This window comes from Notolepis coatsorum, assembly GCF_963971535.1.
Source record: "Notolepis coatsorum genome assembly, chromosome: 2".
NCBI lineage: Eukaryota > Metazoa > Chordata > Actinopteri > Aulopiformes > Paralepididae > Notolepis > Notolepis coatsorum.
This window is the reverse complement of record NC_140166.1, coordinates 228499071-228620966: the sequence shown is the minus strand read 5'-3', so window position 1 is coordinate 228620966 and position 121896 is coordinate 228499071. Positions and strand designations below refer to the sequence as shown.

The following is a 121896-nucleotide window of genomic DNA, read 5'->3' as shown; positions in this document are numbered from 1 at the left end:
CTGCGGTGCTAAGATTGAAGATTTTTCACTCCATAGATTAATCTAGATTAATATTTATTTTAATGCTTTAACTCATTTTAATTAGTCTCCAAAGTTAAAGCATTAATTTTGACAGCCCTAAAAAAAAACATCTATCTATGAATCACAGTAAACTAGACACTGTCTCTTTAAAGCGACTCCTCCCCTGAACAACTGTAAGCAGGAAGAAGGACCTCCCACCCCGTGACGCGTTCAGAGTTCTCTCCATCTATGGTTCTCTCTACAACCAGGAAGCACCTCCCACCCCGTGACGCGTTCAGAGTTCACTCTACAACCAGGAAGGATCTCCCACCAAACACACCTTCAGAGTTCACTCTACAACCAGGAAGCAGCTCCCAAACACACAGTCAGAGTTCACTCTTCCTGAGAAAACGAAATTTAAGAGTGCCGTTGTCTTTGTAGAATAAAATGGCGCAGCAAGGAGTTGATCTGGACCGGGACCAGTTCTGCTGTTCTCTCTGTCTGGATCTACTGAAGGATCCGGTAACTATTCCCTGTGGACACAGCTACTGTATGGGCTGTATTAAAGACTGCTGGGATCGAGATGATCAGAAGGGGATCTACACATGTCCCCAGTGCAGGGAGACTATTACTCCGAGGCCTGTTCTGAAGAAAAACAATATAATTTCTGAACTGATAGAAGAACTAATGAAGACAGGACTCCAAGCTGCTCCTCCTGATCACTGTTATGCTGGACCTGCAGATGTGGCCTGTGATTTCTGCACTGGGAGAAAGCGGAAAGCCCTCAAGTCCTGCCTGGTATGTCTGACCTCTTTCTGTGAAACTCACCTCCAGCCTCATTATACTGTGGCTCTGTTAAAGAAACACAAGCTGGTCAAAGCCTCCACACGGCTTCAGGAGAACACCTGCTCTCGTCATGATGAAGCTATGAAGATGTTCTGTCGTACTGATCAGCAGTGTATCTGTTATTTGTGTTCCATGGATGAACATAAAGGCCATGATATAGTCTCAGCTGCAGCAGAAAGGACAGAGAGACAGAAAGAGCTTGGCATGAGTCAGCAGAAAATCCAGCAGAGAGTCCGGGAGAGAGAGAAGCAACTCAAAGAGGCCCAACAGACTGTTGATTCTCTCGATCGCTCTGAGCTGAAGAAGGTCATCGGAGCCCAACAGAGGACCATAGTGACTAGGGCTGAAGAACTGCAGAAGAGACTGGAGCAGGAGATAGCGGACCTGAGGAGGAGAGACACTGAGCTGGAGCAGCTCTCACACACAGAGGACCACATCCACTTTCTACAGAGTTACCCCCCCTTCTCCGGTCCCAGTGAGTCTACAGACTTACCCAGCATCAGTGTCCTTCCTCTCCTGTACTTTGCAGATGTGACTGAGGTCGTGTCTAAGCTGAGAGACAAACTAGAGGACGTTCTGAAAGAGCAGTCGCCCAGAATCTCAACAACAGTGAATGCAGTTAATATTTTACTGCCACCACCAGAGCCCAAGACCTCGCCCAGAATCTCAACAACAGTGAATGCAGTTAATATTTTACTGCCACCACCAGAGCCCAAGACCAGAGCTGTCTTCTTACAATATTCCTCTCAGATCACAATGGACCCAAACACAATAAACAAAATGATGTCTTTGTCTGAGGGGAACAGAAAAGCAACATGTATGCGGAAAAAGCAGTCATATCCTAATCACAGAGACAGATTCATTGAAAGGTTTCAGGTTCTGGGTAAAGAAGGTCTGACTGGACGCTGTTACTGGGAGGTGGAGTGGAGTTTAGGGGTTTCTGCAGCAGCCTCCTACAAAGACATTAGTAGAACAGGCTCTATGAAGGACTGTGGATTTGGATACAATTCCAAATCCTGGACTTTAGAGTGCACACCAAGTCATTACCACTTCAGACACGATAACAAGAGAATACGAGTACAGGGCCCCTTGTCCTTCAGAATAGGAGTGTACCTGGATCACAGGGCTGGTACTCTGTGCTTCTACAGCGTCTCTGACACAATGACCCTCCTGCACAGAGTCAACACTACATTCACTCAGCCTCTCTATCCTGGACTTTGGCTTCACGCATGCTCTGGGGAGGCTGGGTTTTGTGAGCTGAAGTAGAGATCAGTGACATTCACAACTCCTCTACCCAGGGTTTTGGATTTAAATTGATCTTGAAGATGCTGAGTTGTGAAAGATGAGGTAATTAGGAGTTACATTCAGTCACTCTATCATTGTTCTGAGGGACACACACACAGACATGCACTATGTTGTTCTGAGGGGGACACACACACACACTATGTTTTGCTTTGTTTCTAGTTTCTAGCCTACCGGGGTAAAGTTTGTTTGATTTGGATATTTACATATTCACATATTTGATTCCCATCTTCAGTACCCCTGTCCCTTTTGCATGTGGGGAAGTCAAAATCTTTATTTCCATACTCGGGGGGGGGGGGGGGGGGGGGGGGGGGGGGTAGGTTGGACCACAATATGTAACCATTTTATTTTTATTTGATCACCTTTCGTCAATTACTGTGGGATTTGGGTCTGTCTCTTCTCTTTCAGTTCCAATGTGGGGGGGGGGGGGGGGGGGTTGGTAACAATGTGGTGGCCGGACCTCCATGGAGGAGGTTGATTTAGCCTATAACCTTCTCCCTCACCTCTTATCTCTGGGCAGCCGGGACGCGTCTATTCTTGCCCCAATACATTTCCCAGGTGCACGTTCTGCGATCTGATTGGCCAAGGACGTTTCTGGTGTGATCTGATTGGCCACTGACGTTTTTGGTCATGTGACATGTGCGCCCAATCGCGTGACGAGCTGTGTCTTTGCCCATTTCCGGGTCTAACAGCCTGCAAACTACCTAACGCCTAGTTTATCACTGGTTAAGCTTAGGCGACTCTTTCGAAGTTGGTTAAGGTTAGAGTTTGGAATCAGGGCTGGTGTTATATCGCCCTGCTCGAAGACAAACTCTAACCTTAACCAACTTCGAAAGAGTGCCTAAGCTTAACCGTCGAAAGAACTTGCCGTCACACGATTGGGCGCACATGTCACATGACCAGAAACGTCAGTGGCCAATCAGAGCGCAGAAGGCGAACGCGGAACTGGAAATGTATTGGGGAAAGAATTCAGGCAGCCGGGACACTTCATACGGGACACTCTATTTTCAAGGCCTTCTGTTGAACCCACAGCCAGGATGTGTGGGGCATGGGTCAGTCAGAGAGAGAGAGAGAAAGAGAATTGTTCTTCTGCTGGCCAACTTTGAGGGAGACAGACCTAGATAGGAGCTGGTTTAGGAAGAATGACCATTCATTGAATATTGTGTATTTTGTCTTTTGTTCTTTTATTCTTACTAAATAAACTTGGACGTCTAAACCCAGAAGGACCTGTGTGGATATTTGCTAACGCAATGCAGAATAATTGACTTTACTCACTGTTTTACATACATGTTTACCATGAGAAATTCAGTCGAAATCTATAATATATTTGACATTATGAACTATATATATGCAGGGGTGTAAAGTACTTGAGTAATTGTACTTTGTTACAATACATAAGTACTGTTTTGGAGGATTTGTACTTTACCCGAGTATTATTAGGTTTGTATACTTGTACTTTTACTCAATTACATTTCAGAGAAAAAAAACATACTTTTTACTCCTTACATTTAAAATGCAGACCTACAAAGTACAAATCTTGCATGTCCAACCATTTTAATTAGTATATTTATTTCTCTTGCCGAACTAACGTTAACGTTATTAATCCTGCGGCCAAACTATATTTAAAAATAGCCAATCAAATCCCCATCAATGGAAAATGAACCCGCCCATAACCATGCTGATTGGTCCTTGTGCAAGACTAGAAAGTGGGGATATTTGATTAAACCTGCTATCAGAAGAATAGACAGTCAGAGTGACAAGCTACAGAAGATGGCCACAAACGATTGTACGAGTGATGAGGACGAAACGCAACATTTCATTGCCCCGGAATAAAAAAAAGTTTTTACTTTGACTTTTTAGTACTTAAGTACATTTAAAAGTAGAAACTTTTTGACTTTTACTCAAGTGTGTTTTAGCCAGATACTCTGACTTTTACTTGAGTAAGATTTTGAGACGGTACCCATAATTTCACTTACTGTAAGTATAATTTCTGGGTACTTTTTAAACCCCTGCTAAAAACCCTTGCCTCATGTCTGGTCCAGTGCCATTTTGACTATGCCATCAGTTCATGGTACTGGAGCCTTAACAAACCCCTGCAACATAAACTTCAAACAGCACAGAACAAACTAATCAGAGTAGTTTTAGGCCTAAACTCCAGAACCCATAAGGCTCAATTTTCACGGCTACCAGTGGAGGCCAGAGCCAAACAATTACAGCTATAGGGATGGTGCACAAGATGTTAAACTGGAGAGCCCCAACAGATTTTAACAACCACTTTGAAAGGATTGCAGGGGATGTTTTAAAAATAAAATGTTTGCTTCACCAAATAATTTGGTCAGCAGCCGCCACTGCTATGCTTGCACCACATGATACCAAAGGCGCTAAAAACAAAATTACAAACATCTCAAAACAAACTGGTCAGACTACTGCTTGACCTTACTCCTAGAACCCACCTCACCCCTGCCCACTTTGACAACCTAGGATGGCTTAGAGTAGACGACAGAGTACAGCAACTTGCAATGGGCCTGGTCTACAAGATACACTACATGACCAAGGTACCCATGTACATGTCAAAATACTTCCCAAAGGTCAGTGAATACCACGATCACAACACCAGAGGGAGTTCCACAAATCATGTTCAACCCAGATTCGGCTCAAACAAGGGACTAAACACGTTTCGCAATTATGCCACATCAATGTGGACCGCCCTACCCAAAGCTGTAAAGGAATGTGAATCACTACCCACTTTCAAAACCACTCTCAAAGAACACCTATGGGAGACTGCAATTCGAAACTGGCCCCTGTAAATGTCCTAACCCAACCCCCTCCAATGTACAGTAAATGACCAAGTATGGTTTTGTCAATATTCCAATGTACAGTTTTGCTTGTACAGTTGTACAGTGTCCTCCACACACCCCTCCCCCACCCCACCCAACCACCTCCAATGTACAGGTTCTATGTCAAATGTATATACTCTCTTTTCTGGACTCTTAGTACTGTAGCCTATTTGCAAATCTGGTATGTCATAATCATAAATGTATATAGATGTAGCAGTACTGTCTATCTGTATGTCGTGTGTTATGATGAATTGAAAATGGGGGACCCTGATGTAAACAAGAAAAAGTCTTGGTCTGAATCCCCTTAACAATTGTATGTATTGAGCTGTACTGTGTACGTACCCATTCTGCAATCTAATACAGTTTTCATTCAGTCGTCACGTCACTTCACGTCACTGTTGAGCCGCGTAACCGGCGCGCGCATAATGGAGGTAACAACCATAGATATCTATTGCTCCCACTCCAGCGTTACTGACCAGCAGTGACCTGCAACTTTTCAGACTGTAAGTTGCTCCCAGCGTTACTCTGACCAGCAGAGACACACTGACCTGCAACTTTTCAGAGACTGTAAGTTCATTTAACGTATTCTAATCTAAAGAAACCTATATATTACTATTTGTTAACCACAGCGTTATTTCACCGTGTGTTTGTGTGTGCGCGCCCCGTGTAATGGCAAATTACTTTTACTCTCGCTTTTTTCGGTGGCTTTCAGTGTATGTATGAAACACATTATACATTCAGGTATATATTACTATTGATACATTGAGGTATTAAACGTTAATATGCCGTTGTTAATCAGAACTATATTTGCCTGCGTGCGCGCTTTCCGTGGCAAAATGCACTCGCGCTTCGAGACAGTACGTTCATTTAACTTAACTTATTCTGGTCTGAAGAAACCTATATTACTATTGATACATCTAGGGTAACGTTAGCCCCTTTCGTGACTTTCGGTTTGCAAGCCTGGGGCTTTTGTGACCGGAGTCACTTGCTTATACGCCCCGATTACCCAGTAAGGAAACGACCAAGCGTCATCAAGGGGCTCGCGGTGTGTCAAGAATACATCAGATCTGAATTTCAAAGATACCCAGCGTACAATATGGGTCTAACACAGCTTCACGATGGGGTCTGGAATCTCGGAGTTGCTAATAAACAGTTTAAAACATTGTTACTCGACGAGTGGTATTTACAGACCGAACGTCCATCTCCGCCGTTGGTGTCACAGCGCATGCGCACCAGGCGCTAATGCCGCGTTCACGTTACTGGGAAGAAGCGGAAGAACCAGCTTCCGACTGGGAAAAACCATTCACGTCAGCCTCCTAGTGGTAATTCCTACTAGGACATATGGGATTCTTTTATAGACCCGATATCTCCCACTTCGCGTCACGAATTGCGGAAGTATGGATGTGGTGGGCATTTCATCCATAGATATATATAGAGTCAAAGCGTGAAGGTCCTAGTTGTAGCAACGAGATGTCCTCTGGTTCTTCGAGTAGGGGGTATCTGCAGAGCCGCAGAGCTGGACGGGTTGGAGGCGGGGCTTCGTGGTCTGGACAAGTATTAGTGGTCTGGACAAGTATTGTCATGCACTTGTCCTAATAAACTAACCTACACTGTAGCACTCAACACTTTATGAACATTGTTACTCAGCTGATAGAGTTGTGCCCTTCCTGATGGCTTGTCGTACAGAACTTGTAAGTCGCTTTGGATAAAAGCGTTGGCTAATCATAAATGTCTAGATGTAACATTACTGTCTATGTACCTATGTAAACGAGACGAAAGTTAAGTTTACTCTATTATTTCGCCGTTGACTAAAGACTCACTTCTTCAACAATTATCTGAATAAAAAAATCGAACCCTAACTAACCTTACTGTCATGCACTTGTCCTAATAAACTAACCTACACTGTAGCACTCAACACTTTATGAACATTGTTACTGAGACGAAAGTTAAGTTTACTCTATTATTACTAGATCTGGTATGTCATAAATGTCTAGATGTAACATTACTGTCTATGTACCTATGTAAACGAGATGTAAACGAGACAAAAGTTAAGTTGAAAATGGGGGATCTATGTAAACTAGCATGGCTTTGTCATTATTCCAATGTACCCAACCCCCCCCCCCCCCCCCACCTCCAATGTACAGCCCCACCCCACCTACCCAACCTCCAATGTACAGTTTCTATGTCAAATGTATGTCAGTATTCCAATGTACAGTGTGCCCCCCCCCTACCCAACCCCCCCCCCCACCTCCAATGTACAGCCCCACCCCACCTACCCAACCTCCTCCAATGCACAGTTTCTATGTCAAATGTATATACACTCTTTTTCTGGATTTTTTTAGTATCACAAACAGTACTGTATTTGAAAATCTGGTATGTCATAAATGTATAGATGTAGCAGTACTGTCTATCTCAGTCTTGATCGACTGGTCGATCTTTGAGACTGTCCCTGTAGATCTTTCCATGAAAATTTAAAATTTAAAAAACAGTTCTACCTTTGTTTTGATGTGAAAAGTGATGCTGCACTTAGCACTGACTGAGAAAGTACACATACAGTTCTACTTTTGTTTTGATGTGAAAATGAGGCTGCACTTAGCACTGACTGCACTTAGCACTGACTGAGAAAGTACACATTACAGTTCTACTTTATAAAATGCTAATTGTAAATATGTTTGTCAATGTTAATAATATGAGAGTCCACATTACAGTTCTACTTTTGTTTTGATGTGAAAAGTGATGCTGCATAAGATGACTGCACTTAGCACTGACTGAGAAAGTACATAATAGTTCTACTTTGACGTTTTAATGTTGGACCAAAGCATTGCATGTAATTAGAATACAGGCAAATAAAAGTCATTTAGTTTAAAGTACAATCTTGGCTGTCTTTTTCTCTCAACGCTTCAATAGGTAGATCTTGCCTTCACCAAAAAAAAAAGAAGTGATCTTGGGCTTAAAAAGGTTGGTGACCACTGGTCTATCTGTATGTCGTGTGTGTCATATGATGAATTGAAAATGGGGGACCCTGATGGAAACAAGACGAAAGTCTTTCTCAGGTCTGCATCCTCTTAACAATTGTATGTATTGAGCTGTACTGTACTGTACCCATTCTGCAATCTGTTAATAAACTTTTCAATCAATCAATCAATCAACGAGACGAAAGTGAAGTTGAAAATGGTGCGCAGTAGTGCAAATACTTGTCCAGACCACTAATACTTGTCCAGACCACGAAGCCCCGCCTCCAACCCGTCCAGCCTGGCTCTGCAGATACCCCCTATTGGGTTCTTCCGCTTCTTCCCACGTAACGTGAATGCGGCATTAGCTGCCTGGTGCGCATGCGCTGTGACACCAACGGCGGAGATGGACGTTCGGTCTGTAAATACCACTCGTCGAGTAACAATGTTTTAAACTGTTTATTAGCAACTCCGAGCTTCCAGACCCCATCGTGAAGCTGTGTTAGACCCATATTGTACGCTGGGTATCTTTGAAATTCAGATCTGATGTATTCTTGACACACCGCGAGCCCCTTGATGACGCTTGGTCGTTTCCTTACTGGGTAATCGGGGCCTATAAGCAAGTGACTCCGGTCACAAAAGCCCCAGGCTTGCAAACCGAAAGTCACGAAAGGGGCTAGGGTAACGTGAATGCTACAAAACTATAATGCCTTTAGTTAATCAGAAAGTTATTTGCGTTATAAACGACCATACATAGTAGTATGGTTATATTGCTAATGCCAGCTAATGTGAATGAATGGCACAGAACTAATGCCTTTAAGGATAGAATAAAACGAAGCATCTACTGTATTGCCGTGTGTTTCTATTGTAAGCAAGTCAAGCAAGTGTAGAGCTTTCTGTTGACTTTATAAATTTTTTTGCTCCACATTTATGTTTTATTAGTTTTATTTATTCTATGTTTAGTCTTGCCTATTTTTTATTCCTTTTATTCTTGCTAGTTCTTATGTTCTTTTAACTGTAGCGCTTTGAGATTTGCCCTGCAATTGTAAAGCGCATTACTAATAAAATCTATTATTATTATTATTATTAAGTGTAATTGAACACAATACATGCTTTGTCATTACATTTTGTCACCCTTGCACCCATGACTGTTTAGATGGAGAATCCTAGTTTTAAAACTACCCACAACGGGGAGCTGTCCTTGGAGGCATCCCGGGTGGCCCAGCACCATGTCCGCGCCCCTGCCGTGATGGCCAAAAAGCCAGAGGAGGTGGAGGCGGAAGCCCGTGCCCGCGTCGTCTCCGAGGGGGGTGACCCTGGTAACTTATTTTTATTTATTTTTTTACTTCATTTTCATTATGTTTCGAACAATAGTCCAGTACAACATATGAAAATGCATTTTAACATGATGTGACCTTTTTTCATTCCAACGTGAATAGACTTATGAGTAACTTTGTCATGGAATGGGTAAGTCTGGACATGGAAGAACGTCTCCCTAATCAATGCCCTTCGGCCGGTGTCTGCTGTAGTCTCCCTAATCAATGCCCTTCGGCCGGTGTCTGCTGTAGTCTCCCTAATCAATGCCCTTCCGCCGGTGTCTGCTGTAGTCTCCCTAATCAATGCCCTTCCGCCGGTGTCTGCTGTAGTCTCCCTAATCAATGCCCTTCCGCCGGTGTCTGCTGTAGTCTCCCTAATCAATGCCCTTCCGCCGGTGTCTGCTGTAGCTGTACTCCCTGCCATTGGGTCTGTGCATGGTGTAGCTGTCATAACCACACTGTGTATTAGTGCTTGTTTGTCTTCACTGTAGTATCTGCTGTCTTCAAAACCACTTCCCTACTCCCACTGCTTTGCAAGAGCTCATAACCAAATGGTATGTCTTTGCATGTTTTGTATTGAAATCTATTGCCTTTCCCCCCCTTCTTTTCTTGTATTTAATTTCCCATTGTAGCCTTGGAAGTACAGGCCCGCGCCCTGCTCCATCCGCCTCCACCTCCAGCCACTGCAGGACCAGTGATGGCCCGTGCCCCCGTTGCTGACGGTGCAGAGGTGCGTTCTGTGATAATTCTGGATAATTCTGTGTTTATATCACTTTTAGTCTGGGAATCTAAACTCAACCTCCCTCTACTGTTTGTGTCTGCCTACAGCTGCTGCCGAAAAGGTGGCATGCAGCGCTCACCGTGGAGCAGCAGAAGTGGATCGGTCGGGCGATGTTCACCAGGGGCAGCACAGGGAGGCCCCAGCTCGTGGATGAGCTATGCCTGTGGTGGACACCTCCCCAACCCAGGCCGATCTACCATCAGCCACCCACTTCCCCCGACCTCTTCTTCCCATGTCGGCTGTTCCTCTGGATGCCCCATCGCATTTGGCACAGCCGGCTGACCTGCCCCCAGCCACAGTGTGCAGGGTCCCTGACCAAGGCTGGGCTGTACAAGACCATCCGGAGGGTCCTGGACATAGACGGGTGGTACCTCATGGCCACAGAGTACCTCGAGTGCCCCGTCTGTAAGAAGAAGGTCGCGGGGTGGTCACAGGGAATCATACGGCAGCTGCCTCCCACCTACAGCTGCCAGTTCCCGGCTGTACTCGCGTACAAGTAAGTGTGGTTGACCGTTGACCTTGGTTTTATTTAATTACTGTTACACTTTGTATTATTAAAATACTATATGCTACATGCTGTTATATTAGTGTTACCCCTACTCTAACGAGCCTTTCTTCACCAGGCTATCCTGTGACTTGCGGGTGGTCTGCCTGCTGAAGTCCCGCACTCTGGGGAACAGTGCCACTCGGCTGGCCGCCCAGCTGAAAGAGTTGCATGCAGAAGCCTGGATGCGGAGGTCCACTCACTACCTCGGCGTCTGCGATCAGTTCCTGGCCTTGGGCGAGAGGAGGCAGTTCTTATCGCCACCACCCATGCCTCCGGTGCCCTCACCCGCCTGGCTGTTGGCAGTCTACTGCCAAGACGTGCTGTCACGGCTGGACGACTGCATGGCCAGGATCACTTCGACATTTGGATCCATCTTAAAGTTGGATTCAACAAAGAAGGTAAGGAAGGTGATTTTAGCAATGTATATCATATAATTATTGTATGTGCATGTCCTTATGTTCTCTCCGTCTCTCTCACACTCTCTGTTAGAGCCATATGAAATCCGTTTTATTTTTTTCCAAATTCCATTTTATTTTTTTCCAAATTCCGTTTTTTCCGTTTTAATATTTCAGAATTCTGTATTTTGCTTTGTACGCTCATGTTACCATCAGAAATAGTGTCTAATAAGTGGGAATTAATAAATGTCCACAATTTAATAAGATATAACAGTCCATTTAATAGGGCCGTCTTAAATACTTTGAAGCTTCGAAGCTTTGTTCGATGGGCATGGGATTCGAATATGAAAAAAATATTTGATTATTAAAAAAAAAAAAAAAATTATATATATTTTTGCAAAATCAACTCTGCCTCTCTTTGTTAACTACAACAAGCAATGCTGTTTGTTATTTAAGATGACGGACTCGGCACTGACAGATTTGTGTTCATTGTGCTGCTTTTATAAAGCCTCAAATGACGGCTTACAATATTTCATGAAAGCAAAGTGTTTTGTTTGTCTAAGATTTTAAAAGGTTTAAACTTTACAGCACTGACAAAGTTGAACAAAGTGCTGTACAAGTTCCACAACATAAAAAAAAAGTAAAAAAAAAAAAAAAAATTAATTTAAAAAAATTTTTTTTTATAGTGGATTCCATTTTTATTGCTCAATTCCGCGATTCCGTCCGCGATTCCGTGATCGCGGATTCCATATGGCTCTACTCTCTCCCACCAGATGACGAAGAAGCTCGCCGGTGAGGCCAGCCAAACGGCCGCCTGGGTTGCCAATGTCGGTAACGAGCACGGACAGGTAACTTTTTAGAACATTTTAATAAATCTCTTCTTTATTCCTTTGTGAACAAAGTAATGTCCTGCTTGACAGAAGAGAGTTCTTATTTTTATCTTGTGTTATTTCAGGTCATCATGAGTGTTCTCACCTCTGTTGAGAGCGTGGAGGGCCTGCCCATGGCGGTCGGACTAATGAGGCGGTACCGAGACTCGGAGGTACCCCCCCCCCAGCTCATCTACGTAGACCGAGACTGCTGCTGTCTTCGGGGCGGCGTGTCGGCGACAGCTGCCATGTTCCCGGACTGGGGTCAGCTGGTGGTGCGCCTCGACATCTGGCACCTGATGCGCCGCTTTGCGGCGGGTGTCACGACAGAGAGCCACGAGCTGTACCCCACGTTCATGCGGCAGCTGTCCCACTGCATCTTCGAGGTTGACTCTGAAGATGCACGCCGCTTGACCGACGCTAAGCGGTGTGAGCTGGAGGGGAAGCACGGGATGGTTGGCCTAGGCGAGGCTGAAGTGAGGGCGAGGATCTCCCTGGAGGAGTGGGCCCGCCACTGCCGTCGCCGCACGCGCGGAGTTGCGGAGACGGAGCGGCTCATCCAGGAGCTCCTCGACACCTTCGGCAGCCACAAGGGACAAAACACCCTGGGCATCCCGTTGTTGGACTCCCGACGCATCCATGGCATCTGGAGTTCGCAGAGGCGACACCTCCACTGCATTCAGGACCCACCTGGTGTGCAGCTGTACAGACAGACCGGTACGCTGACAAAGGGCGGAGTCAGTCTACCCGTGTTTCGCTGCGCACGCGGTTCCGTATCGCTGGAGTCGTTCCACCTCCACCTCAACCGGTTAATCCCAGGTAATTACATTTGTGTTACTGTCTTTACAGTGTCATCATTTTTAAAAGCCCTCAAAACTCACCTTTCTACGCTTGCTTTCAACCCATGAACTCCTTCCCCTCACCTTTTTATATCGTTTATTTTTTTTCCTCTACTAAAACTATTGTTTGTTTTGTAAAGTGTCTTTGAGCATTAGGAAAAGCGCTATATAAATCTGATGTATTAATGTTGCTTCTTCCGCGTCGCTAATGGTCTCATTATTCTTTTGAAGGTACGCAGGTCAACGCCCTGCACTTCCAGGCCTTCCTGGTAGATGGACTGGTCAGGTGGAACGAGGACCGCGCCGAGGCAGCAGCTGCACCACCTGCAGCGGAGGAGGAACCACTGCAGCCTCTGTGCTCCTACAGTGGCCACCTCAAGCACGTCCTTAACCTGAATAGCCTTGGTTAGCTTACTGTTCAGCGGCTAGCTCAAGCTCCTCAGGTTAGCTTACTGTTCAGCGGCTAGCTCAAGCTCCTCAGGTTAGCTTACTGTTCAGCGGCTAGCTCAAGCTCCTCAGGTTAGCTTACTGTTCAGCGGCTAGCTCAAGCTCCTCAGGTTAGCTTACTGTTCAGCGGCTAGCTCAAGCTCCTCAGGTTAGCTTACTGTTCAGCGGCTAGCTCAAGCTCCTCAGGTTAGCTTACTGTTCAGCGGCTAGCTCAAGCTCCTCAGGTTAGCTTACTGTTCAGCGGCTAGCTCAAGCTCTTCAGGATAGCTTACTGTTCAGCGGCTAGCTCAAGCTCTTCAGGATAGCTTACTGTTCAGCTGCTAGCTCAAGCTCCTCAGGTTAGCTTACTGTTCAGCTGCTAGCTCAAGCTCCTCAGGTTAGCTTACTGTTCAGCGGCTAGCTCAAGCTCTTCAGGATAGCTTACTGTTCAGCTGCTAGCTCAAGCTCTTCAGGTTAGGTTACTGTTCAGCGGCTAGCTCAAGCTCTTCAGGTTAGCTTACTGTTCAGCGGCTAGCTCAAGCTCTTCAGGTTAGCTTACTGTTCAGTGGCTAGCTCAAGCTCTTCAGGTTAGCTTACTGTTCAGCTGCTAGCTCAAGCTCTTCAGGTTAGGTTACTGTTCAGCGGCTAGCTCAAGCTCTTCAGGTTGGCTTACTGTTCAGCGGCTAGCTCAAGCTCCTCAGGTTAGCTTACTGTTCAGCGGCTAGCTCAAGCTCCTCAGGTTAGCTTACTGTTCCAAGAGTGTTTGTGGTTACCTTTTTATTTTCCTGATTCCTCTGGCGTACCACTAAAGAACAACTTCTGATCAAGCAATAAAGTGTCCTCACTAGCAGAGCAGCTATTCTATAGCACGTCTGTATTATAGCGTGTTATTTCTTAGTTCACTTGTGAGAACTAAAGCTATCGCCGTGGCCGCTGCTTCGGTTCCCCTTCTCGGGCCGGGTGTCGGTCGGGCATTCAGTCAGAACTGGGCAAAATTGACAGGAGGATTTGATGGTGGATGGCCTTCTAATTCATAGATATATATAGAACACTAGATAAGCTATCTAGTGTTCTATATATATCTATGTTCTCATTAGCAGAATTTAAAGGTCACATATTATATTCAATATGAACAAGTTAATTTAAGTCTCTGAGGTCCTCAAAACATTTCTTTGAAGGTTTTCCCCCCCCTGAAAATACCACTAAATGAATTCTAGCATGTCTCAATAGCCCTCTGTTTCAGTTCTGTTCGGCATGGGCTGTTTCTGTGTCCAGCGTTGAATGAGACATGGGGAAATTCAGATCAAACTGTCAAACTACTGTACGAGTTGCAGATCAAATATTAATTAAGATCCAGCAATTGCATATCCTATTTCCCGCGTAAAACATTGTCGGAAAAATAATTAAAAAAAAAAAAAAAGGACACGCACAAGTCAAAGAGGGAGAGGCAAATTTGAATGGCTCGTTTGAAGGCACAGTTTCTGAATTTTTATTAAACTCCGTAGTTCCCCAGGGGTCCTTGGAGGGCTCCCAGGGGGTCCTAACGACGTTAAGAATAGTTTAATTTCACTATAGTTTCATCCATAAGGAATACAATAACAGAACTGTGACTATTCTGGTTATAGGTTTCATTCTACATCTCATCTACAGTATAGAATAATTTGGTAATAAAACATCTAAAAGCAAAAATATAATCAAATGGGGTCTAATTTGTGCTTTCACAATGTGTAAATTGTGTCAGTTTAGGGGTCCTTGATGTGGACAAGGTTTGAGAACCACTGGTTTAATTGTATTCTGCAGTTGATTTTGCCCTCTTTTGAATCCCTTCAATCAGGCAAATGTCAAAAAGTTTGTAACCCAATATTGTTTTAGTTTTGTTTGGTTCAGCGTTCTGCTAACATGAGAGTGGATGGAGAGTCTCCTCTATAGTTGGAAGCTTTGAAACATTCCTGGAAACCAAAATCACAGTCTAATCACATTCCCTTTTACGTTCCGATGAGCAGAAACCACTAACTGTGAACAAACACAGTATCTTTTGCACTGATTATTTGTTTAAAAAAAAGAAAAGAAAGAGAAACAGGCTATTCGTATTCGCTCAGGAAGCACGAATTGTGATTGGATAAGAATCGAGAACATTTGCTTTGTAACAGTGCATTCTAATTTTGTATCTTGACTACTACTTATGCTACTACTTTGAGTGCATACTGTTTTGTAAGTGGGTGAGCTCAGTACTTTTTTTTTTCTTTTTTTATAAATTAGGTTTTACAATTTTGAATGAGACCTTTTTCTTTTCTCTTTGTTTTTGCGCATTTGTGCGTTTTTCTTTCCACAGTGGTGGAAAAAAGTAGAAAGCTAGATCGGGGTTGATTCTTCTAATTTACTTCATTATGGAAAGTCAATTATAACGTAAATAAAATTACTCATTGAAAAATAAATAAAAAAGGATACATTCTTAACATGTGTTAAATATACATTTTGAGAAATGATTGACTTTCTGAGAGAAGTAAAAAAAGGGATTGGACCCCGATCCTGTTAGAGAAACGTTGGCTAGTCTTCACCTTACTGTTCACATCCCCTCTTCAGTGAAACACTACACTGGAACTGCTCCTCCGCCCCGCATCACCTTCATCCATCCTTTTTATTTGTCATTTGGTTATTTATTTAGTTTTCAAATGTATTGACTCACTTTATTTATGACAAGTTCAAAAAAAATATTTTCTTTTTTTTATAGCGAGAACGAAACCTTTTTTGTTTTTTTGTAAAGAATGATCAGTTTAGTTTGTCTTGTTTTTGTTTTTAGGGCTTGAATTACTGTGTGCTTCTCCCTCCCTACCAACTCTTCCAACCTCTGCTTTGTAGGGTATTTGCTATTGTGTACATTTTTCTATATGTAAAAATAAATTGACTTTGTTTAATAAGTCTGTGTATAGCATCTTTTTTACTGCTATATTGTGCCACTAGCAGAAATGTGCTGATGGATGGATGCAGATTGATTGATTGATTGATAGATGGGCCCACTTCTGTCCTCATCAATATAAGTCTTCTATTGAGGATAGATGGATAGGCCTGTTTCTGTCCTCATTGTCAACTATAAAGTCTCATGGATACAGTAGGCCTCTTATTGTCCTCATTGTCAAATATGAACTCTTATATTGAAGATGGATACACTAGATGGGTCTGTTTCTGTCCTCATTGTCAAATATAAAGTCTTATATTCAGGATGGATTGATGATTGAAAACTGTATTAACAGATTGCAGATTGGGTACAATACAGTACGGCTCTATACAAACTATTGTTAAGAGGATGCAGACCAGAAAGACTTTCGTCTTGTTTACATCAGGGTCCCCCATTTTCAATTCATCAAGACATTTATGACATACAGATATACAGTACTGTTTCATCAAGACATTTGTGACATACAAGCCATATACACAATATACAGTACTGTTTAAGAGAAAGATCTTACAAGAAATATATATAATAATAATAATAATAATAATAATAATAATAATAATAATAATAATACATCTATTTTATATAGCGCTTTTCCAGGTGCTCAAAGACACTTTACATGGCAAAACAAAACTAATGCAAAACACAAAACTGAACAAAAATAAAATAAAACCGACAGAATTAGAGGTAAAAAACAAGATTGAAAAGGTGGGTTTTGGGGTGGGCATTCCAGAGGGAGGGGGCAGCAGCAGCAAAGGCCCTGTCGCCCCAGGGCCGGATACATTCAAAGGGGAAGAAACTAGAGCGGTTTTAAAGGTGGGTCACATTATTTTACGGCTGTCTGTGGGTAGGGCGTTCCACATTGTTGCATAATTGCGCAACGTGTTTAGTCCCTTGTTTGAGCCGAATCTGGGTTGAACATGATTTGTGGAACTCCCTCTGGTGTTGTGGATACAGTAGATAGGCCTGTTTCTGTCCTCATTGTCAAATATAAAGTCTTATACTGAGGCTAGATGATTGGCCTATTTCTGTCCTCATTGTCCAATACAGCCTTATATTGAGGACGGATACAATAGAGATGGGCCTGTTTCTGTCCTCATTGTCAAATATAAAGTCTTATATTGAGGATATATAAATATAAAGTCTTATTTTGAATATGATTAGATGTGGACTTTATATATATTTTTTTGTATCTATTCTATTCTACAATTCTATTGCACTATTTTACTCTGTCTATTTTATCTTACTATTTTTATTATTGTTTATTTAAAACTGAATCAAACCATAAACCAGGTGGCCTGTTGGGATGTTAGATCCTAATGTGAAAAACTGTGATTTTATATGTCTGCACTGCACTTTATGTGCTCATTTTATGCCTGTCTTGTTTCTGTTGTGAAGCACTTTGAGCTGCAGTTTCTGTATGAAAGGTAGGAGCACTCATTCAAGGTTACTACGACTAACTACTCACTCATATATCGGTACTCTACGCCGGCAAGTAGCCAAATACAGAAGGATCAAGACATCCCTGGTAAAAATCCAAAGTCCAAAGACATTCTATGTGTGTCTCTTACATTGTAACGAAGTACAATTACTCAAGTACTTTACACCCCTGAACATGGGCCCTCTGGCTGCTGACGGCTGCTCTACCTCCTGAGCCACTGTCGCCCGTATGTAGGGTGTGAGAGAATTGTTCCCGGAGTAATCAAATGTAGACAGTCAGGTAGGCTTGAAAAATCATGGGTTTAATACACCAGTTAGGTTCAGATGAATCAAAGAGTTACAGCAGGATTACTCAGACTGGCCGGTGTGTCCCAACTGAGCTCCAGATTAACCATTGTGGTCACATTATATACAGGAGGGGCAAAAGGTGTGTCCATTGTCAGTGGTCGAACTGGAAAGGTGGGTGATTGGTCTGTTCCATGGGGGGGGGGGGGGGGTGATGTGTTTCGGGGTGGTTTGTCTGGAATGGTGAGTGGTGTGGTTGGGGGGGGGGGGGCTTGAGGTGGTGAAGGGGTGGCTGGACAGGACAGGTGAGTGGCGGGGGGGGTCTTTGGACACAAAGGAGGGTGGGGACGTCTTTTGTCTTCATGTTGGTGGTAGGAGATGATGAGTTTCATTCTCTCACAAGGGCATGTAGTACAATGTTGTTTAGAACAGACCCATCTGTGTTATAGGAAGCTGAAGGAGAGAGAGAGAGAGAGTGAGTTGTTCTGGTGGCCAACTTTGAGGGAGACAGACCTAGATAGGAGCTGGCTTAGGAAGAATGGCCATTCATTGAATATTGTGCATTTAGTCTCTTGTTCTTTTATTCTTACTAAATAAACGTGGACGTCTAAACCCAGAAGGACCCGTGTGGATATTTGCTTGAAACATGCCGTTTTACCGACTTGATTGATTGATTGAAAACTTTATTTAACAGATTGCAGAATGGGTACAATATACAGTATGGCTCAAAACACACAATTGTTAAGGGGATGCAGACCAGAGAAAGACGTTCGTCTTGTTTACATCAGGGTCCCCCATTTTCAATTCATCATATTTGATTAACCTCAATATAAAACTTTGAACACAACAAGAGCGAGAGAGAGAGAGAGAGAGAGAGAGGAGAAAGAGTGAGTGTGAGAGAAAGAGAAAGCAAGAGGAGAGAATGAGAGTAAATGAGAGTGTGTGTGTTTGAGAGAGAGAGAGAGAGAAAGTGTTTTAATGAGTACTGTATGTTTACCATTTCCTCTCTGTCTCTCTTTGTACTTATTAGTTTTAGTGGGTTTTCCTTGACAATGTAAACAAATTAGAGGTAGTTGATGACGAGAGAAAGTCCAGAACTATGTAAACAAATGTGTGCTGTCAATAGATTAAAATAAATTAACTAATTAATCTCACAATTGTCTATAATTAATCTAGATTAAAAATAGCATTTTTCTACTTAAGACCGAAGCTTGTAACAGATATTTACTTGAGTAAAATCATGGAATTTATGTCAAATCAACACAAAGAAAGTATATTTAGATTCAAAGACTATTTTAATAGCTTTCTTTGGATACAGTTTCTCTCCTGTGAAATACAAATGTTCAACAAAACCATCAACATTGACTCAGCTAGACCTCTTTCTTATATCTGCGGTGCTAAGATTGAAGATTTTTCACTCCATAGATTAATCTAGATTAATATTTATTTTAATGCTTTAACTCATTTTAATTAGTCTCCAAAGTTAAAGCATTAATTTTGACAGCCCTAAAAAAAACATCTATCTATGAATCACAGTAAACTAGACACTGTCTCTTTAAAGCGACTCCTCCCCTGAACAACTGTAACCAGGAAGGACCTCCCACCCCGTGACGCGTTCAGAGTTCTCTCCATCTATGGTTCTCTCTACAACCAGGAAGCACCTCCCACCCCGTGACGCGTTCAGAGTTCACTCTACAACCAGGAAGGACCTCCCACCACTCCACAAACACACCTTCAGAGTTCACTCTACAACCAGGAAGCAGCTCCCAAACACACAGTCAGAGTTCACTCTTCCCGAGAAAACGAAATTTAAGAGTGCCGTTGTCTTTGTAGAATAAAATGGCGCAGCAAGGAGTTGATCTGGACCGGGACCAGTTCTGCTGTTCTCTCTGTCTGGATCTACTGAAGGATCCGGTAACTATTCCCTGTGGACACAGCTACTGTATGGGCTGTATTAAAGACTGCTGGGATCGAGATGATCAGAAGGGGATCTACACATGTCCCCAGTGCAGGGAGACTTTTACTCCGAGGCCTATTCTGAAGGAAAACAATATAATTTCTGAAGTGATAGAAGAACTAATGAAGACAGGACTCCAAGCTGCTCCTCCTGATCACTGTTATGCTGGACCTGCAGATGTGGCCTGTGATTTCTGCACTGGGAGAAAGCGGAAAGCCCTCAAGTCCTGCCTGGTATGTCTGACCTCTTTCTGTGAAACTCACCTCCAGCCTCATTATACTGTGGCTCTGTTAAAGAAACACAAGCTGGTCAAAGCCTCCACACGGCTTCAGGAGAACACCTGCTCTCGTCATGATGAAGCTATGAAGATGTTCTGTCGTACTGATCAGCAGTGTATCTGTTATTTGTGTTCCATGGATGAACATAAAGGCCATGATATAGTCTCAGCTGCAGCAGAAAGGACAGAGAGACAGAAAGAGCTTGGCATGAGTCAGCAGAAAATCCAGCAGAGAGTCCGGGAGAGAGAGAAGCAACTCAAAGAGGCCCAACAGACTGTTGATTCTCTCGATCGCTCTGAGCTGAAGAAGGTCATCGGAGCCCAACAGAGGACCATAGTGACTCGGGCTGAAGAACTGCAGAAGAGACTGGAGCAGGAGATAGCGGACCTGAGGAGGAGAGACACTGAGCTGGAGCAGCTCTCACACACAGAGGACCACATCCACTTTCTACAGAGTTACCCCCCCTTCTCCGGTCCCAGTGAGTCTACAGACTTACCCAGCATCAGTGTCCTTCCTCTCCTGTACTTTGCAGATGTGACTGAGGTCGTGTCTAAGCTGAGAGACAAACTAGAGGACGTTCTGAAAGAGCAGTCGCCCAGAATCTCAACAACAGTGAATGCAGTTAATATTTTACTGCCACCACCAGAGCCCAAGACCTCGCCCAGAATCTCAACAACAGTGAATGCAGTTAATATTTTACTGCCACCACCAGAGCCCAAGACCAGAGCTGTCTTCTTACAATATTCCTCTCAGATCACACTGGACCCAAACACAATAAACAAAAGTCTGTCTTTGTCTGAGGGGAACAGAAAAGCAACATGTATGCGGAAAAAGCAGTCATATCCTAATCACAGAGAAAGATTCATTGCATGGTTTCAGGTTCTGGGTAAAGAAGGTCTGACTGGACGCTGTTACTGGGAGGTGGAGTGGAGTGTAGCGGTTTCTGTAGCAGCCTCCTACAAAGACATTAGTAGAACAGGCTCTATGAAGGACTGTGGATTTGGATACAATTCCAAATCCTGGACTTTAGAGTGCACACAAAGTCATTACCACTTCAGACACGATAACAAGAGAATAAGAGTACAGGGCCCCTTGTCCTTCAGAATAGGAGTGTACCTGGATCACAGGGCAGGGACTCTGTGCTTCTACAGCGTCTCTGACACCATGACCCTCCTGCACAGAGTCAACACCACATTCACTCAGCCTCTCTATCCTGGACTTTGGCTTCACTCAGGCTCTGGGAACGCTGGGTTTTGTGAGCTGAAGTAGAGATCAGTGACATTCACAGCTCCTCTACCCAGGGTTTTGGATTTAAATTGATCTTGAAGATGCTGAGTTGTGAAAGATGAGGTAATTAGGAGTTACATTCACTCAGTCACTCTATCATTGTTCTGAGGGACACACACACAGACATGCACTATGTTGTTCTGAGGGACACACACACACACTATGTTTTGCTTTGTTTCTAGTTTCTAGCCTACCGGGGTAAAGTTCGTTTGATTTGGATATTTGCATATTTGATTCCCATCTTCAGTACCCCTGTCCCTTTTGCATGTGGAGAAGTCAAAATCTTTTTCCATACTCTGGGTAGGTTGGACCACAATATGCAACCATTTTATTTTTATTTGATCACCTTTGGTCAATTACTGTGGGATTTGGGTCTGTCTCTTCTCTCTCTGTTCCAAGGGGGGGGGGGTCGGTAACAACCCCCCCCCCCCCCCCCCACTCCTACCCCCCCCCCCCCACCCACCCAACCACCTCCAAAGTACAGCCCCCCCCTCCTACCCAATCCAATGTACAGTTTCTACGGCAAATGTATATACTTTTTTTTTTTCTGGGCTCTCTTTGTATCACAAACGGTACTGTATTTACAAATATGGTATGTCATAAATATATAGATGTAGCAGTACTGTCTATCTGTATGTCATATATGTTACGATGAATTGAAAATGGGGGACCCTGATGTAAACAAGACGAAAGTCTTTCTCTGGTCTGCATCCCCTTATGTATTGAGCTGTACTGTACTGTACCCATTCTGCAATCTGTTAATAAAGTTTTCAATCAATCAATCAAAACAATGTGGTGGCCGGACCTCCATGGAGGAGGTTGATTTAGCCTATAACCTTCTCCCTCACCTCTTATCTCTGGGCAGCCGGGACGCGTCTATTCTTTCCCCAATACATTTCCCAGTTCCGCGTGCGCGTTCTGCGATCTGATTGGCCACGGACGTTTCTGGTGCGATCTGATTGGCCACTGACGTTTCTGGTCATGTGACATGTGCGCCCAATCGCGTGACGAGCTGTGTCTTTGCCCATTTCCAGGTCTAACAGCCTGCAAACTACCTAACGCCTAGTTTATCACTGGTTAAGCTTAGAACCAGTTAAGCTGGTTAAGCTTAGGTTAAGCTTAGGCACTCTTTCGAAGTTGGTTAAGGTTAGAGTTTGGAATCAGGGCTGGTGTTCTATCGCCCTGCTCGAAGACAAACTCTAACCTTAACCAACTTCGAAAGAGTGCCTAAGCTTAACCGTCGAAAGAACTTGCCGTCACACGATTGGACGCACATGTCACATGACCAGAAACGTCAGTGGCCAATCAGAGCGCAGAAGGCGAACGCGGAACTGGAAATGTATTGGGGAAAGAATTCAGGCAGCCGGGACACTTCATACGGGACACTCTATTTTCAAGGCCTTCTGTTGAACCCACAGCCAGGATGTGTGGGGCATGGGTCAGTCAGAGAGAGAGAGAGAGAAAGAGAATTGTTCTTCTGGTGGCCAACTTTGAGGGAGACAGACCTAGATAGGAGCTGGTTTAGGAAGAATGACCATTCATTGAATATTGTGTATTTTGTCTTTTGTTCTTTTATTCTTACTAAATAAACTTGGACGTCTAAACCCAGAAGGACCTGTGTGGATATTTGCTAACACAACGCAGAATAATTTACTTTACTCACTGTTTTACATACATGTTTACCATGAGAAATTCAGTCGAAATCTATAATATATTTGATATTATGAACTATATATATGCAGGGGTGTAAAGTACTTGAGTAATTGTACTTTGTTACAATACATAAGTACTGTTTTTGGGGATTTGTACTTTACTCGAGTATTATTAGGTTTGTATACTTGTACTTTTACTCAATTACATTTCAGAGAGAAAAAAACATACTTTTTACTCCTTACATTTAAAATGCAGACCTACAAAGTACAAATCTTGCATGTTCAACCATTTTAATTAGTATATTTATTTCTCTTGCCGAACTAACGTTAACGTTATTATTAATCCTGCGGCCAAACTATATTTAAAAATAGCCAATCAAATCCCCATCAATGGAAAATGAACCCGCCCATAACCATGCTGATTGGTCCTTGTGCAAGACTAGAAAGTGGGGATATTTGATTAAACCTTGTACGAGTGATGAGGACGAAACGCAACATTTCATTGCCCCGGAATAAAAAAAAGTTTTTACTTTTACTTTTTAGTACTTAAGTACATTTAAAAGTAGAAACTTTTTGACTTTTACTCAAGTGTGTTTTAGCCAGATACTCTGACTTTTACTTGAGTAAGATTTTGAGACTGTACCCATACTTTCACTTACTGTAAGTATAATTTCTGGGTACTTTTTAAACCCCTGCTAAAAACCCTTGCCTCATGTCTGGTCCAGTGCCATTTTGACTATGCCATCAGTTCATGGTACTGGAGCCTTAACAAACCCCTGCAACATAAACTTCAAACAGCACAGAACAAACTAATCAGAGTAGTTTTAGGCCTAAACTCCAGAACCCATAAGGCTAAATTTTCACGGCTACCAGTGGAGGCCAGAGCCAAACAATTACAGCTATAGGGATGGTGCACAAGATTTTAAACTGGAGAGCCCCAACAGATTTTAACAACCACTTTGAAAGGATTGCAGGGGATGTTTTAAAAATAAAATGTTTGCTTCACCAAATAATTTGGTCAGCAGCCGCCACTGCTATGCTTGCACCACATGGTACCAAAGGCGCTAAAAACAAAATTACAAACATCTCAAAACAAACTGGTCAGACTACTGCTTGACCTTACTCCTAGAACCCACCTCACCCCTGCCCACTTTGACAACCTAGGATGGCTTAGAGTAGACAACAGAGTACAGCAACTTGCAATGGGCCTGGTCTACAAGATACACTACATGACCAAGGTACCCATGTACATGTCAAAATACTTCCCAAAGGTCAGTGAATACCACGATCACAACACCAGAGGGAGTTCCACAAATCATGTTCAACCCAGATTCGGCTCAAACAAGGGACTAAACACGTTTTGCAATTATGCCACATCAATTTTGTGGACCGCCCTACCCAAAGCTGTAAAGGAATGTGAATCACTACCCACTTTCAAAACCACTCTCAAAGAACACCTATGGGAGACTGCAATTCGAAACTGGCCCCTGTAAATGTCCTAACCCAACCCCCTCCAATGTACAGTAAATTACCAAGTATGGTTTTGTCAATATTCCAATGTACAGTTTTGCTTGTACAGTTGTACAGTGTCCTCCACACACCCCTCCCCCACCCCACCCACCCAACCACCTCCAATGTACAGGTTCTATGTCAAATGTATATACTCTCTTTTCTGGACTCTTAGTACTGTAGCCTATTTGCAAATCTGGTATGTCATAATCATAAATGTATATAGATGTAGCAGTACTGTCTATCTGTATGTCGTGTGTTATGATGAATTGAAAATGGGGGACCCTGATGTAAACAAGAAAAAGTCTTGGTCTGAATCCCCTTAACAATTGTATGTATTGAGCTGTACTGTGTACGTACCCATTCTGCAATCTAATACAGTTTTCATTCAGTCGTCACGTCACTTCACGTCACTGTTGAGCCGCGTAACCGGCGCGCGCATAATGGAGGTAACAACCATAGATATCTATTGCTCCCACTCCAGCGTTACTGACCAGCAATGACCTGCAACTTTTCAGACTGTAAGTTGCTCCCAGCGTTACTCTGACCAGCAGAGACACACTGACCTGCAACTTTTCAGAGACTGTAAGTTCATTTAACGTATTCTAATCTAAAGAAACCTATATATTACTATTTGTTAACCACAGCGTTATTTCACCGTGTGTTTGTGTGTGCGCGCCCCGTGTAATGGCAAATTACTTTTACTCTCGCTTTTTTCGGTGGCTTTCAGTGTATGTATGAAACACATTATACATTCAGGTATATATTACTATTGATACATTGAGGTATTAAACGTTAATATGCCGTTGTTAATCAGAACTATATTTGCCTGCGTGCGCGCTTTCCGTGGCAAAATGCACTCGCGCTTCGAGACAGTACGTTCATTTAACTTAACTTATTCTGGTCTGAAGAAACCTATATTACTATTGATACATCTAGGGTAACGTTAGCCCCTTTCGTGACTTTCGGTTTGCAAGCCTGGGGCTTTTGTGACCGGAGTCACTTGCTTATACGCCCCGATTACCCAGTAAGGAAACGACCAAGCGTCATCAAGGGGCTCGCGGTGTGTCAAGAATACATCAGATCTGAATTTCAAAGATACCCAGCGTACAATATGGGTCTAACACAGCTTCACGATGGGGTCTGGAAGCTCGGAGTTGCTAATAAACAGTTTAAAACATTGTTACTCGACGAGTGGTATTTACAGACCGAACGTCCATCTCCGCCGTTGGTGTCACAGCGCATGCGCACCAGGCAGCTAATGCCGCGTTCACGTTACTGGGAAGAAGCGGAAGAACCAGCTTCCGACTGGGAAAAACCATTCACGTCAGCCTCCTAGTGGTAATTCCTACTAGGACATATGGGATTCTTTTATAGACCCGATATCTCCCACTTCGCGTCACGAATTGCGGAAGTATGGATGTGGTGGGCGTTTCATCCATAGATATATATAGAGTCAAAGCGTGAAGGTCCTAGTTGTAGCAACGAGATGTCCTCTGGTTCTTCGAGTAGGGGGTATCTGCAGAGCCGCAGAGCTGGACGGGTTGGAGGCGGGGCTTCGTGGTCTGGACAAGTATTAGTGGTCTGGACAAGTATTGTCATGCACTTGTCCTAATAAACTAACCTACACTGTAGCACTCAACACTTTATGAACATTGTTACTCAGCTGATAGAGTTGTGCCCTTCCTGATGGCTTGTCGTACAGAACTTGTAAGTCGCTTTGGATAAAAGCGTCGGCTAATCATAAATGTCTAGATGTAACATTACTGTCTATGTACCTATGTAAACGAGACGAAAGTTAAGTTTACTCTATTATTTCGCCGTTGACTAAAGACTCACTTCTTCAACCATTATCTGAATAAAAAAATCGAACCCTAACTAACCTTACTGTCATGCACTTGTCCTAATAAACTAACCTACACTGTAGCACTCAACACTTTATGAACATTGTTACTGAGACGAAAGTTAAGTTTACTCTATTATTACTAGATCTGGTATGTCATAAATGTCTAGATGTAACATTACTGTCTATGTACCTATGTAAACGAGATGTAAACGAGACGAAAGTTAAGTTGAAAATGGGGGATCTATGTAAACTAGCATGGCTTTGTCATTATTCCAATGTACCCAACCCCCCCCCCCCCCCCACCTCCAATGTACAGCCCCACCCCACCTACCCAACCTCCAATGTACAGTTTCTATGTCAAATGTATGTCAGTATTCCAATGTACAGTGTGCCCCCCCCCCCTACCCAACCCCCCCCCCCCCCCCCCCTCCAATGTACAGCCCCACCCCACCTACCCAACCTCCTCCAATGCACAGTTTCTATGTCAAATGTATATACACTCTTTTTCTGGATTTTTTTAGTATCACAAACAGTACTGTATTTGAAAATCTGGTATGTCATAAATGTATAGATGTAGCAGTACTGTCTATCTCAGTCTTGATCGACTGGTCGATCTTTGAGACTGTCCCTGTAGATCTTTCCATGAAAATTTAAAATTTAAAAAACAGTTCTACCTTTGTTTTGATGTGAAAAGTGATGCTGCACTTAGCACTGACTGAGAAAGTACACATACAGTTCTACTTTTGTTTTGATGTGAAAATGAGGCTGCACTTAGCACTGACTGCACTTAGCACTGACTGAGAAAGTACACATACAGTTCTACTTTTGTTTTGATGTGAAAAGTAATGCTGCACTTAGCACTGACTGCACTTAGCACTGACTGAGAAAGTACACATTACAGTTCTACTTTATAAAATGCTAATTGTAAATATGTTTGTCAATGTTAATAATATGAGAAAGTCCACATTACAGTTCTACTTTTGTTTTGATGTGAAAAGTGATGCTGCATAAGATGACTGCACTTAGCACTGACTGAGAAAGTACATAATAGTTCTACTTTGACGTTTTAATGTTGGACCAAAGCATTGCATGTAATTAGAATACAGGCAAATAAAAGTCATTTAGTTTAAAGTACAATCTTGGCTGTCTTTTTCTCTCAACGCTTCAATAGGTAGATCTTGCCTTCACCAAAAAAAAAAAGTGATCTTGGGCTTAAAAAGGTTGGTGACCACTGGTCTATCTGTATGTCGTGTGTGTCATATGATGAATTGAAAATGGGGGACCCTGATGGAAACAAGACGAAAGTCTTTCTCAGGTCTGCATCCTCTTAACAATTGTGTGTATTGAGCTGTACTGTACTGTACCCATTCTGCAATCTGTTAATAAACTTTTCAATCAATCAATCAATCAATCAACGAGACGAAAGTGAAGTTGAAAATGGTGCGCAGTAGTGCAAATACTTGTCCAGACCACTAATACTTGTCCAGACCACGAAGCCCCGCCTCCAACCCGTCCAGCCTGGCTCTGCGGCTCTGCAGATACCCCCTATTGGAGTCTTCCGCTTCTTCCCACGTAACGTGAATGCGGCATTAGCTGCCTGGTGGCGTGAATATTAAAGGCAACCAACTTGTGTTCGGCTTTTCTCTGATTGGCCGCGGCCTGGTGCGCATGCGCTGTGACACCAACGGCGGAGATGGACGTTCGGTCTGTAAATACCACTCGTCGAGTAACAATGTTTTAAACTGTTTATTAGCAACTCCGAGCTTCCAGACCCCATCGTGAAGCTGTGTTAGACCCATATTGTACGCTGGGTATCTTTGAAATTCAGATCTGATGTATTCTTGACACACCGCGAGCCCCTTGATGACGCTTGGTCGTTTCCTTACTGGGTAATCGGGGCCTATAAGCAAGTGACTCCGGTCACAAAAGCCCCAGGCTTGCAAACCGAAAGTCACAAAAGGGGCTAGGGTAACGTGAATGCTACAAAACTATAATGCCTTTAGTTAATCAGAACGTTATTTGCGTTATAAACGACCATACATAGTAGTATGGTTATATTGCTAATGCCAGCTAATGTGAATGAATGGCACAGAACTAATGCCTTTAAGGATAGAATAAAACGAAGCATCTACTGTATTGCCGTGTGTTTCTATTGTAAGCAAGTCAAGCAAGTGTAGAGCTTTCTGTTGACTTTATAAAAAATGTTGCTCCACATTTATGTTTTATTAGTTTTATTTATTCTATGTTTAGTCTTGCCTATTTTTTATTCCTTTTATTCTTGCTAGTTCTTATGTTCTTTTAACTGTAGCGCTTTGAGATTTGCCCTGCAATTGTAAAGCGCATTACTAATAAAATCTATTATTATTATTATTATTAAGTGTAATTGAACACAATACATGCTTTGTCATTACATTTTGTCACCCTTGCACCCATGACTGTTTAGATGGAGAATCCTAGTTTTAAAACTACCCACAACGGGGAGCTGTCCTTGGAGGCATCCCGGGTGGCCCAGCACCATGTCCGCGCCCCTGCCGTGATGGCCAAAAAGCCAGAGGAGGTGGAGGCGGAAGCCCGTGCCCGCGTCGTCTCCGAGGGGGGTGACCCTGGTAACTTATTTTTATTTATTTTTTTACTTCATTTTCATTATGTTTCGAACAATAGTCCAGTACAACATATGAAAATGCATTTTAACATGATGTGACCTTTTTTCATTCCAACGTGAATAGACTTATGAGTAACTTTGTCATGGAATGGGTAAGTCTGGACATGGAAGAACGTCTCCCTAATCAATGCCCTTCGGCCGGTGTCTGCTGTAGTCTCCCTAATCAATGCCCTTCGGCCGGTGTCTGCTGTAGTCTCCCTAATCAATGCCCTTCCGCCGGTGTCTGCTGTAGTCTCCCTAATCAATGCCCTTCCGCCGGTGTCTGCTGTAGTCTCCCTAATCAATGCCCTTCCGCCGGTGTCTGCTGTAGTCTCCCTAATCAATGCCCTTCCGCCGGTGTCTGCTGTAGCTGTACTCCCTGCCATTGGGTCTGTGCATGGTGTAGCTGTCATAACCACACTGTGTATTAGTGCTTGTTTGTCTTCACTGTAGTATCTGCTGTCTTCAAAACCACTTCCCTACTCCCACTGCTTTGCAAGAGCTCATAACCAAATGGTATGTCTTTGCATGTTTTGTATTGAAATCTATTGCCTTTCCCCCCCTTCTTTTTCTTGTATTTAATTTCCCATTGTAGCCTTGGAAGTACAGGCCCGTGCCCTGCTCCATCCGCCTCCACCTCCAGCCACTGCAGGACCAGTGATGGCCCATGCCCTGCTCCATCCGCCTCCACCTCCAGCCACTGCAGGACCAGTGATGGCCCGTGCCCTGCTCCATCCGCCTCCACCTCCAGCCACTGCAGGACCAGTGATGGCCCGTGCCCCCGTTGCTGACGGTGCAGAGGTGAGTTCTGTGATAATTCTGGATAATTCTGTGTTTATATCACTTTTAGTCTGGGAATCTAAACTCAACCTCCCTCTACTGTTTGTGTCTGCCTACAGCTGCTGCCGCCGATAAGGTGGCGTGCAGCGCTCACCGTGGAGCAGCAGAAGTGGATCGGTCGGGCGATGTTCACCAGGGGCAGCACAGGGAGGTCCCAGCTCGTGGATGAGCTATGCCTGTGGTGGACACCTCCCCAACCCAGGCCGATCTACCATCAGCCACCCACTTCCCCCGACCTCTTCTTCCCATGTCGGCTGTTCCTCTGGATGCCCCATCGCATTTGGCACAGCCGGCTGACCTGCCCCCAGCCACAGTGTGCAGGGTCCCTGACCAAGGCTGGGCTGTACAAGACCATCCGGAGGGTCCTGGACATAGACGGGTGGTACCTCATGGCCACAGAGCACCTCGAGTGCCCCGTCTGTAAGGAGAAGGTCGCGGGGTGGTCACAGGGAATCATACGGCAGCTGCCTCCCACCTACAGCTGCCAGTTCCCGGCTGTACTCGCGTACAAGTAAGTGTGGTTGACCGTTGACCTTGGTTTTATTTAATTACTGTTACACTTTGTATTATTAAAATACTATATGCTACATGCTGTTATATTAGTGTTACCCCTACTCTAACGAGCCTTTCTTCACCAGGCTATCCTGTGACTTGCGGGTGGTCTGCCTGCTGAAGTCCCGCACTCTGGGGAACAGTGCCACTCGGCTGGCCGGCACGCTGAAGGAGTTGCATGCGGAAGCCTGGATGCGGAGGTCCACTCACTACCTCGGCGTCTGCGATCAGTTCCTGGCCTTGGGCGAGAGGAGGCAGTTCTTATCGCCACCACCCATGCCTCCGGTGCCCTCACCCGCCTGGCTGTTGGCACTCTACTGCTACGACGTGATGTCACGGCTGGACGACTGCAATGCCAGGATCACGTCGACATTTGGATCCATCTTAAAGTTGGATTCAACAAAGGAGGTAAGGAAGGTGATTTTAGCAATGTATATCATATAATTATTGTATATGCATGTCCTTATGTTCTCTCCGTCTCTCTCACACTCTCTCCCACCAGATGACAAAGCTCGCCGGTGCTGCCAGCCAAACGGTCGCCTGGGTTGCCAATGTCGGTAACGAGCACGGACAGGTAACTTTTTAGAAAATTTTAATAAATCTCTTCTTTATTCCTTTGTGAACAAAGTAATGTCCTGCTTGACAGAAGAGAGTTCTTATTTTATCTTGTGTTATTTCAGGTCATCATGAGTGTTCTCACCTCTGTTGAGAGCGTGGAGGGCCTGTCGCCCATGGCGGTCGGACTAATGAGGCGGTACCGAGACGCAGAGGTACCCCCCCCCAGCTCATCTACGTAGACCGAGACTGCTGCTGTCTTCAGGGCGGCGTGTCGGCGACAGCTGCCATGTTCCAGGACTGGGGTCAGCTGGTGGTGCGCCTCGACATCTGGCACCTGATGCGCCGCTTTGCGGCGGGTGTCACGACAGAGAGCCACGAGCTGTACCCCACGTTCATGCGGCAGCTGTCCCACTGCATCTTCGAGCTTGACTCTGAAGATGCACGCCGCTTGACCGACGCTAAGCGGTGTGAGCTGGAGGGGAAGCACGGGATGGTTGGCCTGGGCGAGGCCGAAGTGAGGGCGAGGATCTCCCTGGAGGAGTGGGCCCGCCACTGCCGTCGCCGCACGCGCGGAGTTGCGGAGACGGAGCGGCTCATCCAGGAGCTCCTCGACACCTTCGGCAGCCACAAGGGACAAAACACCCTGGGTATCCCGTTGTTGGACTCCCGACGCATCCATGGCATCTGGAGTTCGCAGAGGCGACACCTCCACTGCATTCAGGACCCACCTGGTGTGCAGCTGTACAGACAGACCGGTACGCTGACAAAGGGCGGAGTCAGTCTACCCGTGTTTCGCTGCGCACGCGGTTCCGTATCGCTGGAGTCGTTCCACCTCCACCTCAACCGGTTAATCCCAGGTAATTACATTTGTGTTACTGTCTTTACAGTGTCATCATTTTTAAAAGCCCTCAAAACTCACCTTTCTACGCTTGCTTTCAACCCATGAACTCCTTCCTCTCACCTTTTTATATCGTTTATTTTTTTTCCTCTACTAAAACTATTGTTTGTTTTGTAAAGTGTCTTTGAGCATTAGGAAAAGCGCTATATAAATCTGATGTATTAATGTTGCTTCTTCCGCGTCGCTAATGGTCTCATTATTCTTTTGAAGGTACGCAGGTCAACGCCCTGCACTTCCAGGCCTTCCTGGTAGATGGACTGGTCAGGTGGAACGAGGACCGCGCCGAGGCAGCAGCTGCACCACCTGCAGCGGAGGAGGAACCACTGCAGCCTCTGTGCTCCTACAGTGGCCACCTCAAGCACGTCCTTAACCTGAATAGCCTTGGTTAGCTTACTGTTCAGCGGCTAGCTCAAGCTCCTCAGGTTAGCTTACTGTTCAGCGGCTAGCTCAAGCTCCTCAGGTTAGCTTACTGTTCAGCGGCTAGCTCAAGCTCCTCAGGTTAGCTTACTGTTCAGCGGCTAGCTCAAGCTCCTCAGGTTAGCTTACTGTTCAGCGGCTAGCTCAAGCTCCTCAGGTTAGCTTACTGTTCAGCGGCTAGCTCAAGCTCCTCAGGTTAGCTTACTGTTCAGCGGCTAGCTCAAGCTCCTCAGGTTAGCTTACTGTTCAGCGGCTAGCTCAAGCTCTTCAGGATAGCTTACTGTTCAGCGGCTAGCTCAAGCTCTTCAGGATAGCTTACTGTTCAGCTGCTAGCTCAAGCTCCTCAGGTTAGCTTACTGTTCAGCTGCTAGCTCAAGCTCCTCAGGTTAGCTTACTGTTCAGCGGCTAGCTCAAGCTCTTCAGGATAGCTTACTGTTCAGCTGCTAGCTCAAGCTCTTCAGGTTAGGTTACTGTTCAGCGGCTAGCTCAAGCTCTTCAGGTTAGCTTACTGTTCAGCGGCTAGCTCAAGCTCTTCAGGTTAGCTTACTGTTCAGTGGCTAGCTCAAGCTCTTCAGGTTAGCTTACTGTTCAGCTGCTAGCTCAAGCTCTTCAGGTTAGGTTACTGTTCAGCGGCTAGCTCAAGCTCTTCAGGTTGGCTTACTGTTCAGCGGCTAGCTCAAGCTCCTCAGGTTAGCTTACTGTTCCAAGAGTGTTTGTGGTTACCTTTTTATTTTCCTGATTCCTCTGGCGTACCACTAAAGAACAACTTCTGATCAAGCAATAAAGTGTCCTCACTAGCAGAGCAGCTATTCTATAGCACGTCTGTATTATAGCGTGTTATTTCTTAGTTCACTTGTGAGAACTAAAGCTATCGCCGTGGCCGCTGCTTCGGTTCCCCTTCTCGGGCCGGGTGTCGGTCGGGCATTCAGTCAGAACTGGGCAAAATTGACAGGAGGATTTGATGGTGGATGGCCTTCTAATTCATAGATATATATAGAACACTAGATAAGCTATCTAGTGTTCTATATATATCTATGTTCTCATTAGCAGAATTTAAAGGTCACATATTATATTCAATATGAACAAGTTAATTTAAGTCTCTGAGGTCCTCAAAACATTTCTTTGAAGGTTTTCCCCCCCCTGAAAATACCACTAAATGAATTCTAGCATGTCTCAATAGCCCTCTGTTTCAGTTCTGTTCGGCATGGGCTGTTTCTGTGTCCAGCGTTGAATGAGACATGGGGAAATTCAGATCAAACTGTCAAACTACTGTACGAGTTGCAGATCAAATATTAATTAAGATCCAGTAATTGCATATCCTATTTCCCGCGTAAAACATTGTCGGAAAAATAATAAAAAAAAAAAAAGGACACGCACAAGTCAAAGAGGGAGAGGCAAATTTGAATGGCTCGTTTGAAGGCACAGTTTCTGAATAAAATCTGACTGGGTTGTCTTATTTCACAGGTTGTGTTGGTTGGACCATCAGAGACCCAAATGTATGTGCAGCACAAGCGCTGGAAAAGTTGGGTTTTTCCACAATATGTGACCTTTTTAAATGTGGACCGTAGGTAAACTGTCAAAGGAAACGAGAACCTACCTGCCCCGCCGCCATCATCCTCGTTAAATGTCCTCGTTAGAAATAAGAAGTCGCCTTCTGAAAATGGGTGAATACATTAAAATACTCAAAGATTTTATTAAACTCCGTAGTTCCCCAGGGGTCCTTGGAGGGCTCCCAGGGGGTCCTAACGACGTTAAGAATAGTTTAATTTCACTATAGTTTCATCCATAAGGAATACAATAACAGAACTGTGACTATTCTGGTTATAGGTTTCATTCTACATCTCATCTACAGTATAGAATAATTTGGTAATAAAACATCTAAAAGCAAAAATATAATCAAATGGGGTCTAATTTGTGCTTTCACAATGTGTAAATTGTGTCAGTTTAGGGGTCCTTGATGTGGACAAGGTTTGAGAACCACTGGTTTAATTGTATTCTGCAGTTGATTTTGCCCTCTTTTGAATCCCTTCAATCAGGCAAATGTCAAAAAGTTTGTAACCCAATATTGTTTTAGTTTTGTTTGGTTCAGCGTTCTGCTAACATGAGAGTGGATGGAGAGTCTCCTCTATAGTTGGAAGCTTTGAAACATTCCTGGAAACCAAAATCACAGTCTAATCACATTCCCTTTTACGTTCCGATGAGCAGAAACCACTAACTGTGAACAAACACAGTATCTTTTGCACTGATTATTTGTTTAAAAAAAAGAAAAGAAAGAGAAACAGGCTATTCGTATTCGCTCAGGAAGCACGAATTGTGATTGGATAAGAATCGAGAACATTTGCTTTGTAACAGTGCATTCTAATTTTGTATCTTGACTACTACTTATGCTACTACTTTGAGTGCATACTGTTTTGTAAGTGGGTGAGCTCAGTACTTTTTTTTTCTTTTTTTATAAATTAGGTTTTACAATTTTGAATGAGACCTTTTTCTTTTCTCTTTGTTTTTGCGCATTTGTGCGTTTTTCTTTTCACAGTGGTGGAAAAAAGTAGAAAGCTAGATCGGGGTTGATTCTTCTAATTTACTTCATTATGGAAAGTCAATTATAACGTAAATAAAATTACTCATTGAAAAATAAATAAAAAAGGATACATTCTTAACATGTGTTAAATATACATTTTGAGAAATGATTGACTTTCTGAGAGAAGTAAAAAAAGGGATTGGACCCCGATCCTGTTAGAGAAACGTTGGCTAGTCTTCACCTTACTGTTCACATCCCCTCTTCAGTGAAACACTACACTGGAACTGCTCCTCCGCCCCGCATCACCTTCATCCATCCTTTTTATTTGTCATTTGGTTATTTATTTAGTTTTCGAATGTATTGACTCACTTTATTTATGACAAGTTCAAAAAAAATATTTTCTTTTTTTTATAGCGAGAACGAAACCTTTTTTGTTTTTTTGTAAAGAATTCTCAGTTTAGTTTGTCTTGTTTTTGTTTTTAGGGCTTGAATTACTGTGTGCTTCTCCCTCCCTACCAACTCTTCCAACCTCTGCTTTGTAGGGTATTTGCTATTGTGTACATTTTTCTATATGTAAAAATAAATTGACTTTGTTTAATAAGTCTGTGTATAGCATCTTTTTTACTGCTATATTGTGCCACTAGCAGAAATGTGCTGATGGATGGATGCAGATTGATTGATTGATTGATAGATGGGCCCACTTCTGTCCTCATCAATATAAGTCTTCTATTGAGGATAGATGGATAGGCCTGTTTCTGTCCTCATTGTCAACTATAAAGTCTCATGGATACAGTAGGCCTCTTATTGTCCTCATTGTCAAATATGAACTCTTATATTGAAGATGGATACACTAGATGGGTCTGTTTCTGTCCTCATTGTCAAATATAAAGTCTTATATTCAGGATGGATTGATGATTGAAAACTGTATTAACAGATTGCAGATTGGGTACAATACAGTACGGCTCTATACAAACTATTGTTAAGAGGATGCAGACCAGAAAGACTTTCGTCTTGTTTACATCAGGGTCCCCCATTTTCAATTCATCAAGACATTTATGACATACAGATATACAGTACTGTTTCATCAAGACATTTGTGACATACAAGCCATATACACAATATACAGTACTGTTTAAGAGAAAGATCTTACAAGAAATATATATAATAATAATAATAATAATAATAATAATAATAATAATAATAATACATCTATTTTATATAGCGCTTTTCCAGGTGCTCAAAGACACTTTACATGGCAAGACAAAACTAATGCAAAACACAAAACGGAACAAAAATAAAATAAAACCGACAGAATTAGAGATAAAAAACAAGATTGAAAAGGTGGGTTTTGAGGGCTGATTTAAAAGATGTCAGGGTGTTTGCATCACATATATGGCTGGGGAGGGCATTCCAGAGGGAGGGGGCAGCAGCAGCAGCAAAGGCCCTGTCGCCCCAGGCCCGGATACATTCAAAGGGGAAGAAACTAGAGCGGTTTTGAAGGTGGGTCACATTATTTTACGGCTGTCTGTGGGTAGGGCGTTCCACATTGTTGTTGCATAATTGCGCAACGTGTTTAGTCCCTTGTTTGAGCCGAATCTGGGTTGAACATGATTTGTGGAACTCCCTCTGGTGTTGTGGATACAGTAGATAGGCCTGTTTCTGTCCTCATTGTCAAATATAAAGTCTTATACTGAGGCTAGATGATTGGCCTATTTCTGTCCTCATTGTCCAATACAGCCTTATATTGAGGACGGATACAATAGAGATGGGCCTGTCTCTGTCCTCATTGTCAAATATAAAGTCTTATATTGAGGATATATAGATATAAAGTCTTATTTTGAATATGATTAGATGTGGACTTTATATATATATTTTTGTATCTATTCTATTCTACAATTCTATTGCACTATTTTACTCTGTCTATTTTATCTTACTATTTTTATTATTGTTTATTTAAAACTGAATCAAACCATAAACAATGTGGCCTGTTGGGATGTTAGATCCTAATGTGAAAAACTGTGATTTTATATGTCTGCACTGCACTTTATGTGCTCATTTTATGCCTGTCTTGTTTCTGTTGTGAAGCACTTTGAGCTGCAGTTTCTGTATGAAAGGTGCTATACAAATAAAGTTTATTTCTGATGCCGGATGCACACCGGTAGGGATCTCCTCTCTGGTAAACAAGAATACCCTGAAGACTCTGGCAGGAGCACTCATTCAAGGGTACTACGACTAACTACTCACTCATATATCGGTACTCTACGCCGGCAAGTAGCCAAATACAGAAAGATCAAGACATCCCTGGTAAAAGTCCAAAGACATTCTATGTGTGTCTCTTACATTGTAACGAAGTACAATTACTCAAGTACTTTACACCCCTGAACATGGGCCCTCTGGCTGCTGACGGCTGCTCTACCTCCTGAGCCACTGTCGCCCGTATGTAGGGTGTGAGAGAATTGTTCCCGGAGTAATCAAATGTAGACAGTCAGGTAGGCTTGAACAATCATGGGTTTAATACACCAGTTAGGTTCAGATGAATCAAAGAGTTACAGCAGGATGACTCAGACTGGCCGGTGTGTCCCAACTGAGCTCTAGATTAACCATTGTGGTCACATTATATACAGTCTATACAGGAGGGGCAAAAGGTGTGTCCATTGTCAGTGGTCGAACTGGAAAGGTGGGTGATTGGTCTGTTCCATGGGGGGGGGTTCGGGTCCATGGAGGGGGGGGGGGTGATGTGTTTCGGGGTGGTTTGTCTGGAATGGTGAGTGGTGTGGTTTGTTCTGTCTCGGGGGGGGGGGGGTAGCTTGAGGTGGTGAAGGTGTGGCTGGACAGGACAGGACAGGTGAGTGGCGGGGGGGTCTTTGGACACAAAGGAGGGTGGGGACGTCTTTTGTCTTCATGTTGGTGGTAGGAGATGATGAGTTTCATTCTCTCACAAGGGAATGTAGTACAGTGTTGTTTAGAACAGATCAGAACAGAACAGATTGCACTACAACTCGTACACCTTACTGTAAATTGTACCTAAATTGTACCTCATCCCATTTCTGCTTTGCACTATATAGTACTGTACATTAGTACACTGCATAGTATTGTATATTATATGGTAACTCAGAACATTGTACATATGTCTATACCGAACACTGTGACCTCATTTTCTTCTTCTAAATGACATGCTATACTATGTTATTTGATACTATCTTGTCTAGCACAGTCTCTGGAGCGTAACAGTAAGAAGCATTTTGTATGAAAGTATTCTGTACTTCTGTATGACAACTATTAAAGAAACTTAAACTAACTTAAAGAAACTTAAACCCATCTGTGTTATAGGAAGCTGAAGGAGAGAGAGAGAGAGAGTTGTTCTTCTGGTGGCAGACTTTGAGGGAGACAGACCTAGATAGGAGCTGGCTTAGGAAGAATGACCATTCATTGAATATTGTGCATTTAGTCTCTTGTTCTTTTATTCTTACTAAATAAACGTGGACGTCTAAACCCAGAAGGACCCGTGTGGATATTTGCTTGAAACATGCCGTTTCACCGACTTGATTGATTGATTGAAAACTTTATTTAACAGATTGCAGAATGGGTACAATATACAGTACGGCTCAATACACACAATTGTTAAGGGGATGCAGACCAGAGAAAGACGTTCGTCTTGTTTACATCAGGGTCCCCCATTTTCAATTCATCATATTTGATTAACCTCAATATAGAACTTTGAACACAACAAGAGCGAGAGAGAGAGAGAGAGAGAGAGAATGAGAGTAAATGAGAGAGAGAGAGAGTGTGAGAGAAAGAGTGAGTGTGAGAGAAAGAGAAAGCAAGAAGAGAGAATGAGAGTAAATGAGAGAGTGTGTGTTTGAGAGAGAAAGAGAGAGAGAAAGTGTTTTAATGAGTACTGTATGTTTACCATTTCCTCTCTGTCTCTCTTTATACTTATTAGTTTTAGTGGGTTTTCCTTGACAATGTAAACAAATTAGAGGTAGTTGATGACGAGAGAAAGTCCAGAACTATGTAAACAAATGTGTGCTGTCAATAGATTAAAATAAATTAACTAATTAATCTCACAATTGTCTGTAATTAATCTAGATAAAAAATAGCATTTTTCTACTTAAGACCGAAGCTTGTAACAGATATTTACTTGAGTAAAATCATGGAATTTATGTCAAATCAACACAAAGAAAGTATATTTAGATTCAAAGACTATTTTAATAGCTTTCTTTGGATACAGTTTCTCTCCTGTGAAATACAAATGTTCAACAAAACCATCAACATTGACTCAGCTAGACCTCTTTCTTATATCTGCGGTGCTAAGATTGAAGATTTTTCACTCCATAGATTAATCTAGATTAATATTTATTTTAATGCTTTAACTCATTTTAATTAGTCTCCAAAGTTAAAGCATTAATTTTGACAGCCCTAAAAAAAAACATCTATCTATGAATCACAGTAAACTAGACACTGTCTCTTTAAAGCGACTCCTCCCCTGAACAACTGTAACCAGGAAGGACCTCCCACCCCGTGACGCGTTCAGAGTTCTCTCCATCTATGGTTCTCTCTACAACCAGGAAGCACCTCCCACCCCGTGACGCGTTCAGAGTTCACTCTACAACCAGGAAGGACCTCCCACCAAACACACCTTCAGAGTTCACTCTACAACCAGGAAGCAGCTCCCAAACACACAGTCAGAGTTCACTCTTCCTGAGAAAACGAAATTTAAGAGTGCCGTTGTCTTTGTAGAATAAAATGGCGCAGCAAGGAGTTGATCTGGACCGGGACCAGTTCTGCTGTTCTCTCTGTCTGGATCTACTGAAGGATCCGTTAACTATTCCCTGTGGACACAGCTACTGTATGGGCTGTATTAAAGACTGCTGGGATCGCGATGATCAGAAGGGGATCTACACATGTCCCCAGTGCAGGGAGACTTTTACTCCGAGGCCTATTCTGAAGAAAAACAATATAATTTCTGAAGTGATAGAAGAACTAATGAAGACAGGACTCCAAGCTGCTCCTCCTGATCACTGTTATGCTGGACCTGGAGACGTGGCCTGTGATTTCTGCACTGGGAGAAAGCTTAAAGCCCTCAAGTCCTGCCTGGTATGTCTGACCTCTTTCTGTGAAACTCACCTCCAGCCTCATTATACTGTGGCTCCGTTAAAGAAACACAAGCTGGTCAAAGCCTCCACACGGCTTCAGGAGAACACCTGCTCTCGTCATGATGAAGCTATGAAGATGTTCTGTCGTACTGATCAGCAGTGTATCTGTTATTTGTGTTCCATGGATGAACATAAAGGCCATGATATAGTCTCAGCTGCAGCAGAAAGGACGGAGAGACAGAAAGAGCTTGGCATGAGTCAGCAGAAAATCCAGCAGAGAGTCCGGGAGAGAGAGAAGCAACTCAAAGAGGCCCAACAGACTGTTGATTCTCTCGATCGCTCTGAGCTGAAGAAGGTCATCGGAGCCCAACAGAGGACCATAGTGACTCAGGCTGAAGAACTGCAGAAGAGACTGGAGCAGGAGATAGCGGACCTGAGGAGGAGAGACACTGAGCTGGAGCAGCTCTCACACACAGAGGACCACATCCACTTTCTACAGAGTTATCCCCCCCTCTCCGGTCCCAGTGAGTCTACAGACTCACCCAGCATCAGTGTCCTTCCTCTCCTGTACTTTGCAGATGTGACTGAGGTCGTGTCTAAGCTGAGAGACAAACTAGAGGACGTTCTGAAAGAGCAGTCGCCCAGAATCTCAACAACAGTGAATGCAGTTAATATTTTACTGCCACCACCAGAGCCCAAGACCTCGCCCAGAATCTCAACAACAGTGAATGCAGTTAATATTTTACTGCCACCACCAGAGCCCAAGACCAGAGCTGTCTTCTTACAATATTCCTCTCAGATCACAATGGACCCAAACACAATAAACAAAAATCTGTCTTTGTCTGAGGGGAACAGAAAAGCAACATGTATGCGGAAAAAGCAGTCATATCCTAATCACAGAGACAGATTCATTGAAAGGTTTCAGGTTCTGGGTAAAGAAGGTCTGACTGGACGCTGTTACTGGGAGGTGGAGTGGAGGGAAGGGGTTTCTGCAGCAGCCTCCTACAAAGACATTAGTAGAACAGGCTCTATGAAGGACTGTGGATTTGGATACAATTCCAAATCCTGGACTTTAGAGTGCACACAAAGTGATTACCACTTCAGACACGATAACAAGAGAATAAGAGTACATGGCCCCATGTCCTTCAGAATAGGAGTGTACCTGGATCACAGGGCAGGGACCCTGTGCTTCTACAGCGTCTCTGACACCATGACCCTCCTGCACAGAGTCAACACCACATTCACTCAGCCTCTCTATCCTGGACTTTGGCTTCACGCATGCTCTGGGGAGGCTGGGTTTTGTGAGCTGAAGTAGAGATCAGTGACATTCACAGCTCCTCTACCCAGGGTTTTGGATTTAAATTGATCTTGAAGATGCCGAGTTGTGAAAGATGAGGTAATTAGGAGTTACATTCACTGACAGTCACTCTATCATTGTTCTGAGGGACACACACACAGACATGCACTATGTTGTTCTGAGGGACACACACACACACTATGTTTTGCTTTGTTTCTAGTTTCTAGCCTACCGGGGTAAAGTTTGTTTGATTTGGATATTTACATATTCACATATTTGATTCCCATCTTCAGTACCCCTGTCCCTTTTGCATGTGGGGAAGTCAAAATCTTTATTTCCATACTCTGGGGGGTAGGTTGGACCACAATATGCAACCATTTATTTTTATTTGATCACCTTTCGTCAATTACTGTGGGATTTGGGTCTGTCTCTTCTCTTTCAGTTCCAATGTGGGGGGGGGGGGGGTTGGTAACAATGTGGTGGCCGGACCTCCATGGAGGAGGTTGATTTAGCCTATAACCTTCTCCCTCACCTCTTATCTCTGGGCAGCCGGGACGCGTCTATTCTTTCCCCAATACATTTCCCAGTTCTGCGTGCGCGTTCTGCGATCTGATTGGCCACGGACGTTTCTGGTGCGATCTGATTGGCCACTGACGTTTCTGGTCATGTGACATGTGCGCCCAATCGCGTGACGAGCTGTGTCTTTGCCCATTTCCGGGTCTAACAGCCTGCAAACTACCTAACGCCTAGTTTATCACTGGTTAAGCTTAGCTTACCAGTTTGGTATCAGGGCTGGTGTTCTATCGCCCTGCTCGAAGACAAACTCTAACCTTAACCAACTTCGAAAGAGTGCCTAAGCTTAACCGTCGAAAGAACTTGCCGTCACACGATTGGGCGCACATGTCACATGACCAGAAACGTCAGTGGCCAATCAGAGCGCAGAAGGCGAACGCAGAACTGGAAATGTATTGGGGAAAGAATTCAGGCAGCCGGGACACTTCATACGGGACACTCTATTTTCAAGGCCTTCTGTTGAACCCACAGCCAGGATGTGTGGGGCATGGGTCAGTCAGAGAGAGAGAGAGAAAGAGAATTGTTCTTCTGGTGGCCAACTTTGAGGGAGACAGACCTAGATAGGAGCTGGTTTAGGAAGAATGACCATTCATTGAATATTGTGTATTTTGTCTTTTGTTCTTTTATTCTTACTAAATAAACTTGGACGTCTAAACCCAGAAGGACCTGTGTGGATATTTGCTAACGCAATGCAGAATAATTGACTTTACTCACTGTTTTACATACATGTTTACCATGAGAAATTCAGTCGAAATCTATAATATATTTGACATTATGAACTATATATATGCAGGGGTGTAAAGTACTTGAGTAATTGTACTTTGTTACAATACATAAGTACTGTTTTTGGGGATTTGTACTTTACTCGAGTATTATTAGGTTTGTATACTTGTACTTTTAGTAAATTACATTTCAGAGAAAAAAAACATACTTTTTACTCCTTACATTTAAAATGCAGACCTACAAAGTACAAATCTAGCATGTCCAACCATTTTAATTAGTATATTTGTTTCTCTTGCCGAACTAACGTTAACGTTATTAATCCTGCGGCCAAACTTTATTTTAAAATAGCCAATCAAATCCCCATCAATGGAAAATGAACCCGCCCATACCCATGCTGATTGGTCCTTGTGCAAGACTAGAAAGTGGGGATATTAAACCTGCTATCAGAAGAATAGACGGTCAGAGTGACAAGCTACAGAAGATGGCCACAAACGATTGTACGAGTGATGAAGAGGACGAAACGGAACATTTCATTGCCCCGGAATAAAAAAAAGTTTTTACTTTTTAGTACTTAAGTACATTTAAAAGTAGAAACTTTTTTACTTTTACTCAAGTGTGTTTTAGCCAGATACTCTGACTTTTACTTGAGTAAGATTTTGAGACGGTACCCATACTTTCACTTACTGTAAGTATAATTTCTGGGTACTTTTTAAACCCCTGCTAAAAACCCTTGCCTCATGTCTGGTCCAGTGCCATTTTGACTGCCATCAGTTCATGGTACTGGAGCCTTAACAAACCCCTGCAACATAAACTTCAAACAGCACAGAACAAACTAATCAGAGTAGGTTTGGGCCTAAACTCCAGAACCCATATAGGGAAGGCTCAATTTTCACAGCCAAACAATTACAGCTATAGGGATGGTGCACAAGATGTTAAACTGGAGAGCCCCAACCGATTTTAACAACCACTTTGAAAGGATTGCAGGGGATGTTTTAAAAATAAAATGTTTGCTTCACCAAATAATTTGGTCAGCAGCCGCCACTGCTATGCTTGCACCACATGGTACCAAAGGCGCTAAAAACAAAATTACAAACATCTCAAAACAAACTGGTCAGACTACTGCTTGACCTTACTCCTAGAACCCACCTCACCCCTGCCCACTTTGACAACCTAGGATTACAGCAACTTGCAATGGGCCTGGTCTACAAGATACACTACACGACCAAGGTACCCATGTACATGTCAAAATACTTCCCAAAGGTCAGTGAATACCACGATCACAACACCAGAGGGAGTTCCACAAATCATGTTCAACCCAGATTCGGCTCAAACAAAGGACTAAACACGTTTCGCAATTATGCCACATCAATGTGGAACGCCCTACCCAAAGCTGTAAAGGAATGTGAATCACTACCCACTTTCAAAAACACTCTCAAAGAACACCTATGGGAGACTGCAATTCGAAACTGGCCCCTGTAAATGTCCTAACCCAACCCCCTCCAATGTACAGTATGATTTTGTCAATATTCCAATGTACAGTTTTGCTTGTACAGTTGTACAGTGTCCTCCAACCACCCCTCCCCACCACCTCCAATGTACAGTTTCTACGTCAAATGTATATACTCTCTTTTCTGGACTCTTTTTGTATCACAAACAGTACTGTAGCCTATTTGCAAATCTGGTATGTCATAAATGTAGATGTAGCAGTACTGTCTATCTGTATGAATTGAAAATGGGGGACCCTGATGTAAACAAGACAAAAGTCTTTCTCTGGTCTGCATCCCCTTAACAATTGTGTGTATTGAGCTGTACTGTACTGTACCCATTCTGCAATCTGTTAATACAGTTTTCATTCATCACGTCACGTCGCTGTTGAGCCGCGTAACCGGCGCGCGCATATGATCCGCGTGAAGGTAACAACAACACCCATGTACATGTCAAAATACTTCCCAAAGGTCAGTGAATACCACGATCGCAACACCAGAGGGAGCTCCACAAATCATGTTAAACCCAGATTCGGCTCAAATAAGGGACTAAACACGTTTCGCAATTATGCCACATCAATGTGGAACGCCCTACCCAAAGCTGTAAAGGAATGTGGATCTCTACCCACTTTCAAAACCTCTCTCAAGGGACACCTACGGGAGACTGCAATTCAACACTGGCCCCTGTAAATATCCTAACCCAACCCCCTCCAATGTACAGTCATTTACCTAGTATGGTTTTGTCAATAGTCCAATGTACAATTTTGTTTGTTTGTACAGTGTCTCCCCCCCCCCCCCCTCAATGTACAGTTTTACTTGTTTATACAGTGGGCCCCCCCACCCCAAACAACCTCCAATGTAAATTACCCAGTATGGTTGTCAATATCCCAATGTACCCAACCCCCCCCACCCAACCTCCTCCAATGTACAGTTTCTACGTCAAATGTATATACTGTAGTGATTGTTAATGGTACATAATTCACCCACGGAACTATTGTTAGGAACAAGAGTTCCGCCCGGACATTATATGAGGTGGCACTACCTGCCACCACGAGTGAGTCTTCTGCACGCAACGTAGCCGTAGCATGTTGTATTTGTGTACTGAATAAATGCTGTTCGCTCTAACTCGAGCTACCGTCTCCGACTCCCATCTCTCGGCACTACACTGGTGACCCCGACATTGGTCTCGCTGAAGTATCAGGGACCGGACCGAACATGGCAAACGATGCCGTTATTATTCGATTGCCGGAGTTTTGGGAGCATTCTGCGGCGGCGTGGTTCGCGCAAACAGAGGCGCAGTTCGCCCTACGAGGGGTTGACGACGACGCCGCGAGATATTACCACGTCGTCTCGAGCCTCGGGAGCACGACAGCGGCGAGGACGGTAGGCTTCATAACAGCTCCGCCTGCCCGGTATAAATATGAGGCGTTTAAGACGCACCTACTCAGGATTTTTGAGTTGTCACCGTCTGAGCGGGCCCGACGCTTGCTGGATATACGTGGCTTGGGAGACAGCAAGCCGTCGGCGCATATGGAGATGGTGCTGAACCTGCTGGGCGCCGAGCAGCCGAACTTTTTATTTAAAGAGCTGTTCCTCAGGCACATGCCGCCACGGGTACAGACGGCACTGGCCAATACAAACATTGTGGATCCCCGTGCTCTGGCAGAGGAGGCAGATCGCTTCTACCTGGCCACTCGACACTTTGCCCCAGGGCTAATAGCCTCGACATGCGGTTACACGCCGCAGGGGGGAGGGGCGAGGAAGATCAGGAGCGGCGCTGCCGCAGGCCGGTGTTATTACCACGCACGTTTCGGCGCGAGGGCGACAAGATGCCGTTCCCCTTGCACTTTCGGCATAACGCATAAACGCAGACACCTGCGCCCAGTAGCAGCGGTGAGCGCAGGTATGTCGAACCGGCTGCTTTTCATTAGAGACACACTCTCCGGTTGCAAATTCCTCTGCGACACCGGAGCTCAGAGGAGCGTCCTGCCAGCTACGAAAGAGGACATCGCCGGCGATGATAGAGGTCCACGCCTGACGACCGCCAACGATACCCCTATCCGCACCTACGGTACAAGGACCGTGGAACTGTGTTTTGGGGGCCAGCGGTTCACGTGGGACTGCATCACGGCCGACATTTCGTTCCCACTACTGGGGGCAGATTTCCTGGGTGCACACGGTCTCCTCGTGGACATTAGACATGGCCGCCTAATAAACGCACAGACACGGGCTTCGTTGGCATGTGTCCGCGATGAGGCGACATACGGCGGCCTTCTTACAGCCTTCACCGACCACGAACCCCTCACGTTTTCTGAGTCAAGACACGTCGCCGAGAAGCCCAACGTCGTCATCGGAGCTGTACAGCCGGACCTCGACTACGTCAACAGGGGCTCGGAACAGGCCTCCGACCACGACATCCAGGCCCTCGGGACTGCAGATTCCAGGCTACGCCTGGAGGACGTCGCGATTGGTCACGCGGGTCCGACGCTGCTGGGTGACCTGTCCACCGGACACCCTGGCCCACAGGCCCCTGAGGACTGGCGAAGGCTCGCCTTTGAGGTGGGGTACAACCACCACAAGGTTGAACCCGCCCACGTAGACATTTCCCAGCCCTTAGAGCTGGCCCTCTCCCCCCGCCGAGGCCGTCCGCCGCTACCCCGGGACCCGCCAACGACGGAGCCGCCGTTGGCCTCGTCGACGTCTGTGCCCCCGGGTGTCGGGGAGGACACGGGCGCTTGCGCCGCCCCTACCTCCCCGACCCTGGCTTTCCGCACTCACCGTGGCCGGTTCAGGCCCCCGGGCGCCGTGGAGGGCGCAATCGCTTGCACCGCGCCCCGGGTTGTCCGCTCACGCCGCGGCCGGGTCGTGGTCTCTCCCCGCCGTGGAGATTTTGACCATGGTTGAATTCTGGGGGGGCTTGTGTAGTGATTGTTAATGGTACATAATTCACCCACGGAACTATTGTTAGGAACAAGAGTTCCGCCCGGACATTATATGAGGTGGCACTACCTGCCACCACGAGTGAGTCTTCTGCACGCAACGTAGCCGTAGCATGTTGTATTTGTGTACTGAATAAATGCTGTTCGCTCTAACTCGAGCTACCGTCTCCGACTCCCATCTCTCGGCACTACAATACTCCCCTTTCTTGACTCCTTCTGTATCACAAACAGTACTGTATTTGCAAATCTGGTATGTCATAAATGTATAGATGTAGCAGTACTGACTATCTGTATGTCATGTATGTCATATATGTCCTGATGAATTGAAAATGGGGGACCCTGATGTAAACAAGACGAAAGTCTTTCTCTGGTCTGCATCCCCTTAACAATTGTGTGTATTGAGCTGTACTGTATTGTACCCATTCTGCAATCTGTTAATAAAGTTTTCAATCAATCAATCAAAACCGTGCGTGAAAATGGGGGACCCTGATGTAAACAAGACGAAAGTCTTTCTCTGGTCTGAATCCCCTTAACAATTGTATTGAGCTGTCGTCACGTCACCTCACGTCACTGTTGAGCCGCGTAACCGGCGCGCGCATAATGAAGGTAACAACAACACAGTGCGGGGCTAAACATGGCGGCGCTCTGCTCCTACAGCAAGCTGGCACCTTTATTTAGGTGTTCTGCTGTCGGCGTCAATAAAACGGCCGTAACACGAGCAGGGAGACAGATACAACATGGCACGGTGTGCTGTGCTTATTCCATACGCTGTAAGGTAAGACGAGCTGCTAGGAATACTCTAAGAAGCTGCCATCGGCTAACGTTAGCTAGCTGGCCGGTTCATGTTGGTCCTCTGTTGTCCATGGGGCTAGTGGGGTTTGATTGATTGATTGACAATTTTATTAACAGATTGCAGAATGCGTACAATACAGTACGGCTCAATACACACAAGTGTTAATAAGGGGATGCAGACCAGAGAAAGACTTTCGTCTGGTAGATTGATAGCTGTTATTATTAATATAATCTAGCAACCATACACCTAAGGCCACTCACTCACTACTGCACAGACACATCAGTTTAACTAACTTGCCATTCATAGATGGTGGTTCACAGAACAGCTGAATGATTGAACACTTTATTTACAGATTGCAGAATGGGTACAGTACAGTACAGCTCAATACACACAATTGTTACGGGGATGCAGACCAGAGAAAGACTTTCGTCTTGTTTACATCAGGGTCCCCCATTTTCAATTCATCATAACATATATGACATACATGACATACAGATAGACAGTACTGTTACATTTAGACATTTATGACATATCCGAGTATAAAAATAGTCTAAAAAGAGAGTATATACATTTGAGGGGGAAGAAACTGTACATTGGAGGTGGGGGGGGGGGCTGTTTGATAGGCTACTGTTGTCTACTGTGTTCCTCTCCCCTGTCATTGAGCTTGTATTTATGTATTCATCATAGAAACCATTTGAATAGCCTACTAGCTCCACACCGTCCTGCTCCACCAACAATAGGAATTACTAGGGAAATGAATCATGTTAAATTCACGCTCATGTTAAAAACCCACACAGATCTGTTGTACATTACTGCAACCGGCGATTCACTGGTTGAAAATGTAGGAGATTTAACACAAAAGTAATAATTAGTCATATAAATCAGTGTAATTAATGACTTCTCATGGAGTCATATAAATCAATGTAATTAATGACTTCCCAGGGAGTAATAAAGTAATATAAAGTAGTGTAATTAATGACTTCCCAGGGAGTAATAAGAGTAATATAAAGTAGTGTAATGATTGACTTCCCAGGGAATTATAAAGTAATGTAATTAATGACTTCCCAGGGAGTAATAAGAGTAATATAAAGTAGTGTAATTAATGACTTCCCAGGGAGTAATAAGAGTAATATAAAGTAGTGTAATTAATACATTGACCGCCACAGGAGGGGGCGCTAATACCCCATTCATTGCCAGGTCTTTATTCAATGGATATAGTTTTAGACTGTGGCATTTGCAAGTGCTTAAAATATATCTTATATTATATCTATGGATCTAATAACGCTGTCGGGTCTCAGTGAGTTGCTTCTAGTCAACATTGCAGAGACAGATTGTTTTTTCATTCGTACATTTCCGTTTTATACAGTTTTGAATAGAGTATGGTTTGGGTGTTTTTCAGTAATTCCAGGAAAAGACGAGAAAAATGCATTTTAGGGTAATCTAGTAATCACGTTGTAATTTTTCGGCTGATTATCTAATCATCCTGAAATCAACACTAGATTATCACTATTATGTCTCCTCGTCCATACATGAAATGACCGTAGTAGCGGGTACTAATAAAGTAATATAAAGTAGTGTAATTAATGACTTCCCAGGGAGTAATAAAGTAATGTAAAGTAGTGTAATTAATGACTTCCCAGGGAGTAATAAAGTAATGTAAAGTAATGTAACTACTTGTTGTCTTGTCGTCTCCTTGCGGTCCACAGAGCTCCGGCGCAGCAGACAGCAGAGGCCTCCAGGAGAGGCAGAAGCAGCAGATGGCACGAGGTCTGCCCAAACAGAAGCCCCTCGCTGGGGTCAAACAGGTCATCGTAGTGGCCTCTGGGAAAGGAGGCGTCGGGAAGTCCACCACTGCAGGTAGGATAATAATACTGTGAGGAGGCGCATTAGGCAACTTTGGGGCCAATGTCGACGGGCAGCGCTCCCGGCAACAAGCGACAAAGTGGGCAACAGGGTCAAAATGTAGAGAGAGGGTGGGAGAGAAGGAGAGAGAGAAAGAAGAGGGAGAGGAGAAAACATTGTTTGGTCTTTAATAAGCATTAGATTCAAAAGAGGTACATCTGCGTGACTGAAGTCGTTGAATGTTATAAAGTAACAATGATGAGGCAACTTTTGAGCATCATAGTTGCGGACTCAGCTGGTCAGTGTTTCACGGAGAGAGCGCTTGTTCCTGATGTGTCCTCAACCATCCAGGATACATCCTAACCCTTTCACTACCACCCTACAGAAGGTTAACCCTTTCACTACCACCCTACAGAAGGTTAACCCTTTCACTACCACACTACAGATGGTTAACCCTTTCACTACCACCCTACAGAAGGTTAACCCTTTCACTACCACCCTACAGAAGGTTAACCCTTTCACTGCCACACTACAGAAGGTTAACCCTTTCACTACCACCCTACAGAAGGTTAACCCTTTCACTACCACCCTACAGAAGGTTAACCTTTCACTACCACACTACAGACGGTTAACCTTTCACTACCACCCTACAGAAGGTTAACCCTTTCACTACCACACTACAGAAGGTTAACCCTTTCACTACCACCCTACATAAGGTTAACCTTTCACTACCACCCTACAGAAGGTTAACCCTTTCACTACCACCCTACAGAAGGTTAACCCTTTCACTACCACCCTACAGAAGGTTAACCTTTCACTACCACACTACAGACGGTTAACCTTTCACTACCACCCTACAGAAGGTTAACCCTTTCACTACCACCCTACAGAAGGTTAACCTTTCACTACCACCCTACAGAAGGTTAACCCTTTCACTACCACCCTACAGAAGGTTAACCCTTTCACTACCACCCTACAGAAGGTTAACCCTTTCACTACCACACTACAGAAGGTTAACCCTTTCACGACCACCCTACAGAAGGTTAACCCTTTCACTACCACACTACAGAAGGTTAACCCTTTCACTACCACACTACAGAAGGTTAACCCTTTCACTACCACCCTACAGAAGGTTAACCTTTCACTACCACACTACAGAAGGTTAACCCTTTCACTACCACACTACAGAAGGTTAACCCTTTCACTACCACCCTACAGAAGGTTAACCTTTCACTACCACACTACAGAAGGTCAACCCTTTCACTACCACACTACAGAAGGTTAACCCTTTCACTACCACACTACAGAAGGTTAACCTTTCACTACCACACTACACAAGGTTAACCTTTCACTACCACACTACAGAAGGTTAACCTTTCACTACCACACTACAGAAGGTTAACCCTTTCACTACCACGCTACAGAAGGTTAACCCTTTCACTACCACACTACAGAAGGTAACCTTTCACTACCACACTACAGAAGGTTAACCCTTTCACTACCACCCTACAGAAGGTTAACCTTTCACTACCACACTACAGAAGGTTAACCTTTCACTACCACACTACAGAAGGTTAACCCTTTCACTACCACACTACAGAAGGTTAACCCTTTCACTACCACACTACAGAAGGTTAACCTTTCACTACCACACTACAGAAGGTTAACCCTTTCACTACCACACTACAGAAGGTTAACCCTTTCACTACCACACTACAGAAGGTTAACCTTGCGCACTACCACACTACAGAAGGTTAACCCTTTCACTACCACACTACAGAAGGTTAACCCTTTCACTACCACACTACAGACGGTTAACCCTTTCACTACCACACTACACAAGGTTAACCTTTCACTACCACACTACAGAAGGTTAACCTTTCACTACCACACTACAGAAGGTTAACCCTTTCACTACCACCCTACAGAAGGTTAACCCTTTCACTACCACCCTACAGAAGGTTAACCCGTTCACTACCACACTACACAAGGTTAACCTTTCACTACCACACTACACAAGGTTAACCTTTCACTACCACACTACAGAAGGTTAACCCTTTCACTACCACCCTACAGAAGGTTAACCCTTTCACTACCACCCTACAGAAGGTTAACCTTTCACTACCACCCTACAGAAGGTTAACCCTTTCACTACCACCCTACAGAAGGTTAACCTTTCACTACCACACTACAGAAGGTTAACCCTTTAACTCTTTCACTACCACACTACAGAAGGTTAACCCTTTCACTACCACACTACAGAAGGTTAACCTTTCACTACCACCCTACAGAAGGTTAACCCTTTCACTACCACCCTACAGAAGGTTAACCTTTCACTACCACCCTACAGAAGGTTAACCCTTTCACTACCACCCTACAGAAGGTTAACCCTTTCACTACCACCCTACAGAAGGTTAACCTTTCACTACCACACTACAGAAGGTTAACCCTTTCACTACCACCCTACAGAAGGTTAACCTTTCACTACCACACTACAGAAGGTTAACCCTTTCACTACCACACTACAGAAGGTTAACCTTTCACTACCACACTACAGAAGGTTAACCCTTTCACTACCACACTACATAAGGTTAACCCTTTCACTACCACACTACAGAAGGTAACCTTTCACTACCACACTACAGAAGGTTAACCCTTTCACTACCACCCTACAGAAGGTTAACCTTTCACTACCACACTACAGAAGGTTAACCCTTTCACTACCACACTACAGATGGTTAACCATTTCACTACCACACTACAGAAGGTTAACCTTTCACTACCACCCTACAGAAGGTTAACCTTTCACTACCACACTACAGAAGGTTAACCTTTCACTACCACATGCCAGAAGGTTAACCCTTTCACTACCACACTACAGAAGGTTAACCCTTTCACTACCACACTACAGAAGGTTAACCTTTCACTACCACACTACAGATGGTTAACCCTTTCACTACCACACTACAGAAGGTTAACCCTTTAACTACCACACTACAGAAGGTTAACCTTTCACTACCACACTACAGATGGTTAACCCTTTCACTACCACACTACAGAAGGTTAACATTTCACTACCACACTACCAATGGGTTAACCCTTTCACTACCACAGGTCACCACAGGTTAACCTTCTGTAGAGTGGTAGTGAAAGGGTTAACACTACAGTGAGCTGTTTCTGTCTGCATATATCATCAATACCAGACTCTGTATTTTAAAACGTCCTACATTGATCGCCTTAAATAAATGTCTTCTGTCTCATTCAACTCATTCCTCTGTCTCATTAAAACATATTCCTCTGTCTCATTCATTGTCTTGGTTTTGTCCACAGTGAATCTGGCTCTTGGACTCACAGCCAATGATCCGGTAAGAACCAGAACTGCTATCATTAGAACCAGAACTACTACCATTAGAACCAGAGCTATCATTAGAACCAGAACTACTATCATTAGAACCAGAACTACTATCATTAGAACCAGAACTATCATTAGAACCAGAAGAACCAGAACTACTATCATTAGAACCAGAACTACTATCATTAGAACCAGAACTACTATCATTAGAACCAGAACTACTATCATTAGAACCAGAACTATCATTAGAACCAGAACTACTATCATTAGAACCAGAACTACTACCATTAGAACCAGAACTATCATTAGAACCAGAACTACTATCATTAGAACCAGAACTACTACCATTAGAACCAGAACTACTATCATTAGAACCAGAACTACTATCATTAGAACCAGAACTACTATCATTAGAACCAGAACTACTATCATTAGAACCAGAACTACTATCATTAGAACCAGAACTACTATCATTAGAACCAGAACTATCATTAGAACCAGAACTACTATCATTAGAACCAGAACTGTTATCATTAGAACCAGAGCTACTATCATTAGAACCAGAACTACTATCATTAGAACCAGAACTGTTATCATTAGAACCAGAGCTACCATTAGAACCATCCTCCTTCTAGTGACATCCCCTCATGTCCAAACACCTGAGAGATCGTCTGTTAGACCAGATATTACTACTGAGGAACACAGCTATACTATATGACCATATATTCTCTCTCTGTGTCTCTCTCCCTCTGTCTCTCTTTCTCTCTCTCTTTTTATATATCTCGCTATCTGTCACTCTCTCTCTGTCTCTCTTTCTATATATCTGTCTCTATCTCGCTCTTTCTCCGTCTCTTTTCTCTGTCTATGTCCGGCTTCCCCCCTCTCTCTCGCTCTCTCTCTCTATCTCTCTCCCCTCTCTTTCTCTCTCTCTCTCTCCCCTGTCTGTCTATTTTTCTCTCTCTCTCCCCCCCTCTCTCTCTCCCTCCCCCATCTCTCTCTCCCCCCCCCCCCCTCTCTCTCAAGTCTAAATCAGTAGGTCTGTTGGATGCTGATGTTTACGGCCCGTCGGTCCCCAAGCTGATGAACCTGAAGGGAAACCCTGAACTCACAGACAGTATGTCATGTTTCAGAGCTCACAGAACTTACAGAACTCAGACCTCACAGAACTTACAGAACTTACAGAACTCACAGAACTTACAGAACTCACACAACTCACACAACTCACAGGACTTACAGAACTCACATGTCCTGATGTGGATTTGAAGTCATGCCTTGTTGTCTCTCTTCCAGACAACCTGATGATTCCACTTCAGAACTATGGGATTCCATGGTGAGTCACTCCTGCATGTCTTCTGTCATCCAGAGGGACGTTAAAGATCCACTGAAACGCCAGCAATGTACAGCAATTTGATGTATTCCTGAATGCACCAGAACTTTGGTGGGGAGGGGGGGAGACAACGACATCCTAAAGGACCCTTGCATTGGAAAGCATGGTTCAAAATCGAATTGTATTGGACATTTTATTTAGGTGAATTTTCTTTTTTTTGTCACATAGTGATAAATGGATCAGAACTGGTGCAGAGATAAGGGGTCAAATGGAGGAACATGTTGTCTTCAAAGCTGCTATAGTGTTGCAATACTCAGCCACTAGGTGTTAAAGGAACACGCCAACATTTTGGTAAATTAGCCCACCGTCTTCTCCAGAGAGAGACAAGAAGATAGATACCAGTTTCCTCTCTGTGCGTTCAGTAGAAAGCCATCTGGCTGCACGTTAGCCTAGCTTAGCACAATGAATGGAAGCGGACATGACGGTTAGCCTTCGGGAGGGGTGTTAGTTGGACAATGCCTAGGCTAACCGGTCATGTCCATTTCCATTCATTCATTCTGGTGTCCCCCAGGGCTCGGTTTTAGGACCCCTTCTCTTCTCCCTCTACACTAAATCACTGGGTAACATTATCACGTCTCATGGCTTCTCCTACCATTGTTATGCCGACGATACTCAACTCTTCCTCTCCTTCCCTCCCTCAGATATCCACGTCTCTGTGCGGATCTCGGCCTGTCTGTCCGACATCTCAGCCTGGATGACGTCCAACCACCTCAAACTGAACCTAAGCAAAACAGAATTGCTCCACCTGCCGGCCAAATCCTCCCCCCTAACCGACCTTTCAATCACAGTCGAGAATGCAGCTGTGACTGCGTCCCCGACCGCCAAGAACCTTGGTGTTGTCCTCGACGACCAGTTGAACTTCTCTGCTCACATCGCAGCGACGACCAGAACCTGCCGATTCCTCCTGAGCAACGTCAGAAGGATACGCCCCTTCCTGACAAAAGAAGCCACCCAACTCCTCGTCCAATCAACAGTCATCTCCCGCCTCGACTACTGCAATGCACTGCTCGCTGGCCTCCCGGCCACTGCCACTAAGCCTCTTCAACTCATTCAGAACGCAGCGGCCCGCCTGATCTCAAACCTACCGAAGTCGGCCCATGTCACCCCACTTCTTAGGGACCTGCACTGGCTCCCCATTGCTGCACGAATCCGCTTCAAGGCCCTCGACCTAGCATACCGTGCGGCAAAGGGAACCGCTCCCGCCTACCTCCGGTCAATGGTCTCTAACTACACACCCTCAAGACCCCTACGCTCTGCATCTTCTGGCCGCCTCAGACCTACTCCTATCCAAGCTCCGGGAGGGTCATCAAAGAGAAGTCGCCTATTCTCAGTCCTTGCCCCACAATGGTGGAATGAACTACCCACCCCAGTTAGGACAGCCGAATCACGTCCAATCTTTCGCCGTCGACTAAAGACGCACTTCTTCAACCATTATCTGAATTAAAAAAAAAAAAAAAAAAAAAATCTAACCCTAACTAACCGTACTGTCATGCACTTGTCCTAATAAACTAACCTACACTGTAGCACTCAACACTTTGATGAACATTGTTGCTCAGCTGATAGAGTTGTGCCCTTCCTGATGGCTTGTCGTACAGAACTTGTAAGTCGCTTTGGATAAAAGCGTCAGCTAAATGACTAAATGTAAATGTAATGTAGATAGATTTCTACTGAGCGCCCTGGAATAAACCCTGAAAACCTGAAGGTGGGCCAGGGGTCCAGATATTCTGAACTTACCCTTTAATTCTCAAGAAAGAAAAAGTTTGGGCGGCTAAGTGGCGCAGTGGGCAAGGCTTGGCTGGTCGTTCATACTAACACAATTGGCAGTATTAGGGGGTGGGAAAGCCGGTGGGTGGGGATTGGAAGTTGTGGACAGCGACTCCTACAGGTCGGTTGGTGCGCCTGTACAGCAGAATCAGGAACTATCGGGGGCAGCGTGAGCCTCCCACGCGTTACTCCTCGCCACTGAGAGATCGCGCTGTGCAGGTGAAAAGATGCGACGGCTGCCTCCTCGTGTACCGGAGGGGACACGCGATGCAAGGCTTCCTTCGTCCACATTGCAGCCGGCCAGTGGGAGGCATGGTCTAGCAACGTTCGAGACAGGGGAGGGTAGAATTGGATAATATGAAATTGGGATGGGAGAAAAATAGAAAATGGGGAGAAAAAAGTAGATAAAAAAAAAAGAGAGAAAAAGTTTGTATGACAAATTATATTATTTCAGCCCTCTCTGTCTGTCTCTCTGTCTCCCTCTCTCCCCCCCCCCCCCTCTCTCTCTCTATCTCCCCCCCCCTCTCTCTCTCCCCCCCCCCCCCCCCTCTCTCTCTCTCTCTCTCTCTCTCTCAGTATGTCTATGGGCTTCTTGGTGGAGGAAGCGGCTCCTATCGTATGGAGAGGACTGATGGTGATGTCGGCCATAGAGAGGCTACTCAGACATGTAAGGAAACATATCCACATGGTTGTATATTATGTAAGGGATAATGTATAGCTACGTTCCAAAATAATTGACCGACACGGAGTTTAGAACACAGAGGCGCCGCGCCGAGGTGTTCTAAACGCAGTGAAGGTCAATTATTTTGCCACAATAACGAGTATAGCTATACATTATCCCGCTTATTACATGGCTAACTTACTAACAATATACCTAATTCATTTTACACCATCGACAAGACGCGATCAAATGCAGACGCAGTTGTTCTGTGGTCTGATTACCTGATGAGTGCAGCTGTGCACATGCTGAGCTTAGCTTTCGTGACTGTCTGCGACCAAAGTGCTTGATTGTGATTGGTCAATAGCGCTGTGTTACCCGTATCAGCGGTCATTATTGCGCGTTGCCCATAGCAGCGGTCCGTTATCGAGAAATAACTGACCGCTGTCAGGGGCAACCGAGCGCTATTGACCAATCACAATCAAGCATTTTGGCGAATGTTAAAACGCCATGTAATAAATTATATTATATTATACCATATGATATGATATCGTGTGTGTGTGTGTGTGTAGGTGGACTGGGGATCGCTGGACTACTTGGTGATTGACATGCCTCCTGGGACTGGAGACGTCCAGCTGTCAATCACCCAGAACATCCCCATAGCTGGTACCCTAAAATATATATATTTATTTATAGATGTACTGTATATATATATATATATATATATATATATATATTGTGATAGAAATATTATCATGTCATTATAGATCTGTGTTGAAATACATATTGTATCTCTGATAGCCTTGACTAGTTTAATATGATCAACTAGTAAACTAGTAGCTACAGCTCAGACAATAGGACGACAGTCTGACAGTGTCTGTTAACAACGACCAAGGCTGAGGAGATATGACCTCTCCAGTTCTAGTGTGTCAGTCATAACAAGGCTATAGGGCCAATCTTGTTATTCATTCTCTCACTACGGCATATTTTGTTGACCTTTTCTGTCATATCTGGTCATATCTCATGTACGTCATTTCGATTATGTATATTTAATCTAAGTTCTGACCAGAGCTCTTTGTCACTTTCTGGTCAGACGCTCGTGTGTCTCTCTGATGATAAAATTATCTCTGTGGAAGCAGAGTACAAACTGACTCGATCTGAAATGCCTACAGCGTACTGTCTCATGGCTCATTTAAATATTCCACAACAATATATATATATACCTTGAGATATGAATGTGTGTGACTTGTGTCCCAGGAGCGGTCATCGTCTCCACTCCGCAGGACGTAGCGCTGCTCGACGCCCGCAGAGGAGCGGAGATGTTCCGGAAGGTCCACGTTCCGGTGAGAGACACCGGGTTCGACTCCGGCTGTCTGCGTTTTCCCCTTTTAGCTTGGGCCGGCCGTCATACTAACTCAATTGGCAGAGTCAGCGGGAGGGGAGTCGATGGGTGGTAGTCTGGTCGTTGTGAACAGCGACTCCTACAGGTCGGTTGGGGGACGCCTGCACAGCAGAGACAGGAAATGGCGGGGGCAGTGTGAGCCTCCCACACGTTACACCTCGCCAACGAGAGTCCGCGCTGGCAGGTGAAAAGATGTGACAGGCTGCCTCCTCGTGTATCGGAGGGGACATGTGATGCAATGCTTCTATCCTCCCTACAACCGGCCAGTGGGGGGCATATGCGAGCCACGTTCAAGACAGGGGAGGGGAGAATTGGCACACTGGAATTGGGATGGGAGAAAAATAGAAAAAGTGGATCAAAAAAAATAAATAAGGGAGAGAGAAGGAAAGAGAGAGAGAGGGAGAAAGAGAAAGGGAGAGTGAGAACCAGAGGGAGAGAGAGAGAGAAGAAAGGGGTAGAAGGAGGGAGGTGAGGGGGCTTAGGGGGTGGAGAGAAGTGTCTGAGGGCTCTGCGTGTGATTGGAAGGCAGCAGGTACAACAGTCGGTTATGATCTGTTGCAGATTTTGTTTAAAAGCAGTGAGCGATGTGAGAGCAGTAAGTTTAAGGGTGTTTTTGTAAGGTTTTCCAGTCCGATGTAGTTGGTCAACTGAGTTTCCAGAGTAGCGGTAATCAAATCGCATCAAATGTATTTGTATAGCCCAAAATCACATGGAATTGCCCCCGTGGGCTTTTTACAAGTCAAGAAGAAACATCACAATAGATCCAGAACAAAAACCACCATACAAATCCAAATATGCAACACTCCCAGTCCCAGATAGGTATGTTCGATATTGGCATTCAAATGTGATATCGGAAATTATCGGTATCGGTTTTCAGAAATATATATATATATATTATAATTTTTTTTTTTTTTACATTTATTTAACCTTTATTTACCCAGGCAAGCAAGTAAGAACACATTCTGATTTTATTTATTGTCAAAAATATGCATAATGTTGTGTTAATTCCACAACAAGAGATATGTAATGTTAATTACCTGAAAAATTGGGGGGGGGGGGGGGGTCCTGCATATATCGGTATCGGTTGATATCGGTATCGGAAATTAAGAGTTGGACAATATCGGTATATCGGTATCGGTAAAAAACCCAATATCGAACATCCCTGCCCCCAGACTTTCCCCAATGAAGATGAGGAGTGACTCCACCTAGCAGTGTGGAGGAGAGAAACCTCAGATGGGCTGTTCAAAGGGGGGATCCCCCAACAGGACGTCAGTGATAATATAGTGTTGCTGTGGATGATAGATGGATGGAGAATAGAACAGGTGAATAATTGGTATGTATATATTAGGGCTGACCCCTATTAGTCGATTAGTCGACTAATCGGTCGAAAGGAGCCGTAGTCGACTAGCCAACCTCTTAGTCGAATACAAAAAAATATATATATTATAATATATATATATATATTTGTATCATTCTTTCCAAAAGAAAAGAGGCCTAGAAGCGTGGCTAACGCTAATGGCACGCATACCAGAGGCTAACTGCCTACTAAAACAGGCACAGAGGCACTGAAAGAGGATTTCACCCGTCTAATGAACACACTAGACTAGACAAATATCAAGATGTATCCATCAGTGGACCAATTGCATGCTTTTGCAGAGGACAAGAAGCCTTCAGTCGACTCCTTCAGACATTAAGCACCCCCCACAGCCCAAATGGAATGATACATTATTTTTTATTTTTATTTAAAAATTTAAAAATATTATACTTATTATTATTATTTCTTTGTCTACCAATAGTCGACTAATGGCAAATTTTGGCCAATCATAGTCGACCATCCAAATCCTTAGTCGGGGACAGCCCTAGTATATATATATATACATGTAATGAAACACATATACATACATACATAGTAGCAATAGTATCTAAAGTACATAATATTATTATAATTTTTTTTTAAATGTTTATAAAATAGAACCAAGAACAAAAAAGCATGAGAATACTGGAATACTGAGAGCGCTGGTATGAAAATAAGATGAAGGCTAGAAGTCGGTAGCAGCAAAAGTGGAAACATCTGCAGGATGGGAGCCGTGTGGGAGCCATCGATTAAGAGATCCATCTTGGGAATTGATTACAGTCGAGTCAATATCAATTTTCCCAATGTTTCCTCCCAGCCCTAATGTTAGAACATATCGGAGAGGATGTTTGCATGTGTAATGTGTTTAACATCATATCAGAGAGGATGTTTGTTTGTGTAATGTGTTTAACATCATATCAGAGAGGATGTTTGTTTGTGTAATAGTGTTTAACATCATATCAGAGAGAATGTTTGTGTAATGTGTTTAACATCATATCAGAGAGAATGTTTGTTTGTGTAATAGTGTTTAACATCATATCAGAGAGAATGTTTGTTTGTGTAATAGTGTTTAACATCATATCAGAGATAATGTTTGTTTGTTTGTGTAATAGTGTTTAACATATATCAGAGAGAATGTTTGTTTGTGTAATGTGTTTAACATCATATCAGAAATAATGTTTGTTTGTGTAATAGTGTTTAACATCATATCAGAGAGGATGTTTGTTTGTGTAATAGTGTTTAACATCATATCAGAGAGGATGTTTGTTTGTGTAATAGTGTTTAACATCATATCAGAGAGAATGTTTGTTTGTGTAATAGTGTTTAACATCATATCAGAGAGGATGTTTGTTTGTGTAATAGTGTTTAACATCATATCAGAGAGGATGTTTGTTTGTGTAATAGTGTTTAACATCATATCAGAGAGGATGTTTGTTTGTGTAATAGTGTTTAACATCATATCAGAGAGAATGTTTGTTTGTGTAATAGTGTTTAACATCATATCAGAGAGGATGTTTGTTTGTGTAATAGTGTTTAACATCATATCAGAGAGGATGTTTGTTTGTGTAATAGTGTTTACCATCATATCAGAGAGGATGTTTGTTTGTTTCTGTAATAGTGTTTAACATCATATCAGAGAGAATGTTTGTTTGTTTGTGTAATAGTGTTTAACATCATATCAGAGAGAATGTTTGTTTGTTTGTGTAATAGTGTTTAACATATCAGAGAGAATGTTTGTTTGTGTAATAGTGTTTAACATCATATCAGAGAGGATGTTTGTTTGTTTGTGTAATAGTGTTTAACATAATATCAGAGGATGTTTGTTTGTGTAATAGTGTTTAACATCATATCAGAGAGAATGTTTGTTTGTGTAATAGTGTTTAACATCATATCAGAGAGAATGTTTGTTTGTGTAATAGTGTTTAACATCATATCAGAGAGAATGTTTGTTTGTGTAATAGTGTTTAACATCATATCAGAGAGAATGTTTGTGTAATGTGTTTAATTACATATCAGAGATAATGTTTGTTTGTGTAATAGTGTTTAACATATCATATCAGAGAGAATGTTTGTTTGTGTAATAGTGTTTAACATCATATCAGAGATAATGTTTGTTTGTGTAATAGTGTTTAACATCATATCAGAGATAATGTTTGTTTGTTTGTGTAATAGTGTTTAACATATATCAGAGATAATGTTTGTTTGTGTAATGTGTTTAACATCATATCAGAAATAATGTTTGTTTGTGTAATAGTGTTTAACATCATATCAGAGAGGATGTTTGTTTGTGTAATAGTGTTTAACATCATATCAGAGAGGATGTTTGTTTGTGTAATAGTGTTTAACATCATATCAGAGAGGATGTTTGTTTGTGTAATAGTGTTTAACATCATATCAGAGAGGATGTTTGTTTGTTTGTGTAATAGTGTTTAACATCATATCAGAGAGGATGTTTGTTTGTGTAATAGTGTTTAACATCATATCAGAGAGGATGTTTGTTTGTTTGTGTAATAGTGTTTAACATCATATCAGAGAGAATGTTTGTTTGTTTGTGTAATAGTGTTTAACATCATATCAGAGAGAATGTTTGTTTGTGTAATAGTGTTTAACATATCAGAGAGAATGTTTGTTTGTGTAATAGTGTTTAACATCATATCAGAGAGGATGTTTGTTTGTTTGTGTAATAGTGTTTAACATAATATCAGAGGATGTTTGTTTGTGTAATAGTGTTTAACATCATATCAGAGAGAATGTTTGTTTGTGTAATAGTGTTTAACATCATATCAGAGAGAATGTTTGTTTGTGTAATAGTGTTTAACATCATATCAGAGAGAATGTTTGTTTGTGTAATGTGTTTAACATCATATCGGAGATAATGTTTGTTTGTGTAATAGTGTTTAACATCATATCAGAGAGAATGTTTGTTTGTGTAATAGTGTTTAACATATCATATCAGAGAGAATGTTTGTTTGTGTAATAGTGTTTAACATCATATCAGAGATAATGTTTGTTTGTGTAATAGTGTTTAACATCATATCAGAGAGAATGTTTGTTTGTGTAATAGTGTTTAACACATTATATACTGTGTTGTCGTCTAGATTCTAGGTCTGATTCAGAACATGAGTGTGTTCCAGTGTCCCAAATGTGACCACCAGACACACATCTTTGGTTCTGACGGAGCGAGACAGCTAGCTGATACCCTGGGGGTTCAGTTCTTAGGTAAAGGACCTAACCAATCAGCACCCTGGCAGTTCAGTGCTTAGGTAAGAACTTAACCAATCAACTGGCTGATATTCTCCCTCACTGTCTCCGCCCCCAGGAGACATTCCTCTCCACCTGAACATCAGAGAGACGTCAGACAGAGGGCAGCCTGTAGTCGTGTCCTGTCCTGACAGCCCTGAGGTTGGTACACAACTACTGTCAAGTGTTCCTTTATTAACCCCCTTGTTCTATTCTATTCGGTTCTGTTCTGTTCTATTAAGTTCTATTCTGATCTGTTTTATTATATCATTATATACCTCTATGGTCTTGGGGGTATTTACTCTGACTGTAGACTCTGCTGAAAATTAACATTAACTACAGCAATTTTACTATGAATAGAATAGAATAAAATAGAAATACTTTTATTATCCCGAGGGAAATTTGACACTGCAAATCGCTCAACATTAAACATTTAGACAGAACAGGTCACGAATAAGAATAACAAAACAAATCAAATTGCCTAAGATAAGAGTAGAATAAAATAGAATAAAAATGGAATAAAATATACAGTAAATATATACTGAGGTCTACAGTAGGTGTAATATTGCACAGTGCTGTTTCAAAAGTAACAGTCCAGGAAGATGGTAACTGTCACTCTGTGCTCAGTGATGCAGTGAGGCACAGTGATGCATTGTGTGTGTGTGTGTGTGTGTGTGTGTGTGTGTGTGTGTGTGTGTGTGTGTGTGTGTGTGTGTGTGTGTGTGTGTGTGTGTGTGTGTGTGTGTGTGTGTGTGTGTGTGTGTGTGTGTGTGTGTGTGTGTGTGTGTGTGTGTGTGTGTGTGTGTGTGTGTGTGTGTGTGTGTGTGTGTGTGTGTGTGTGTGTGTGTGTGTGTGTGTGTGTGTGTGTGTTCTTTCCAGGCCGAGGCGTACAGGAAGGTGGCGTCTGCTGTTGCTCAAAGACTACAGGAAGTCAGCTCTTGAGTAACAGCTTTAACAGGAAGTCTCATCATGTGTCATCAGAACATGAAATAAACACGAAGTCCCGCCCATACCAGGCTACACACACGCACACACACACACACACACACACACACACACACAGCTTTCAAGTGATCTAGTCGTTCACACACGACCAAGTTCCAGTATGTTCCAGCTGACAGTACATACTGCAAGTAAACAGCAGTGTACTACAATGTAAACAAAGTAACAGTTACAACACGTAGTTCTGTCACAGTCAGAATGTAACAGGGAGTCACTGACAGCGGTGCTGAAGGCCGTTTGACGAGGATTTCTTGGTAATCAATCAAGGGGCGATTATCTTTCACTGTCCACGCTTTCTACTTGACAGCATGGACGTTCTGAACGGACCCACGGCTGCTTCCGGTTGCAGCGTTTGATCATATCAATGACCGGACATAAACTGCTGTCCAAGCTAGATTTGATTGATTGATTGATTCTTTTATTTACGTGTCATGCACACAAAGTGCCCGACCCTCGTGGGTTTATAAGGACACTCTGAAGCCTAGGCATTGTCCAACTAACACCTCTCCCGAAGGCTAACCGGCACTGTCCGCTTCCATTCATTGTGCTAAGCTAGGCTAACGTGCAGCCAGATAGCTTTCTACTGAACGCACAGAGAGGAAACTGGTATCTATCTTCTCGTCTCTCTCTGGAGAAGACGTTAAGCTAATTTCCCAAAAGGTTGGCGTGTTCCTTTTAACGTCTCTGATCAGTCTTGGTCCAAAACATGTTGTCCATGTTGTCAGAGTGACGACTCCGAGCCGGTATTCATCACACCGGCAGTGGGGGACGTAGTCAGTTCATCCCTGTTGTTCAGTCACTGGAGAAAGTGCTGCGTTGTCCTCTGTTCCAGTACTTTCATTTCCATCTCTTCATGTCTACGTCTTCAGCTCAGAATTCAAATGAGATGTATTTTTATAGATTTGTACAGCGTGTGAATGAAATGTTAATATTACCCGACGCAAGACGAGAACTTGAATAAAATAATGTTTGTCTTGACTCTTGTCTTTCCTTTTTTTGTTTTTTTTTTATTTTTTATCTTCTTTATTATTATTTTTTATTGGTTTATTTTATTTTGTTATTGGCATAATTTCATCTTTTATTAGAGAAGGAAGTATTAGACTTTTATTTGTATTTCACTTCTTTTTAAAATGGTGTTACAAAGTGCTTCACAGAAAGAAAGAAAGAAAGAAAGAAAGAAAAACACACAAACACAAGGAATGAAGACAGGAGTGTGGAGGAGAAATGAGAGGAAGTAGAATCTCTTACCCTGTTCAGTTCACCATTTCATTGTTAAATCAAATTAAAATCACATTTATTTGTAAAGCCTGCAAACACGTTAATGTCCCCATGGGCTCTTTAAGCTCTGACGTTTCTGGTCATGTGACATGTGCGCCCAATCGCGTGACGCGCCCATTTCCGCCTCGACCAGCAGCAAACCCTAACCCCAACCATTCTATCGCCCTGCTCTAAGACAAACTCTAACCTTAACCAACTTCGAAAGAGTGCCTAAGCTTAACCGGGGAAAGAACTTGCCATCACACGATTGGTGCGACCAGAAACATCAGTGGCCAATCAGAGCGCAAAACGGGAACGCGGAAGCATGCACCGTTTGGGTTAAGAATACAGGCGTCCCGGAAGGCCTGGTCCATGTACAGATCAAAGGTACAGCCTACTTCTATGACCAGCACTTCCCTGTGGCTGGTGTCAACAAAAACAACGTCCGGTGTATTTGGTATGTTAGCAAAGACATCGTTGGTAAGGCCAAACCACTCTGGCTTCACTCTGGCATGTTTGTACATTGCTGCACTAGATGGTGATATGTTCCGTACCGCATCAGACACAACAATGTCCACAATACGGTCATGACGAGCGATGTACAGGTGTTTGTATGCATTACATCCGTTTGTTATGTGTGCAATGGATTCTAGGTGTTGTGAATCCTGACACACGCACGCGTCGCACACACACTAACTATCTCCCCTGTTAAAGGAAAACAAACTCCACACTGAAAATGAACCGTGTCGTAATTATTTCGGGAAAACGCGGCTGTGTTTCTCCCAGAGGCTGATAACAAACACTAACGAAGATAATCTGCCTCTTATTCACTATTCTGCAGAATGATACCATTCATCACTTCATCCATTCACTTCCTCAATTCACATCACTTTATCAATTCACATCACTTCAGATGACTTTATCAATTCACATCACTTTATCAATTCACATCACTTCAGATGACTTTATCAATTCACATCACTTTATCAATTCACATCACTTTATCAATTCACATCAATTCAGATGACTTCATCAATTCACATCACTTCATCAATTCAGATGACTTTATCAATTGAGATAATTTTATAAAATCAGATGACTTCATTCCTGAGACACACTGGAGGTCAAAGTTCAGGGCTGGGTATAAAAAGGCCCAGATAGCCCTTTAATGATCTACCTGTCCTCTGGGCTCAGGATTCCCAACATGGTGGACTGACTGCATGATATGTATTTCATCCAGAGCACTTTACAACTCGTGCCTCACATTCACACAGTTGGGGGTTAAGTGTCTTGCTCAAGGACACTTCGACACGCTGCTGGGAGGAGCTGGAATCGAACCGGGAACCATCTGATTACCAGACGACCTGGTCTACCTCCTGAACCACTGGACGCATTGATCAGTGGTTTTAAACTTATTTTCAGAATAAAGGTTCTTATAACCTAAAGGCTCAGGTTGACAGAACTAATATGGTTCTGCTTTTAGACTGAACTAACCAACTATCCTAATCCTACAGTATTGTATTATGTGTATATTGTTCATATATTTACAGAGAATCGTTATTTTAGACACCTGCCTTCAAACCCCGCCCCTTTAGGAGTGATGACATCATCGTCACATGACAAGTGATTCAGTGATCAAATAAAAGGTACGTCAACTACCAATGATTAGTAACACCAATAAGCACCTATATAATACATGTATATAATAATGATCAGTAACACCAATAATCACCTATATAATACATGGATATAAATATTTTCAGAATAGCATTACTTTGCTTTATTTTCTCAAATATAACCCATTTAAATCAATCTGATACTAGCTGCCCTAATCTATACTATACATTCCAACCATAAAGATTTATATTAGCATTAAAAAATACTGTTTCACAAATAGAAATGTGGGTAAACTTGAGTTTACATGGGTTTACCCTCCACTGCATCCCATGAACATCACTAAGCATCTGGCTCCCCCTGCTGCTCTTGAGAGGAACTGCACTGCAGTTGTTTGATGTGATGTTGTGCTGTGTATAGTGATGTGTAGAGTATGCGTATATATGCCGCCGAAACAAGTCTGTCTACCTAAAGATTACATTTATAATTCACTGGTCCTATAGTTTCAAGCAGAAACTATAATGTATCCTGATTCAATGAAACAAGAACAACTAAAGAACAGCCTTCTGATGAAAATGTTAGATGAAATGTTGCCGTGTCCCTTCTGTTACCTTTTGACCCAAACACACATTCATCTGTAATCTGCTGTTCTTTTCAGTTGAGGAGGAGACTCCTGAAGAACCAGAACTACAACCAGAAGAACCCCGACTCCTTCCAGAACCCTACGTCTACAACCTGCTTCAGAATCATCATTGGAACCTGTTGGAGAGCCGCCGCTGGTACCGATATCACCACCGGTATCTATATCTCCACCGATATCACCACAGATATCTATACCACCGGTACTAACACACGTTTGCTTATTAAATAGATTGTTGCATTCTACAATATAATAATTAGTGCCGTCAATATATTAAAAGAAAATAACTAATTAATCTCACAATTTTCTAGATTAAAAATATCATTTTTCTACATAAGACCGAAGCTTGTAACAGATATTTACTTGAGTAAAATCATGGAATTAATGTAAAATCAACACAAAGAAAGTATATTTGGATTCAAATACTAGCTTTCTTTGAATACAGTTTCTCTCCTGTGAAATACAAATGTTCAACAAAACCATCAACATTGACTCAGCTAGACCTCTCTCTTATATCCGCGGCGCTAAGATTCAAGATTTTTCACTCCATAGATTAATCTAGATTAATTTATTTGAATGCTTTAATAATTTTAAATTAATCTCCAGAGTTAAAGCATTAATTTTGACAGCCCTAATAATAATACAAAAGTTTCATTACCTCTCTGTCTGAAGCCTGTCCACACGCATTTCCTTTTGTAAAACATCACCACATTGACAATACTAAAACGAATGCTGAACAGATTAACAATATAAACATAAAATTTTTAAACGTAATAAAAAAAGAAAAGTGCCGATAAAGTTGTTTAATTGATGGGAGGAAAGTTGCTAAAGTCTATGTATTGTGACGGGACCGGAAGAAGTCTACACATGGTAGAAGTAACCGGATATGCCGCCGAAACAAGTCTGTCTACCTAAAGATTACATTTATAATTCACTGGTCCTATAGTTTTAAACGGAAACAAGTCCGTCTACCTAAAGATTACATTTCTAATTCACTGGTCCTATAGTTTTAAACAGAAACAAGTCCGTCTACCTAAAGATTACATTTCTAATTCACTGGTCCTATAGTTTTAAACAGAAACAAGTCTCTACCTAAAGATTACATTTCTAATTCACTGGTCCTACCGTTTTAAACAGAAACAAGTCCGTCTACCTAAATATTACATTTATAATTCACTGGTCCTACAGTTTTAAACAGAACAAGTCAGTCTACATAAAGATTACATTTATAATTCACTCATTCAAAAAAAGCAGTGTCGAATAGATTATGTGCTACACTGAAGCCAGAGCAGAGAGTCTGCAGTTACCACAGCTCGCCACTAGAGGGTAGTGTTTGATTGATTGATTGAAAACTTTATTAACAGATTGCAGAATGGGTACAGTACAGTACAGCTCAATACATACAATTGTTAAGGGGATGCAGACCAGAGAAAGACTTTCGTCTTGTTTACATCAGGGTCCCCCATTTTCAATTCATCATAACATATATGACATACAGATAGACAGTACTGCTACATCTATACATTTATGACATACCAGATTTGCAAATACAGTACTGTTTGTGATACGAAAAGAGTCCAGAAAAAAAGAGTATATACATTTAATGTAGAAACTGTACATTGGAGGAGGTTGGGTAGGTGGGGGGGACTGTACATTGGAGGTGGTTGGGGGGGGGGGGGAGGAGTGGGGGGGAGGTTGGGTAGGAGGGGTGGGGGGGGGACACTACTGTACAAGCAAAACTGTACATTGGAATATTGACAAGACCATACTTGGTAATTTACTGTACATTGGAGGGGACATTTACAGGGGGCTACAGATTCAAGATTGTTTATTGTCATATGCACAGGTAAACAGACAGTTTGCCATACAATGACAATCTTACTTCACACAAAATCACACAATACTTAACAAAGATTGTTTATAATTTAAATACAAGTGAGTGCTAAAAAAATAAGGTAAAAATAGATTTTTTTTTAAAAGGGTATGAGATACAAGGCACAGTGAGTAACATTGACGTTAGACAGACAGACAGACGCACGCACACACACACACACACACAAATGCATCAACATTTTAAGTACAGGACTTGAGTAAAAGTACTTGGTGTCTTGATACCGCTGACATGCCTGCTCTCTGCACTACCCAGAAGCACCCAGGGTCATACACCAGACTGACTCCTACAGGTGGGCTCATTCTAGCAATATGGCAAAAGGGATCTAATTACACCATAGAACTCTCCACTCACAACACAAGTACACATGAGCGCACACACAGACACAGACACACACACACACACACACACAACACTCATGCGGCAACGGCTAAAACAATTCACTACAAAATGTCACTTTAAATAATGGAAAGATTATGGGGGACCCTGATGTAAACAAGACGAAAGTCTTTCTCTGGTCTGCATCCCCTTAACAATTGTATGTATTGAGCTGTACTGTACTGTACCCATTCTGCAATCTGTTAATAAATGTTTCAATCAATCAATCAATCAATCAAAGTCACTTTAAAGGAAGGAGGTACTGTATAGTATAGTTTAGACACATTAAGAGTTAAAATTTTAAATTGTATATTGTATAGTAGTGTACATAGGAGGAACCAGTTTCTCAGGAACTTAGCATGTCTTTTTTTATCATGCATATCTCTTGTGTCATACCTATTTTATTTTATTCTATGCCTATTGTAAAGGCCATATGAGTGTTTTGGTTATTATTATTATTATTATTATTATTATTATTATTATTATTATTATTATTATTATTATTATTATTATTATTATTATTATTATTTCAAATAGAAGGATATGATTTATGGGAATGTTATGATTTATCTGTGTAAGAGCCAAAGCTATATATATTTCGGTTATTGTATTACATGAATGTTTAATATTGATTGGATTTAGATAAAGTCATTGAACCGTCGTATTTGTCATAATAGGGCATTCTGGAACCTAGAACCTTCTAGAGCGGTGTGGTGTAGTCATAATAGTTCTTTCTGGAACATAAAACAGACTGGAACGTTTGTGGTGATGTCATAATAGTCTTTCTAGAACATAGAACATTCTAGAACCACCGTATGACATCATGATAGAACGTCCTGCAACATTCGTGATGGCACTGTATGATGTCATAACCGAACCTTCTAGAACATTTGGGTCTCTATATATAGCCACGATTCTCTCTCTGTGTCAGGTGCATCTTCGACCAGACTGGACCGAAAGGATGGACTCACTCAACAATGAACTGAAGCCAGAAGCCAGCAAGTAGATTTACGGCTGGTACACTACGAAGGAATTTTCCTGTGTGGAGTCCGAGTCCCGCACATTAGTAAGAAAACTATGTTCCAAGAGGAAAAGGGAACAACACGAAGGAAGGAAGGAAGGATAACCACAAGAACCCGAGAATACAAGAACACGAGAACCACAAAATGTCGAAACTTAAGAAGGTTGAAAAGGTGCCTAAGCGTACAACGGAGTCTAGGAAGCACCAAGATGATATCGAGCCGGACGATTTATTATTGTATTTTGCACAAGCAATGCGGGTGTAGCAGAGTGACCACCCGCATTTCACTGTATGCCCCCTGGTATGTATGTGACAAATAAACTCTTGATTCTTGATTCTTAAAAGTGTGGCAGTGAAAGGGTTAACCTCGTTCCCAGCTGCATCTCCTCAGTCTGTGCAGATAAACAACAGTTAACACCTCTCCTCCCCCCACGCCTCTGGTTGGCTCATCTGCTCACTCCTCGGTGAGATAAACAACAGCCTGCTCTCCTCTGGTTGGCTCATCTGCTCACTATAATCTGCATACTTAATTAATGGAGCCTCCTCTCGTCTCTTCACCTGGAGTCCTGGACAGTACACTCTCTCTAACCCACTACACAGTTCAGGGGTATCGTCATTTGTTTTCAAGTCGCACACTGGTTTCCTTTTGCTGTAATAATTGGAATTATGGAATATCATAACTTTTACGAAGAACAACAACCCGAAGAAGAAACGTTAGCTGGTTGTTAGCTAGTTAACACGAAGACACCGTTTTGGTAAGTTAAATTCCATTAAAATGCCCTCATACTTGTACAACGAGCGTTTCGCGGAGGACCAGTTCTTCAGAGTTAATTATGGGATTTCTTTTTTACCTTGTTGCTTCATCTGTTATTTGGCTATAGCACTTAAAACGCTCGTTGTCACAACTCTTTTGACAAACACTTGGATTTCTTAACTCATCTAACATAATGTAGTTTTCTTTAGTGTACTAGGGGCGAGTTGTGATCATGTAGAAACATCACCGTTACGTCCTGAACGGAATGTTTTTAAAGGAAGAGGCCTAGTCGGCCATCGGCCATTCACACCTTCTTCACGAGCTCTGCTGCACTCCTGTTTACTGAACAGTTCCATGGGCATGGCCTTTACTTAATGTGTTCAACAGTTACTTATAGTTAAATACAACAACCCATTGTCGTGTTAGTGTTTATTTTATGTACATGAAATGGCCAATAAATCACACACGAATAAGCGTCTTAAACCGATTCCTAGTATGAACATGGGGGGGGGGGGGGGGGGGCAGTAAACGGGCACAGAGAAGGCAGTCAGTTTGAAGTGCAGTTGGCTTGTTTGTCCACCAGATGGAACCAGAGCTCGACGAAAACATAGCAATACATGACAATGTAGTGAAAATAGATTTAAAAAAAGACAAATTAATGACAGTCGCAAGGCCATTCCGTTATAGTTATTAATTTCCTTTTTGTCTGTATGATTCTGATCAAAATAACGTGTTCAATTTTGCTTCTATAGATTAATTAGTTTAGAGCGTTTACTCGTATCCTATTGGAGGGTGGCTTGCCACGTGACGAGGGCGAGTTGAGAAGTAGAATCTAATAATACAAATGTTCTTACAATCCATGGTTACATTCTATGCAAGTGAATATGCCGTTATTATATTATCGGACGCAACACGCATGTTGAGTGAGAGCACCATACTTTATACACAGACATTATTAAACATAGTCTCTGCATAAACCACGACCCAGAGTGAGCTCTCCGCGAACGACCCCGCTCTGCCCGACAGTTTGTCGGTATCGCTTCTCGGCCTTTTGGCTAAGACAGTGATCGCTCCCTGTCTGCGGGTTTGTTCTCGCTGTGAGGACGAGCCTTTGCTGCCAAGGGGGATATTGTTTTGTTTGTTTATTTTTTGTATATTGTTCAAGGTAAGTCGATTTTATTGGATATTGTATATATCAGGTTTTACTAGTTAATTAATTTATTCTCATTATTATATTGGTTTTAGTGGTATTTTATTCTTTTATTGTTGTTGCTGGTGGTGTCTCCAGCCATGTCGGCTACACGTGCCGGCATGAGGAGACACCACAGTGTCAGATTTAAATTACGTGAGAAGGATGGTAAGCTCCTGGAGATGTCCCGATTGGACTTCTCCAGGAAGCTGATACAAAAAGCCCTTGGTTTCTCACCAGCTGATTTGAATTGTGTCATGACTCTACCCTTTAACAAGGGCTTTGATGTAAGTTTTGGAAGTGCCGCAGTACTACGAGAATTCTGGCTTAGGTTTGAGAAAGTTGAAACCCAGTTCTCAGCATTTAACCTGGAGAAACTGACTGACAATGCTGCAAAAGTAGTGGTTGTCAGAATGTTCAATGAAATGGTAAATGCTGATGACATATGTATATGGCTGGGTAGATACTGCACTGTGAAGGCCCAGGCTACCAAGGTGAGAGATGAGGATGGCATCTGGAATTGTGCCTGGAGGGTTCCTGTACAACAAATACAGGACCCCCAGGACTACCAGGGCCTGAGACAGATCCCATCCATGATAGTTTTGGGAGAGAACAGAGGCTACATTCACTACCAGGGTCAGCCTAAACTCTGCCGCAAGTGTGGTGAGCATGGGCACCTGGCAGAGGCATGCCAGAAAGTAGTCTGCGGCAAATGCAGAGAAATTGGGCACTCATTTAGTGAATGTACCAATGGCAGAAAGTGCAATCTCTGTGGAGAAACGGATCACCTTTTCAGAGATTGCCCAAAGTCCTTTGCCAACAAATTAAAAGCTACAAGAGTTTGCACTGAAATCGAGCAGGTGGTAGAAGAAACTGGAAATGTGCTAATTGAAAAGGAAGGGCTGGGAAATTCAAATCTCCTGCCAAACCCTGTGGTTGGAGGAGAGGAGACACAGGAGGCGGGAGAGGGGGAGGGGCCTGAAATCACCCCACCAGAAGGCAAGAGTGAAGGAGAGGGGGTGATTCAGCCAGTAGGTGGAGCTGGACTTGAGAAAGTGGGTGAGGTTGAGGGCGAGGTTGAGTTTGAGAGACAGGATGAGGGACAGGTTGAGGGAGAGTCCAGCGACACCTCCCTCCCCCCCGCCCAGCCCAACCTTAAGAGAACTGTAGATGAACTGACCAGCCCTGGGGCTGACTCACACTCAGCCCCAGAGAAGAGGGGAAGAGCCAGAACGTTCTCAGACGGCTTACCCCCCTTGGAGACGTTCAAGGGAGTCTCCCCTCTCGGCTCCAGTTCACCAAATACAACTTCTTTTATAAGCATAGAGCTACAGTCAACCCCAAAAGAACGGCGCCATGACCAAGCCTTCTCGGGGAAAGATGGCAAAAACTCCCCTCCCAGCTGCTTGGACAGGAGGAGAAGCCTGACTTCACAAAATCAGAAATGAGTGTTTTTAACTGTAGTCTTTTAATTCTCTTTTAGAATGTCATTCCTGTTGTTTTTAACAATACTCATGGCCCTCAACATCTCCACCCTTAATGTGAGAAGTGTGAGGTCAGGAGTTAGAGCCCAAACTGTTTTAACATTCCTAAACAATTTTAATTCAGATGTGTTTTTATTACAAGAATGTCATCTGCCTTTTTTTAAAAACTACAGCAACTGGGAGAGGAAATGGCCACCCGGTACCTCAATGTGGAGCGGGTCAAATTTTAATAAAGCAGACGGAGTGGCCATTTTAATCAAAAACCCCTTGGTTCTGGTGAAGGGCAGCACTGTGGTGAGAGACGGACGGGCAATTTTAGCACACCTGACTTACATGGGGAAGGATTTTAACATACTCAACATTTATGGTTTTAACGACAAAAACGACAGACATGACCTTTTAAAAGACCTGCAGTCCCATATGCTAGGTAGGGCTCCATTAGTGGTAGGAGGGGATTTTAATTGTGTTCTATCAAAAAAAGACAGAAGGGGAGCAGGGGATGATTTTAAACTAGATACAACATCGGTTTTATTACAGGGCATATGCAAGGATTTTAAACTACAAGACTGTTTTAGAACCGTGCATCCTAGAGAGGAGGGCTTCACCTGGTTCAGTGGTGACGGCACCAAAGCCTCTCGCATTGACTATGTTTTTACACGGGACTGCCCACCAACCGATGCTAGATTAACCCCTGTTTTCTTTTCAGACCACGCTATGCTGACTTGCACCCTTTCACTGTCTTCGGGTATGACAGCAGGGAGAGGTCTGTGGAAACTAAACTGCTCCCTACTAGAAGATAGGGAGATAGTTAGTCAGTACAGGGAGCAGTACATCAGATGGCAGACCCTCCAAGACATGTACAATTCACGTGCACACTGGTGGGAGATGGTGAAGGGGAAGACCAAGACTTTCTTCAGGCAGGCAGGTAAGAAGAAAAAAGATAGGGAAAACAGACGCATGTTGGGACTGCAAAAGAGACTACAACGCTATTTTAAACTAGTAGGGCAGGGTTTTGATTTTAATGAAGAAATAGTAGAAGTCAAAAGGGAAATGTCAGCTCTATCAGAAATAAAAAGCCAGGGAATCATTTTAAGGAGTAAAGAGAGGGATATAGAGGAGGGGGAAAAATGTACACGCTATTTCTTTAAGAGAATTGTAAACAAAGGAGGTTTTTTAACAAAACTAAAAAAAGAAGATGGTAGTTTTACGGAAAACATAGAAGAAGTCAAGGAAAGCGTGGAACTTTTTTACACAAAGCTATACTCAGAAAAAGAAATAGAAAAAGATGTCACCAGGGAGGTTTTAGAGTTTTTAGACAAAACAGTGGAGGAGAGTGTGCTTTTAACCCAGGATTTTAACCTTTTAGAACTCGAAAAGTGTCTAAAACATTTTAAGAAGGGGAAGTCCCCAGGACAGGACGGACTTCCCCTGGAGTTTTATCAAACTTTCTGGGACATTTTAGCACACGACATACTGACTGTTTTTAAAGACTTTGAAAGACTAGACCTGCTACCTGACAGCTTTAGAGTAGGGATAGTGACGTTACTCCACAAAAAGAATGACAAGACTGACTTAAAGAATTTTAGAGCGATCACCCTTTTAAACTTTGACTGTAAACTTTTTAGCAAAATTTTAACAACACGTCTTTCTTTGTTTTTAGGGGAGGTGATCCACCCGGATCAAGCCTGTGCTGTGCCGGGGAGGAAGATCACCGACAGCCTCGTACTGATCAGAGACACCATCTGTTATGCGAGAGACAGAAACTTTAGACTCATAGTCCTAAATTTAGATTTTGAAAAAGCCTTCGATCGGGTCTCGCATCAGTACCTCTTCCAGGTACTGCAAAAAATGGGGTTTCCTGAGCGGGTCATAGATTGGGTGGGACTGCTGTACAGGGGCATTACAAGCAAATTTCTTGTTAACGGGCAACTTACAAATGCAGTGAACATATCCTGCGGTGTCCGTCAGGGTTGTCCGTTATCTGCCCTCCTCTACGTCATCTGTGTAGAACCGCTGGCACAGATCTTGAGAAGGGACAAATGGATCAACGGGGTGACTATACCGGGCAGTGGGGGACTGACGGCTAAGTGCCTTTTATACATGGACGACGTGAACATTTTATGCACTGACCGTTTTGCTGTTGACAGGACATTAGACCTGACTGAGTGGTACGGACGAGCTTCAGGAGCGAGACTAAACCGAGACAAGACCGAAGCGAAACTGTACGGACCGTGGACAGCGACTGACAGGGCAGGATTCCCTCTGACTGTGACCCAGACTGACATAAAAATACTCGGAGTCAAATTTGACAGAGAGGGGGAGGGGGGAAACAACTGGCCTGACGTCATAGGGAAAGTTAGACAGAGACTGGGATACTGGGGACTAAGGGGACTGACCATGGAGGGCAAGGTTTTAATCATAAAAGCTGTGATTTTACCCTTGTTTCTACTGATCGGTTCTGTTTTTATCCCACCAAAAAAGGTTCTTTTATCCTTCGACCGCGCCATATTTTATTTCCTGTGGGGGTCCAAGTGGGAGAGACTAAGAAGGGACGTCATGAAAAAGAGGAAGGAGAATGGAGGAAAAGGCGTCCCGGACCTCCACCTATTTTTAGGAAGCAGATACACTACACTACACATGACATACGCTACAGCCCCATCCAGAGAGCACAAGACAACAGCAATGGCAAGATTCTGGATGGGGTCTTACCTACGAACACACAAGCACCTACACACTGATTTAAGAACACCAGTGTCTTTTAATCTGCCCACGGCCTATGTTTTTATTAAAAAATTCTTAAAAGGCCTGAACATGGAAGGAGAAGAACTGGACGTTCTAACTAACCACCGCTCTCTTCTCTCTCTTGTGCAGGAGCGGGAACCAGTGAGTCCAGTGCGCGGGCTCGCAATCGGCGAGCCCTCCACAGTTTGGCGCAATGTGAACCATCCCGCTCTCTCAAACAGACTGCGGGACCTGTCGTGGATGGTGGCTCACGAGATCCTCCCGGTCAGGGCCGTCATGCACTCCCGGGGCATGGCAGCGAGTGCCATCTGCCCCCGACCGGGTTGTGGCGCTCCCGAGTCGGTGAGGCATCTGCTCTGGGAGTGCAGCGCTGCCGTAAACCAGTGGGCAACAGCCGGCTCCCAGCAATTCCCGTACTTACCAGCAGCGGGGGTCCTGGACCCACAAATGGTCCTATACGGGGTGAGCCGGAAGAGAACAACACCATCCGAATTCGCCAAGCTCTGGCTCACCCTGGCCGCCATCAAAGACGCCACATGGACCTCCAGAAACCTGCTGGTAAGCAGGCGCATGCAGATCCCCCCCGTGGCTGTGATCCGGATGGCCGAAGCGACGGTCCGAGCGGCCGTCGCTTCAGGCGGCAGGCCCTAGGACACAGCCACAAAGAAGCATCGCCTCTGCGCTCATTCGGAGGTGGGAGACCGGAGCCCACACAAAGGTGAAGGCAGCGGCGGCTGACTCCCCAAAGGGGCAACATCAGGGAGAGGATCTCCGCTGAGCACCCCAGGCAGGACCCCGGCGGTCCGTGTGGGAGAGGGGGATGAGTTACCCTTGGTAGGGACTCACCCCGCTACTGCACAAAGGATTGAAGATGGCCTTTAAATAGAACGTCCTACTTCCTGTTTAAAAAGAAAAAAAAGAAAAAACACCTTTTAAAAGACATATGTACTGGACTTATCATCTACACTGATACTGATACAATGGACTTTTTATTACCACAAGCACTGTTTAACATGTTTTACCCACCTTTATTTTATCTGTAGGCCTTTTAGCATAACTGTTTTACGTTGGTGAAATGTTGTGTTTTTAGGTTTTACAGGTGTTTTTAATCTAGCTGTAGGCCTTTTAACATAACTGTTGAAATGTTGTGTTCTTAGGTTTTTACAGATGTTTTTAATTGGTATACATGTTTATCTCACCTCTGAAATGTGCTATAAGAAAATGTGGAAATTTTAAATCAAATACATTGTGTACATGTAACTTTGTAACCATGTGACAAAAAAAACGTTTTCAAATGAAAAAATCTGTTCAAATACATTGTGTACATGTAACTTTGTAACCATGTGACAATAAACTTTTTCAAATGAAAAAAAAATGAAAAAATCTGTTCTTATCAGTTTAATATCTGATACGTCCCCTACCCGGGGACCATATATTAAATTGATTTTTGGAGCAGGGAGATGGAAAAGGGGCTTGCTCCGTCCACTCCACGCATCGACCTGGTATTGCAGTACCTCCAGGAACGGTGCACCCCCCCTAACTCTGTCTAAATAAATGATTATGTCACCATAACAAATCACGGTATGTGTGTGATTCCTTCAAGCCCGACGGGCCTGGTACGTGATGGCCGAGATTCATACCACTCCATAAATGTATCAATAGTACAGATGAATGAATGGTCTTTATTGTCATTGTCACAAGAATGGTATAACGAAATTTAATATGCAGCCCTAGGTGCTAACACTTGCTAAGATCATAAGATGTGTGTATGAAAGAAGACTACAAAACAGCAGTGACTGCTCTCGGCTGTTTAACACCTAAAGACCTAGACATCACCAGTTGTAGGTTGTCTGAAGTGCAGTTACTATGAAAATTCACTAGAAGGCAGGATTTGGACGGAAAAAAATGTCTGCATTCTAGTGAATTTTCATAGTAACTGCACATCAGACAACCTACAACTGGTGATGTCTAGGTCTTTACGTGTTAAACAGCCGAGAGCAGTCACTGCTGTCTTCTTTCATACACGCATCTTACCAAGTGTGTATTATTAACATCCTCACAAACCAACAAAGAACATGATCTATATCAAATTTGTAATTTATGGGTGGCTCCCCCCAAAGTATAATTTATGTTTTTTTAATTTTGTTTTACTCACTGAGCACTCAATTTCCGCCAATGCAAATGAGTGCTCACTGAGTAAAAAAACACAAAAATTATACTTTGGGGGGAGCCATTATACTTTGGGGGCCCCCCATTATTAACATGCAGTGGGAATCACTTCTGTACCGTTACCATATTACACAGGAACAGTCAGGTTAAAACACCCCTCTTGTTTTCACCTCCATCTCCCTTCACCCTCTTCTCTTCTCCCTTTTCCTCGCCCCTCTTAACTCCCCCCCCCCCCAGGTTGATGAAGGCGACCACCTCCTGTCCGGTGGCGACCCCGTCGTCGGGTTATGAGACATGAGTCACTACAGGGTTAACTTCAAGAGGCAGGAGAGGGCTCTACGCTCCATTGACTTCATCAAGGGTACAGTTAGTGATGCTGTGTTTCATGGGGCCGTCCCCTTCTAGTCCATTGATTGGTCAGTTTTTGACACAGTGCAGTAACAATGGAACGACGAGGCTCCCATCTTAATGTATCCTGATTCAATGAAACAAGAACAACTAAAGAACAGCCTTCTGATGAAAATGTTAGATGAAATGTTGCCGTGTCCCTTCTGTTACCTTTTGACCCAAACACACATTCATCTGTAATCTGCTGTTCTTTTCAGTTGAGGAGGAGACTCCTGAAGAACCAGAACTACAACCAGAAGAACCCCGACTCCTTCCAGAACCCTACGTCTACAACCTGCTTCAGAATCATCATTGGAACCTGTTCGAGAGCCGCCGCTGGTACCGATATCACCACAGATATCTATATCTCCACCGGTACTAACACACGTTTGCTTATTAAATAGATTGTTGCATTCTACAATATAATAATTAGTGCCGTCAATATATTAAAAGAAAATAACTAATTAATCTCACAATTTTCTAGATTAAAAATATCATTTTTCTACATAAGACCGAAGCTTGTAACAGATATTTACTTGAGTAAAATCATGGAATTAATGTAAAATCAACACAAAGAAAGTATATTTGGATTCAAATACTAGCTTTCTTTGAATACAGTTTCTCTCCTGTGAAATACAAATGTTCAACAAAACCATCAACATTGACTCAGCTAGACCTCTCTCTTATATCCGCGGCGCTAAGATTCAAGATTTTTCACTCCATAGATTAATCTAGATTAATTTATTTGAATGCTTTAATAATTTTAAATTAATCTCCAGAGTTAAAGCATTAATTTTGACAGCCCTAATAATAATACAAAAGTTTCATTACCTCTCTGTCTGAAGCCTGTCCACACGCATTTCCTTTTGTAAAACATCACCACATTGACAATACTAAAACGAATGCTGAACAGATTAACAATATAAACATACAATTTTTAAACGTAATAAAAAAAGAAAAGTGCCGATAAAGTTGTTTAATTGATGGGAGGAAAGTTGCTAAAGTCTATGTATTGTGACGGGACCGGAAGAAGTCTACACATGGTAGAAGTAACCGGATATGCCGCCGAAACAAGTCTGTCTACCTAAAGATTACATTTATAATTCACTGGTCCTATAGTTTTAAACGGAAACAAGTCCGTCTACCTAAAGATTACATTTCTAATTCACTGGTCCTATAGTTTTAAACAGAAACAAGTCCGTCTACCTAAAGATTACATTTCTAATTCACTGGTCCTATAGTTTTAAACAGAAACAAGTCTCTACCTAAAGATTACATTTCTAATTCACTGGTCCTACCGTTTTAAACAGAAACAAGTCCGTCTACATAAAGATTACATTTATAATTCACTCATTCAAAAAAAGCAGTGTCGAATAGATTATGTGCTACACTGAAGCCAGAGCAGAGAGTCTGCAGTTACCACAGCTCGCCACTAGAGGGTAGTGTTTGATTGATTGATTGAAAACTTTATTAACAGATTGCAGAATGGGTACAGTACAGTACAGCTCAATACATACAATTGTTAAGGGGATGCAGACCAGAGAAAGACTTTCGTCTTGTTTACATCAGGGTCCCCCATTTTCAATTCATCATAACATATATGACATACAGATAGACAGTACTGCTACATCTATACATTTATGACATACCAGATTTGCAAATACAGTACTGTTTGTGATACGAAAAGAGTCCAGAAAAAAAGAGTATATACATTTGATGTAGAAACTGTACATTGGAGGAGGTTGGGTAGGTGGGGGGGACTGTACATTGGAGGTGGTTGGGGGGGGGGGGGGAGGAGTGGGGGGGAGGTTGGGTAGGAGGGGTGGGTGGGTGGGGGACACTACTGTACAAGCAAAACTGTACATTGGAATATTGACAAGACCATACTTGGTAATTTACTGTACATTGGAGGGGACATTTACAGGGGGCTACACATTCAAGATTGTTTATTGTCATATGCACAGGTAAACAGACAGTTTGCCATACAATGACAATCTTACTTCACACAAAATCACACAATACTTAACAAAGATTGTTTATAATTTAAATACAAGTGAGTGCTAAAAAAATAAGGTAAAAATAGATTTTTTTTTAAAAGGGTATGAGATACAAGGCACAGTGAGTAACATTGACGTTAGACAGACAGACAGACAGACGCACGCACACACACACACACACACAAATGCATCAACATTTTAAGTACAGGACTTGAGTAAAAGTACTTGGTGTCTTGATACCGCTGACATGCCTGCTCTCTGCACTACCCAGAAGCACCCAGGGTCATACACCAGACTGACTCCTACAGGTGGGCTCATTCTAGCAATATGGCAAAAGGGATCTAATTACACCATAGAACTCTCCACTCACAACACAAGTACACATGAGCGCACACACAGACACAGACACACACACACACACACACACAACACTCATGCGGCAACGGCTAAAACAATTCACTACAAAATGTCACTTTAAATAATGGAAAGATTATGGGGGACCCTGATGTAAACAAGACGAAAGTCTTTCTCTGGTCTGCATCCCCTTAACAATTGTATGTATTGAGCTGTACTGTACTGTACCCATTCTGCAATCTGTTAATAAATGTTTCAATCAATCAATCAATCAATCAATCAATCAAAGTCACTTTAAAGGAAGGAGGTACTGTATAGTATAGTTTAGACACATTAAGAGTTAAAATTTTAAATTGTATATTGTATAGTAGTGTACATAGGAGGAACCAGTTTCTCAGGAACTTAGCATGTCTTTTTTTATCATGCATATCTCTTGTGTCATACCTATTTTATTTTATTCTATGCCTATTGTAAAGGCCATATGAGTGTTTTGGTTATTATTATTATTATTATTATTATTATTATTATTATTATTATTATTATTATTATTATTATTATTATTATTTCAAATAGAAGGATATGATTTATGGGAATGTTATGATTTATCTGTGTAAGAGCCAAAGCTATATATATTTCGGTTATTGTATTACATGAATGTTTAATATTGATTGGATTTAGATAAAGTCATTGAACCGTCGTATTTGTCATAATAGGGCATTCTGGAACCTAGAACCTTCTAGAGCGGTGTGGTGTAGTCATAATAGTTCTTTCTGGAACATAAAACAGACTGGAACGTTTGTGGTGATGTCATAATAGTCTTTCTAGAACATAGAACATTCTAGAACCACCGTATGACATCATGATAGAACGTCCTGCAACATTCGTGATGGCACTGTATGATGTCATAACCGAACCTTCTAGAACATTTGGGTCTCTATATATAGCCACGATTCTCTCTCTGTGTCAGTTGCATCTTCGACCAGACTGGACCGAAAGGATGGACTCACTCAACAATGAACTGAAGCCAGAAGCCAGCAAGTAGATTTACGGCTGGTACACTACGAAGGAATTTTCCTGTGTGGAGTCCGAGTCCCGCACATTAGTAAGAAAACTATGTTCCAAGAGGAAAAGGGAACAACACGAAGGAAGGAAGGAAGGATAACCACAAGAACCCGAGAATACAAGAACACGAGAACCACAAAATGTCGAAACTTAAGAAGGTTGAAAAGGTGCCTAAGCGTACAACGGAGTCTAGGAAGCACCAAGATGATATCGAGCCGGACGATTTATTATTGTATTTTGCACAAGCAATGCGGGTGTAGCAGAGTGACCACCCGCATTTCACTGTATGCCCCCTGGTATGTATGTGACAAATAAACTCTTGATTCTTGATTCTTAAAAGTGTGGCAGTGAAAGGGTTAACCTCGTTCCCAGCTGCATCTCCTCAGTCTGTGCAGATAAACAACAGTTAACACCTCTCCTCCCCCCACGCCTCTGGTTGGCTCATCTGCTCACTCCTCGGTGAGATAAACAACAGCCTGCTCTCCTCTGGTTGGCTCATCTGCTCACTATAATCTGCATACTTAATTAATGGAGCCTCCTCTCGTCTCTTCACCTGGAGTCCTGGACAGTACACTCTCTCTAACCCACTACACAGTTCAGGGGTATCGTCATGTGTTTTCAAGTCGCACACTGGTTTCCTTTTGCTGTAATAATTGGAATTATGGAATATCATAACTTTTACGACGAACAACAACCCGAAGAAGAAACGTTAGCTGGTTGTTAGCTAGTTAACACGAAGACATCGTTTTGGTAAGTTAAATTCCATTATAATGCCCTCATATTTGTACAAGGACCAGTTCTTCAGAGTTAATTATGGGATTTTCTTTTTTATCTTGTTGCTTCTATCTGTTATTTGGCTATAGCACTTAAAACGCTCGCTGTCGCAACTCTTTTGACAAACACTTGGATTTCATAACTCATCTAACATAATGTAGTTTTCTTTAGTGTACTAGGGGCGAGTTGTGATCATGTAGAGACATCACCGTTACGTCCTGAACGGAATGTTTTTAAAGGAAGAGGCCTAGTCGGCCATCGGCCATTCACACCTTCTTCACGAGCTCTGCTGCACTCCTGTTTACTGAACAGTTCCATGGGCATGGCCTTTACTTAATGTGTTCAACAGTTACTTATAGTTAAATACAACAACCCATTGTCGTGTTAGTGTTTATTTTATGTACATGAAATGGCCAATAAATCGCACACAAATAAGCGTCTTAAACCGATTCCTAGTATGAACATGGGGGGGGGGGCAGTAAACAGGCACAGAGAAGGCAGTCAGTTTGAAGTGCAGTTGGCTTGTTTGTCCACCAGATGGAACCAGAGCTCGACGAAAACATAGCAATACATGAAAATGGAGTGAAAATAGATTTAAAAAACGACAAATTAATGACAGTCGCAATGCCATTCCGTTATAGTTATTAATTTCCTTTTTTGTCTGTATGATTCTGATCAAAATAACGTGTTCAATGTTGCTTCTATGGATTCATTAGTTTAGAGCGTTTACTCGTATCCTATTGGAGGGTGGCTTGCCACGTGACGAGGGCGAGTTGAGAAGTAGAATCTAATAATACAAATGTTCTTACAATCCATGGTTACATTCTATGCAAGTGAATATGCCGTTATTATGTTATCGGACGCAACACGCATGTTTAGTGAGAGCACCATATTACACACAGACATTATTAAACATAGTCTCGGCATAAACCACGACCCAGAGTGAGCTCTCCGCGAACGACCCCGCTCTGCCCGACAGTTTGTCGGTATCGCTTCTCGGCCTTTTGGCTAAGATCAAGTGTAGTATCTGTACGCAACACGCATGTTTAGTGAGAGCACCATATTACACACAGACATTATTAAACATAGTCTCGGCATAAACCACGACCCAGAGTGAGCTCTCCGCGAACGACCCCGCTCTGCCCGACAGTTTGTCGGTATCGCTTCTCGGCCTTTTGGCTAAGACAGTGATCGCTCCCTGTCTGCGGGTTTGTTCTCGCTGTGAGGACGAGCCTTTGCTGTCAAGGGGGATATTGTTTTGTTTGTTTATTTTTTGTATATTGTTCAAGGTAAGTCGATTTTATTTGATATTGTATATATCAGGTTTTACTAGTTAATTAATTTATTCTCATTATTATATTGGTTTTAGTGGTATTTTATTCTTTTATTGTTGTTGCTGGTGGTGTCTCCAGCCATGTCGGCTACACGTGCCGGCATGAGGAGACACCACAGTGTCAGATTTAAATTACGTGAGAAGGATGGTAAGCTCCTGGAGATGTCCCGATTGGACTTCTCCAGGAAGCTGATACAAAAAGCCCTTGGTTTCTCACCAGCTGATTTGAATTGTGTCATGACTCTACCCTTTAACAAGGGCTTTGATGTAAGTTTTGGAAGTGCCGCAGTACTACGAGAATTCTGGCTTAGGTTTGAGAAAGTTGAAACCCAGTTCTCAGCATTTAACCTGGAGAAACTGACTGACAATGCTGCAAAAGTAGTGGTTGTCAGAATGTTCAATGAAATGGTAAATGCTGATGACATATGTATATGGCTGGGTAGATACTGCACTGTGAAGGCCCAGGCTACCAAGGTGAGAGATGAGGATGGCATCTGGAATTGTGCCTGGAGGGTTCCTGTACAACAAATACAGGACCCCCAGGACTACCAGGGCCTGAGACAGATCCCATCCATGATAGTTTTGGGAGAGAACAGAGGCTACATTCACTACCAGGGTCAGCCTAAACTCTGCCGCAAGTGTGGTGAGCATGGGCACCTGGCAGAGGCATGCCAGAAAGTAGTCTGCGGCAAATGCAGAGAAATTGGGCACTCATTTAGTGAATGTACCAATGGCAGAAAGTGCAATCTCTGTGGAGAAACAGACCACCTTTTCAGAGATTGCCCAAAGTCCTTTGCCAACAAATTAAAAACTACAAGAGTTTGCACTGAAATCGAGCAGGTGGTAGAACAAACCAGAAAAGAAACTGAAAATGTGCTAATTGAAAAGGAAGGGCTGGGAAATTCAAATCTCCTGCCAAACCCTGTGGTTGGAGGAGAGGAGACACAGGAGGCGGGAGAGGGGGAGGGGCCTGAAATCACCCCACCAGAAGGCAAGAGTGAAGGAGAGGGGGTGATTCAGCCAGTAGGTGGAGCTGGACTTGAGAAAGTGGGTGAGGTTGAGGGAGAGGTTGAGTTTGAGAGACAGGATGAGGGACAGGTTGAGGGAGAGTCCAGCGACACCTCCCTCCCCCCCGCCCAGCCCAACCTTAAGAGAACTGTAGATGAACTGACCAGCCCTGGGGCTGACTCACACTCAGCCCCAGAGAAGAGGGGAAGAGCCAGGACGTTCTCAGACGGCTTACCCCCCTTGGAGACGTTCAAGGGAGTCTCCCCTCTCGGCTCCAGTTCACCAAATACAACTTCTTTTATAAGCATAGAGCTACAGTCAACCCCAAAAGAACGGCGCCATGACAAAGCCTTCTCGGGGAAAGATGGCAAAAACTCCCCTCCCAGCTGCTTGGACAGGAGGAGAAGCCTGACTTCACAAAATCAGAAATGAGTGTTTTTAACTGTAGTCTTTTAATTCTCTTTTAGAATGTCATTTCTGTTGTTTTTAATAATACTCATGGCCCTCAACATCTCCACCCTTAATGTGAGAAGTGTGAGGTCAGGAGTTAGAGCCCAAACTGTTTTAACATTCCTAAACAATTTTAATTCAGATGTGTTTTTATTACAAGAATGTCATCTGCCTTTTTTTAAAAACTACAGCAACTGGGAGAGGAAATGGCCACCCGGTACCTCAATGTGGAGCGGGTCAAATTTTAATAAAGCAGACGGAGTGGCCATTTTAATCAAAAACCCCTTGGTTCTGGTGAAGGGCAGCACTGTGGTGAGAGACGGACGGGCAATTTTAGCACACCTGACTTACATGGGAAAGGATTTTAACATACTCAACATTTATGGTTTTAACGACAAAAACGACAGACATGACCTTTTAAAAGACCTGCAGTCCCACATGCTAGGTAGGGCTCCATTAGTGGTAGGAGGGGATTTTAATTGTGTTCTATCAAAAAAAGACAGAAGGGGAGCAGGGGATGATTTTAAACTAGATACAACATCGGTTTTATTACAGGGCATATGCAAGGATTTTAAACTACAAGACTGTTTTAGAACCGTGCATCCTAGAGAGGAGGGCTTCACCTGGTTCAGTGGTGACGGCACCAAAGCCTCTCGCATTGACTGTTTTTACACGGGACTGCCCACCAACCGATGCTAGATTAACCCCTGTTTTCTTTTCAGACCACGCTATGCTGACTTGCACCCTTTCACTGTCTTCGGGTATGACGGCAGGGAGAGGTCTGTGGAAACTAAACTGCTCCCTACTAGAAGATAGGGAGATAGTTAGTCAGTACAGGGAGCAGTACATCAGATGGCAGACCCTCCAAGACATGTACAATTCACGTGCACACTGGTGGGAGATGGTGAAGGGGAAGACCAAGACTTTCTTCAGGCAGGCAGGTAAGAAGAAAAAAGATAGGGAAAACAGACACATGTTGGGACTGCAAAAGAGACTACAACGCTATTTTAAACTAGTAGGGCAGGGTTTTGATTTTAATGAAGAAATAGTAGAAGTAAAAAGGGAAATGTCAGCTCTATCAGAAATAAAAAGCCAAGGAATCATTTTAAGGAGTAAAGAGAGGGATATAGAGGAAGGAGAAAAATGTACACGCTATTTCTTTAAGAGAATTGTAAACAAAGGAGGTTTTTTAACAAAACTAAAAAAAGAAGATGGTAGTTTTACGGAAAACATAGAAGAAGTCAAGGAAAGCGTGGAACTTTTTTACACAAAGCTATACTCAGAAAAAGAAATAGAAAAAGATGTCACCAGGGAGGTTTTAGAGTTTTTAGACAAAACAGTGGAGGAGAGTGTGCTTTTAACCCAGGATTTTAACCTTTTAGAACTCGAAAAGTGTCTAAAACATTTTAAGAAGGGGAAGTCCCCAGGACAAGACGGACTTCCCCTGGAGTTTTATCAAACTTTCTGGGACATTTTAGCACACGACATACTGACTGTTTTTAAAGACTTTGAAAGACTAGACCTGCTACCTGACAGCTTTAGAGTAGGGATAGTGACGTTACTCCACAAAAAGAATGACAAGACTGACTTAAAGAATTTTAGAGCGATCACCCTTTTAAACTTTGACTGTAAACTTTTTAGCAAAATTTTAACAACACGTCTTTCTTTGTTTTTAGGGGAGGTGATCCACCCGGATCAAGCCTGTGCTGTGCCGGGGAGGAAGATCACCGACAGCCTCGTACTGATCAGAGACACCATCTGTTATGCGAGAGACAGAAACTTTAGACTCATAGTCTTAAATTTAGATTTTGAAAAAGCCTTCGATCGGGTCTCGCATCAGTACCTCTTCCAGGTACTGCAAAAAATGGGGTTTCCTGAGCGGGTCATAGATTGGGTGGGACTGCTGTACAGGGGCATTACAAGCAAATTTCTTGTTAACGGGCAACTTACAAATGCAGTGAACATATCCTGCGGTGTCCGTCAGGGTTGTCCGTTATCTGCCCTCCTCTACGTCATCTGTGTAGAACCGCTGGCACAGATCTTGAGAAGGGACAAATGGATCAACGGGGTGACTATACCGGGCAGTGGGGGACTGACGGCTAAGTGCCTTTTATACATGGACGACGTGAACATTTTATGCACTGACCGTTTTGCTGTTGACAGGACATTAGACCTGACTGAGTGGTACGGACGAGCTTCAGGAGCGAGACTAAACCGAGACAAGACCGAAGCGAAACTGTACGGACCGTGGACAGCGACTGACAGGGCAGGATTCCCTCTGACTGTGACCCAGACTGACATAAAAATACTCGGGGTCAAATTTGACAGAGAGGGGGAGGGGGGAAACAACTGGCCTGACGTCATAGGGAAAGTTAGACAGAGACTGGGATACTGGGGACTAAGGGGACTGACCATGGAGGGCAAGGTTTTAATCATAAAAGCTGTGATTTTACCCTTGTTTTTACTGATCGGTTCTGTTTTTATCCCACCAAAAAAGGTTCTTTTATCCTTCGACCGCGCCATATTTTATTTCCTGTGGGGGTCCAAGTGGGAGAGACTAAGAAGGGACGTCATGAAAAAGAGGAAGGAGAATGGAGGAAAAGGCGTCCCGGACCTCCACCTATTTTTAGGAAGCAGATACACTACACTACACATGACATACGCTACAGCCCCATCCAGAGAGCACAAGACAACAGCAATGGCAAGATTCTGGATGGGGTCTTACCTACGAACACACAAGCACCTACACACTGATTTAAGAACACCAGTGTCTTTTAATCTGCCCACGGCCTATGTTTTTATTAAAAAATTCTTAAAAGGCCTGAACATGGAAGGAGAAGAACTGGACGTTCTAACTAACCACCGCTCTCTTCTCTCTCTTGTGCAGGAGCGGGAACCAGTGAGTCCAGTGCGCGGGCTCGCAATCGGCGAGCCCTCCACAGTTTGGCGCAATGTGAACCATCCCGCTCTCTCAAACAGACTGCGGGACCTGTCGTGGATGGTGGCTCATGAGATCCTCCCGGTCAGGGCCGTCATGCACTCCCGGGGCATGGCAGCGAGTGCCATCTGCCCCCGACCGGGTTGTGGCGCTCCCGAGTCGGTGAGGCATCTGCTCTGGGAGTGCAGCGCTGCCGTAAACCAGTGGGCAACAGCCGGCTCCCAGCAATTCCCGTACTTACCAGCAGCGGGGGTCCTGGACCCACAAACGGTCCTATACGGGGTGAGCCGGAAGAGAACAACACCATCCGAATTCGCCAAGCTCTGGCTCACCCTGGCCGCCATCAAAGACGCCACATGGACCTCCAGAAACCTGCTGGTAAGCAGGCGCATGCAGATCCCCCCCGTGGCTGTGATCCGGATGGCCGAAGCGACGGTCCGAGCGGCCGTCGCTTCAGGCGGCAGGCCCTAGGACACAGCCACAAAGAAGCATCGCCTCTGCGCTCATTCGGAGGTGGGAGACCGGAGCCCACACAAAGGTGAAGGCAGCGGCGGCTGACTCCCCAAAGGGGCAACATCAGGGAGAGGATCTCCGCTGAGCACCCCAGGCAGGACCCCGGCGGTCCGTGTGGGAGAGGGGGATGAGTTACCCTTGGTAGGGACTCACCCCGCTACTGCACAAAGGATTGAAGATGGCCTTTAAATAGAACGTCCTACTTCCTGTTTAAAAAAAAAAGAAAAAACACCTTTTAAAAGACATATGTACTGGACTTATCATCTACACTGATACTGATACAATGGACTTTTTATTACCACAAGCACTGTTTAACATGTTTTACCCACCTTTATTTTATCTGTAGGCCTTTTAGCATAACTGTTTTACGTTGGTGAAATGTTGTGTTTTTAGGTTTTACAGGTGTTTTTAATCTAGCTGTAGGCCTTTTAACATAACTGTTGAAATGTTGTGTTCTTAGGTTTTTACAGATGTTTTTAATTGGTATACATGTTTATCTCACCTCTGAAATGTGCTATAAGAAAATGTGGAAATTTTAAATCAAATACATTGTGTACATGTAACTTTGTAACCATGTGACAAAAAAAAAACGTTTTCAAATGAAAAAATCTGTTCAAATACATTGTGTACATGTAACTTTGTAACCATGTGACAATAAACTTTTTCAAATGAAAAATCTGTTCTTATCAGTTTAATATCTGATACGTCCCCTACCCGGGGACCATATATTAAATTGATTTTTGGAGCAGGGAGATGGAAAAGGGGCTTGCTCCGTCCACTCCACGCATCGACCTGGTATTGCAGTACCTCCAGGAACGGTGCACCCCCCTAACTTTGTCAAAATAAATGTCACCATAACAAATCACGGTATGTGTGTGATTCCTTTAAGCCCGACGGGCCTGGTACGTGATGGCCGAGATTCATACCACTCCATAAATGTATCAATAGTACAGGAGATGAATGAATGATCTTTATTGTCATTGTCACAAGAATGGTACAACGAAATTTAAAATGCAGCCCTAGGTGCTAACACTTGCTAAGATCATAAGATGTGTGTATGAAAGAAGACTACAAAAAACAGCAGTGACTGCTCTCAGCTGTTTAACACGTAAAGACCTAGACATCACCAGTTGTAGGTTGTCTGAAGTGCAGTGTGTTACTATGAAAATTCACTAGAAGGCAGGATTTGGACGGGGGAAAAAAATTCTGCATTCTAGTGAATTTTCATAGTAACTGCACATCAGACAACCTACAACTGGTGATGTCTAGGTCTTTACGTGTTAAACAGCAGAGAGCAGTCACTGCTGTTTTTTGTAGTCTTCTTTCATACACACATCTTACCAAGTGTGTATTATTAACATCCTCACAAACCAACAAAGAACATGATCTATATCAAATTTGTAATTTATGGGTGGCTCCCCCCAAAGTATAATTTATGTTTTTTTTTTTTTTTTTTTACTCACTGAGCAGTGAGCACTCATTTCCACCAATGCAAATGAGTGCTCACTGAGTAAAAAAAACACAGAAATTATACTTTGGGGGGAGCCATTATACTTTGGGGGCCCCCCAGTATTAACATGCAGTGGGAATCACTTCTGTACCGTTACACCCATATTACACAGGAACAGTCAGGTTAAAACACCTGTCGTATATTTCTAAATGAAAACATGAACATAAGCAACTAAATGTACCAAATGATAAAACAGAGAAGTTGATTTGATAGAAAGGTTATTTAGAACACCATGTGAAAGTAAATGGTATGAGACAAGGAAGGAATTTCAGGTTACAACACGGCAGCTGCTGACTAACCCAGAGGTCAGAAAGGTGACACAGGCTATTTGGAAATCGCCCCTTACACAGTAGAATGCCACTCTAATAGGTAGACTAGACGGTTTTTAGACCTTAAGGATATAAAGATAGAGATATATAAGAAAACTATTGGCTTTGTCAGAGAGATTAGTTAGATGGCTTTAGAAAACATTGCAACACATATGTAAAGAAAGGACCATTATGATAAAAGTGAGCTGTCATACCAAATCACCTTAGATAAATAGGTTTGGCAGGCATGAAAAGTTGACCATAAGTGAGCCAAATACAAAGACATTGTTTGTAAATTAATGTTAATACTGAACAAAATAATAAGTGATCAAAATAGAGCTAAAACCTAGATTACAGCGTACTTTAGAATAGGAAAAACAAACAGTAAAATAAATAGTTCAATCAAAAATAAAGTAAAAAGTGGATCCAACTGAAAACAAGACAGTGAGTCACTGGCTAGAAAATAAAGAATTATCTTAGTATTCTAAAATGCAATTACAGAATGGTAAAAAGTTTGTAGATGGAAATAGCTCATGTTTTATTATGAATGCATCAAGAGCCAGTCTGTCTCCCCATAGACTATGAAAACGGTTGTGTCAGCAGAAGAAATTGTGTAACATGTGGTCACAGGACACCCTCAGACAAGTTCTGCTGGAATGTGACAGGAATAGGCAGGGTCTCCCCGTCCCTCTCGCTCTCTGTCTCCCCCTCCCTCTCTCTCGCCCCCTCTCTCTCTCTCCTCTGATAAAAAGGGCGAATGGCGACTCATGAGACACACGACTCACACCGGAAGGAACCTGGAGAGACTCGCCACACACACCCGGTGACACTCAGGGGAGACGGAGAAGGATCCCTGCAGAGCCAAGCCGTGACACAGAGGGACTGAGACCCGATGACAGACGAAATCGCTTCGCATCAGGAGAAGCGCTGACACACCAGAAAGGACCTGAAGACCCAGAGACATGGGGACAGACGATGACAGAGATCGAATCGCAACTGGAGCGCTGAAAACCTCCACCGACAGAGGGAGACTCGCGACTCGACTCGCCACTCAGGCTACTGAAGAGCCGATGACTCAGAGAGCCATTGAGACCAGATGACCGAGCCGAGGTTCATAGCAGACTCCGCCGATACGAAATCAAGCACTCCCGGCCTGATCGACGAGGAGACCAGGTTGTCTTGACAACCAGACCAGCGAACCACAAGAGAGGACTCGGTGTTGGCCATGGACAACCTAAGACAACGAACAGCACCGAGAAACGACAACAGCCAAATGAAAGAGACAATGTACTGTTTTAATTCCTAAAGCTGTTTTATTAATAAACACCGCCGCCCGTTGATTTTGACCATATCGTCAGTCTCCTCTTACTTGAAACCGAACATCTGAAAATACCTAAAACCATGCAGAGGAAAGGGTGAAATAGAACACTATACGATCAATGAACTTAGATAAGAGATACATGAATTAGATAGAGACACTTCACACCCCTCTTGTTTTCACCTCTATCTCCCTTCACCCTCTTCTCTTCTCCCTTTTCCTCGCCCCTCTTAACCACCCCCCCCCCCCCCCCCAGGTTGATGAAGGCGACCACCTCCTGTCCGGTGGCGACCCCGTCGTCGGGTTATGAGACATGAGTCACTACAGGGTTAACTTCAAGAGGCAGGAGAGGGCTCTACGCTCCATTGACTTCATCAAGGGTACAGTTAGTGTATGATACTATGTTCCTCTGGGGCCGCCCCCTTCTAGTCCATTGATTGGTCAGTTTTTGACACAGTGCAGTAACAATGGAACGACGAGGCTCCCATCTTAATGTGTCCTGATTCAATGAAACAAGAACAACTAAAGAACAGCCTTCTGATGAAAATGTTAGATGAAATGTTGCCGTGTCCCTTCTGTTACCTTTTGACCCAAACACACATTCATCTGTAATCTGCTGTTCTTTTCAGTTGAGGAGGAGACTCCTGAAGAACCAGAACTACAACCAGAAGAACCCCGACTCCTTCCAGAACCCTACTTCTACAACCTGCTTCAGAATCATCATTGGAACCTGTTGGAGAGCCGCCGCTGGTACCGATATCACCACAGATATCTATATCACCACCGGTACTAACACACGTTTGCTTATTAAATAGATTGTTGCATTCTACAATATAATAATTAGTGCCGTCAATATATTAAAAGAAAATAACTAATTAATCTCACAATTTTCTAGATTAAAAATATAATTTTTCTACATAAGACCGAAGCTTGTAACAGATATTTACTTGAGTAAAATCATGGAATTAATGTAAAATCAACACAAAGAAAGTATATTTGGATTCAAATACTAGCTTTCTTTGAATACAGTTTCTCTCCTGTGAAATACAAATGTTCAACAAAACCATCAACATTGACTCAGCTAGACCTCTCTCTTATATCCGCGGCGCTAAGATTCAAGATTTTTCACTCCATAGATTAATCTAGATTAATTTATTTGAATGCTTTAATAATTTTAAATTAATCTCCAGAGTTAAAGCATTAATTTTGACAGCCCTAATAATAATACAAAAGTTTCATTACCTCTCTGTCTGAAGCCTGTCCACACGCATTTCCTTTTGTAAAACATCACCACATTGACAATACTAAAACGAATGCTGAACAGATTAACAATACAAACATATAATTTTTAAACGTAATAAAAAAAGAAAAGTGCCGATAAAGTTGTTTAATTGATGGGAGGAAAGTTGCTAAAGTCTATGTATTGTGACGGGACCGGAAGAAGTCTACACATGGTAGAAGTAACCGGATATGCCGCCGAAACAAGTCTGTCTACCTAAAGATTACATTTATAATTCACTGGTCCTATAGTTTTAAACGGAAACAAGTCCGTCTACCTAAAGATTACATTTCTAATTCACTGGTCCTATAGTTTTAAACGGAAACAAGTCCGTCTACCTAAAGATTACATTTCTAATTCACTGGTCCTATAGTTTTAAACAGAAACAAGTCTCTACCTAAAGATTACATTTCTAATGTGATGTATTTGTATAGATTTTGTACAGCGTGTGAATGAAATGTTAATATTACCCGACGCAAGACGAGAACTTGAATAAAATAATGTTTGTCTTGACTCTTGTCTTTCCTTTTTTTGTATTTAATTTTTTTTATCTTCTTTATTATTATTGTTTATTGGTTTATTTTGTTATTGGCATCATTTCATCTTTTATTAGAGAAGGAAGTATTAGACTTTTATTTGTATTTCACTTTTTAAAATGGTGTTACAAAGTGCTTCACAGAAAGAAAGAAAGAAAAACACACAAACACAAGGAATGAAGACAGGAGTGTGGAGGAGAAGATGAGAGGAAGTAGAATCTCTTACCCTGTTCAGTTCACCATTTCATTGTTAAATCAAATTAAAATCAAATTTATTTGTAAAGCCTGCAAACACGTTAATGTCCCCATGGGCTCTTTAAGCTCTGACGTTTCTGGTCATGTGACATGTGCGCCCAATCGCGTGACGCGCCCATTTCCGCCTCGACCAGCAGCAAACCCTAACCCTAACCATTCTATCGCCATGCTCTAAGACAAACTCTAACCTTAACCAACTTCGAAAGAGTGCCTAAGCTTAACCGGGGAAAGAACTTGCCATCACACGATTGGTGCGACCAGAAACATAAGTGGCCAATCAGAGCGCAAAACGGGAACGCGGAAGCATGCACCGTTTGGGTTAAGAATACAGGCGTCCCGGAAGGCCTGGTCCATGTACAGATCAAAGGTACAGCCTACTTCTATGACCAGCACTTCCCTGTGGCTGGTGTCAACAAAAACAACGTCCGGTGTATTTGGTATGTTAGCAAAGACATCGTTGGTAAGGCCAAACCACTCTGGCTTCACTCTGGCATGTTTGTACATTGCTGCACTAGATGGTGATATGTTCCGTACCGCATCAGACACAACAATGTCCACAATACGGTCATGACGAGCGATGTACAGGTGTTTGTATGCATTACATCCGTTTGTTATGTGTGCAATGGATTCTAGGTGTTGTGAATCCTGACACGCGCACACGCACACACACACACTAACTATCTCCCCTGTTAAAGGAAAACAAACTCCACACTGAAAATGACCTGTGTCGTAATTCTTTCGGGAAAACGCGGCTGGGTTTCTCCCAGAGGCTGATAACACTAACGAAGATAATCTGCCTCTTATTCACTATTCTGCAGAATGATACCATTCATCACTTCATCCATTCACATAACTTCATCCATTCACTTCCTCAATTCACATCACTTCAGATGACTATCAATTCACATCACTTTATCAATTCACATCACTTCAGATGACTTTATCAATTCACATCACTTTATCAATTCACATCAATTCAGATGACTTCATCAATTCAGATGACTTTATCAATTGAGATAATTTTATAAAATCAGATGACTTCATTCCTGAGACACACTGGAGGTCAAAGTTCAGGGCTGGGTATAAAAAGGCCCAGATAGCCCTTTAATGATCTATCTGTCATCTGGGCTCAGGATTCCCAACATGGTAGATGGACTGCATGATATGTATTTCATCCAGAGCACTTTACAACTCGTGCCTCACATTCACCCAGTTGGGGGTTAAGTGTCTTGCTCAAGGACACTTCGACACGCTGCTGGGAGGAGCTGGAATCGAACCGGGAACCTTCTGATTACCAGACGACCTGGTCTACCTCCTGAACCACTGGACGCATTGATCAGTGGTTTTAAACTTATTTTCAGAATATTTTCAGAAGGTTCTTATAACCTAAAGGCTCAGGTTGACAGAACTAATATGGTTCTGCTTTTAGACTGAACTAACCAACTATCCTAATCCTACAGTATTGTATTATGTGTATATTGTTCATATATTTACAGAGAATCGTTATTTTAGACACCTGCCTTCAAACCCCGCCCCTTTAGGAGTGATGACATCATCGTCACATGACAAGTGATTCAGTGATCAAATAAAATGTGCGTCAACTACCAATGATTAGTAACACCAATAATCACCTATATAATACATGGATATATATAATAATGATAAGTAACAATCACCTATATAATACATGCATATAAATATTTTCAGAATAGCATTACTTTGCTTTATTTTCTCAAATATAACCCATTTAAATCAATCTGATACTAGCTGCCCTAATCTATACTATACATTCCAACCATAAAGATTTATATTAGCATTAAAAAATACTGTTTCACAAATAGAAATGTGGGTAAACTTGAGTTTACATGGGTTTACCCTCCACTGCATCCCATGAACATCACTAAGCATCTGGCTCCCCCTGCTGCTCTTGAGAGGAACTGCACTGCAGTTTGATGTGATGTTGTGATGTGTAGAGTATGCGTATATATGCCGCCGAAACAAGTCTGTCTACCTAAAGATTACATTTATAATTCACTGGTCCTACAGTTTTAAACAGAAACAAGTCAGTCTACATAAAGATTACATTTATAATTCACTCATTCAAAAAAAGCAGTGTCGAATAGATGATGTCCAACACTGAAGCCAGAGCAGAGAGTCTGCAGTTACCACAGCTCGCCACTAGAGGGTAGTGTTTGATTGATTGATTGAAAACTTTATTAACAGATTAAATAATGGGTACAGTACAGTACAGCTCAATACATACAATTGTTAAGGGGATGCAGACCAGAGAAATACTTTCGTCTTGTTTACATCAGGGTCCCCCATTTTCAATTCATCATAACATATATGACATACATGACATACAGATAGACAGTACTGCTACATCTATACATTTATGACATACCAGATTTGCAAATACAGTACTGTTTGTGATACGAAAAGAGTCCAGAAAAAAAGAGTATATACATTTGATGTAGAAACTGTACATTGGAGGAGGTTGGGTAGGTGGGGGGGACTGTACATTGGAGGTGGTTGGGGGGGGGGGGGGGTAGGAGGGGTGGACACTATACAACTGTACAAGCAAAACTGTACATTGGAATATTGACAAGACCATACTTGGTAATTTACTGTACATTGGAGGGGACATTTACAGGGGGCTACAGATTCAAGATTGTTTATTGTCATATGCACAGGTAAACAGACAGTTTGCCATACAATGACAATCTTACGTCACACAAAATCACACAATACTTAACAAAGATTGTTTATAATTTAAATACAAGTGAGTGCTAAAAAATAAGGTAAAAATAGATATTTTTTTAAAAAAGGTATGAGATACAAGGCACAGTGAGTAACATTGACGTTAGACAGACAGACAGACAGACGCACGCACACACACACACACACACACACACACACACACACACACACACACACACAAATGCATCAACATTTTAAGTACAGGACTTGAGTAAAAGTACTTGGTGTCTTGATACCACTGACATGCCTGCTCTCTGCACTACCCAGAAGCACCCAGGGTCATATACACCAGACTGACTCCTACAGGTGGGCTCATTCTAGCAATATGGCAAAAGGGATCTAATTACACCATAGAACTCTCCACTCACAACACAAGTACACGTGAGCGCACACACAGACACACACACACACACACACACACACACAACACTCATGCGGCAACGGCTAAAACAATTCACTTTAAACAAAATGCCACTTTAAATAATGGAACGATTATGGGGGAGTCGGGGGACCCTGATGTAAACAAGACGAAAGTCTTTCTCTGGTCTGCATCCCCTTAACAATTGTATGTATTGAGCTGTACTGTACTGTACCCATTCTGCAATCTGTTAATAAACGTTTCAATCAATCAAAGTCACTTTAAAGGAAGGAGGTACTGTATAGTATAGTTTAGACACAGAGTTAAAATTTTAAATTGTATATTGTATAGTAGTGTACATAGGAGGAACCAGTTTCTCAGGAACTTAGCATGTCTTTTTTTTATCATGCATATCTCTTGTGTCATACCTATTTTATTTTATGCCTATTGTAAAGGCCATATGAGTGTTATTATTATTATTATTATTATTATTATTATTATTATTATTATTATTATTATTATTATTATTATTATTATTATTATTATTATTATTATTATTATTATTATTATTATTATTATTATTATTATTATTATTATTATTATTTCAAATAGAAGGATATGATTTATGGGAATGTTATGATTTATCTGTGTAAGAGCCAAAGCTATATATGTTTCGGTTATTGTATTACATGAATGTTTAATATTGATTGGATTTAGATAAAGTCATTGAACCTTCGTATTTGTCATAATAGGGTCTTCTGGAACCTAGAACCTTCTAGAGCGGTGTGGTGATGTCATAGATCTTTCTGGAACATAAAACAGACTGGAACGTTTGTGGTGATGTCATAATAGACTTTCTAGAACATAGAACATTCTAGAACCACAGTATGACATCATGGTAGAACGTCCTGCAACATTCGTGATGGCACTGTATCTGTATGATGTCATAACCGAACCGTCTAGAACATTTGGGTCTCTATATATAGCCACGAAACTCTCTCTGTGTCAGTTGCATCTTCGACCAGACTGGACCGAAAGGATGGACTCAACAATGAACTGAAGCCAGAAGCCAGCAAGTAGATTTACGGCTGGTACACTACGAAGGAATTTTCCTGTGTGGAGTCCCGCACATTAGTAAGAAAACTATGTTCCAAGAGGAAAAGGGAACAACACGAAGGAAGGAAGGATAACCACAAGAACCGAGAATACAAGAACACGAGAACCACAAAATGTCGAAACTTAAGAAGGTTGAAAAGGTGCCTAAGCCGAAGCGTACAACGGAGTCTGATATGATAGATGATATCGAGCCGGACGATTTATTATTGTATTTTGCACAAGCAATGCGGGCATGACATGACCACCCGCATTTCACTGTATGCCCCCTGGTATGTATGTGACAAATAAACTCTTGATTCTTGATTCTTAAAAGTGTGGCAGTGAAAGGGTTAACCTCGTTCCCAGCTGTACTATCTCCTCAGGCCCTGTCCACACGAGAGTTTGAATTTAATATGACCGAAGTTTGAAAAAATAAAACTCCGTCCACACGGTGAACACAGGTGGACAACCGTGTATAACTGCGTACTCACAGGCAGAGCTGGAACCCAGCAACCGATACATTCAGTACAATGTAATACAATGCCAAAGCAGTAGGCGGCGATGTTGTTCAGACATGAAGGCCATTTCAACCAATCAGAAAAGACTGAACGCTCACTAAACTTCCCGTTGGGTCGCGATCTGCCATTAATTTACTGAAGAAGAAGAAGTAAACTTCCCGTTTAGAAGCACAGCTGGACCCTATTGATCATTTTGCCAACGGAACATATATTTTCAGCAAAGAAAGAAACTGCAATAAACAAACGGATACATTCACTGTGTTCTGCCTCTCATTTTGTTGATGAAACAAAACCATCAGCAACACAATTTACCACCAAGAGCGGATAGTTTAGTCTCACAAAAAAGATCTCCGGTGTTGTTAGCTACACATGCTAATGTCAATGGCATTCTCTATGTATAGTATATAGCTTAAATGCTAACGTAATAATGTAACGTTAACGCTAGTATAATGAATGGATGCAAACGTTATTTAACACATTGCAGAATGGGTACAATACAATACGGCTCAATACAAACAATTGTTATGAGGATGCAGTCTGGACTGGGTTCCTTATAACAATAACTTGACAACACATGAGTTTAGTTTAGCTGCAGCTACATGTTTACTCTGAGCGTCAACAGACATCAGTCGATCACAACACTCTTCAACACAGACGATACGTTTTGAACAAAAGTTTGTTACAATCATTTTCATATAACGCTACTTGGGACAGCTCTGCTGTAAACACTGGTGTAGTTGGCTCTGCTCTAATCTCTACCCCGCGGTCTGCCGTGAACATGGGGAATAATTGCGACAGCTCTGCTGTAAACACTGGGAATAACCTCGGTTGCTATGCCCACACGCAACTGCAAAACCGCACAACTCCACCCTGGCCACCGGTTTCAAAAGACCGCGGTTGCAGTGTAGCAAATCCCCGGTTGTGTGTGGCCGAACAGTGCAACTGCGCACATACAATCACGGTTACATTAAACCCAGCGTTCGTGTGGACGGGGCCTCAGTCTGCAGAGTGCAGATAAACAACAGTTAACACCTCTCCTCCCCCCACGCCTCTGGTTGGCTCATCTGCTCACTCCTCGGTGAGATAAACAACAGCCTGCTCTCCTCTGGTTGGCTCATCTGCTCACTACAATCTGCATAGTTAATTGATGGAGCCTCCTCTCGTGTCTTCACCTGGACACTGGACACTCTCTCTCTAACCCCCTACACAGTTCAGGGGTATCGTCATGTGTTTTCAAGTCGCACACTGGTTTCCTTTTGCTGTAATAATTGGAATTATGGAATATCATAACTTTTACGACGAACAACAACCCGAAGAAGAAACGTTAGCTGGTTGTTAGCTAGTTAACACGAAGACATCGTTTTGGTAAGTTAAATTCCATTATAATGCCCTCATATTTGTACAACGAGCGTTTCGCGGAGGACCAGTTCTTCAGAGTTAATTATGGGATTTTCTTTTTTATCTTGTTGCTTCTATCTGTTATTTGGCTATAGCACTTAAAACGCTCGCTGTCGCAACTCTTTTGACAAACACTTGGATTTCATAACTCATCTAACATAATGTAGTTTTCTTTAGTGTACTAGGGGCGAGTTGTGATCATGTAGAAACATCACCGTTACGTCCTGAACGGAATGTTTTTAAAGGAAGAGGCCTAGTCGGCCATCGGCCATTCACACCTTCTTCACGAGCTCTGCTGCACTCCTGTTTACTGAACAGTTCCATGGGCATGGCCTTTACTTAATGTGTTCAACAGTTACTTATAGTTAAATACAACAACCCATTGTCGTGTTAGTGTTTATTTTATGTACATGAAATGGCCAATAAATCGCACACAAATAAGCGTCTTAAACCGATTCCTAGTATGAACATGGGGGGGGGGGCAGTAAACAGGCACAGAGAAGGCAGTCAGTTTGAAGTGCAGTTGGCTTGTTTGTCCACCAGATGGAACCAGAGCTCGACGAAAACATAGCAATACATGAAAATGGAGTGAAAATAGATTTAAAAAACGACAAATTAATGACAGTCGCAATGCCATTCCGTTATAGTTATTAATTTCCTTTTTTGTCTGTATGATTCTGATCAAAATAACGTGTTCAATGTTGCTTCTATGGATTCATTAGTTTAGAGCGTTTACTCGTATCCTATTGGAGGGTGGCTTGCCACGTGACGAGGGCGAGTTGAGAAGTAGAATCTAATAATACAAATGTTCTTACAATCCATGGTTACATTCTATGCAAGTGAATATGCCGTTATTATGTTATCGGACGCAACACGCATGTTTAGTGAGAGCACCATATTACACACAGACATTATTAAACATAGTCTCGGCATAAACCACGACCCAGAGTGAGCTCTCCGCGAACGACCCCGCTCTGCCCGACAGTTTGTCGGTATCGCTTCTCGGCCTTTTGGCTAAGATCAAGTGTAGTATCTGTTCTTATCAGTGAGTCCAGTGCGCGGGCTCGCAATCGGCGAGCCCTCCACAGTTTGGCGCAACGTGAACCATCCCGCTCTCTCAAACAGACTGCGGGACCTGTCGTGGATGGTGGCTCATGAGATCCTCCCGGTCAGGGCCGTCATGCACTCCCGGGGCATGGCAGCGAGTGCCATCTGCCCCCGACCGGGTTGTGGCGCTCCCGAGTCGGTGAGGCATCTGCTCTGGGAGTGCAGCGCTGCCATAAACCAGTGGGCAACAGCCGGCTCCCAGCAATTCCCGTACTTACCAGCAGCGGGGGTCCTGGACCCACAAACGGTCCTATACGGGGTGAGCCGGAAGAGAACAACACCATCCGAATTCGCCAAGCTCTGGCTCACCCTGGCCGCCATCAAAGACGCCACATGGACCTCCAGAAACCTGCTGGTAAGCAGGCGCATGCAGATCCCCCCCGTGGCTGTGATCCGGATGGCCGAAGCGACGGTCCGAGCGGCCGTCGCTTCAGGCGGCAGGCCCTAGGACACAGCCACAAAGAAGCATCGCCTCTGCGCTCATTCGGAGGTGGGAGACCGGAGCCCACACAAAGGTGAAGGCAGCGGCGGCTGACTCTCCAAAGGGGCAACATCAGGGAGAGGATCTCCGCTGAGCACCCCAGGCAGGACCCCGGCAGTCCGTGTGGGAGAGGGGGATGAGTTACCCTTGGTAGGGACTCACCCCGCTACTGCACAAAGGATTGAAGATGGCCTTTAAATAGAACGTCCTACTTCCTGTTTTAAAAAAAAAGAAAAAACACCTTTTAAAAGACATATGTACTGGACTTATCATCTACACTGATACTGATACAATGGACTTTTTATTACCACAAGCACTGTTTAACATGTTTTACCCACCTTTATTTTATCTGTAGGCCTTTTAGCATAACTGTTTTACGTTGGTGAAATGTTGTGTTTTTAGGTTTACAGGTGTTTTTAATCTAGCTGTAGGCCTTTTAACATAACTGTTTTTACATTGTTGAAATGTTGTGTTCTTAGGTTTTTACAGATGTTTTTAATTGGTATACATGTTTATCTCACCTCTGAAATGTGCTATAAGAAAATGTGGAAATTTTAAATCAAATACATTGTGTACATGTAACTTTGTAACCATGTGACAAAAAAAACGTTTTCAAATGAAAAAATCTGTTCAAATACATTGTGTACATGTAACTTTGTAACCATGTGACAATAAACTTTTTCAAATGAAAAAAAATCTGTTCTTATCAGTTTAATATCTGATACGTCCCCTACCCGGGGACCATATATTAAATTGATTTTTGGAGCAGGGAGATGGAAAAGGGGCTTGCTCCGTCCACTCCACGCATCGACCTGGTATTGCAGTACCTCCAGGAACGGTGCACCCCCCTAACTTTGTCAAAATAAATGTCACCATAACAAATCACGGTATGTGTGTGATTCCTTTAAGCCCGACGGGCCTGGTACAGAGATTCATACCACTCCATAAATGTATCAATAGTACAGGAGATGAATGAATGATCTTTATTGTCATTGTCACAATAATGGTATAACGAAATTTAAAATGCAGCCCTAGGTGCTAACACTTGCTAAGATCATAAGATGTGTGTATGAAAGAAGACTACAAAAAACAGCAGTGACTGCTCTCGGCTGTTTAACACCTAAAGACCTAGACATCACCAGGTGTAGGTTGTCTGAAGTGCAGTGTGTTACTATGAAAATTCACTAGAAGGCAGGATTTGGACGGGAAAAAAATGTCTGCATTCTAGTGAATTTTCATAGTAACTGCACATCAGACAACCTACAACTGGTGATGGTGTCTAGGTCTTTAAGTGTTAAACAGCCGAGAGCAGTCACTGCTGTCTTCTTTCATACACACATCTTACCAAGTGTGTATTATTAACATCCTCACAAACCAACAAAGAACATGATCTATATCAAATTTGTAATTTATGGGTGGCTCCCCCCAAAGTATAATTTATGTTTTTTTAATTTTGTTTTACTCACTGAGCACTCATTTCCACCAATGCAAATGAGTGCTCACTGAGTAAAAAAACACAAAAATTATACTTTGGGGGGAGCCATTATACTTTGGGGGCCCCCCAGTATTAACATGCAGTGGGAATCACTTCTGTACCGTTACACCCATATTACACAGGAACAGTCAGGTTAAAACACCCCTCTTGTTTTCACCTCTATCTCCCTTGACTCTCTTCTCCCTTCTCCTATAGTTCATTGACTACAGCTCAGCGTTCAACACCATAGTCCCCACCAGACTGGTGGACAAGCTGATCGAGCTAGGTCTGAGCTCCGCCCTGAGCGCCTGGGTACTGGACTTTCTGAGCGAAAGACCCCAGGCGGTCAGGGTGGGGGGTCAGACCTCCAACACCATCACCCTGAGCATCGGGTCCCCCCAGGGCTGTGTTCTGAGCCCCCTGCTGTACTCACTCTACACACACGACTGTGTGGCCAAGTTCAGCTCCAACTCCATAGTGAAGTTCGCAGATGACACGGTGGTGGTGGGGCTGATCTCGGACAACAACGAGAAGGCCTACCGGGAGGAGGTGGAGGTACTGGAACGCTGGTGCCAGGACAACAGCCTGCTCCTGAACATTGGCAAAACCAAGGAACTGATCGTGGATTATAGGAGAGGACAGCAGGGGACACACACACCACTGATGATAAACGGGGCTACCGTGGACAGGGTGAGCAGCTTCAAGTACCTGGGGGTCCACATCTCAGAGGACCTGACATGGTCAACACACATAAGCACAGTAGTAAATAAGGCGAAACAGCGTCTCTACCACCTGAGACAGTTAAGGAAGTTCAGAGTATCGGGGAAGATACTCCAGTCCTTCTACTCAGGAGCTGTAGAGAGCATCCTGACCGGAAACATCACTGCCTGGTATGGAAACAGCACGGCACAGGACAAGAAGGCCCTACAGAAAGTGGTGCGCTCAGCCGAGCGTACCACGGGTATTGCACTACCCCCCCTGCAGGTTCTATACAACAAGAGGTGCAAATCCAGAGCCTGCAGGATAATGAAAGACCCTCACCACCCCAATAACAGCCTGTTTCAGCTGCTGAGGTCAGGCAGACGCCTGCAAATCTCAGCTACTAGGACAGAGCGGTTTAGGCTCAGCTTCTTCCCCCAGGCCATCAGAGCCATGAACAATGTACATTGAGTGCTCAGAACATTGAACTGTCCACACACAAGCACACATGAACACACACACGACACGCACACTGTGCACGCTCACACACGAGCAGCCACTTAACACTTTAGCATGAGCGGGCACACACTCAGGCCGCACGCACCCTCACTTATTGCCAAAAGGAAAGGCCACTTTAAATTAGTATTAGCAACAGTAACAGTGTATTGCACTACTATTACTACTACTGTTAACTGCCAACTGTTACCCGTCATTGCACAAATTTATTGTTACCTGCTACCTGTTATTGCACAATTTTATTGCACACATTTTTTGTATTGGATTCTATTATATGTTATATGTTGTACCAATTGCACATCGTTGTGGGCAAGACCACCCGCATTTCATTGTATATCCGTATGCCGTGACAAATAAAACTCTTGACTTGACTTGACTTTCCTCGCCCCTCTTAACTCCCCCCCCCCCAGGTTGATGAAGGCGACCACCTCCTGTCCGGTGGCGACCCCGTCGTCAGGTTATGAGAACATGAGTCACTACAGGATTAACTTCAAGAGGCAGGAGAGGGCTCTACGCTCCATTGACTTCATCAAGGGTACAGTTAGTGATGCTGTGTTCCATGGGGCCGTCCCCTTCTAGTCCATTGATTGGTCAGTTTTTGACACAGTGCAGTAACAATGGAACGACGAGGCTCCCATCTTAATGTATCCTGATTCAATGAAACAAGAACAACTAAAGAACAGCCTTCTGATGAAAATGTTAGATGAAATGTTGCCGTGTCCCTTCTGTTACCTTTTGACCCAAACACACATTCATCTGTAATCTGCTGTTCTTTTCAGTTGAGGAGGAGACTCCTGAAGAACCAGAACTACAACCAGAAGAACCCCGACTCCTTCCAGAACCCTACGTCTACAACCTGCTTCAGAATCATCATTGGAACCTGTTCGAGAGCCGCCGCTGGTACCGATATCACCACAGATATCTATATCGCCACTGATATCACCACCGGTATCTATATCACCACCGGTACTAACACACGTTTGCTTATTAAATAGATTGTTGCATTCTACAATATAATAATTAGTGCCGTCAATATATTAAAAGAAAATAACTAATTAATCTCACAATTTTCTAGATTAAAAATATCATTTTTCTACATAAGACCGAAGCTTGTAACAGATATTTACTTGAGTAAAATCATGGAATTAATGTAAAATCAACACAAAGAAAGTATATTTGGATTCAAATACTAGCTTTCTTTGAATACAGTTTCTCTCCTGTGAAATACAAATGTTCAACAAAACCATCAACATTGACTCAGCTAGACCTCTCTTATATCCGCGGCGCTAAGATTCAAGATTTTTCACTCCATAGATTAATCTAGATTAATTTATTTGAATGCTTTAATAATTTTAAATTAATCTCCAGAGTTAAAGCATTAATTTTGACAGCCCTAATAATAATACAAAAGTTTCATTACCTCTCTGTCTGAAGCCTGTCCACACGCATTTCCTTTTGTAAAACATCACCACATTGACAATACTAAAACGAATGCTGAACAGATTAACAATACAAACATATAATTTTTAAACGTAATAAAAAAAGAAAAGTGCCGATAAAGTTGTTTAATTGATGGGAGGAAAGTTGCTAAAGTCTATGTATTGTGACGGGACCGGAAGAAGTCTACACATGGTAGAAGTAACCGGATATGCCGCCGAAACAAATCTGTCTACCTAAAGATTACATTTATAATTCACTGGTCCTATAGTTTTAAACGGAAACAAGTCCGTCTACCTAAAGATTACATTTCTAATTCACTGGTCCTATAGTTTTAAACAGAAACAAGTCCGTCTACCTAAAGATTACATTTCTAATTCACTGGTCCTATAGTTTTAAACAGAAACAAGTCTCTACCTAAAGATTACATTTCTAATTCACTGGTCCTACCGTTTTAAACAGAAACAAGTCCGTCTACCTAAATATTACATTTATAATTCACTGGTCCTACAGTTTTAAACAGAACAAGTCAGTCTACATAAAGATTACATTTATAATTCACTCATTCAAAAAAAGCAGTGTCGAATAGATGATGTCCAACACTGAAGCCAGAGCAGAGAGTCTGCAGTTACCACAGCTCGCCACTAGAGGGTAGTGTTTGATTGATAACTTTATTAACAGATTGCAGAATGGGTACAGTACAGCTCAATACATACAATTGTTAAGGGGATGCAGACCAGAGAAAGACTTTCGTCTTGTTTACATCAGGGTCCCCCATTTTCAATTCATCATAACATATATGACATACATGACATACAGATAGACAGTACTGCTACATCTATACATTTATGACATACCAGATTTGCAAATACAGTACTGTTTGTGATACGAAAAGAGTCCAGAAAAAAAAAAAAAGTATATACATTTGACGTAGAAACTGTACATTGGAGGAGGTTGGGTAGGTGGGGGGGGCTGTACATTGGGGGGGGGGACACTATACAACTGTACAAGCAAAACTGTACATTGGAATATTGACAAGACCATACTTGGTAATTTACTGTACATTGGAGGGGGTTGTGTTAGGACATTTACAGGGGCCAGTTTCGAATTGCAGTCTCCCGTAGGTGTTCTTTGAGTGTTTTTGAAAGTGGGTAGTGATTCACATTCCTTTACAGCTTTGGGTAGGGCGTTCCACATTGATGTTGCATAATTGCGAAACGTGTTTAGTCCCTTGTTTGAGCCGAATCTGGGTTTAACATGATTTGTGGAGCTCCCTCTGGTGTTGTGATCGTGGTATTCACTGACCTTTGGGAAGTATTTTGACATGTACATGGGTACCTTGGTTGTGTAGTGTATCTTGTAGACCAGGCCCATTGCAAGTTGCTGTACTCTGTCGTCTACTCTAAGCCATCCTAGGTTGTCAAAGTGGGCAGGGGTGAGGTGGGTTCTAGGAGTAAGGTCAAGCAGTAGTCTGACCAGTTTGTTTTGAGATGTTTGTAATTTTGTTTTTAGCGCCTTTTGAGGTGCTTTGGTACCATGAGGTGCAAGCATAGTCGTAGTACCCTTGAATGAGTGCTCCTGCCAGAGTCTTCAGGGTATTCTTGTTTACCAGTGAGGAGATCCGGTACAAGAAAAGAGTTTGTTGGTTGACTTTTTATTACATTGGATGCCATTTTGTCACAGGAAAGATTTGCCTCTAGGATGGAACCCAGGTAGGTAATATCTTCTTTCCTTTGACAATATTGTCACCCACTGTAACTGAGAAGCCGTCGGTCTTGCTGAGTTTGTTATTTGAACCGAAGAGAATGGACTCTGTTTTGCCCAGGTGTAATTAGGCCTGCCGCGATAAGCAAAAAATCGATTAATTGCTGCGATAATTAAAATGAATGCAATGATTTTGACGGGCGCGATTAATTGCTATTTGCGCGTTTGTTTTAATGAGGCGGAACCAGTGCCGCTTGTCAGTCACTGTCCGTGTTGGGAGGCGGGCCGCTGACGTTACTAGAGTACAGCACGGGAGCTCCGTGGGGCAACGCCACAGCTTAACTACATTTCTCAATAGTGTTGCTCCTTTTAACCAAGTAGCATTATTTGTAGTGTAACGTTAGCTATTTTTAGACCCAAGTAGTTACTCGCTACTGCCCGGAGAAACTGGACTGCTAAATAAAGATGAAAGATAGAGCTTTGATTCTCATTCCATGCTAACAACATTAGCTAAATACCTAACAAACGAAATACAACGTATAGCATAGCTACAAGTACAACACAGAATAACGTTAATACAATTACATGCATCATTGTTTACAATGAACGGGTGGGGCTAGTCAAAGGACTGGACACGGGGACAAGTTAAACATGAATTAATTTATTATAACACTCCGGTAGTTTCGAGTCGTGCTGCAGTGCTTACGCACCACAGCTATTCTATTATATACTGCTTTGACGCTTCCTCCTCATCGTTGATTGCCTGTAGTAGCTGCATCTAACGTTAGTAGCTAACGTTAAAACTACCTAAAGTTAGTTGTTCACCAACAATCTCAACATTTGTTATTAGCTCAAAAACAACCGGACGAGACAAGTTGTCGGCTCATATGTTCTGCTTAGGATAATCACAACAATACTTCCGGTCCGGTCGGTGGGCTTCAAAATAAAAGTCTAAAACCGGAAAAGACGGAGCGGTGGGCTTCAAAATAAAAGTTTGGGGAAATAAATTTCTCAAAAAAAATTCTCTAACCGGTCGCAATAATATCGCTTATCGCGATATTTTCGGGGGCAATTAATCGCCCAGCAAAATGTGTTATCGTGGCAGGCCTAGGTGTAATGATAGTTTGTTATCAGCGAGCCATATGCAGATTTTGCCTAGTTCTGAGCTGAGGGTTTTTTCAACCTGTAACTTGTTCTTGTCAGAGACCTGCAGGGTCGGATAGATATTCAACACTGAACCTGTAACTTGTTCTCGTCAGAGACCAGCAGTGTCGGATAGATATTCAACACTGAAGCCAGAGCAGAGACGCTGCAGTTACCACAGCTCGCCACTAGAGGGTAGTAAGTCTCATATGGCCAAATAACATGGGAGAGTCAGTAAATATGATTTCATACTAATATTTCATAAAATACAGTAACAATAAGGAACGCTTCACGAATTTGCGTGTCAAATTCTGACCCCCATCTTCTCTGAGCATTTTGTGTCAATTTGTGACACATGTGTCAATTTGTGACACATGTGTCAATTTGTGACACAATTGTCAATTCTTAAAGCTGAGGATGAGTGGCACCTTTGTCTCAAATCTTCAACCAATCAGAAGCTGAGGATGAGTCAGGTTTTCGAGAGCCCGCCTGTGCTCGGGACCAATGGGAAGCATGTATTTTCTTTTTATTTTCTGAAAAGCCGCCATTGTTCTCCACGTGAGAGACTAGCTCCCAGCCTTAATCTGACCAGCAGCAGAGACACTTGACTTGACACTTGACTTGACACTTTTCAGAGACTATTTACTCTCTGACCAGCGTTATCACTGCAACTTTTCAGAGACTAAGTTAATTTAACTTATTCTAATCTAAAGAAGCCTATATATTACTATTTGTTAATCACAGCGTTATGTCACCATGTGTTTGTGTGCGCGTCCCCCGTGTAATGGCAAATTACTTTCACTTGCGCTTTGCGGTGACTCAGTGTATGTATGAAACCAATTATACATTCAGGTTGGTATATATTACTATTGATACATCGACGTAACGTTAATATGCCGTTGTTCATTTAACGTGAATGCCACAAAACTATAATGCCTTTAGTTAATCAGAAAGTTATTTGTGTTATAAACGACCATACATAGTAGTATGGTTATATTGCTAATGCCAGGTAATGTGAATGAATGGCACAAAACTAATGCCACCGAAGAGAATGGACTCCGTTTTGCCCATGTGTAATGATAGTTTGTTATCAGCGAGCCATATGCAGATTTTGCCTAGTTCTGAGCTGAGGGTTTTTTCAACCTGTAACTTGTTCTTGTCAGAGACCTGCAGGGTCGGATAGATATTCAACACTGAACCTGTCGGATAGATATTCAACACTGAAGCCAGAGCAGAGACGCTGCAGTTACCACAGATCGCCACTAGAGGGTAGTAAGTCACATATCGCCAAATAACATGGGAGAGTCAGTAAATATGATTTCATACTAATATTTCATAAAATACAGTAACAATAAGGAACGCTTCACGAATTTGCGTGTCATCTTTGCGCCTTTCTGAGCCCAATCTTCTCCGTTCCATTTGTTCCGTTTCTTCCCCTTTGATTGACAAGTCAACAAGTCAACCGAGAGCGTGCAGCCGTTCCGATTTTGTCGTAGAGACTTGCGCGTTGTGCCATTGTACTCAGTGGAGATATCCTCTTTCATTGGTCTATGTTGACCACGCCCCCTATCCTTAGGCCGCACCCCCTTTTTGTATCTTTTGAACCGTTTGTCGTAGAGACTTGCGGGTTGTGCCATTGTACTCAGTGGGGATATCCTCTTTCATTGGTCTATACTCAGTGGGGATATCCTCTTTCATTGGTCTATGTTGACCACGCCCACTATCCTTAGGCCACACCCCTTTTTGTATCTTTTGAACCGTTTGTCGTAGAGACTTGCGGGTTGTGCCATTGTACTCAGTGGAGATATCCTCTTTCATTGGTCTATGTTGACCACACCCCCTATCATAAACCCTTATATATTTTTTTAAACTTGACAATTTTTTTTTTTTTTTTTTTTTAATATTTTTTAATTAAAATTTTTGTAGATTTGTTTTTAAAAACAGGCAACAATAAGGAACGCTTCACGAATTTGCGTGTCATCCTTGCGCCTATCTGTGACCAATCTTCACCAGTTCCGTTTGTTCCGTTTGTCCGTTTCTTCCCCTTTGATTGACAAGTCAACAAGTCAACCGAGAGCCTCCATCCTTTCCGATTTGAGAAAACAGCCAAATGCAACCAACCAGAAGGCGAGGCTGTGTTCCGAAGGCTCAGCACCAATGGGAAGCGGCCGTTGTCCCAATGTTCCGAAGGAAGCATACCCGCCCCCTGCTCAGCACCAATGGGAAGCGCCCGTTTGCCCGTTTGCTTTTTACTTTTCTGAGAGAGCGGCCATTGCTCCACGCGAGAGGGATTCTAGCTGAGTCACAGCGTTAACTTTCCGGAGACACACTGACCTGCTGCAACTTTTCACAAACTGTAAGTTCATTTAACTTATTCTAGTCTAAATAAACCTATATATTACTATTGCTATTGATGAATGACTTTGTTAATCAGAGCGTTTTTTGGTTATAACACCGTGTGTGCGTCGTGTGTGTGCGTGCGCGATATATATTACTATTGATGAATGCCTTGTTAATCAGAGCGTTGTGTGTGCGTGCTCGATATATATTACTATGATGAATGCCTTGTTAATCAGAGCGTTGTGTGTGTGCGTGCTCGATATATATTACTATTGATGAATGCCTTGTTAATCAGAGCGTTGTGTGTGCGTGCTCGATATATATTACTATTGATGAATGCCTTGTTAATCAGAGCGTTGTGTGTGCGTGCTCGATATATATTACTATGATGAATGCCTTGTTAATCAGAGCGTTGTGTGTGTGCGTGCTCGATATATATTACTATGATGAATGCCTTGTTAATCAGAGCGTTGTGTGTGTGCGTGCTCGATATATATTACTATGATGAATGCCTTGTTAATCAGAGCGTTGTGTGTGTGCGTGCGCGATATATATTACTATGATGAATGCCTTGTTAATCAGAGCGTTGTGTGTGCGTCGTGTGTGTGCGTGCGCGATATATATTACTATGATGAATGCCTTGTTAATCAGAGCGTTGTGTGTGTGCGTGCTCGATATATATTACTATGATGAAGATGAATGCCTTGTTAATCAGAGCGTTTTTTTTGTTATAACACCGTGTGTGCGTCGTGTGTGCATGCGCGATATATATTACTATTGATGAATGACTTGTTAATCAGAGCGTTTTTTTGTTATAACACCGTGTGTGCACGCTTGATAAAACAAAACATCTACTGTATTACTGTGTTTCTATTGTGAGCAAGTCAAGCAAGTGTAATTGATCTCACAATACATGCTGACATGACATGACATGCATCTTGCTGTTTGTCATTACACTTTGTCACCCTTGACTGTTTTCTGAATCTTAGTCTATGTCCATGTATACCTGCTTAGATGGATCCTATGTTTAAGAAAACACCAAAAGGGGAGCTCGTTTTGAAGGCATCCCAGGTGGCCCAGAGCCATGTCCGCACCCCGGCCGTGAGGGCCAAAAAGCCAGAGGAGGTGGAGGCGGAAGCCCGTGCCCGCGTCGTCTCCGAGGGGGGTGACCCTGGTAACGAGGCCCTAGTACTGAGTCGTACTACGATTCAGTTCGGCCAGTACCAGGGTCAGACCTTCCTCTGGCTGCTGGAGAACGACGTGGGCTACATGGTGAACATGGTGGCATCTCACCAGAAGGAGCGGGAGCACACAGGGTCTCAGTCTGCGCTGATGGCCAACAAGGTACTGTACAGTCTGCTAGGGGTAGGTACAAATAGAAAACTTCTATAACTGAACTGTCTAATAACTGAACTGTCTCATTGTATCTGTCTTTAGGATGCCTTAACGCTCTACTCGAGTGCCTATGAGGAGTTTATGGACTTGGTCCGCTTTGACCGGGCATTCGCGTCAGCCAAAGAGAGGTCTCTCCTGCCCGGGCAGGAGGGCCTGGCCCTTGTTGGCTTCGGCCAGTACAAGAGTGAGACCCTGCAGGACCTGTACCAGTCAAAGGACCCCAATACTGTCCGGTATGTTTGAACATATACAAATTAAATTCAATCGATTAATATAATGTTGTGTGGTTAGTTGTGTGTTATTGGAATGCCAAGCACTCAAAGCATGCATCTTCACATTTGCTTAGCTATGTCGCCTACGTACGGAAGACGCCGGGGGCGGCGAAGACACGAATGATGGAGGACGTCGTCCGCTACGTTCGTCTCCGTGACCGCAAGGAGGCAGCTGCCGCCACCACAGCTGCAGCGGGGCGGCGTTCTCCATCTGACGCAGAGCTGGTCCAAGCGTCAGTCGACACGGAACAGTGTAAGTAGTCATAATTACATGGATATATATTTTATCGATCCATCCCCTAAGAGAAATGTCTGTTCAGTCTGAATCTTACCTTCTTTTTTTCATACAATATGGAAATATATTTTAACTTGATGTGACCTTTTTTCATTCCAACATGAATAGACTTTGTCATGGAATGGGTAAGTCTGGACAAGTCTAATCAATGCCCTTCGGCTGGTGCATGGTGTAGCTGTAGTCTCCCTGCCATTGGGTCTGTGCATGGTGTAGCTGTGGTGTAGCTGTAGCTGTCATAACCACACTGTGTATTAGTGCTTGTTTGTCTTCACTGTAGTGTCTTCCCTACTCCCGCTGCTTTGCAAGAGCTCATAACCAGCATAACCAAAATCTTATGTCTTTCCATGGTTTGTTTCCATTTCAAGTATTGAAATCTATTGCCTTTTTTTTCTTTTTTTTCATTTCCCCATGCAGCCTTGGTACAGGCCCGCGCCCTGATCCACCAGGCCCGCGCCCTGATCAATCCACCTCCACCTCCAGCCACTGCAGGACCTGTGATGGCCCCTGCCCCCGTGATGGCCCGTGCCCATCACGACAGTGCAGAGGTGAGTTTTATATGGCAAATTCTGTGATTATATCACAGGGAATCTAAACTCAACCTCCCCCAGTTACTTTTCTACTCTGCATTGTACATTGTATATATGTATATATATTGAACACTTTTGTTTATGTACTTGACTTCTATTTTATACTTATTTTATACTTATCAATTTTTATCTAGCACAATCTCTGGAGCAAAACAGAAAGAAGCATTTTATATAAAAGTATTCTGTACTTCTGTATGACGACTAATAAAGAAACTTGAACTTGAACTCTACTGTTTGTGTCTGCCTACAGCTGCTGCCGAAAAGCTGGCGTGCAGCGCTCACCGTGGAGCAGCAGAAGTGGATTGGTCGGGTGCTGTTCACCAGGGGCAGCACGGGGAGGCCCCAGCTCGTGGCTAAGGATAAGCTATGCCTGTGGTGGACACCTCCCCATCCTCGGACGGTCTACCTTCAGCCACCCGCTTCCCCCGACCTCTTCTTCCCACGTCGGCTGTTCCTCTGGATGCCCCATCGCATGTGGGGCATCCGGCTGACCTGCCCCCAGCCACAGTGTGCAGGGTCCCTGACCAAGGCTGGGCTGTACAAGACCCTCCGGAGGGTCCTGGACCTAAAAGGGTGGTACCTCATGGCCACTGAGTACCTCGCGTGCCCCGTCTGTATGAAGAGGGTTGCGGGGTGGTCACAGGGAATCATACGGCAGCTGCATCCCGACTACAGCGTCCAGTTCCCGGCTGTACTCACGTACAAGTAAGTGTGGTTGACCGTTGACCTTGGTTTTATTTAATTACTGTCCCTTTACACTTTGTATCATTAAAATACTATATGCTACATGCTGTTATATTAGTGTTAACCCTACTCTAACAAGCTTTTCTTCACCAGGCTATCCTGTGACTTGGGGTTGGTCACCCTGATGAAGTCCCGCACTCTGGGGAACAGTGCCACTCGGCTGGCCGCCCAGCTGAACGAGACGCATGACGAACACTGGATGCAGAATTTCGTTCAGTACTCTCGAATCTGCAAGCCGTTCCGGGCCTTGGGCATCAAGTTCTCACGACCACCACCCAGGCTTCCGGTGCCCTCACCCGCCTGGCTGTTGACTGTCTACAGCTACGACGTGCTGTCACGGCTGGACGAGTGCAAGGCCAGGATCACGTCAACGTTTGGATCCATCTTGAAGTTGGATTCAACAAAGAAGGTAAGGAAGGTGATTTTAGCAATGTATATCATATATTTATTGTATATGCAATGCATGTCCTTATGTTCTCTCTCCCTCCCTCCCACCAGATGACGAAGAAGCTCGCCGGTACCGCCAGCAAAACGGCCGCCTGGGTTACCAATGTCGGTAACGAGTACGGACAGGTAACTTTTTAGAACATTTTAATAAATCTCTTCTTTATTCCTTTGTGAACAAAGTAATTTCCTGCCTGACAGAAGAGAGTTCTTATTTTATCTTGTGTTATTTCAGGTCCTCATGAGTGTTCTCACCTCTGTTGAGAGCGTTGAGGGCCTGTCGCCCATGGCGGCCGGACTAATGAGGCGGTACCGAGACGCAGGGGTACCCCCCCCCCAGCTCCTCTACGTAGACCGCGACTGCTGTCTTCAGGGCGGCGTGCCGGCGGCAGCTGCCTTGTTCCCGGACTGGGGTCAGATGGTGGTGCGCCTCGACGTCTGGCACCTGATGCGCCGCTTTGCGGCGGGTGTCACGACAGAGAGCCACGAGCTGTACCCCACTTTCATGCAGCAGCTGACGTACTGCATCTTCGACGTCGACAAGGAAGATGATCGCCGCCTGACGGAGGCCAAGCGGTGTGAGCTGGAGGGGAAGCACAGGATGGTTGGCCTGAGCGAGGCCGAAGTGAGGGCGAGGATCTCCCGGGAGGAGTGGAGGCTCCACTGCCGACGCCGCACGCGCGGAGTGGAGGAGACGGAGCGGCTCATCCAGGATCTCCTCGACACCTTCGACACCACGGGACACAACACCATGGGCATCGCGTTGCTGGACCCCGTCCGCATCAAGGACATCTGGAGTACGCAGAAGCGACACCTCCACTGCATTCAGGACCCACCTGGTGTGCAGCTGTACACGGAGACCGGTAGGCTGACAAAGGGCGGAGTCAGTCTACCCGTGTTTCGCTGCGCGCGCGGTTCCACATCGCTGGAGTCGTTCCACCTCCACCTCAACCGGTTCATACCAGGTAATTACATTTTCCAATGATTGTGTGTGTGTTTTACTGTCTTTATTTATCACTAATTGTCTCATTATTCTTTTGAAGGTACGCAGGCCAACGACCACCACTTCCAGGCCTTCCTGGTAGATGGACTGGTCAGGTGGAACGAAGACCGCGCCGCGGCAGCTACACCACCTGCAGCGGAGGAGCCAGAGGAGCGGCTATGCTCCTACAATGGCCACCTCAAACACGTTGTTAACCTGGCGAGCCAAGAGATGTATGGTGAACTGATGGTTAAGGACTTCACCAAGCCTGCCGTGTACACTGGTATGTCTGTCAAGATCCCTTCCTTTGTATTTTTTGTGTCATTATTCAACACCATGTATGAATTGCAACATGAATATGTGTTGTCTTTTCCTCTATTACAGGGGAACTCATTGCCGTCGAGTACCTGTACCGGCAGACTGGCCAAGTGCTTGAGAAGGTCAGCCTGGACCCTGACATTCCGATTGAGACTGCTGCCGTTCTGGACCTAGACCTGGATGAGGACATTGAAGAGGATGGCGAGGACCCAACCCTCTTCTGCCCCCCCCCCGTCAATGTCCTCATCCTCATCCTGTCCGCACACACCAGCCAGGCGGCAGTCCAGTCAGGTGATCCAGCTAACGCACCCGGGTCTGGGCTACCCACCCCCCCCGCCCCCGACACCTCTCCTGAGGCCCCCACACGCCGCCGCCGCGCTGCCCAGCTGTCCTCCTCTGACTCAGAGGTAAGGCACTCCATTATATCACATACTTGGATATTAATATATGACAATTTTGTATAGTGTAATGGGAATTATTAAAGGACAAACGATGAGCCGTTTACATTAATCATTCTGAGTCATTATTAATAATAAATAGAAGGTTTATTTAATAAAGAAAGTTCATGACAGCGTGGCCACGCTGCCAGGCCAGTCACCCGCCAGAGACAGACATGTTTACCCCCTAGCGTCTGACAGGGACTGACCTAGAGGCCTGGTCAGACATACAATTGAATACATGAAATGACGTAGAAGAAAACAAAATGGCTGGTTAGAGAAATTAATAATACGACTATGTTATGGCTAAGCCTGGAAGGAAAAACAGCTCCATCTTACAGTTCCCATGACCTTGGGTTATGGCTCTATGGCTGGTAGAAACAGCAACTTCGTTACGACTGAGAGAGAATGATAGAGTAATCTTAAAGAGACATACACACATTAACCAGTAAATCTGGTCAGACTGAAACTCAAGCTGTATGACATGATAAAACAACACAGATCCATAATGACATGATAATATTTCCACGACAATAGCATGTGAAGCGGTAGTCTAATATTCTGTCTCTCTCTCTGTCTGTCTGTCTGTCTGTCTCTCAGGGGGAGATGGCGGGCCCAGACGGCCAGCCAGGGTACCAGCATGTCCTCAAGCTGGCCAGGGCCTTGGTGAAAGCGCGGAACCAGCGGGGGCTGTCAGACCGGCGCGTAGACCAGCTCGTTGCTCTCTGGCAGTGCGTGTCAGATTACGACAAACAGCGGGTCGTCTACCCACCGCGCTTCCAGGAGAGGCTTCCTCGCGGGCGCTTTAAAGTGGGGAAGGGGACAGGCACTACCTGTCCTGGCAAGGACAGTCTCCAACGGTAGTTACCACTATTTTCATTTAACCTGTGATAAGATAAGATAAGATGATCCTTTATTAGTAATTAACCCAAAGCAGCGTGGGGGGGGTACAGATCTATTATGACCTTCATCGTGCATGAGTGTGTGTTCGTTAAATCAGAAAGGTCTTTATTGCCCAGTAGTTCACATTAGGGCTGCAACGATTAGTCGACATAATAAATAATAATAAAAGAATCGTTAGTTGCAGCCCTAGTTCACATACAAGGAATTTGATTCGGTTGGTTTTGGTGCGGTGCGACATTAACACACTCGTCGCTGTCTGCTTCTGAGAGGTGTCGTGAGTGGGGGGGGGGGGGGTGGCCGTCTGGGCTCGTCTGAGTACTGTCGTTTAGCTCCTTTCACTGCCTTTGTTCACACCATGAAACTGTCAATGTCCCCACTTCCTTCACAGCATACATCCTGTTCATAATTGAATCTCTCCTGTGTCTCTCCTCTTGTATTTTAGTTGCTTTGTCGGGGTGAACTCGGGCCCTGCGAGTTGGCCTGGCGCCAGTCGCCTGGTGGAGGCCATTTGTATTCGGCTCTGCAGCATCCACCCAGCAGCCACGCAGTCCGGGGGCGCCAGGGGGGCAAGCCGGTGGGCCCTCATCCTCGCGGACTACGTGGCTATCCGCGATGCAGTGCTGGCACACCCGAGACTGATGGACCGGACCAGTATACAGCTCTACGAGCTGAATCAGAGGACCATTTCACAGTGGTGAGATAAATATTATATATGCTGTATTGTATAATATTCACGTGGTCAAATGTACATTATGTGATTGTCTGCATTATGAGGAGATGAATGCTAACACGTTTGTGCTTTGTCTTTGTGTTACAGGTTCTCTGAACGGCAGAAGAAAGGGGAGAGGGCCATCTTGGAGCGGGGACTGGGGGCCATGCCTGCTCCGAGCACCTCCGCCCAGCCTCTCCCTCCACCCATGGTGCTGTCCTTCCAGCAGCCTGGACATGGACAGCCCTTCGCCTTCCCCGTGCTGGACGACCATGCACGCCCCACCCAGCCAGTAGTGCCCGCTTTTGTGCCCATCCTGCCCGCTTTTGTGCCCATCCTGCCCCGCCCTCCTCCGGACCAACAGGCCGGCCCCTCTACCGGCCCTCCTCCACCACCACCTCTTCCTCCCCCTCAACTCCCCCGGACCACGGCCTTCAGGAAGAGGAAGGCCGCAGAGGCTGCTGCTGCAGCAGGCCTGGTGTTGGTGGAGCCCCCCCGTCAACGCAAGCTGTACGCCTGCAGCAAGTGTGGTCAGCCTAAGACGCTGGCTACTGGCCACACTCGCATCGCAGGCGTGGCCTACTGCGCTGCTGTTGGCGGGAGGAGTGTCGAGGAGTGGCGGAAAATGATGAAGGACGCTAGGCCTACTGGGCCTAAGGACACGTGAGCCCCCTAGCTTGGACGTTGTTGTAAATAATTCATGAGTTTTTGTAAATAGTTTAATGTTTTTGTAAATAGTTGAATGAACTACAATCATGAATTCAGTTCTCCTCTTACGTGAACCGAGACCTCGTTGTGGTGTAAGGGCCTGAGTGTGTCTGTGAGCCACAGAGCCATATTGTCGGTAGTCTTGACTACCGGTGGGGACTCCCTTGTCAAGCGGATCTGTGGTGAGACACCAGACAAACAGCGGTTCAATCAAGTGACTTTTGTGCCAACATTAATTAATTAATTAATTAATTCAAGATCGTGGGCCTGTGTGTAAGTGTAATTTAAATGCCCCATGCACTTTTGATTGTGCCATGTATTACACTACTTACTAAATAAATATACGGGCCTTCTGCCTTGTTTATTTAAACATATTGTACACATTGTTATTATGACACATTACTGTTCTCCCTGCAATGGCTGAGCAAGCTAAGCTGTTTTCTCTACATAATGTACACATGTTATTATTACATTATTATTAGTGTACTAGTGTGTAATAGTGTGCTAGTGTAATAGTGTGTACTAGTGTAATAGTGTAATAGTGTGTAATGATGAGCAAGCTAAGCTGTTTTCTACGTTATTATTATTAGTGTACTAGTGTGTAATAGTGTGCTAGTGTAATAGTGTGTACTAGTGTAATAGTGTAATAGTGTGTAATGATGAGCAAGCTAAGCTGTTTTCTACGTTATTATTATTAGTGTAATAGTGTGTAATAGTGTACTCTTTGATTGATTGTGCCATGTATTACACAACTACTTACTAAATAAATATACAGTATTTTCCAAACAAGTCATGCCTTCTGCCTTGTTTATTTAAACATATTGTACACATTGTTATTATTACACATTACTGTTCTCCCGGCAATGGCTAAGCAAGCTAAGCTGTTTTCTCTACATAATGTACACATGTTATTATTACATTATTATTATTATTATTATTAGTGTAATAGTGTGATAGTGTAATAGTGTAATAGTGTGTAATGTAATAGTGTAATAGTGTGTAATAGTGTAATAGAGTGTAATAGTGTGTAATAGTGTAATAGTGTGTAATAGTGTAATAGTGTGTAATAGTGTGTAATGTAATAGTGTGTTCAAGTTCAAGTTCTTTAATAGTTGTCATACAGAAGTACAGAATACTTTCATACAAAATGCTTCTTACTGTTACGCTCCAGAGACTGCTAGACAAGATAGTATCAAATAACATAATATAGCATGTAATTTAGAAGAAGAAAAATGAGGTCACAGTGTTCGGTATAGACATATGTACAATGTTCTGAGTTACCATATAATATACAATACTATGCAGTGTACTAATGTACAGTACTATCTAGTGCAAAGCAGAAATGGGATGAGGTACAATTTTAGGTACAATTTACAGTAAGGTGTACTGTAATAGTGTAATAGTGTGTAATAGTGTAATAGTGTGTAATAGTGTAATAGAGTGTAATAGTGTGTAATAGTGTAATAGTGTGTAATAGTGTAATAGTGTGTAATGTAATAGTGTAATAGTGTGTAATAGTGTGTAATAGTGTGTAATAGAGTGTAATAGAGTGTAATAGTGTGTAATAGTGTAATAGTGTGTAATAGTGTGTAATAGTGTAATAGTGTGTAATAGTGTAATAGTGTGTAAGAGTGTAATAGTGTGTAATAAGAGTGTAATAGTGTAATAAGAGTGTAATAGTGTAATAAGAGTGTAATAGTGTAATAGTGTGTAATAGTGTAATAAGAGTGTAATAAGAGTGTAATAGTGTAATAAGAGTGTAATAGTGTAATAAGAGTGTAATAAGAGTGTAATAGTGTAATAAGAGTGTAATAAGAGTGTAATAGTGTAATAGTGTGTAATAGTGTAATAAGAGTGTAATAAGAGTGTAATAGTGTAATAGTGTGTAATAGTGTAATAAGAGTGTAATAAGAGTAATAGTGTAATAAGAGTGTAATAGTGTAATAAGAGTGTAATAAGAGTGTAATAGTGTAATAGTGTGTAATAGTGTAATAAGAGTGTAATAGTGTAATAGAGTGTAATAGTGTGTAATAGTGTAATAGAGTGTAATAGTGTGTAATAGTCTGTTATTATTACATTGATCAGTGATTTGTTTCACGTCGGAGGTGGGATTCGAACAGGCGACTCTCTGTGTGAGCTGAGATCCCGCCTCCTCCCCCCCCTCCTCTCTGTGTGGGGTGGGATGACCGCCTCCTCCCCTCCACATTCCCTCCACATCCCCCTCCCCTCAACGTAGAAGAATGGGCAGTGGGCTTTGCGCAGGGG

At 43.2% G+C, this 121896-nt stretch overlaps 7 protein-coding genes across 8 annotated transcripts; all 7 read left to right on the top strand.

The window, feature by feature from the left end:
- The first annotated feature begins 374 nt into the window (after positions 1 to 374).
- Positions 375 to 2422, top strand: LOC311224389 (E3 ubiquitin/ISG15 ligase TRIM25-like). The gene has a single exon (XM_084309356.1). The coding sequence runs from the start codon at positions 448 to 450 to the stop codon at positions 2110 to 2112; it is 1665 nt and encodes a 554-aa protein (XP_084165482.1). The 5' UTR covers positions 375 to 447; the 3' UTR covers positions 2113 to 2422.
- A 3005-nt stretch (positions 2423 to 5427) lies between these two features.
- LOC311222857 (uncharacterized protein) lies at positions 5428 to 13129 on the top strand. 2 transcript variants are annotated; one of them, XM_084307494.1, is made up of 9 exons: positions 5428 to 5552; positions 9093 to 9255; positions 9376 to 9403; positions 9885 to 9982; positions 10081 to 10529; positions 10657 to 10978; positions 11749 to 11823; positions 11931 to 12663; positions 12915 to 13129. In XM_084307494.1, exons 3-9 carry the CDS (start codon positions 9400 to 9402, stop codon positions 13091 to 13093), a joined length of 1860 nt encoding a protein of 619 aa, XP_084163620.1. In that variant the 5' UTR covers positions 5428 to 5552; positions 9093 to 9255; positions 9376 to 9399; the 3' UTR covers positions 13094 to 13129. The 2 variants fall into 2 exon arrangements, with proteins under 2 accessions (XP_084163620.1, XP_084163621.1); XM_084307495.1 differs by lacking the exon at positions 5428 to 5552 and adding an exon at positions 7924 to 7943.
- Positions 13130 to 19626: 6497 nt separating this feature from the next.
- Positions 19627 to 21695, top strand: LOC311224241 (E3 ubiquitin/ISG15 ligase TRIM25-like; the record flags this gene model as incomplete). The annotated part of the gene is made up of 1 exon (XM_084309145.1): positions 19627 to 21695. The coding sequence occupies one exon, from the start codon at positions 19627 to 19629 to the stop codon at positions 21289 to 21291; it is 1665 nt and encodes a 554-aa protein (XP_084165271.1). The 3' UTR covers positions 21292 to 21695.
- Positions 21696 to 24929: 3234 nt separating this feature from the next.
- LOC311223192 (uncharacterized protein) lies at positions 24930 to 31165 on the top strand. The gene is made up of 8 exons (XM_084307954.1): positions 24930 to 25055; positions 28760 to 28922; positions 29043 to 29070; positions 29553 to 29758; positions 29857 to 30308; positions 30436 to 30757; positions 30852 to 30923; positions 31030 to 31165. The coding sequence occupies exons 3-8, from the start codon at positions 29067 to 29069 to the stop codon at positions 31144 to 31146; spliced, it is 1173 nt and encodes a 390-aa protein (XP_084164080.1). The 5' UTR covers positions 24930 to 25055; positions 28760 to 28922; positions 29043 to 29066; the 3' UTR covers positions 31147 to 31165.
- A 28-nt stretch (positions 31166 to 31193) lies between these two features.
- Positions 31194 to 32283, top strand: LOC311223193 (uncharacterized protein; the record flags this gene model as incomplete). The annotated part of the gene is made up of 2 exons (XM_084307955.1): positions 31194 to 31764; positions 32016 to 32283. The coding sequence occupies 2 exons, from the start codon at positions 31194 to 31196 to the stop codon at positions 32192 to 32194; spliced, it is 750 nt and encodes a 249-aa protein (XP_084164081.1). The 3' UTR covers positions 32195 to 32283.
- A 7132-nt stretch (positions 32284 to 39415) lies between these two features.
- On the top strand, positions 39416 to 42356 carry LOC311223240 (E3 ubiquitin/ISG15 ligase TRIM25-like). The gene has a single exon (XM_084308011.1). The coding sequence runs from the start codon at positions 39487 to 39489 to the stop codon at positions 41149 to 41151; it is 1665 nt and encodes a 554-aa protein (XP_084164137.1). The 5' UTR covers positions 39416 to 39486; the 3' UTR covers positions 41152 to 42356.
- Positions 42357 to 47481: 5125 nt separating this feature from the next.
- Positions 47482 to 64564, top strand: LOC311222938 (iron-sulfur cluster transfer protein NUBPL-like). The gene is made up of 11 exons (XM_084307609.1): positions 47482 to 47627; positions 49352 to 49502; positions 52818 to 52852; positions 53863 to 53953; positions 54130 to 54169; positions 56567 to 56657; positions 57221 to 57314; positions 57906 to 57991; positions 62503 to 62623; positions 62724 to 62806; positions 63524 to 64564. Exons 1-11 carry the CDS (start codon positions 47487 to 47489, stop codon positions 63584 to 63586), a joined length of 996 nt encoding a protein of 331 aa, XP_084163735.1. The 5' UTR covers positions 47482 to 47486; the 3' UTR covers positions 63587 to 64564.
- The last annotated feature ends 57332 nt before the right edge of the window (positions 64565 to 121896 follow it).

Excerpts from the sequence above, each read along its gene's own strand:
- LOC311224389 (XM_084309356.1), top strand. The coding sequence starts at position 448 with ATGGCGCAGCAAGGAGTTGATCTGGACCGGGACCAGTTCTGCTGTTCT.
- LOC311222857 (XM_084307494.1), top strand. Across the intron at positions 11,824-11,930 it reads TCGGTAACGAGCACGGACAG|GTCATCATGAGTGTTCTCAC; the intron begins GTAACTTTTTAG and ends GTGTTATTTCAG. Across the intron at positions 12,664-12,914 it reads CCTCAACCGGTTAATCCCAG|GTACGCAGGTCAACGCCCTG; the intron begins GTAATTACATTT and ends ATTCTTTTGAAG.
- LOC311223192 (XM_084307954.1), top strand. Across the intron at positions 29,759-29,856 it reads CCGTTGCTGACGGTGCAGAG|CTGCTGCCGCCGATAAGGTG; the intron begins GTGAGTTCTGTG and ends GTCTGCCTACAG. Across the intron at positions 30,924-31,029 it reads TCGGTAACGAGCACGGACAG|GTCATCATGAGTGTTCTCAC; the intron begins GTAACTTTTTAG and ends GTGTTATTTCAG.
- LOC311223240 (XM_084308011.1), top strand. The coding sequence starts at position 39,487 with ATGGCGCAGCAAGGAGTTGATCTGGACCGGGACCAGTTCTGCTGTTCT.
- LOC311222938 (XM_084307609.1), top strand. The coding sequence starts at position 47,487 with ATGGCGGCGCTCTGCTCCTACAGCAAGCTGGCACCTTTATTTAGGTGT. Across the intron at positions 47,628-49,351 it reads CTTATTCCATACGCTGTAAG|AGCTCCGGCGCAGCAGACAG; the intron begins GTAAGACGAGCT and ends TGCGGTCCACAG. Across the intron at positions 53,954-54,129 it reads AAACCCTGAACTCACAGACA|ACAACCTGATGATTCCACTT; the intron begins GTATGTCATGTT and ends TCTCTCTTCCAG.